Consider the following 143,194-nt stretch of genomic DNA (forward strand, 5'->3'; position numbering starts at 1 on the left):
CCCAAAGAAATATGGACGTAAGCTTATTTTTCTTAATTCCAAAAGTGGCTTGGCCGCAGCTTTGTTTGATTTCTTATCGGAATCTTGTTACAAAATCTGAATGAATATATATTTATTATATCATTTCATAGCATGCACATTCTATTCGTTCAAGCAAAATATTTTGCTGAACTATTTAAATTCCTTGGAATCAATTTATTTTACTATTCATTTTCAGTTAAAAAAACAAGGAGGGTAGAGAAGATACCTCGGAACCTCCGATCCGAGTCTATAAGACACTTGTTTACACTACTACAAATACAGTTTTTCGGTGCGGATGACTTTTGGGTGCGACTTTTCGCACCTAAAAGTCGCACCAAAAATTACTTTCGGGTGCGACTTTTCGCACCCAAAAGTCACTGAAGTAACAACAAAATTTCGCTGATTTTTTTTAAATTTGGGTGCGAAAAGTCGCACCCAAAAGTTTATCTTACCTTTGGGTGCGACAAAGTCGCACCCAAAAGTCCAAAACATTTGTCTAAAAAATTAGCGGGATTTTGTTCCCTCTTATTATTTCACTTCTAAAATTGCTGCCAAAGAAACGTGAAAGGAAAAAAAAGAAGAAAAGAAAAGAAAGAAGAGAGAAAGGAAAAGAGAGAGACCGAGAGAAAGAGAGAGAGAGAGCCGAGAGAAGGAGAGAGAGGAAGAGAGAGCGAGAGAGCGAGATAGAGGAAGAGAGCGAGAGAGTGAGACGGATTCGAGCTCGCGGAGGAAGACGTCGGCCGACAGCAGCCACCGAGACCGAGCATCACCTCGCGCGCGCGGCCGAGAAGGAGCGAGCGCCGCCGCGAGCACGCCAAGGACGCCGGGAAAAGAGGGAGACGGCGCCGAGGAGACTGGATTTCGGGAAGCAAGGTAAATAAAATCTTCTTCCCCACTTCTTAATTCGGATTCTAGGGTTCGTTTTAGGAATTTGGGGGTTTTTTTATTTTAATTGAGTTTGAGATAGAGGCTTGGCTTGTTCTTCTCTCTCAGCCATGGGAAAATGAAAACCAGAGGAAATGATTATACCAAAAAAAAAAATTGAAAAAGGAAAAAATTGGGTTATGTTTATATGGTGGTGTGGAATTTTATACAAGTGTGTTGTAAAATGCTCAACGGTGTGTGTGTGTTCAGATTGGATTGCCTTTGATTCGGCGCGATGACGACCGGACAACTGTTCTCGCGTACGACTCAAGATCTATTTTACAACTACAAGCAGCTTCCGATCCAGCGAATGCTTGATTTTGACTTCCTTTGCGGTACGAGAAGCTTTATGACGAGTATCGATTATTTGCATGAAGTTCGATTCTTTTTGGTGGAAATGTGTAATAGTGACGTTACTTGTGTTGTGTGTGCAGGGAGGGACACGCCGTCAGTCGCCGGAATCATCAGCCCCGGCTCAGAGGGATTTCAGAAGCTCTTTTTCGGCCAAGAGGAAATAGCAATCCCAGTTCATTCGACGTGAGTCGTGTGTAGATAGTTCAGATATAGATTCAATATAATTAACTTGCTTGGTGTGTAATTCTCGGGAGCAAATTCTAGGGCTGTGAGAGAGATGATATAGTTATGCTACTGTCGTATTGTTATGAATTTGATCTGATTTGGTTGATGAAACAGTAAAGCATTTGATAAAAGTAAGAACAGAATATACAGATGAACAGTTGGTAGTATTGATAGGAATATATGGGGTTCGGGTAATGTTAGAGACCCGTGGCTCTTCTCTATTCTTTCACAAGAATATTTCCCGAAATGATTCGATGCCTTTCTCCAATAATTCTCTCCTAAAAAGACTAACATAGCTTCTGATTTTTGCCTTATATGCAACATCCTAACAGAAATCAACATTGCTAAAACGCTTTTGGGTGTGATGTGTATTCCCTCCTTTTATTTCTAATCTTAACATTGGCATCAGATGCTGAAATAATATATTGCTAATATGCAACTGGAGGTTGGTATATATCATGCTAATATATTGTTTTAAAATTTGTTTATTCATTTATTTACTGGAAATAGAACTTTGCCTCATTCAGTGCTGCAGGCGAGGAACCGTGTTATGCCGGCGTCCCTATGTCTTCCATTGTCGAACAGGGTCTCGGCGTGGGAGACGTTATCTCTCTATTGTGGTTCAAACGCAGCCTTCCTCGTTACTGTACTCAGTTCATCGAGGTAATTAATTGTCACTATAAAGCTTCGATTTTTATGCTCGATTCATCGGAGGAACTAATACATTTGTGATCGGTGGTGTTAGATTTGCGTTATGCTCTGTGCCGACCACGGTCCTTGTGTCTCCGGGGCTCATGTCGCGTGTCGGGTAAATAATAAGTCAACAGCTCTGTCAAAATGGTTTGTTCGTTGAATAACAGTAGAGCTAAGATAATAATGGGTCTATATTTCATTTATCTGACCAGGTTTGTTGACTATCGGCCCGCGATTCAGCGGTGCCGTCGACGACGCTGCTCGCTACTTCAAAAACGCTTACGACAACGTAATCCACAATATGAACTCTTCAAACCCACCATTTTTTTTTCATTTTTTTTTAAAACTAATAAGCTTTATGCTTCTTTGTTTTGCAGAAGCTTTCACCGTACGAGTTTGTCGAGAGCATGAAAAAGAAGGGCATTCGTGTCCCGGGGATCGGGCACAGGTCTATACATAAACATTGTCAAATTATTTGATTCAAATATTATCTTACTGTTTAATTTTTGTAAAAAAAAAAAAAAAAGGATCAAGAGAGGGGACAATAGAGACAAAAGAGTGGAGCTTCTTCAGAAGTTTGCTATAACAATTTTTTTATTCTGTGTATTATGTGTATTATGGACCATTTAGGTATAATTTTTATTTTTCAATTAAGCAATTCAATATAACAAGTTTCATTCAGCCTTTCAGGTTTCATTAAATTAAATCAAGTAATGTCATTTAATTGCTTTATATTTTATAAATAAATTAAGAATCAAAGTCACTTTCAAATCAGATGACAACTAAATCACAATTAACAATTACATTTTTCAAAGATTTAAAGTCACTTTATAATAGAGCGACGTCTAAACTACTATTTTTTTCCCCAAAACTGACTATCGGGTGCGACTTTTGACTATCGGGTGCGACAAAGTCGCACCCAATGCTCTTTTACCCGCCTTTTCAATGGATTTTTATGACATTTTAGGTGCGACTTTAGGTGCGACAAGTCGCACCTAAATGTCGCACCCGAAAGTCATGACTTTTGGGTGCGACTTTTCGCACCCAAGGCCTTTAGGTGCGGACTTTCAGGTGCGGAAAAGTCGCACCCAAAGTCGCACCCAAAGGTATCTTTGGATGCGAAAATTGACTTTTGGGTGCGAAAAAAATCGCACCCAAATGTCTTTTTTGTACTAGTGTTATTATCTTGAACTTTTCTAATTATAGAATATGACACTTCGGAACTCAACTCGATCAGAATAAGGATCTTGTTGTTTTATGAAATAAAAAACTTAAAACTTTTTGTTAGTTATAAAGTCAAATACCGAACTCAGCTAGATGAAGCAAAATAAGGATCCGACCACGGACCAATTGTGCAAAACCCTGGCGGGATACAAAAAATAATTATTACAAAAAATGGTCCGACCACGGACCTATTGTTTAATTCAAAATAAAATAATAAAATAAAATAAAAATAAAAATTTCTTGAGTCTTCACTCCGCCGCCACGCCAGGCTCCTTCTCTGGCGCCTCCGGCAGAATCAGACTTATCATCAAGGTTCGAAGTATCCAAGTTTGGATTCTTCGGCCCCAAGAGTCTGACTGCCTCATTAATTCCCACTGTGAAGAGATCGTCGCGCATATTCCGATACTCCTCGGAGGCTTTGCGTTCTCCACGGCAGAGGCCCAAGCAGATAGAGGGTCGGCCTAATGCTTCGCCTCAAAATCCGAGCGAATCTTTCCCACCTCGGCCTGAGTAGCATCACGCTCCTTGAGGTAGCGATTGTTCCTGCTCCTCAGCGAGTTGATCTCGACACCAACGATGCTAGTCAAGCTCACCAACCTAGCTAGGTTCTGTAAGCAAAAACCAGGTCAGACGATAATAAAGCGAAAGCGAAATACAAAAAAAAAAACAAGTATTACCGAAATCGAAGTCTCAATAGCAGCTACCAAGCGGTTGACAGACGCCTTGGAATGAATCACTTTAATGTCCTAAGCGGACATGTGATCATTAAAAAAAAATAAGGTCGGCATCAGATGCTCTCGGACCCCGGAAGGCTCGGAAACCTCATTTCCACGAGTAGGCTTGGAAGTCTTCGTTGTTTTGGTAAGAATCAGGGCCGAGTACTTAGACGAACGATGGCATTTAGGATTGCTCGAAACCACAGCGGGGGCAAATATCTTCTTCATCATCTCTACAAAATTCCATTTAAATCACGTTAGGGCTGACAATGCTAATAGATCAATAAGCATAAGTGAAAAATCACGATTGTATAACACTCAGCTGAGTAAGGGTAGCGCTAATAGTCGTCAAGAAAGTCAGGGTCCGACAATGTAAAGGTACAACGCTCTTCTTTAGACGAATCAAGAATCTCAGATAGATATGGGATGTCTTGCTCGTCGTAGTGAGGCATAGGAGTTGAAATAAAAAAATATTAAGTATAAGTAAGTATCGAAAATAAAAAAAATTCAAGACAAAAGAAAGCGCTGGGCCGCGTCAAGTTCGGAAAATTCGGAGGCAATTGGGCATTGGTCAGAACCATAAGCCCCTCAAACCAAAAGAAATAATCCTTCCAGTTTTTATGACTACTTGGAAGGCGTTCTACAATCTTCTCGAACTTTTAATGAGCACGATCATAGTACCAGTTGTGCTTATAGGGACTCGACTTCGGACTATAAAAAGAGAAAAATCCTCCAATCTCAGAGGCGTATCATAAAACTTCACCCACAAAGCCGTCATCCCGAAAAAGATCTTGTAGACACTGGGCACGAGCTAGGTCGGAGAACATCCAAGTTCAATCAGGAATTGAGAAATCAGCGGATGCACAAGCAGTCCCCCAATCACCTTTAACATGGTGTACAGTGTTCCGAAGAAAAGTATTTCTTGAACATGTTCTTTCCCTGTAGCCGGAATAGTCTCGTTCCTTAGCACATTGCTCAGAGGACTCCCGGACCTCACAATAACGACAGATGCACTAGACTCGGTAGACATGTCTACCTTGCAATACAACGAGGAAGGATAAAAAATCTTGTTATGGAGCTCTTTATTCATGAGCTCGGGATGAACTGGAGGCCGATGATATACTTCAGACAGGGCAACCGCAAAATCAGGTCGGTCTCAACCAACTCCGGGAATGTGATACTACTAAAAATCCCAAAAAAAGGAATATCACCCCCTCATTGGGAGGATAACGTCTTCTCAGGATCCATCCTCCGTGTTGGAATTGATCTAGGGTTTAAGAAAAAGATTAAACGCTTCGGGAAGCGGCGGAATTCAAAAAATTTCTTTTCAAGTAAAAACAGTTTTTACTAACCTAGACAAAGAAGCAAGTACATGTAAAAATCAATATGAGCTAAGAGTTTACTAACCTTTCTTGAAGCTTGAACTTTGAAGAAGCTTTTGGAAAGTTCGCAACGCTCGTCTCCCCTCGCAGCACGTCTCTCTTTCTTTCCTCGGCACCTCGAGCAACCACGAAAGTTTCTATCACTAAATCACTCGAAAAGAAGGAATCAGTGAGTGGGCACTTTTAAACACTACGACTTAAGAACGAGTCTCGAAGTCGCAGAGCTAAACACTAGGTCGAGTGAGGACCTAGGTGCCAAGACAAGAAAAAATCGAAAATAAACTAGAGAGAGAGAGAGGATTTTCGGCCACCAATGTCTAGAGAGAGAGTCTCTCAATCTCTAACTTATGTTGAATGAATGGAATGAAGGGAATGAGGCCTCTATTTATAGAAGAGGTTTTACCTTCAATAAGGTAGTTTCCTCTTTCATTGAATATCACATATTCATGAGCAAATATTGCTCTCCTTCCCTTAGAGTCACTCGGCCAAATAGGCTTCTAGAAGCCCTTGGATTTGTTTCCTTTTTTGTTCCATTCCTTGCTTGGCCGATTCCCATGTGCATCCATATGCAAATTTGTTTCCTCTTTTTCTTTTGGCAAGTATCTTGATACATTTATGCACAAAATATTCTCTTTCTCTTGGGTATTTTGGGCGCCCATCTCTCATCTAGAAGGAGCTTCTAGAAGCTTCTTCATTTGTTCATGACAACATGAGAAAAGCCCATTAAGAATTTTCAATAAAATTCTTATGAAATGAAATTAATTCACAAGGCCCAATAATCAAGTTATGGCCGAGTGACATTAAATCATCAAATGAACTTGTCAAAAAATTTATTGACATTCATTTCATCATATGTCTCAAAAGACAAAAATACCCTTTTGACTATTTTCGTTCTTGTTTTGACTTAGCTTCCAGTTTAACTATTCCTATCGATGTGATTCGTGACAGTGACCTCATAGACCCAAATGAACAAAGCTTGAGCTAAACACTTGGACTCAAAAGTTCACAAATCTTTTCCAAGTTTAGCTTAATGCCAACTGACTCCACTAAAGAGCTGACACTGAAAATCTCTCGGTTCAAATGAATTTATTTTCTACTCAAGAATTCGACCTAATTATGATGAGCGGATCCACTGAATATTATCTATGTTTACCCTTCATGAATGTCATCAGCTAGTCGGGATTTACTAAATTACCATTTTACCCTTCTAGCTGTTATTTCCTCAACTCCTTTGTCGCTTGTGAATAAGTTAGAAACAATGTATTGACGAGGAGCTAACAAGTCACATTGTTTCATCCAAAAGAGTCAGGACTCAATTTGGACACTGGCCAGTTCATTTATTCACACTCCAAGGAACAAAGCATGAGGTGACATACATTGCATTTCAGCAATCTTGTACATGAATTCCATATCTATGAGAACTTCACAAAGTTACTCATGACAGACTCACAACTTAGTACTTCACCAATAGGCCTTGTTCGGAATCACATAGTGAGTCCGAACTTTGACTTTCTCAAATGAGAATACTAAGGTGTGAAATGGCATGTCTCATTTCAGGATTAAGGTAAGCATGATGCAATTCATACATAGTGACTTCGAGACATAAGAGGTTAAATGGTTTGTTCTTATATTGTCTCTAGAAGTGCACTGGTCAATTCAGTACCTTCGGAAGATACCTAGAAGAACTATAGAGTCCCCAACTCTCAATGCCTCATAACCAGACATCATAGATTCTTCTAACAATCATACTGAGGTCAATAGTCCTTTTGACCCTAAGATTGCGAATATATCGTTTTAAGCAAACTACGAAAAGTTTGTTCATGCAAATCTACATGTGTCTCTTCGTAAGTTGTTAAGTTTGTTTATGGACTAAAAGACTATCATAAAGCTTCAAACAAAGAAATAATGAATGAACGTTTCAACTTTATTAATGAATAGATAGGCAATTACAAGCAAGAGTCTTCATGAGACTTTATTACATCAAATGTACAAAATAAAGACTACAACTCTTCTTGTGGGCACCATTGACAACAAACTCCCACTTGACTCAAAGAAGGTGTGTGTAGTCCTTCATGCCTAATCCCTCACGATGTTGGTCGAAGACCTTGTTCGCTAGGGCCTTGGTGAATGGATCTGCGAGGTTGTCCACCGTTGAGATCTTCTTCACTTTCACGTCTCCGCGCTGCACGATCTCTCGAATCAAATGGTATTTCCTCTCAATATGCTTAGAGCGCTTATGGCTTCTAGGTTCCTTTGAGTTAGCGACAGCCCCACTATTATCACAATAAAGGGTCATGGGCTCGTCGACGTTTGGAACAACTTCCAAATACTTAAGGAACTTTCTAAGCCATACAGCCTCTTTGGATGCTTCACAAGCAGCCACATATTATGCTTCCATTGTGGAGTCAGCAATGCAAGATTGCTTAATACTTCTCCACACAACAGCTCCACCATTAAGGATGAACACAGATCCCGAAGTGGATTTCCTGGAATCCTTATCCGCTTGAAAATCGGAGTCGGTATATCCCGTCATAGTCAGGTCAGTACCTGAGTATGTAAGCATCAAGTTCCTAGTTCTTCGAAGATACTTAAGAACATGCTTAACAGCAATTCAGTGCTCGGGTCCAGGGTTGGATTGGAAACGACTAACTACGCCAACGGCGAAACAGATGTCAGGTCTAGTGTAAAGCATAGCATACATGAGGCTTCCTACAGCAGAGGCGTAAGGAATCTTCCTCATGTCTTCAATCTCTTGTGCAGTCTTGGGAGACTGGTCCTTAGAGAGTGAAACTCCATGCCTAAAGGGTGTTTGACCCCTCTTGCAGTCTTGCATCGAGAAGCGATCCATCACCTTATCAATATAAGATGCTTGAGAGAGCGACAGGGTCCGGTTTTTCCTATCTCGAAAGATTTAGATTCACAGAATGTATGCGGCTTCTCCTAGATCCTTCATATCGAATTGCTTTGCCAGCCAGACCTTAACCTCAGATAACTTACCCACGTCATTACCAATGAGTAGTATATCATCGACATATAGTACCAGAAACACAACTTTGCCTTCGTGTATTAACTTGTAAACACAAGGCTCATCTATTGACTGTTCAAAGCCGAAGCTCTTTACAGTTTCATCGAATCTAATATTCCATGACCTAGATGCTTGCTTTAGTCCATAAATGGATTTAAGCAACTCACAAACCTTGGTCTCTTGACCTTTATCCACGAAACCGTCTGGTTGAGCCATGTAAATGCGCTCGTCAAGATTGCCATTCAGAAAGGCTGTCTTGACATCCATTTGCCAGATCTCATAGTCGAGAGCTGCAGCTATGGATAGGAGTATGCGGATGGATTTAAGCATCGCGACTGGCGAGAAGGTTTCTTCATAGTCAATCCCTTCTTGTTGGGTATAACCCTTCGCCACAAGTCGTGCTTTGAACGTCTCGACGTTCCCATCAGGACCCCTTTTCTTCTTGTATATCCACTTACACCCTACGGGTTTAATCCCTTCAGGAAGGTCTACAAGTTTCCAGACTTTGTTGACATACATCGAGTGCATTTCAACTTTCATGGCGTCAAGCCAAAGGTTTGATTCAGAACAAGCCATCGCTTGGCTATAGGAAACAGGGTCATCCATGTCGGAGACGGCTACAAGAGAGTCTCCATAAGACATGTACCTGTCAGGCTTTTGAGTAGCCCTCCCACTACGTCTAAGTACTACTTGATGAGATTCTGATGAGTTAGGTTGTGTTTTAGTTGGGGTAAGAATAATTCTTACAGATGAGGTAGAAGCTTCCTCACCCAACTTTTCTTCAAGCACAATTTTGCTTCTAGGTTTCGCATCCTTCATAAAGTCCACCTCGAGGAAACGAGCATTCGTGCTAACGAAAGTCTTATCGTCCTCGGGACTATAGAAAGTAAAACCTTTGGTTTCCTTTGGATATCCCACAAACAGGCACAATTCTGACCTACTAGCCAACTTGCTAGTCTTTTGCCTCAGCACGTGTGCAGGGCAACCCCAAATTCGGATGCGGCCAAGAATCACTTTACGGCCAGTCCATCGTTCATAAGGAGTACCAGGAACCGTTTTTGACGGAACTTGGTTCAGAATGTAAGCGGCTGTTTCGAGGGCATATCCCCAAAAGGAAAGCGGGAGTGATGAGTAACTCATCATTGATCTAACCATATCCATAAGAGTTCGGTTTCTTCTCTCTGACACTCCGTTTTGTTGAGGTGTGCCAGGTGCGGTAAGCTGAGAAACGATACCTTCTTCTTTAAGAAAGTCATCGAACTCTCCAGACATTTACTCACCACCTCGATCAGATTGAAGGGTTTTGATCACTTTGCCAGTTTGCTTTTCCACTAAAGCCCTAAAGACCTTAAATACGTTAAAGGTCTCGGATTTGTGTTTAAGCAAATAGACAAACCCATATCTTGAGTAATCATCAGTGAAGGTAACGAAGTATTCGTATCCTCCACGTGCCTGTTGGTTGAGCGGACCACATACATCAGAATGTATTAGTTCCAGCAACTCAGTGGCTCTTCAACCCTTATCGGAGAAAGGTCGCTTAGTCATTTTTCCTTCTATGCAGGATTCACAAGTAGGTAGTGAACCTATTGCAGAGGCTTGGAGTGGACCATCCCTCACAAGTCTCTTAATCCTATCTAGACTGATATGACCAAGTCTTAAGTGCCATAGGTGTGTTGATTTTGTTAGATTGGAGGATTCAGAAAGTTTGATCCTCTTTGGCTCCCTAATTAGATCATTATCTATTTCGGTGTCTAAAAGAGAAGGTTGAGTCGGATAGATGTAAAAAAGAGCATTCTTCATACATGCATCAGTGACAAAAGAATTATCAGGAAACGAAATACGAATTCCATTCTTAATGAACTTTAAACAATAATCTTGCTCACGAAGACGAGCAACGGATATTAAGTTCTTCCCAAAGGTAGGAACAAAATAGACATTATTCAAGTTTAAAGTGCGGTCTTCAAAAGACAGCGTCACGGATCCCACAGCCTTCGCGGACACCAGGCTCCCATCACCCCAACAGAACTCGCCTTCCTCTAAGCTTTTGGTTTTCTTGAAACCATTCAAGGAACAACAAATATGGTTAGTAGCAGCGGAGTCAAGAATCCACGTTGATACATTATCAGCTACTAAGCATGCTTCGGTAACTAGTACAATACTATGTTCCTTTGCTTTGAGATAGGCAGGACAATTCTTTTTATCGGCTTTGTGAGGTCTCTTCTTAGTTCCAGAGGCGGAGGCTTTTTGCTCAATAGCATGTGCCTCTCCTTGATTCCTCTTTCTCTTAGTGAGACCTACAGCAGTGTGAAGTTCCTTCATAAGCTTGGTAACAGTGTACTCTAGCTTGTTTATGGAGTAGTTCATCTTGGAGGTATCAAGAGATGCGGGGAGAGTTTCTAAGATCATATCTATGATATTCTTCCCATCAATCTCAGATCCTAGGATTTCCATTTTATTCAGAAAACTAATTATCAGTATCATGAAGTCTCCAACAGGAGTCCTAGCCTGCATATGATAGTTCATAAACTGTCGGACTGCTTGTAGCCTTGTTTGACGCCTTTGCCCTCCAAACATCTCAAGGAGATTTGTAGAGCATGTCAGCGGCAGTCTCGATGTCACGATGTTGCTCTTTCAGCATATTGTTCATAGATGCCAAGATATAGCACCTCACAATCTCATCGGATCGAAGCCAGGCCGCTAAGGCGTCATTGTCCTCTTGAGTTGAATCATCATTCGTCAGAGGAGGACACGGGGTGGTGAGTACCCATTTGTGCTTGTTAACGGTAGGTATTATGTCGAGGTTACGTTTCGAATCTACGTAGTTTTCGTTTTCGAGTTTGATCGAGGAAAGAAAGATAGAGAGATGGTTGAGAGACATATTGCCTATATAAGTTGAAACAAGTTTATGATTAGTCTTTGGTTTAGGATTTAAGTTTTATTAAGACTTTTATAAAATCCAAAGGTGTTATAAACCAAACGATAATTTACTCCCTCAAGAGAAGGCCGCAAAAAATCTCCTTTTATAAGTAAATGACACATCATTAATGCTTAGCCAAGATGTCAATACATCAGCTTTGACTAGCCACCTTGTAAATTGGTTTGATCACTCATATCCTTTCGCAGAGCCTCAAGGGAGGATTACTAGGGATTTAGCCTAAGTGTGTAACCAACCACTTAGTCCAAAAGATCAGCTTTGAAAAACAATCCCCCAAGGGGAGGCCTTGTCATCATTGCATCACTCTCGGACGTAGCTCATTGAGCAATGATCGAAGCAATAACGCCTTGGAGTACTCACATTTAAGTGAGGGTCGCAAGAGCGGCTCTTAGTCCCACGTTATTGCATCTTTCATTAGTGTTGGGGATCGTGGGTTACAAACAACGAATATAACCCTCCCACTTAGTTTTTGGAGTTGGTTCATCGACTCTTATAGGTTCGGAAACAAATTTCCTAGTTAGAGAGCGACAGAGCGGACAACTAGAAGAGAATCCTAGATCGACATGTTCAGAGTAGTATTAGTGCATAAAGGCACAAGGTACATACTCGATCTTTTCCTATTTTCTATTTCGGGAAAGTGCGTGAGGGAAGTGTGAACTTCAACTCACTCGAACACTTGAAAGTTTGAGATTACACATCTTTTTATTTTTCGGCTTGTCTACAAAGAGACCTCCCACTCAAATTTTCAAGAGCATATAGATTTTGAACATATGTGATATAGATATAGTTTTGAAAACATTTTGAAAATTTATTTGATTTGGATGACAAAATATTTTCAAGTTTGAAAGTGAAAACGGTTTTTCAAAATTCAAACTAGTTTTGTAAAAATTCAATTTCAATTAAACTTTCAAAAATCAAAACATTTTAATCTTACACATCATGTTTATAATCATATGAAAAACATTTTTGCTCAAGAAAATTTTCTCATTAGAGTTCTATAACTTATGGTAGTGGGGTTTGAAAATCCGGATTTCTAAAAAACTGGAGTTTCAGACAGCCGCGTACCTCGGAGTAAAATCGCCATATCTGGCGGCTCCGATGTCCTTTTGAGCCGAAACCGGTGGCATTGGACAGAGGACAGACAGAGATTTAATTTGATTTAAGAATAATTAAATTTCGATTTCTGAGCAGAGAGTTATGCCACTTTTAATGCGAGTTTACTCCAGCTCGAAGAAAAAGAAATAAATTAAAACTTGGTCCTATTTAGGTGCGAAAAAGAATCAAGTGTAACGGAACGTTTTAAGATGTTGTTTAAAGCTTTTATTTGTGTTTTATTAGCAGGGTAATAACATAGAATAAAAGAAATAACAACATGCATAAAACGATTCAAGTAAATAAACGAAACTAGCAAGACAATATAACTAGTCACAAAATTTTACTTGAAATTTCTCAAACATTTAAAACACGTTTTTCAATATAAAAAAAAAAAATTTAGAACTGATTCTAATGTGTTTTAAAAACATCCCAAACTCATAGAAAATCAACATGCTTTTTAATTTAAAGACATGAGCAATAAATTAAAAATCTAAGATAACAATTCTAACTTGTCACAAAATTAGTAACCTTTCGAAAACGATTTTCAAGCTCATAATTTTAAAAACATGTACATGCTAATCTTTGACCATAGCTCTGATACCATTTGTTGGAATTGATCTAGGGTTTAAGAAAAAGATTAAACGCTTCGGGAAGCGGCGGAATTTTAAAAAATTTCTTTTCAAGTAAAAACAGTTTTTACTAACCTAGACAAAGAAGCAAGTTCATGTAATTAAAAATCAATATGAGCTAAGAGTTTACTAACCTTTCTTGAAGCTTGAACTTTGAAGAATCTTTTGGAAAGTTCGCAACGCTCGTCTCCCCTTGCAGCACGTCTCTCTTTCTTTCCTCGGCACCTCGAGCAACCACGAAAGTTTCTATCACTAAATCACTCGAAAAGAAGGAATCAGTGAGTGGGCACTTTTAAACACTACGACTTAAGAACGAGTCTCGAAGTCGCAGAGCTAAACACTAGGTCGAGTGAGGACCTAGGTGCCAAGACAAGAAAAAATCGAAAATAAACTAGAGAGAGAGAGAGAGAGAGGATTTTCGGCCAACAATGTCTAGAGAGAGAGTCTCTCAATCTCTAACTTATGTTGAATGAATGGAATGAAGGGAACGAGGCCTCTATTTATAGGGGAGGTTTTACCTTCAATAAGGTAGTTTCCTCTTTCATTGTATATCACATATTCATGAGCAAATATTGCTCTCCTTCCCTTAGAGTCACTCGGCCAAATAGGCTTCTAGAAGCCCTTGGATTTGTTTCCTTTTTTGTTCCATTCCTTGCTTGGCCGATTCCCATGTGCATCCATATGCAAATTTGTTTCCTCTTTTTCTTTTGGCAAGTATCTTGATACATTTATGCACAAAATATTCTCTTTCTCTTGGGTATTTTGGGCGCCCATCTCTCATCTAGAAGGAGCTTCTAGAAGCTTCTTCATTTGTTCATGACAACATGAGAAAAGCCCATTAAGAATTTTCAATAAAATTCTTATGAAATGAAATTAATTCACAAGGCCCAATAATCAAGTTATGGCCGAGTGACATTAAATCATCAAATGAACTTGTCAAAAAATTTATTGACATTCATTTCATCATATGTCTCAAAAGACAAAAATACCCTTTTGACTATTTTCGTTCTTGTTTTGACTTAGCTTCCAGTTTAACTATTCCTATCGATGTGATTCGTGACAGTGACCTCATAGACCCAAATGAACAAAGCTTGAGCTAAACACTTGGACTCAAAAGTTCACAAACCTTTTCCAAGTTTAGCTTAATGCCAACTGACTCCACTAAAGAGCTGACACTGAAAATCTCTCGGTTCAAATGAATTTATTTTCTACTCAAGAATTCGACCTAATTATGATGAGCGGATCCACTGAATATTATCTATGTTTACCCTTCATGAATGTCATCAGCTAGTCGGGATTTACTAAATTACCATTTTACCCTTCTAGCTGTTATTTCCTCAACTCCTTTGTCGCTTGTGAATAAGTTAGAAACAATGTATTGACGAGGAGCTAACAAGTCACATTGTTTCATCCAAAAGAGTCAGGACTCAATTTGGACACTGGCCAGTTCATTTATTCACACTCCAAGGAACAAAGCATGAGGTGACATACATTGCATTTCAGCAATCTTGTACATGAATTCCATATCTATGAGAACTTCACAAAGTTACTCATGACAGACTCACAACTTAGTACTTCACCAATAGGCCTTGTTCGGAATCACATAGTGAGTCCGAACTTTGACTTTCTCAAATGAGAATACTAAGGTGTGAAATGGCATGTCTCATTTCAGGATTAAGGTAAGCATGATGCAATTCATACATAGTGACTTCGAGACATAATAGGTTAAATGGTTTGTTCTTATATTGTCTCTAGAAGTGCACTGGTCAATTCAGTACCTTCGGAAGATACCTAGAAGAACTATAGAGTCCCCAACTCTCAATGCCTCATAACCAGACATCATAGATTCTTCTAACAATCATACTGAGGTCAATAGTCCTTTTGACCCTAAGATTGCGAATATATCGTTTTAAGCAAACTACGAAGAGTTTGTTCATGCAAATCTACATGTGTCTCTTCGTAAGTTGTTAAGTTTGTTTATGGACTAAAAGACTAAGGTTTTATCATAAAGCTTCAAACAAAGAAATAATGAATGAACGTTTCAACTTTATTAATGAATAGATAGGCAATTACAAGCAAGAGTCTTCATGAGACTTTATTACATCAAATGTACAAAATAAAGACTACAACTCTTCTTGTGGGCACCATTGACAACACTCCGAACTACTCAAGGGTCAAATTTTAGGTCTGGACGTGAAAACCCACTATTTCATAACAAATACCAATCAAAGCTACGACGCCTAAGAATTGGAAAACATATGGGATCTGAGAATCAAAATCGAAATATTTGATCCACACAAATTTCTTAAGGCAAACCAAGCAAAAAAAAAAAAAATTAAAATTCGATGGACATAATAATCAACCACAAGGGATAAAAACTTATAAAGGCCAAATGCAAGACGAACAAGATTGCAAGGTTGAAGATTCATCAAAAAACGCGACCGACAAGTCCAGAAAACGAAACATGAGCTGAAAACGCTGGAAAAACGAGAAATGATTTCAAATCCGAAAAACAGCTATACATACCCGGATAGACGGTCAGGATGAAGCGTTCCCAAGAAGCCTCGTATCTCCAACGATAAAGACGAAAAGTCGCAACGATTCAAAAGCAAAAAAATAAATGAAACGACGCCATGTCGTTCGCTCGACCTCAAGAGGTCCGAACTAGCCATACTTGAAACATACCAGGAAAAAAAATAGTAAACGTGTATGAGGTATAATTGAATTGAAGATCATACCATGTAGTTCCTCACCATTTTTACTAAAATAATAACAAATTGGAAGGTTATTGTTACTATATAAATTGTGTAAGTCCAAGCATGAGGTCGAAAGCACCGAGAACAAGAGGAATCCAACACCGAGCTTGGGTCCCTAGAGCTCATAAAGGTTAAGGAACGATCCGTTCATAAGGCAAGAACGAACCCTACCGAGCAGAACTTTGAAGAGAAGAGAAGCTGGCACGTCAAAGACTAGTCAAAACAAAGCAAGCACGTATAAATATATTAAAACTAAAGTAAAATGCACACCGCAACGGTTATATGCCGAACAAAAGAGGAGTAACCACCCATTAAGCACGTCGTGAGAGCGATTAATCGATAAACCGTCAAGAACGTGGGACTGATCAACCCATGCACTCGACCCAAACACCCCTATAAATAGAGGAGGAATCCGCTGAGGAGAAGGAGGCATAGTTTTTATGCACACCAGTACTCACCACAAACTTCATGTATCGTTCAGCACTCTTGTTTATTTTCTGTTTTACTAGATTTATCTATATTTAGAGTTAATCTTATCTAGACATTCGAAGTTCTTGAGACTGCATTCTCGAAACCAAGTGCTCTTTGTGAGACATTTGTCGTACTAATTTTGTTCGTCAACACCATACACCATGTATTTGATATAACATATGATATGACAAAAAAAAGCACTTGTTTTTCAACAATCCAAAAATAAGCTATATATATATATATATATATATATATATATATATATATATATATCTATCTGAATCCTTAACGGTCATTAAAAAAAAATTGAAGATTGTTTTCACGTGGTCACTTCTTAGAAGTGCACAACAGTGCATAGGAGTAATCCAGCGAAGAAGAGCGGCTGAAAATCGAAGCTCGGTGAAGAAGAAGGTGGTGCCGGGATGGTCCCAAAAACAGTGGGATAAGACGGTGCCGATGCAGATTCAGTTGGAGAGGAAGCGGTTGAGGTGACATTCCCGACCAGAAGATGAAGTTTTTGCTGCTTCTCACAATGACCACTTTGTCCACTCACGAAGAACAATTCTCCCTCTGAAGTGATGCTGAACACTGAATTGCCGTTGTTCATGTGCAACATTGGATCTTTGAGGTTACAAGTGCCGTATGACTGTGCACTCACTTGTAGCACCGAATCCTGGGTAGGCGGGTACAAGAACACTGAATCATCAACACCAAACATCCATTACTTTATATAATAATAATCGTAACCATGCGGAGAAGAAGAAGAATAAGGAATGAGCGACTAACAGAGAGAATCTCCAATATTCAGAGTGTTGTGTTGAGACCATTTGGCATAGAGTTGAGGATTGGATGAAGTGGGAAGGCCCCAAGCGTCCAGATCTCCCACTTTGTATTCGTAACACAGCACTTGTATTGATGGTGTCATCAACACCAGAAAAGCCAACACCACCTCAGATCTCCCCATACCCACTCTCTCTCTGTTTCTCTCTCTCAATTTGCAACTGAACATTATTCTTATAGGAGCTGTCGTTTATCCGAATGCCCTTCCATTCGAGTGGCAAGTGTCGGTGGTAGATCTGGGAGAAGAGAGTATCAAACATGCCATGTGAAGATTCTCTTATCACGTGGCTTCTCACGTGCTACCCATTTTCATCTCCCACTTTTGCGTGTTTGTTGACATTATTTCTGTTCTGTGTTTGCTTGTAGATCTAACTTGACAGAGGTACTGTGGCCTGTTGTATTTTCTGATCTCCAGTATACTTGAGAACGATTGCATTCCGTTTTGATTCTAGGACTTTGAGGCCTAAGACAACATGCTCTGAGTTTGAGCTCAACGCGCATATTATTCCTCGCTACATATTTCATTCAGTGCTCGAATAGTAAATCTGAATGCACAGCTGAGATGAAAGCTAATGATAAAAAAAAACAAATTCCTAGCAATACGAACTCCCAAGTGGACGTGTTTTCTTCTTTTCACATAGATTTCGGTTATATGGCTTTTAAAGAGTGAAATACTGCTGAATCGAACTCGACTAGTCTTCCCTCAAACACGGGAGCTTTCTCTTCAAGATTTTCATGCTACTTCAACACGACTGTATTCCAAATAGGGAAATGAAAATTGGAGCTAAAGCTAAATGGATATATTCTTTTATACAACATTTTTCAGTTCCATTGATGCCATTTCTTGGCTACCAACTATTATAAAGCACGACTCAAAAACTGACAATATACACCAGAAACGCAATTTTTCGTAAAAAGAAATTAAAAGGGGCATTTGCCTCATCTGATACAGTTCTGGAGATTTAAAAAAAAAAAAAAAAAAAAAAAAAAAAAAAAAAAAAAAAAAAAAAAGGTAAATAATGGATTTGAAACGATAGGTGAGCTTTCTATATGTACTTGAAAATATAATTAGGTAATTAATGGGGTTTGAAAAGATAGATGAGGTGTGTGTGACACATAAAAACAAAACAAAAATGCAGTCTTGTGACATGCAATGACAGCTTTCTAATTACAATGACCCTTGTATCTTTTCTTTTTTTCTTTTTCTTTTTCTTTTTATGACTTTGTTAAGATGTGATAGTCAAGGTAGCAGTTGATTGATTGGCCCCAAATAGCCTTCATTCATCGCTCCTCTTCTATTTTGTCCGCCAAAAATGGAATTCGTAGAGAAGTCTTTCTTCTCAGGGGTTCAATAGCGCTTCTTGTTCTTTGAGCTTCTCGGTTAGTTTCCAGTCTTCTGTTTCTGTTAGAGAGTAAGATGGTGAGACAAGTGAGTCAAACGAGTTTTGTTATGTAAAAGTATGCAACTTATACTTGATCTGTGAGCGTCTCCGATCACCATTAAGCGCCTCTGCAACACAGATGCTATGGCGAGGAAAACGGAGCACATGCCGAGCATGATGGTGATGGGAACAGCATCCACCTTCAACATTCAATTCAACCGTGTCAAAGCCTAAAGAGGTGTTTTCAGGGACAGGTTTGTGACGAGAGAAATACTCACATTGTAGAGCACAATGCACACAAAGATGTTGAGAGGAATGCGAAAGAAGTTCATGATCGTGCTTCTCGCTTCTTCCGGAATGTACTGGGACCTCATTTTCATAATAGAAGGCCAGAAAGCGCCCACACATGCTTCGAATACGCAGAACCCAATCAGCTGAATCCACCCAGAGAGTGGGAGACCCTCTCCTTTTACATTGGACGGTACAACCATAAACTGAAAGATTTGTTGTGAATGGTCGGTCAACACGTTGACGGTGTGAAACAAAACATATATATATATATATATATATGCATGAGAAGAATTGACGTCACGATACATTTGTGACGATTGGAAGCACGAGGGACGCAGCGGAGGCTACAAACACAATCTCCATGTAAGACTCGACTTTGAGGGAGGGACGAGCCATTAACCGAGACGCAATGGAGGTCCCGAGCATCGAGGCAACCATAAATGTCGCAAATATGAAACCGTGCGGAATGGCCTCGTCGTTTGGACTCAGCGCCGGAGTCCACAGAAACACCACGATGTACATTGAACCTTCAAACAGGGACTGTATGGCTCCCAGCAACGCGATTTTCTCATCTGATTCGAGGATTTTGTTTTTTATTTTCTCAGCCTAAATCAAGAGAGAGCAAGTTGTAACAAACAAGGAGAGCAGAGAGTACCAGAGGCAATGATTGTGATCGCGCCTTTGAACTGGGAAATCAGGCTCTTGTTCTCGGACGGGTCGCCGTAATTTTCCGTCCAAGTTGCGACTATAATGGCCATGCCAATTGCAAGAAAGCACCCAGCTGCGTCAAATGGAGCAACAGGGCCGAATTCCAGAGTATGTACCAGAAGATTTCCAAACAAACCAGATATAATAGCAACCAGACCGTTGCCGATTAGAATCGCCCTGGAGAATATTACCGACTGCCACTTCTGATCAAAGTTCCTCTACAGTGTTTTTACAAGGGAATGACAGGTTAGGGAGGAATTCCACAAGCAGATCGATATATATACATATACACACACATATATATATATATATGTGTATATATACATACACAGAGCAGACATACCTTGTTGTGCTCAGCGACAAGCCAAGACTCGAAGGCAGAGCAGAGCAAAGAAGTGGCGATGCCTCCCAAGACACGCCCCAACATCAGCACTTTGTAATCGGAGGAATGTTTGGTGACACAGCTCAATATATAAGCAATGCAGTAGGTAATGCAAGCCCTCTTGCGGCCCCTGAATAATTAGACAACAACAAACAAACAAACAGACAATTAGACATTAATTTAGTAGTTATAAATGGAGAGAAGGTGAAGGGCTTACTGTTTGTCAGCGAGAGAGCCAACAAGGGTCCCAAAGATCATTGATGAGCCGAAGCCAGCAATAAAGAGCTGCCCAATTTCCCCCTTTCCGAATCCGTATTGGCTGTAAAGATAGTACACATACGGACCTTGCAACCAATCCCCCGCTGTATTTCACCCCAACGGTCAAACTTAAATTCATCGTCAAACCCTACTTAAGCTAGACATTAAATTCCGTCTCTGCGTTAAAATTCGTTTGGTAGCAGAGACCCACGTTTTAATGATAAATTAATTAACTTCATAATACCTGTACAAATAGCAGTTATGATCGAAAATAAATATAAAAAGCACCCGATCAAGATGAGCTTGAAAAATCCATGACCGGACAACCAATTCCTATCCCTTTTCACTTGGCTAAAACTTAGACATTACTCATAGTGGCGACCGAACGCTTAGTTAGATCCTAATTTACGAAGAGAAACAGCGGATCTGCCTACTAAAGAAACAACAGAAAAAAAAAAAAAAAAAAAAAAAAAAACCTCGTACTTCTGGTAAATCTTGAAACAAATTATCGTAGAAACCCTAAAGATATAAAAACAAGAAAAGATTTGAAAATTGATTGCAATGGTTACCCATCATGATAGAGTAAACGAGAAGATAGTTGTTCTTGAAGGCATTAAAAGCCGGAGAGGTGGCTATCCGGTCCTTGCCGGACTTGCTCAGCTCCAGAGCTCCGACCACTATAGCCAACCCTCCGAACAAAACCAAGTACAAAACCTGCATTTCCGCTCTCTCGATCAAACAAACGCTTTTTACTTCTTCTCCCAATCACAGGGAGAGCTAAAAGGATGAACGAGACAGAGAGTGAAAAATCAAAGCTGGCATAAAGAAAATGAGGAAGACATAAACGACGGCGTTTCGATGGTGTAAATAGCGCGTTGGCAGTTTCGGTTGGAAAATGGAATTTCGCGAGACTCAAAGGCCAAAATCAAAATGTACAAGAGGAAAGGAGATTAGAGGGGTTTTCATTTCCTTTTCTTTTTTTTTTTTTTTTCTTTCCAAAGAAATTTAAGGATAATCGAGTCAGTACCTCAATAACATGTCATCCTCAATTAAAAAAATTTACTTCGGCTCAGTGAGTTGTTTTATTAATAAAATAAAACTTTCGATAAAATCTTAAAAGAAACTAGTGTTATCCGTCGATTTCGGTCCTCCGACTTAAGGGTCGAGTTTATCAAAAAACGAGTACGCTCAAAAGGACTTCGGCAAACCGGATGGCGCATCAAGTAGCCATCCGGACATGACCGGACGGCTGGGCAGGAGACTGGTCGGCCATGGCCGAACGGTAGGACAAGGGACCGGCCGATCATGACCGGACGACTGGGCAGAGGACTGTTGGTGATTATTTCACCTTAAATAATGAATTAAATGCGGAAAAGAACAATTACGCTAACAAGAGCTAATTAAACATGGTTATTAAACAAGATCTAGATTACTTAATTAATTAATCATAAGAAACTTCATCAAGTAACCATATCAGATAAAAGATGAGTTTAAGAAAAATTACTATTTTTTGCTCACGAACCGAAAACTTTCACAATCCGTCTTCGTCTTGAACGTACAAGCCTCCACACGATCAGATCTGGAACTCCACCTTCAAGGACTCGATGTGATGACACCAAAGTTTTCCGAAACGTGATCTTCGAGGAAGATAAGACAAAAGAGTGGGCTTCGTTATATCTCACTAGATCTGGAAACGGGGTGTTTCCGATCTTTATCTCTTATTTCTAAGAACGGAATTGAAGTAATTCCGAGGGAAAAAGTAGGAAGCAAGCTCACGGCTGTGGGGGTATAAAAATTCAAACATTTAAATATTATTTTGGATGGGCTTTGACCCGACTAAAGCCCATAATCAGTTTGAAGGCCGGCCCACGAAATCAATTACGGGCCTAATTCACTCTCGGCAGATCGGCCCAAGCCCAACGACACTTCCCGCCTCGATGAATTCCAGCTCGACCACGTCTTCTCGATCAGAAGGATCGGTCAGTCAGAGTAGACCACGCCGCGAAGACCGGATCTCGGACAACTTCAGCCTTGGCGAGGAGTGTGGATCGGAGAACACATGTCTTCGGCCGGAAGATTCCATTTCGCCTATAAATAGAAGAGGAGAGGATGATTTTCGCACATGCAAGCTCTACATCTCAGTTTTCAATTAAGATATTTTGTATTCTTATATTCACGATCTTGAGTTCGGCATGTTGAGTTCGTCACCTCGTCCATTTGTAACATTCTCTAAATAAATAAAATTAATTAATATTCGTATATTATTATAGTTCTTTATAATTGAATTGTTTCTTATACGACGTCTTTCTAAACCCCTTTAAAATATTCTTTCATTTCGTTTTTCATTTGTGATTGTTGATCGATCTAAAAATCGACATCAACAATTTGGCGCCGTCTGTGGGAAAATTCAGAAAGACCAATCTCGGAAGAAACAGTCCGTAAAAAAAACAATTATCATGTCTTCCACTCCGACTCATTACGAATCCGGAGAGGAGATCCCCCCGGGGATCAGGGCAATCCTGGATATGCTGACCAAAAAGATAGATGAGCAAGCCGAGACCAACCGTGCTCTTAATGACCGGTTGAATACCCTCTCGACTCCTCAAAACACCCCGGACCCTCAAGTGGGATCCGGAGATATGACCGCCTCTGAGTCAGCTCGCCAAGTAACCTCGGTTGCGCATGTTGGTGGATCGAGCTCGCATCGGACACGAACGATCGCTCCGATGCGACTCGTTTGAGATTATTCCACCATATAACCATATTAATGCGGAAAAATAATTAATTACACTGATCATAAGCTAATTAAATTATGGTTATAATTAACAAGATCTAGTTATGTTTAATTAATTTAATTCACGAGAGCATATAAGTCAAGCAACCGATATAAGAGTAAACGAGTACATACATTGATTTTCGGTTCAGCTACAGAACACTCCAATCCAATTGCGTACTCCTTGCGTCGTCTTGATGAAGGACTCGAGGATGACACCTTAGTCTTCCGAAACGTAATCTCCGAGACGAATAAGAAAGATGAGTGGGCACAGTCTTTATCTCACTAGATCACGAAACTAGGTGTTTCGAGATCTCTCTATTATTTTACTAAGAATGGAAACGAATTTCCGAGGAGAGGGAGAGGCAGATGCACGGCCAAGGGAGGCTAGTGAAGCACGAAATTTCTCTCAAATTTCTTAAAATAATTGCTTATTTTTGCCTTCTCATGAACCCCTATTTATAGTAGTAAAAAGGAGATATTCATGGAATCTTCCAGAATATTTTATTTCCTTTTATTGTGTTCACACTAGTGGGTTAAATCTAGGCCATTGGATCTCATCTAGTGAATCCTACTTTTTCTCTCATCCATCAGATCAATATCTATGGGATATTATTCTTTTATTTAAATAGAGAATAATTTATTTAGTGAGATAATAAAGGAGAATATATTATTCTCCTAAATATTCTCACTACAACAATTACAACATTTACCGACGATTTTTTTCTTCGGTAATAACCCAAGAATCGTCGCTAAATGTCTGTGCCTAAATATATTTAGCGACGATTTATTTGTCGCTAAATATTTACCGACGATATTAGCGACGATAATGTCGTCCCTAAATGTCGTGACGAGAAGTTTTTTTTTATTTTGAAACAGGTAATTAGCGACGACTTTTTCGTCGCTAATTAGCGCGGGAAAATGTCCCGCGTGAATTAGCGACGACAAAGTCGTCGCTAATACCTTTTGTGTAATAATAATTAGCGACGACTAATTATTATTATTATTTTTTTCGTCGCTAATTATTAATTTTTTACGGTTTTTTGTTTATGAAATTCTAAAATGAAAAATCAAATAAAAACTAAATTATATTATCCAAATAAACAAATATATAAAATCCGGTTACGTACGTTTTCGGTTATCGAGAAGTATGTAAATAATAATCTACTATACACAAAATATCTAATAATACACTAGTCGCGGCGTTTGCTTTGTTGTTCCGGCGCTCGTTTTCCCCCTCCTCGACGTGAAACGCTCTTCTGCTGGCGTTGAAACTCTGCAGGCTGCGGCGGAACAACGTGCTGATCAGTAGACTGACTTGGTCCGCCGGGCGTCGTCTGCTGGCTGGCGTCGGGAGTCCTCTACTGGCCGTCCGTCGGAGTGTGGACGCCGGGCGTCGTCTGCTGGCTGGCGTCGGGAGTCCTCTACTGGCCGCCCGTTGGAGTGTGGACGCCGGGCGTCGGAGTCTGCTGGCTGTGGGATGACGGAGCGTGCTGCGAACTCTGCGAAAATTGAGGCATAAACGAGCTCAGGTTGAGGCCGGGCACCTGACTCTGTATTGCCTCGGCGAACGAGGCGATGGTCGACATGAACACCTCCTGGGAGATATATCCTGGATGCGACGTCCCAGCCTCCGAACTACCGCAAACTTCGGCGACTTCAGCCGCCATCCGTGCTCCCTGTGGCACCAAACGTCCGACGCCGGTCAAGTGATCAGTCTGCAAACCCATAATATCGCGGATCGCCTGCTGCTCTAGGACGGAAATATCAACGTCCGCTCCTTGTTGCTCAGCCTCCGCTCGCAACGTGTTGAACCTATCGACCAGTCGATCCTGATATAATTAACTAGTTAGTATATATTAATCGAAAAATAAGAAAAATAAATGTAGTTCGCAAACAAGCTCCCGAAAGCGCCTGTCTCGGCGCTCTTCTGCATGTAAACAAAACTTCAAGTGTTAGATAATTTTAACGATTTGATTTATCATATAAACATAAAACTTACGTTCTTCATGTGGTGGGTCGAGAACCCAATCGTCCCCTGTCGAGTCTTCGTCTTCTTCTTCGCGCGATTCGCCTTGTTCTTCGCTTGTATGGCCTGTAATATAAGTAAACGTACACGTAAATAACAAATCGTTTAATAAAAGGGTAAACACATATTTAACGTAAATGATTTGATTACCTTAAACTCATCACTCGTATATCGTTGTATCAGTGTCTCCCATTCGGTGTCGAGCTTAACGGTCCTCGGTTTCAGCGACCGCGCCACCTGTACGTTGCTCTTGCAGTCGATGTCGAACCATGACCGCAAGGTATGCCTCCAATCGCGAAGACGAGTCTTCGCGTCTTGAATGATTGCCGCATCGACAATCGCCTTCTTCTTCCCGGTTGCATCACCATCGACTCGAATGTCGTACTTGTCTCGAATCGCTGCTCGGATCTCGGCCTCCTTCGCCGGCCCCACGTTCGCATTCGTCCACCTTGGGACCGTAGGCGAGATCTTGTCTCGGACGACCAACCCGAGCGTGTTCGCGAACGTCGCGAGATCCGGATCCATCTCGCGCTCTGGCTGCAAGAACGATTGAAACTCCTCGTTATAAATAATGACTTCCTTCACCCCGGGGCGCCGTGCACGCTCAGATCGAAGCCCGACCGTCGGCCTACACACGGCCGGTTCGATATCCTCATCTTCTTCTTCGACGCCATCACGTACGGGCGCCGACTGGAAATAATTCGGGAGACGGGCTAAGAAGTCATCCCCGCCTCCGCTGCCTCCAGCTCCTGTAGCCGCAACCATCTGAAATTCAAAACAAAATTTATTTAGTTATGCATTCATAATGATTTAAATCAGTTAATTTAGTAAGTAAATGAAAACTTTATATACTATCAATCATCGTCGTCTGACAAATCATCTTCTTCTATCAAATCTTCGTCCTCAGTTTCTTCGTCATCGATAAACTCTTCTTCTTCAATATTTTCCAACAAGTTCACTGCGTCGTTGCTCACGGGCTCTGGTATTGCAGACTGATGACGCGTCGACAGTGAATCTAAATCTGACGGTTCTACTGACAACTGAACTGAAGACGAAGATTGACCAAGAATGAGGTCAATATCAGAAAGATCCCACACATTTCGATAATTACACTCTTCGACGATTCGCCAATCAGGACCATTCAAGTTATCTTCCACCGTCTTTCTTCAGCCACCGGCTCTCATTACAAACTTGACACTCGTCTAGATTGGCGTTGTCCTTCCAAAACAACGCGCAATCGTGTTTGCAGACGTGAATCGACTCGTTACCCATACCAAATCGACGCAATTTCGCCTTTGCTTCGTAGTGTGACTCTGGAATCGTGTTGCCGATCGGATGAGACTTTTTCAGTAGCTGATCAAACGACTTATTCGTCCACTTGTTCATCACTTTCAAATGCATCAACGTGACAACAAAGGAGAGTGACGAATACTCCGTACAACCCGGCCATAATTCTGTGTTCAGGTCGATGAAAAGGTCATCGAACTGTCCACTCTGGTGTTCTGCATTCGGGTCAATACTGTCATCGTCACCGTCTACGTCGTTGTGATCTAAGATATCGTGTACAGCATCAAACATCCCACCTCCTCCTCTGTAATCCGTCTGATACTGCATTACGTCATCTTCTTCCTCCCCGTGAAAGTTCCTCCTCGTGTAATTCCTCTTAAATCCTCTGATAAAGAGATGATTCTCTATATCAGGAATTTTTTGCATCAATACCTTGTTACACCTCTTACATGGACACTTAACTCGTCCTTCGATGTTTACGTGTTGTCGGGCCATTGTCATGAACTCTGTCATCCCAGCCGCAAACTCAACGCTTAAACGTTGGTCCTCGATTATCCAATTCCTATTTGGATAACTCATTTTACCTATAGATTGAACATTTCAAAATTTAGTAGTTTTCGGATTTTATTTTATAATTTTACGATCCTACCGAAATTTCGGCAGAACCTCCCCTATAAACTTAAAAACCCGGCATCAAGCCTTTGACTTTAAAACCTGCATAGAAACATCCTAAAACTAACAATAAATCCAACCTCAGTGGTTCGATTATTAAAATTCATAATCCATATCAACTAATTAATTTCACATTATTAATCATTTGTAACAAGAATTAAATACAATTCCATTTAATTTACATAAACTAACTAATTGTTTATACATGTTTTTACATAATTTTACCTAATATAAATATTTATAACTAATATTAAAATTTATAACTAATTTAAATATTTGTGTAAACAAAACTAATTTAAATATTTATAAAATTTATAACAAATATATAATTAATTCTATAAATATAAATATTTATACTAAATTATGTAAATATAACTAATTAATTCATTTTAATTTATAACTAATTAATTCATTTATATTTATAACGAATATATATATAAAGTTATATATATATAAATAACTAATATATATAACTAATATATTAATTATATAAATAACTAATATATATATATATATATAAAAAGTTATAAAAAAAAAACTTACCGTGACAACAGATGACGGCGCGCGCGCGGGAAGCGGGGAAGAGCTGCCGGACCGGGGCGGACGAGGACGAGAACGGCGTCGGTGGTGGAGTGGCGACGGCGTCGGCGGCGGAGCGGCGGAGGAGCTGCAGACAGGAGAGAGAAATTAGGAGAGAGATGTGAGGAGAGAGAGAGAAGTGAGGAGAGAGACTTACCGGGGAGGCACACGGCGGAGGAGGAGAAACCAGAGAGAAAAATGAGGATTTTAGGGTTTTGGAGCGGATGAGGGAACTGGGTCGCGATATGGTATTTAAAGACATTTAGCGTCGCTAATTGATTTAAAATCGTCGCTAAATGAACTTAAATCACCAGGCATTTAGCGACGATTTATTCTTCGCTAATAGTAAATTTCACATCGTTAGCGACGATTAAATCGTCGCTAAATCATTTCGTTTTAATTAAATGGGAGGGATTTTTCCCTCTTTAAAATTCGTTAAAATTCAAAATCATTTAGCGACGATTTAATCGTCGCTAAATGTTTTCGTTTTAATTAAATTGGAGGGACTTTTCCCTCTTTAGAAGTCGAAATTAATTCTACATTATTAGCGACGATATTATCGTCGCTAAATGAATTCTCAAATAATTAGCGACGATTTATTATTTTCCCGCGAACTTAGCGACGACAAAAACAAATTAGCGACGATAAATTCGTCGCTAACTATCTTTGCCGCCAAAATTTAATATTTTTGGCACCAAAAAATCAGCGACGATATTATCGTCGCTAAAAGGGTGATTAGCGACGATTTATTAGCGACGATTAAGTCGTCGCTAATAGTTTCGTCGCTAAAAGTGGTATTTCTTGTAGTGTCTCCTAAATACTTTCCTTTAAATAAGGAGAAAATATAGGACAATATGTTATATTTTTCTCTCTCCTTTATTTAAACAACTAAAGAGAAAATATTGGTAAATACCAATTATGTATTTTCGAATTTGATGGCACACGGCCAAGGAGATTTGCGCAAACCCTAGTGCCAAATAACCAAATTCGAATTTTCCATGTGTGCAAGGCCCAATTGCATAAAACCCAATTAATCATTTATTTACTTGGTCCAACAATAAACAAATAATTAATAATTGTTTATTTACTTGATCAATAAATAAATAAACAATTCTACCATAAATATTTATTTAATTATGCGAATACCCGTTTTCCAGAATTAATGCTGTCAATCACAATTACAGCAAGTGAGGTTAATAATGATAACATTATTATACGAAAGTTCTTATCCACCTTTATCAGAGCCGAATCGGGGACTATGGACCTAGTAATAGGAGCTTAACAAATCCGATGAAAAAGACGAAATAGTCCTTTCTCTTTTGTCCATCGATTCGTCTAATCTTGGTCAAATACTCCACCTTGTAAGCCAACACTGAACTCTCCTTTATACTACAATTATATTTACTCATCGTGACGAGTGTCCACTGATATAGTCAGTTCGTGATCAAGATCCTCCAGGTTCAACCCGTGTCAAGAGAAGTCAATTTTTCCGTTATACTTCTCTTGATACATATCAGCCCTAAGCATTGTTGCTTCCCCAGCGAAAGATTCTTTCGAACGTTACTTACTTCAAAAGTGCGCGCAATCTATCGGTTCTGGAATCAACCCTTAAGTGAGAGAACATTAACCTTCTTTCAGGAAGGCTGGATTCCGTATCTGTAAATCATTTCCCACTCGAATTATGCTCTGAGAAAACTCCCAAGATATAAGCTGTGATTAGCATGAATAGCCTTTTAGCAAATGAGTCAAAGAGCTCAGTAACATAACCCAGTGTCCATGATCACTTCAGGATTTAGATCAAGTCTCACTGTGACCATCATAGTGGCCTCGGTTAGTGTGTCGTAACGGTCCTTAAACGACACATCTACACCAAGACCTATCCGGGTCGTACACTTACCGCAAGTGTAGAATGCTCCCACATAGTGATCAGCCTTCACCCATGTGTTCCACATATATGACTTTAGATATAGCTTTCCAGGTGTATATCAGTCATCAGCCATGTTTTAGCACACCGCCCGAACTCAGGTGCCCAGCACGTGACTCAGTTAGATACGGAGGCTATGGAAGATAGTTGTTATTGATTCTAATTGTTTAGAACTCAACCCACTAATCATATAATGCTAATAAAGTAATCTTATTATCGAATTTAGTAATCATTATCTTCAAGTGGGCAATATTCCCAACAATATTCCAGACAAGTTAGTATGATCGAGAGTGATATCTCAAGATCATGTCTTTCCATTTAAGGAAAGTTTATTGTTGATGAGAGTGACAAGGATCCATTCTAGGATGCTCCCACTAGGTTATTGATTTTAACGACAAGATAATTCAAAATTATCCTTCCTTTCAATTCATTGATTTATGTGGCAAGGTAATCATTGATTACTCTTTCACTTTAACTATTGAATAATATATTCTCCTTTATTATCTCACTAAATAAATTATTCTCTATTTAAATAAAAGAATAATATCCAATAGATATTGATCTGATGGATGAGAGAAAAAGTAGGATTCACTTGTTGAGATCCAAGGGCCTAGATATAATCCACCAGTGTGAACACAATAAAAGGAAATAAAATATTCTGGAAGATTCCATGAATATCTCCTTTTATTACTATTTTTAGGGGTTCATGAGAAGGCAAAAATTAAGGATTTTAACCTAATAATTTTGTGGCTCTCCCTTGGCCGTGCGAAATTTTCTCTCCCTCCCCTCGGAAATTTGTTTCCATTCTTAGTGAAATAAGAGAGAGATCTCGAAACACCTAGTTTCGTGATCTAGTGAGATAAAGACTGTGCCCACTCTTCTTTCTTATTCGTCTCGGAGATTACGTTTCGGAAGACTAAGGTGTCATCCTCGAGTCCTTCATCAAGACGACGCAAGGAGTACGCGATTGGTTTAGGAGCATTCTGTAGCTGAACCGAAAATCAATGTAAGTATTCGTTTTTCGCTCAAATCGGTTGCTTGATAAATATGCTCTCGTGAATTAAATTAATTGAACATAACTACATCTTGTTAATTATAACCATAATTTAATTAGCTTATGATCAGCGTAATTAATTATTTTTCCGCATTAATATGGTTATATGGTGGAATCATCTCAAACGAGTCGCATCAGAACGAATGTTCGTGTCTGATACCCGCTCGATTCACCAACATCGGGACCTCGCCCTCAAGCGATCTATCAAACATTCACCCCCCAGCGTCCTGGTGGGATGAATCAGACCCGTCATGGCCCGGTAAGTACAACTGCGGTCAGTCCGGCACAATCGGGACCTCGCCTCTTTCGTGGTGGCAAACCCAGTATGACCGAACTAGACAGGTTCAAGGAATCTATAACGGCCGAGCTGAGAGCTGTTCATTCAGAATTTCATTCTGCGACCAGCTCGGCTCCCGAGATAGATCGCCTCGTTGAAGAAACAAGACGAACTCCTTTCGCCAAAAATATCACTGAAGTGCAACTGGGAGATACCGGAAAAGTCCGCCTTCCACGGTACAGTGGCACCTCAAGTCCGAAAGCTTTCATTTTGTCCTTCAGAGTCGCAATGGGACGGGTTATGCTCTCTGAGAGAGAATTAGAGGCAGGATACTGCCAACTATTCGCTGAAAGCTTGTCAGGACCCGCCTTGGAATGGTTCTCCAAACTTGAACCAAACTCCATTGATGGTTTCGATAAGCTATCGGCTACATTCCTGAAACATTATTCGATGTTCGTGGAGGACGATCTGACCATAGCAGACTTATGGGGGATCCAACAGAGAGAGAACGAATCCCTAGAGGATTTCATGACCCGCTACAAGGACGTACTCTCGAAAATCTCTAACGTATGCCACGAGTCTGCCATAACCTCTCTAAGAAACGGATTGAGGCACGACTCAAAGCTGAAATTGGAAATGACTGTTAACCGCCCCCTCACACTAGAGGATGCAATTCATAAGGCCGCGAATTACGCAAAGGTCGAAGAAGAATTTGCTTCCTACGAGAAGCAAGGCGCGGCCGAAAAGAAACCACCCTCCAATACTTGGGTGAGGCCCGTAAACACTGGGAGTAACCCTCGCATGATTAATCCCCACGACGCCGTACCTCACACCAAAAAGCAACACGCCCCTCCTAATTATACGCTCAATGTCAGTAATGAAGTTAAGGAGGGAGGTCCCCAGGCTAAGAAATGGACACGGGACCCCAATGCGTATTGTAGTTTCCACAAGGCTAACGGCCACGACACGGTTAACTGCGAGACCATGCGTAGGGCTTTAGCCGAGAAATATGCAAAGGGGGAACTAAAAGACGTCGATCTAGGACCCCCGCCAAAGAAGAAGGTCTTCAATAGCAACAACAGGGGAATGGGCAACCCCTCCCCCAAGAGAGCAAGACCCGAGGAGGAAGGGGAACCAAACTCCCCGCTGACTGTCGTAAAACACAGGGTTGACTTCATAATGGGCGGCTCAAAGTTTTGCAACGAATGGTTAACTCCATCAAAACACATCAACGTCGATTGAGTAACCAAACTACCAAAATCAGATTAGAACAAGATGTTCAAATCTCATTCTCCGAAAAAGAAGCAATAGGGACAACCGAACCACACGACGACGCACTCGTGATCACGATTGACGTGTCTAACTGTGAGGTTGCGAGAGTTCTAATCGATGGAGGCAGCTTTGTAGATCTTATTTTCAAGGATACCCTGGCAAGGATGGGAATCGATGAAGACGAGATCAAAAGAGAATGAACCCATTTGACAGGTTTCAATGGATCCACTACTCCATCCTTAGGAACAATCAGGTTGCCCGTAAAAACACATGGAATCAACAAAATAGTAGAGTTTCAAGTACTAGACTGTCTCTCCCCTTACAACATTATCTTGGGAAGACCATGGATACACATGATGAGGGCTGTGCCTTCAACATATCATCAATATATTCGTTTCCCTACGCCAGAGGGAATAGGAGAGATCCGAGGTAATCAGGCAACCTCCCGCAGTAGCTATCTCACTAGCCACAAACATTGTGCCAAAACGATTAAAGAAGAGCAATAGCAATTAATGAATGTGGAGTCGGCCGAGAGCGTTTCCGCACTAGAAGATCCCGATTCCCTTGATGCGCCAAGCACTGAGATAACAGTCCAAGTACAGCTTGACGGCTCCGACCCTTCCAAGTGTGTCAGAATCGGAACTAAACTTAAAGGTGGTACTAGGCGAGAGCTGATCTGTTTCTTAAAATGAAACAAATCCACCTTCGCCTGGTCAACTGAAGATATGCCAGGAATAAGTATCGACATCACGTCTCACCAACTTAACGTCGATCCCAGCTTTAAACCTGTAAAACAAAAAAGACGAAAGCTCGGTCCAGACAGGGCGCGGGTTGTCAACGACAAAGTCGAAAGACTGCTCAGTGCAGATTCAATCCGCGAGGTAAAATATCTGCATTGGCTGGTGAACACTGTCGTCGTAAAAAAGAAAAATGGGAAATGGCGGGTATGCGTTGATTTTACCGACCTAAATAAAGCATGCCCCAAAGACAGCTTCCCGCTGCCCCACATCGACTAGCTAGTCGAAGCGACCGCGGGACATAAAATCCTCTCGTTCATGGACGTATTCTCAAGATAGAACCAAATCCTGATGCATCCCGACGACCAAGAAAAAACAGCTTTCATCACCGACCGAGGCACGTATTGCTACAAGGTCATGCCCTTTGGACTAAAAAATGCTGGCGCCACCTATCAAAGGTTAGTCAACGAAATGTTCAAAGAAAAGATAGGGAAGACAATGGAAGTGTATATCGACGACATGCTCGTGAAATCCCTAAGGGAGAACGACCATATAAGGCACTTGGAGGAATGTTTCGAGGTATTGAATAAATATCAAATGAAACTCAATCCCACCAAATGTTCATTCGGAGTATCATCTAGCAAGTTCATTGGGTACTTAGTGACCCAACGAGGAATTGAGGCTAACTCGGATCAATTACACGCCTTGCGAGAGATGTCTTCACCCCGTAATAGGCGTGAAGTTCAAAGGTTGGCGGGACGCATCGCTGCCCTCAACCGCTTCATCTCCCGGTCTACAGATAAATGTCTTCCTTTCTATCGGCTCCTTAAAGGAAACAAGAAGCTCGAATGGGACGACAAATGCGAAGAGGCGTTCAAAAGATTGAAAGAGTATCTATCGACACCCCCAATCTTGGCAAAACTCGTTGCGGGGGAGCCACTCTATTTATACGTCGCAGTATCTCAAGCGGTAGTAAGTGGAGTACTCGTCAGAGAAGAGCAAGGGGACCAACGACCAATCTTTTATACAAGCAAGTCGTTAGTCGATGCTGAAACTCGATATCCTATTATGGAGAAACTGGCCTTGGCCGTCGTTTCCGCCGCGCGAAAACTCCGACCATACTTCCAATCTCACACCATAATAGTAATGACATCACATCCGCTCAGAAGTTTCCTACATAGCCCTAATCAATCAGGAAGATTAACCAAGTGGGCCGTGGAGCTGAGTGAATACGATATTGAGTACCGAGTGAAGACATCCGCAAAATCGCAAGTTTTAGCGGATTTCATCATCGAACTCCCGAGGGAAAGTCCCACCATAACCGAAGTCGAAGGCACCTGGACACTTAAAGTGGACGGGGCATCATCGAAGCAAGGGGCAGGAGTAGGAATACACCTGACGTCCCCTCACGGTGAAACCATAGAACAATCATTCAGGCTCGACTTCGTCGCATCAAATAACGAAGCCGAATACAAAGCACTAATCGCCGAACTTAGGTTGGCTACCGCAGTCGGATCAAAGAAAGTAGAAGCTTTCTGCGATTCCCAACTTGTGGCAAACCAATACTCCGGAGAGTACGAGGCTAGGGACGAGCGAATGAAAGCCTACCTAAAAGTCGTAAAAGATCTCACGAAACAATTCGAAGAATTCTCCCTGACTAGGATCCCTCGGGGTGAAAATACTTCGGCCGACGCGTTGGCTGCATTGGCATCTACCTCGGATTCGGACCTCAAAAGGATCATCCCAATCGAAACGATCAAACAACCTTCCATTGCCATAACCACTACCACGGTCATAACAATAGAAGGGGGGATTGGAGAGATGAAATACTACATTACATCACGACTGGTACGGTCCCACCGGATAAGATGGCAAAACGCAAGCTCGTACTAAGAAGCGCGAGATTTTGCATCATAGATGGAAGTCTGTTTAAAAGAAGCTTCGCAGGACCCTACCTCAAGTGCGTCGGGATGGAGGAGTCTAAACGAATCCTGGAAGACGTGCACGAAGGGGAATGCGGAAATCACGCAGGCGGACGAGCGCTTGCCATCAAAATAAAGAGGCAAGGCTACTTTTGGCCGACTATGCTGGCAGACTGCGAGGCGCACTCGCGCCGCTGCGATCAATGCCAACGCCATGCTCCCAACATAAAAAGACCCGCATAAGAATTGTCCTCTATCTCGGCTCCATACCCGTTCATGAAATGGTCTATGGACATTGTGGGACCAATGCCGGTCGCCCCTGGCAGGTTAAGATTTCTATTAATCTTAACAGATTATTTTTCAAAGTGGGTGGAAGCTGGCGCCTTCGTCTTAATAAAAGGCGTCGACGTCACCGCATTCATCTGGAAAATATAATCTGTCGACATGGCACTCCCCACGAGATCATAACAAACAATGGATCGCAATTCATATCGAAAAAGTTTAGAAAGTTTTGCTTCCATAACAAAATTGAGATAAGAATGTCAACACCACGATATCCTCAAGGAAATGGGCACACGGAAGCAACAAATAAGACCATAGTTGACTCCATAAGGAAAAGGCTCGATGCTAAGAAAGGGCGGTGGGCAGAGGAGCTGCCAGGCGTGCTATGGGCATACCGCACCAGCTCGCGGAGACCGACAGGGGAGACTCCGTTTTCCCTCGTCCATGGAGTCGAATATGTCATCCCAATCGAGCATCAGGTGCAAACCCTTAGGGTAAAATACGCACCTGAGGATGAGCCAAAAAATGACGAGGCCCTATGCGATGCCTTAGACCTTGTGGAGGAAAAGCGAGATTCAGCCCTATCACGGTTTTAAGATCATGGAACGTCTCGAACCTCAAAATATACTACTGTTGAAACCAGTAAAAATTGAACTACGTCCGACTTGATCCATGCAGAAGGGTACGTAGGCAGCCTCTTACCACAAAGGCACAGTCCCCCTACCCTCTTGAGGCACGGAGCTCGCACCTTGGCCAATGACCCCGACCTCGGACTAGGCTAGCAGTGCAAACGCCTCACGACGACTCTGGCGAGAGCCGACATCTCACAGCATCATCAGAGATCGCACCCATATGGATCGACCTCGTCCGAAAATAATAAGGGAAACTTTTTAGGTCCACGACGATCTAAAAGACTTAAAAATTTCACCAAATTTTATTACGGACCTCGGCTTCAAATCTAAAGGGAAACGCTTTGGACCAGCAATATTCCGGACAACTAAACAGATTTTGAACGAAGAACCAATTCCAAACCTCGGCCTAAGGGAAACCTTTTAGTTCCATGATGATCTAAATAACTTAGCAAAATCATCTGAAACTTTTAATGGAAACATTTTAGGCCGAATACAAGCGACCTAAAAGACTTAACAGATTATACTAATCTGAGCTGTTTAAGGAACAAACAAAATAATGATATTCAGATCGACCGGACGGACTGAATAAAAGAATAAACGCCCATGCATTCATAATAGATTCTGGCGAGCCAAAAAAAAATTCGGCAAAATTAAAAATTGAAATTGCATAAAATAATAACATAAATTCAAATAAAATAGGGGTACCGAAGCCCCCTATAATTCTATCAAAAGCAATAAAAACTTCGCCCAAAACACGGGCCCCAAAAACAAAAAAAAAACAAAATAAACACTATTCAAAGAAAAAAGACGACTATCGGCTCAGGCTTGGTCACTAGATCCGACCTCGATGTCTCGATGCTCGGGAGTAGGAGTAAGCACCGCCGCTTCTTCGTCCCCCTCCAGAATTGAGTTGAGAACCTCGTCAGTCCGGTCGAGCATCGATCCGTGCTCGTTGAGGGCTTCAGCGAGTTCGACCTCGGGCGCGGGGGCGTCGGCGGGTGATCGGTCCGAGTACGGAGTAAACGGTACGTCCTCAATCTCAAGAATGGAGATGGCCGCGTAATCGGCTTCATATTGAGCAATGTCATCCTCAGTATCTTTCATCTCGGCGGTCCAGTCCGAGATCTCGCCCTTCAGTGCCTCCGAGATCAACTCTTTGTTCCCCTGGCACTGCTCGAGCTATTTCAGGATGAGGACGGCCTCGTCCATCTTCTCGTTCTGTGCTCGATGCTTGAGTATCTTCTCGCGATACTTCAGCGAGGTCGCCTTCCTCGCCGCGAGCATAGCCCGATCCCGCTCCGCCTTCATCGTCCTCTTCATCCGGGCGATCTCTTCCAGAGCATCTTTCAACTCCTTGTCCCTAACATCCAGGTCGGCCGCTATCCTCGTCCTCTCTCCTTCAAAACTGCCAGAGCGAGCCGCCCACCCTTTGATTTTCTCCTTCTTATCGTCGAGGTCGACAGACAAGTATTGACACTTGCCATTGAGGCGCTCGATCTTGCGGTGTGACTTCTCCAGTAGGGCGTCCTTAGCCAGAAGATCATCCTGGAGGGTGGAGATCTTGTCGTTCACCCCTGGAGCTCGGTCTGGAGAGACTCTGTCCCCTTCTGAACCTCGGCGAGCTTCTCCTGCTCGACCTTGGCGTCGAGAAGGCGCTTTTCATAGCGAAAAACACCTCGGTTCAGTTGGGTGGACAGCTGAAATCAACCCAACTCTCATAAGTTCGATCATAACAGAATAATCATTTTTCACAAATGTAACATATCGGTTATATTCAGGAAAAAAAAAACTTACCCCAGTTATGGCCGATGCCATCATCGTATACCAGTCCGCTTCGGCGAGCTCAGGAACCTTTGGGAGCTCCATCCCGGAACACGTCACCTGACGAAGAAGCCCCGCCGAGGAGTAAATGTTGTTGCACAATAGGTGATCCCGCGCGTAATGGAAGTTGACGACATGTTTCCTTTTTCGAGATGCAGATGGGGCGGAGTCATCTCGGCCCCCGGACCCTGACTTTGAGGAAGACTTGGCTTTGCCTTTGTCCGCCCTGGTCACCGCGGTCACGGGAGCCTCAGGGGCGGGCTCTTCCCCGTCCCGGCCAACGAGTTTGGGAGCCGTATCTTTCTTCTTCTTCTTCCTCCTCTCCCTGGAAGTACCCTTCTCAGGGACTCGGTTCGCGGGCATCTTCCTTTTCTTGGCCGCACCCGCAACCTCGGCCCTCTCAGGGACTCGAACTCTCTCGGCCCCCTCAGGGGAGTCGTCCTCAATCCCGGGGACTTGATCTTCCTCAGCCGCAAGAACATCGGTTCCCTGGACGCCTGCTGGAGCGTCCTCGGCCGTTTCAGGTACCCGGTCAGAAGGCACCAAGACAACCGGGATCTCGGATACTAGGCGAACCCCGGTCACTTCGACCTCGGGAGTATCCGCAGGAATAGTTGGAATCGGGGCCGAAGTCGAAGCGGCACCCCCTTCTTCTGTGTCCTCGCCTCCCGGGCACTTAGAGAGAGAACTCGAAATCAGAAAGCACTGAGAGTCGATAATAGCCGAAGTGCAAGAAAGCTAAAGAACTTAGAGAGAGAACTCGAAATCAGAAAGAGCGAGAATTTAGAGAGATGAGGATTTACCTTTTTAACTGCGGACGATGAGAATATAAATGAGGAGAGGCGACTCCCCGACCCGCATATTTATATGTTTCATTATTAACCAAAATCCCGAGAAAATCTAATGATTTCGGAAAACAAATCGAATCAAATCAAAGATCTCTCGATATCTACAAAGATAACAGATTCCCCGACTCTTCGACTTCGACTTACGAAACACAGTTACAACACGCCACGTGTAAAGAAGACGTGCTCTCACATGAAGCCACGTGGTCCCAAATCTTCGATTTCCCCCCTTTCTATTCGGAACAATTCGAATTTTTAGCGCTGAATATTTTCAAAATATTCGAAAATATTTTCAAAATATTTGGAGGCTAATTGTGGGGGTATAAAAATTCAAACATTTAAATATTATTTCGGATGGGCTTTGACCCGACTAAAGCCCATAATCAGTTTGAAGGTCGGCCCACAAAATCAATTACGGGCCTAATTCACTCTCGGCAGATCGGCCCAAGCCCAACGACACTTCCCGCCTCGATGGATTCCAGCTCGACCACGTCTTCTCGATCAGAAGGATCGGTCAGTCAGAGTAGACCACGCCGCAAAGACCGGATCTCAGACGACTTCAGCCTTGGCGAGGAGTGTGGATCGGAGAACACGTGTCTTCGGCCGGAAGATTCCATTTTGCCTATAAATAGAAGAGGAGAGGACGATTTTCGCACATGCAAACTCTACATCTCAGTTTTCAATTAAGTATATTTTGTATTCTTATATTCACGATCTTGAGTTCGGCCTGTTGAGTTCGTCACCTCGTCCATTTGTAACCTTCTCTAAATAAATAAAATTAATTAATATTCGTATATTATTATAGTTCTTTATAATTGAATTGTTTCTTATACGACGTCTTTCTAAACCCCTTTAAAATATTCTTTCATTTCGTTTTTCATTTGTGATTGTTGATCGATCTAAAAATCGACATCAACAACGGCCACAAAGGAGAGTGTGTGGGCGTTTTTAACTGTTTGGCTAGGTTAAATTTCGCTTCACATCAACCCTCTATTTATAGCAATTTAAAAGGTATCTTTATAGATATTATTTCTTTTATTGTGTTCACACTAGTGGATTAAATCTCAGCCCTTGGATCTCAACATGTGAATCATATTTTTCCTCTCATCCGTCTGATCAGTATCTATGATTTTATTTTATACAACAATATAAAATATTTGTTGTTGAAAAAATTTAGGAAAATACATTCTCCTATTATTTAGCCTAAATATTAGGAGAGAATATAGGACAATCATATCTCCTATTTATGCTCCTATATTTTAGGAACAGAAAAACAGAAAAAATACTGGTTTGCACTAGACAACTAAAAATCGCCTACCATTGGTAGAGAGGCCCAAAAATTTTCTTTTTCGAGGCCCAATAGATTTAAACCCATTGAACACAAATTTACTTGTCCAACAATAAATATAAAGTTTGTTTACTTGATCTAGCAATAAATAAACAGCTTTATTATAAATATTTATTTAATTCTCAAAATACCCTTTTTGGAATTTAATGATGTCAATCACTATTACAGCAAATGAGATTATAATAATAATACATACTATTATATTAACGTTCTTATCCGCATTTATCAAAGCCGAATCGGGGACGATGGACCTAGTAGTAGAAGCTTAACAATCTCGATAAAAGACAAAATATTCCTTTTTCTTTTCTAATCGAATTGTCCAGTCCCTTACAATACTCCACCGTGCAATCCAGGACTGAACCCAACTTTGATACTAGAATTATATTTACTCATCGTAACGAGTGTTCACTGATTTAGACAGTACATGATCATGACCCTCCAGATTTTTCCTGTATCAAGATAGGTCAATTTGTTCCGTTATACCTTTCTCGTTACATATAAACCCTAAGCATCGTTGCTTCCCCAACGAAAGATTCAACCAAACGTAAGTTAACTTCGGAAGTGTGCACAATCAATCGGTTCTGGAATCAACCCTTAGGTGAAAGAACATTAACTTTCTTTCAGGAAGGCTGGATTCCGTATCTGTAAAAAAATTTATTCTACAATCATGTCCCTACTTCCCAAGACACCTAGTTGATCAGCGTCTGACCAGCCTTAAACGTGGTGAGTCAAAGAAGCCGGTAACATGATCTAGAAGTCTATGATTACTTCAGGATATTAAATCAAGCGTCACTGTGACCATCATAAACGGCCTCGGCTAGTGCATCGTAATGGTCTTTAAATGACGCATCTATCCAAACTAAAGCATGTCCAGGGCGTACACCTTCTGCAAGTAAATAATGCTCCCACTAAGTGATCAACCCTCACTTATGTTCCACATATATGACTTTAGATAAGACTTTTCAGGCGCGTATCAGTCATCGACCAAGTTTTAGTTCACCGCCCGATCACTAGTACAAAATATAGCATCAGGTGCGACTTTTTTCGCACCTGAAAGTGCAAAAGTCGCACTTGATGACACTTTCAGTTGCGACTTTAGATGCGACAAAGTCGCATCTGAAAGTTCGCACCTGATGATTTTAGGTGTGACTTTCCGCACCTGAAAGTCATCACTATCAGGTGCGACATTTTAGGTGCGACTTCTCGCAGCAAAAGTTGCACCTAAATTTAATCCAAAATAATATATTAAGGCGGGATATATAGTATCAGATGCGACTAGTCGCATCTGATACTTTTCCCGCGAAAGTTTCAGATGCGAGTAGTCGCATCTGATACTCATTCCCTCCTAATATTTTGGTGGGATACAATACAATCAGATGCGACTAATCGCATCTGAAACCTTTGGCGCGAATAAATCAGATGCGACTAGTCGCATCTGATTATCTTTAGCTTTTTTTTTAATGCTGATTCTAATAGAATCAGCATATAAAAAGATTATATTAGAATCATTATTTTTTTGTTAAATTAATTAAATAATTTTAATAATAATTATTATATAATATTAATTAGAATAATAATTATATATATGTTGATTCATATAATAATTATATAAATAATTTAATAGAAATTCTAATATTAAATTCATAAAATTTGATAATTTACGTTCAATAAATTAAAAAAATTACAACCTATTCCTTTTTTTTTCCTTTTTCACTCGGAGGGTTCCAATTCTTCAATGCACGACCTCCTCTTTCGCCAGATCTTCCTCGTGCACCTTGGTGTCCTGGTGCGATGCCGCTCGAATGATGCCGCTGAAACTCTACCAAATTTGGTGTCTGAGCATTCGGCATTGAAGCTGGTGGTGGCGTCTGAGCATTCGGCATTGAAGCGGATGGCGGCGTCTGAACATTCGGCATTGAAGCTGATGGCGGCGTCGTCCCAGGGTGCAGCATCGCGGGGGATGTCTGCATGGGAGACAGATGTTGTTGTGTGTAGGGAAAGAACTGTCGCTGAAAGGCCTCCATCTGAGCTCGTTGCTCACGCCTCATCTCTTCCATTGTGACCTGTTGTGCGGCCAACGCTGCTTGTAGCTCGCTAACCACTGGATCTGGAACGTGCCTCGATGACGAACCTAATGACGATCTCTCGTCCTAAGCTTAAGCCAAGAGATACGAGGATCTCGGGATCGAGGGACCTATCCCGGCATACCAATCTTGACGTTGCCCGAGAACAGTATCCATCGCGTACTGCTCCGTCTGGTCTATGTCAAACGTTTGGCCTGACTCCGCTGCTTGTCGCTGAATATCCTCGACTTGAGTCCTAATTCGCGCCTTCAAACATATGCTAAAAAAATTATTAAGATTATCGAATATTGATTATTAAGTAATTAACACAAGTAACTTACAAATGCTTGTTTCGCCCAATCTGTCGTCCAGTTGCCTTGATCATCTTGATGTTTTTTCTCCCACGTGTCTAACGCCGAGGCCAAAGTCCCATCTTCCCTACTCTGCAGTTTTTATCAAAATATGAGTAATGTATTTATTGCAAAATAAATATTACAAAATTAGAATAAACTTACGTTCAAATGTCGATGAGCCAAGAAAGAAATTGACCCTTGTGTGGACTTCGTTTCCTTGTTCTTTGAATTGTCCCTGTTGCGATTAGACTTTTTCTGCAAATATTAAATTGCGTATAATTCGATTTCATAGAAGATAACATAATTTTTTTGAATTAGACATTACCTTCCAATCATCAGTTGCGAACTCCTCTATCACCTTCTCTCAATCGTCTTTTTGATATCCTTTTGGGATTTCTTTCTTGGCGACATTTATTTGCCCGCAACATTTGCCTAAGAAAGTCCCTGATAATCTAGACTTTTGGTTGCGCCTCATTCGCTTTGCATCGCGAATGATAGTCTGGTCAATTTGATGACTAAAGCAATCTGCCGGAAGCAGCTCCTCGGTCTCATCATCCTTGTACACGAAAGTGTACTCAGAATGAAGTGCGCTCAAAATATTGCCCAACATCTGGGGTGTCACTTCGTTCCAATCACGAACTGTGACCAGGATATGGACTTTCACCAAAGCGCCGACACGGTTGTTGAATACTCCTACCTTTTTTTTTGTTTTCCTTACATCCTGGTAGAAGTTTTGGTTGATTGGGTCCCACCTAACAACTTTCGCATCGGGTATCCCATGCGCTGCTTTTGCCGAAGTAGAGCTGGTTGTTGGTCTCCTTGTTTTCTTAGGACCTTGGGAACCCGGTGTCTCTAGCGGAGACTCATCTCCACCTGCTCCACTTGCATCTGACATCCTGTAAGATGTGAACAATATTAGTAAATAAATATTAGTTTTTTGTTTTAAAAAAAACGTGGACGACACCACAGATTTTATTATTAACAAACCTCACATATGGCGGAGGAAAACCGTGGTTACATACTAGTAAATAAACATACTAAAAAGATATTACTCATTCATCATCATCTATGCCTATAATGTTAATATCATCATCTATATCGACATCAACATCTTCTCCCTCAAAAACGACTCGTCTCTCATTTTCCTCATCGTCGTATTCATCATCGTCAACGACAGTCACTAACTCAGCTTCATCGGTTTCGTGTCGATGATTCAAACGCTCGATGTTTGAGAACTTTATAGTCAATGGGATCAAGGCTGAGTTGGAGGGGTTAACTTCAGGAATGTCCCAAATCCCTCGATGATTGCATTCCTGGACGATCTCTCAGTCCCCGCCTTTAACAAGATCTTCAATGTAAAAAACTTGGTTCGTGACTTTGAGGTGCATCAACGAAACCAAGAAGGACAAAGAAGAAAACTCTTTGCATCCAGGGTACAATTCCGCTTCCAACTCGGCGAAGAGGTCTTTCACTTGCTCATCTACACGCACCTCGCTATGGGTCAGCTCCGTAGCTTCGTCGAAATCCTTGTGATCCCTGATATCTTCCAAAGCACCGTGCAATCTTCCTATTCCTCTCTTATATGTTCCTCCGATGGAATCTTCTTCATGAGGAAGGACGACACGCTCGAGCTCGCCGTGATGATACCATTTTGTGTAGCCTGGGGTAAACCCCTTGTTCAGCAAATGATTCCTGACAACCCCGATGTCGTGCCATCTCACGTTGTTGCAAAGTTTGCAAGGACACCGATATTTGTCATTTTCGTTAGGAAATCTTCTTGCAGCGCGAATAAACTCGTTAACACCGGTTTTGTACTGCAATGTCACCCGATTATTCTCCGTGATCCAATCTCTACTTGGATTGGATATTTCGCTGAATGAGAGGGAAAAATGAAAGTTGTGAAGAGTTATTGATATAGGACGGAGAACAAAATGAAAGAGAGATTATGAATTGTATGTTATTTTGAAGTCGGATTGAATAAGTTGGCTGTTTTTAGACTAATTGATTCGAAACTCTACCGAAATTTCGGCACAGTTTCCCCTATTATACTGACAAACCAAAAACCTGCAAAATTATTTAAAAACATATACAAACCATCCAGAACTATCCTACAAATTAGCTCAGCCTTAAACCGAACCTCTGTGGTTCGGTCACAACATTTTATAAATGAAAAACCGAAATTAACAAAATATCACAAACTATCAAAACATGTCACAAACTATTTTTCTTATTTAAAGTTCAATTACATTTCATGTTAAATCAACCAAACAAAACTAATCACAAATTCATGAACTTAATTTTAATCTAAACTTCATTTTATACTAAACATGTAACAAAACATCAAAACATGTCACAAAACACAATTAAAACTTAATTTTAACCTAAACTAATTAAATTATTAAACATGTGAAATTATCAATACAATTACTAATCAATTTCAAAGTAGCATATTACAATTACAATTGTAATTTCATTAACTAATTTTTAACTAAACAACCTATTAGAAAAATTACAATTCCTAATTGATAAATTACAATAAATCAAAACTAATTAAAACAAAACAATTAAATTTAAACAAAACACTAACCTAAACATATTACTAAACATTAACATGTTATCAAATTAATTACAATTACAATTAACATAAACTAATCAAAATTAAATTAAACAAACTAATCAAAATTAAATTACTAACTATCTAATTAACATTTACAATTATTAACATATATTAACTTACATATTTCACATTAACTAACCTACATATTAACTAACCTAACATATTAACTAACATATTATATATACATTAACCTAACTAACTAATATATACACTAATATATATATATTTATACACTAATATATATTTATCAACCTAACTAACCTAGCTAACTAACTAATATATATTAATAAAAAAAACTAATATATACACTAACCTAGGACGGCCGGCCGGGGACTCGGGGACAGCGGCTCGGAGGCTGGGACTCGGGGATAGCGGCTCGGAGGCTGGGACTCGGGAACGACGGCTTGGTGGCTGGGACTCGGAGGACAAGAACTCGGCAGCGGGGCCGGGGCTGAGCGCACGGTGAGGTCCGGAGGCACGGGATGACGAGGCTGTGAGCGAGGCAGAGAGAGGGAGAGAAACACTGAGTTTAATTAAGGGAGAGCGAATTCAGTGAGTGAGAGAGAGAAATACCGGTTGAGAGGCGGAGAAGACGGCGGAGCGCGGCGGAGCGCGGCAAAGCTATCGCGGCGGAGGTCCCGATCCTCTCCTTGTGGCTGGTGGCGTGCGCGCGGCTTGGTGGAGGAGCTGCTGGCCGAGCGCAAGCAAGAAGGAGAAGAGAAGATGAAGGAGAGACGATGGTGGTTCAAGCGGCCGGGGACGTTCTTGAGCGGTTGTGGTTGCCGAAATTTTTTTTTCCTTTGCTTTATTTTTTTTTCCTCTTTTCCTGGTGGCAGAGAGAGAGAGAGAGAGAGAGAGAGAGAGAGAGAGAGAGAGAGAGAGAGAGAGAGAGAGAGAGAGAGAGAGAGAGAGAGCGGCGGAGCACAGCAGAGGCTGTGGAGCGCGGCGGAGGTGGTGGATAGGGCGGAGCGCAGTTGAAGAACTGGAGAGAGTGTTTTTTTTTTAAACCGGCGGACTGAAATGAGGAAGACGAAGTGCAGAGAATTTGATTTTATAGAAAACCTAAATTTCAGGTGCAACTTTGTCGCACCCGAAAGACCTATTCGATGCGACTAGTCGCACCTAATAATTTATCAGATGCGACTAGTCGCATCAGATAATATCTAAAAAAAATTAACCCAGAATGCCACGTCAATCCTAAATGAAAAAATGAGGGAGATAATTGGCCCGCTTAAAATGTTAAACTAGTCGCACCGGATTGTTTTTTTTTACTATCAGGTGCGACTAGTCGCACCTGATACTGAAAAGCAAAAACAATTTTAGCGAAAATTTTTGGACTTCGGGTTGACAATCTGGTGCGACTAGTCGCACCCGAAAGTCATTTAGATGCGACTTTTAGGTGCGACTAGTCGCACCTGATAGTCATGCGCATCAGAAAACCAAATTTGTAGTAGTGGATCTCTGAAGCCCAGCATGCGATTCAGTTTGATACGGAGACTATGGATAATAGTTGTTATTGATTTTGAATGTTATCATACCTCAACCCACTAATCATATGATGCTATAAAGTAACTTCTTATCTTATTTAGTAATCATCATCTTCTAGTGGACAATATTCCTAACAATCTCCCACTTTGACCGAGAAGATAAGTTAACATGAGTCAATCTATTCGTAGCCATCGTAAAGATAATTTCAGAAGTTTTGACCCAGGATTGAGATTCCCATGCATTCTTAATGTTACCATACTCCACAAGTTATGTCGATTCGACTTATATCCCAAATATATATCAACAGTCCATGCTAACATGCAAGTGTTCTTGACTCACCTCTCAAGGTCAAGTCATTTTGTTCTCAGTAAATCAATTTACTTTAGAACATTTTAACACTTTGCATGCCTCAACTTTGAGCTCATACCTTATCACAATAAGTATGTTTGAGACAGTTATGGAACGAGTTTGTCGTTTCTAAACCTCAAGTTTCAGAAATTATTTTAGCTCAGTCAATCGTGTTACATTAAGTCTATTACACAATGGTAATAACTATCTCAATGACACGTGTATATTTAAAAATAACACTTATCGATCATTCCAAGAATATTGTTGGAATAGATCTAGGATTAAGAATAATTTATCGCTTCTAGCAAGCGGCGGAATATAAAAAAAATTCTTTAAAACACGTAAAACGATTTTACTACCTAGACAAAGTGCATGAGCATATAATTTAAAATTTAAAACTATTAAGAGCTTTCACTTGGTACCAACCTCGTTTGAAGCTTAAGCGTTGAGAAGCCTTTGGAAAGGTTGTCTCCTAGCGTCTTCTTGAATCTGAGTAACCACGATAGTTTCTACCAATAGAGTCTTCGAGTTTAGAAAGGATTTAGTGTGTGGACACTATCAAACACAATGACTCAAGAACTTATCTTTAAGCCAAAGAGCTAAAACAAAACGCTAGGTCTAATGAGGACCTAGGTGTCAAAACAAAACAACAAGAAGAGAGAGAGAGAGAGAGAGAGAGAGAGAGAGAGAGAGAGAGAGAGAGAGAGAGAGAGAGAGATAGAGGTTGGGCGGCCAAGTTCTAGAGAGAGAAGCTCTCAATCTCAAAAACTTGTGTATTCAACATTGTGAATGAGGTGGGGTATTTATAGGAGGAGGGATTGCCTTGAAGAGGTAGTTTCCTCTTTTCTATTAAATATCAAGTATTCATGAGCACAATATTTATTTCGCATTCCTATCAAAATACCAAGGTTGGAAATAGTTTCCCATTGCCTTAGCTTGGGCGTCCAACACCTATGTGGCATGTGCCATAATTTTTTTTCCTCAACCTTTTGGCAAGTATCTTCATACATCAATGCACAAAATAATTTCATCTTTCTCTCCATGGTATGCACGAAATTTAGCTTCTAGAACATGCTTCTACATGTTTCTTTATTTGTTCATGACAATATAAGAAAAGCCCATATAGAATTTTCACATAAAATTCCATAAAATGAAATTCAATCCTCAAGGCCCAAATACCTTCATTATGGCCGTGGACTATTTCATTGTCATCATATGACAATGTCAAAAAAATTATTTATTGACATTCATACCATCTTGTGTCCTCGTGGACAAAATTACCCTTTAGACAATTTTCGTAAAACTTGTCTAGTTCAACATTTGAACTTTTTTTTACTTAGCTTTCTTGTTTAACTAATCATACTCTAATGATTTGTGGCAGTGACCTCATGGATCCAAATGAACAAAACTTGAGCTAGCATTCTTGGACTAAAATTTTCACAAACCTTTTCCAAGTTCTAGCTTAATGTCAACTGACTCCACTAAAGAGTTGACACTGAAATCTCTCGGTTCAAATGAATATATTTTCTACTCAAGAATTCTTCTTAATTGTGATGAGTGGATCCATTGAATATTATCTATGTTTACCCTTCATGAATATCATCAACTAGATGGGATTTACAAAATTACTATTTTACTCTTCTAGTTGTTATTTCCTCAACTCCTTTGTCGCTAGTAAATAAGTTAGAAACAATGTATCGACGAGGAGCTAACAAGTCACATTGATTTATCCAAAAGAGTCATGACTCAATTTGGATACTAGCCAGTTCATTTATTCACATTCCAAGGAACAAAGCATGAGGTGATATACATTGCATTTCAGCAATCTTGTACATGAATTCCATATCTATGAGATCTTCACAAAGTTGGTCATGACATCTGTCGGGGATGATTCCCCCATATAACCATATAAATGCGGAAAAGTAATTAATTATGCTAATAATGAGCTAATTAATTCAATGATTATATGACAAGATCTAGATTTACGTTAATTAAAAATTATAAGAGAGCATATAAGTCAAGCAACCAGAACAAGAGTAAACAAGTACTTACATTGATTTTCGGTTCACGAACTGAAAGCTTTCACAATCCGCCTTTGTCTTGAACGTACGAGCCTCCACACGATCAAATAAGGGACTCTACTTCAAGGACTCGATGTGATGACACCTTAGTCTTCTGAAACGTAATCTCCGAGACGAATAAGAAAGATGAGTGGGCACAGTCTTTATCTCACTAGATCACGAAACTAGGTGTTTCGAGATCTCTCTTATTTTACTAAGAATGGAAACGAATTTCCGAGGGGAAGAGAAGCAGAAGTGCACGGCCAAGGGAGGGCTAGGTTGCACGAAATTTTCACAAAAATTGCTTAAAATAATTGCTTATTTTTGTCTTCTCATGAACCCCTATTTATAGTAGTAAAATGAGATATTCATGGAATCTTCCAGAATATTTTATTTCCTTTTATTGTGTTCACATTAGAGGATTTAATCTAGGCCCTTGGATCTCAACAAGTGAATCCTACTTTTTCTCTCATCCATCAGATCAGTATCTATGAGATATTATTCTTTTATTTAAATAGAGAATAATTTATTTAGTGAGATAATAAAGGAGAATATATTATTCTCCTAAATATTTTCCTAAATACTTTCCTTTAAATAAGGAGAAAATATAGGACAATATCTTATATTTTTCTCTCTCCTTTATTTAAACAACTAAAGAGAAAATATTAATAAATACCAATATTATAAATTTCGAATTTTAGGCACACGGCCAAGGGGAGATTTGCGCAAACCCTAGTGCCAAAAATTCCCAAATCCGATTTTCATATTTTGTGCAAGGCCAAATTGCTTAATACCCAATTAATTATTTATTTACTTGGTCCAACAATAAACAAATAATTAATAATTGTTTATTTACTTGATCAAACAATAAATAAACAATTCTACCATAAATATTTATTTAATTCTGCGAATACCCGTTTTCCAGAATTAATGCTATCAATCACAATTACAGCAAGTGAGATCAATAACGATAAACATTATTATATGAAAGTTCTTATCCGCCTTTATCAGAGCCGAATCGGGGACTATGGACCTAGTAATATGAGCTTAACAAATCCGATGAAAAAGACGAAATAGTCATTTCTCTTTTGTCCATCGATTCGTCTAATATTGGTCAAAGACTCCACCTTGTAAGCCAAGACTGAACTCTCCTTTATACTAGAATTATATTTACTCATCGTGACGAGTGTCCACTGATATAGTCAGTTCGTGATCAAGATCCTCCAGGTTCAACCCGTGTCAAGAGAAGTCAATTTTTCCGTTATACTTCTCTTGATACATATCAGCCCTAAGCATTGTTGCTTCCCCAGCGAAAGATTCTTTCGAACGTTACTTACTTCGAAAGTGTGCCCAATCTATCGGTTCTGGAATCAACCATTAGGTGAGAGAACATTAACCTTTTTTAAGGAAGGCTGGATTCCGTATCTGTAAATCATTTCCCACTCGAATTATGCTCTGAGAAAACTCCCAAGAAATAAGCTGTGATTAGCATGAATAGCCTTTTAGCGAATGAGTCAAAGAGCTCAGTAACATAACCCAGTGTCCATGATCACTTCAGGATTTAGATCAAGTCTCATTGTGACCATCATAGTGGCCTCGGTTAGTGTGTCGTAACGGTCCTTAAACGACACATCTACACCAAGACCTGTCCAGGTCGTACACTTACCGCAAGTGTAGAATGCTCCCACATAGTGATCAGCCTTCACCCATGTGTTCCACATATATGACTTTAGATATAGTTTTCCAGGCGTATATCAGCCATCGACCATGTTTTAGCACACCGCCCGAACTCAGGTGCCCAGCACGTGACTCAGTTAGATACGGAGGCTATGGAATAATGAATGTTTAATAAATCTCATTAAATAAGAAATAACGCTTTCAATTCAAATAGATAATAAATGTCAAACTTTATTTTATTAATAATTTCAACGAAAATTTACATAAGTATCTTCTCGTGGGCAAGAATTCCTAACATTGACTTAGCTGCTAGTTTAACTATTCCTACTCGATATGATTTGTGACAGTGACCTCATGGATCCAAATGAACAAAGCTTGGGCTAAACACTTGGACTCAAAAGTTCACAAACCTTTTCCAAGTTTAGCTTAATGTCAACTGACTCCACTAAAGAGTTGACACTGAAAATCTCTCGGTTCAAATGAATTTATTTTCTACTCAAGAATTCAACCAAATTATGATGAGCGGATCCACTGAACATTATCTATGTTTACCCTTCATGAATATCATCAGCTAGTCGGGATTTACAATATTACCATTTTACCTTTCTAGCTGTTATTTCCTCAACTCCTTTGTCGCTTGTGAATAAGTTAGAAACAATGTATTGACGAGGAGCTAACAAGTCACATTGTTTCATCCAAAAGAGTCAGGACTCAATTTGGACACTGGCCAGTTCATTTATTCACATTCCAAGGAACAAAGCATGAGGTGATATACATTGCATTTCAGCAATCTTGTACATGAATTCCATATCTATGAGAACTTCACAAAGTTACTCATGACATTCTCACAACTTAGTACTTCACCAATAGGCCCTGTTCAGAATCACATAATGAGTCCGAACTCTGACTTTCTCAAATGAGAATACGTAAGTTGTGAAATGGCATGTCTCATTTCAGGATTAAGGTAAGCATGATGCAATTCATACGTAGTGACTTCGAGACATAAGAGGTTAAATGGTTTGTTCTTATATTGTCTCTAGAAGTGCACTGGTCAATTCAGTACCTTCGGAAGATACCTAGAAGAACTATAGAGTCTCAAACTCTCAATGCCTCATAATCAGACACCATAGATTCTTCTAACAATCGTACTGAGGTCAATAGTCCTTTGACCCTTAGATTGCGAATATATCGTTTTAAGCAAACTACGAAGAGTTTGTTCATGCAAATCTACATTTGTCTCTTCGTAAGTTGTTAAGTTTGTTTATGGACTAAAGACTAAGTTTTATCATAAAGCTTCAAACAGACAAAGAAGAATGAATGAACGTTTCAACTTTTTATTAATGAATAAGCAATTACAAGCAAGAGTCTTCGTGAGACTTTATTACATCAAATGTATAAAATAAAGACTACAACTCTTCTTGTGGGCACCATTGACAACATGAGTTCGCTAGGAAGGATCCGAAGGGTGCTCCTACCGGCGAGGGCGGGGGCAGATCTATCAGATCGTTCCGAGTCTCCGGGGCGGCCTCGTTTGAAGTCTCGCCAAGCTGGAAGTTCAGGCAGGGGGTTTGATCTATCCCTCGGGAGACCTGAATCTCGGTAAAATCCAGTTGGATGCCTGGAGGGAGATCTCGGTCCGTCTATGCAGCTGAATCCATATTCCGAGCCGAATCATAGAAGTTATTTAGCCAGATCCAGATCGCTGATCCGGAGTATTTAGAGGGGTCGTGTGGGAATCCAACCTAGCGTTAAGAGCTCGGTTGGTTTCTTCCTCATTTTCTAACTTTTTGTTCAGCATATCCAGGATTGCCCTGATCCCCGAAGGGATTTCCTCTCCTGATTCGTAGTGAGTTAGAGTGGAAGACATGATATTTTGTTTTTGGGAAAGTTGTTTCTTTCGACGTTGGTCTTTCTGAAATTTCCCACAGACGGCACTAAATTGTTGATGCTGATTTCGGGATCGTTAGCAATCACAAATATTTCTATAATATATTTGATTTATTTAAAAATAGGTCTCAGAAGACTTCGTATAAGAAACAGAAATGAAATCCCAATTTAATTAGAAAGGAATATTGATACGAAATATAGGAGGAATAAGCTTTTATTAATAATGAAATAACTACAGTTGGGCGAAGTGCCGAGGTCGAGATGGCGAACTCAACAAAGATAAGAGAATTTGAATACAGATGTTAAAGATTGAGTCTAAGTTTGTACGTGCGTAAAAATGAATACAACAATTATTATGTATAGATGAAGAAAATATAATCTCTCGGACATGTGTTGATCAGCTTGTCTTTGCCACGTCGCAGGTTGGTCAATTCTAAGATCCAGTCTTCTCGGCGAGGTTTCCTCTTGACAACGACTTCACTACTCGACTGGTTCAACGCAGGCGATCTGCTCTCTTCGGCGACATGGGCTTGGGCTTTTTGCTCAGAGCTAAGCCGCATCATTTATTGGGCTTTGGCCGAACCAAGGCCCAATAAATAATAAATATTTTTTTGAAAAAATATATACCCCCCAACATAAACCTAGGTCTTTGAACAACTTATCGTAATCAGCTTAATGTCGGAGCTTTTGAACTGGTTGTTGTGTTGCGGAGCTTTGTCGCTGATCTGGGAGACACAGCGTGTCTAAGAAATTGAGGAAGTGAACGGAGTGAGAAAGCTGAGCTAGAGAAAATGAGAGAGAGAGAGAGAGAGAGAGAGGGGTCTGGTCGAAAATTGTGGGCTGGAGGAGAGAGAGAGCTGGTCGGAATAATGGGAAGAGAAAGGAAGAGAGATAATGAGCTAATGGGAAGAGAAAAGAAGAGAGATAATGAACATATTGTATTGGGTAGGGTTTTTGAGCATGAGAAAATGTGGACGATGAGGGAGATATAAATCACGAAACAAAGAAGATGAGGAAGATGAGAGAGAGAGATGGTCGGAATATAGGTGACGAGCTATTGGGTAGGATTCTTTTTGGGGTTAGATAATAATTTCATGAGGAATGTGATTATTGATACAAAAGTTGATTAGGAAAAATTAAACTCTCTTTCCAGAGCTAATCCTAGTTGTAACTTTATTTTTGAAAAAAAAAACAAAGTTAGAAAAATCCCATATTTTGTATCCCAAATGATTACGTACCCTAACTTTTCAAAAACCACCCCAGCCCAACATACCATCTTAACTAAATAAGTAATTGGGCCATAGCCCAGCCCAACATAACTCATGGACCAGAGTCAAACGACAAACTTCCATTTTTCATTGTTGTTGTTTAAACAATCGTCCTCGCTCTAGTAGGCGAAAAAAGGACACTTTTAATAGAGCCACAAATCCACGTTTCCAAGGCGTTGCAGTGAAGAGAAGAAACACCTACAACCGAAGCTAGGTTTTCGGTGATGCGATGGTGGCAGTGACGATGGCGGTGAACTCCAGAGAAAGCCTCGACGGCCTCATTGACTCGGTCAAGTCGGCCTCCGACGTACCGTCGAAGCTCGACCGCCTCCGCCGGCTGAAGCACTACTTGCGAATCGAAGATCTCAATTCCCTGTCCCGTTTCCTTCCTCGTCTCTTCGAGCTTCGCTCCGACCGCTTCGATTCAGTCCGCAAGTTCGCCGCCGGGTAAGCTGTCTTTAACCTTCTGGTTTAACTTTCCCCTTTTTTGCTATTTATTTATTTATTTATTTTTTTTTTTTTTGGAGGAAGTGATAAAACGTAGACGAAAATCTGATCGCGCAAGTATTTTGTAATGCCATAACTTATTTGATCTGTTAGTTTAACTATAAAATAAACGGCAAAATGGAAAAGTAGGAAAATTGTGAAATCGGTATTTAAGCTGGGTTTCCCCCCTTTAAATGTAGAATCTTTGGTGAAATTGGATTGAAGCACGTAGAGTTACTACCTGATATCGTGACTGAGCTGATAACTGTGCTGGATGATGCTACACCGCCTGTTGTCCGGCAATCTATCAGTTGCGGGACTGATTTGTTCCATTGCACACTTGAAAAAGTTGCAATTCAGGTAAATTTTATAATCTACGAGTTGTTTAATGTTTGAATGCAGTAAATATGCTTCAATCTATTTGGTTAGCATAGTCGAAACGAAGAATGGAAGAAAGATTGGCAAAGAAGAAGCTTTTTGGATTTTAACCGTTTTAGCTAATTCTTAGGGGTTCGCCACGAAAGAGACAAAATAATTTGTGAGTATTCAGGAAGATCCATCTGTTGTTGGAGGAGCATTTAAGTTTTTAGTGAGCTTGATGATCCATATAATAGCGTTAGTCGTTCATTTATTAAGTTGAAATTTCTGATTTTGTTTGGATTGGTAATAACATTGTAAGAACTAATTCTGTTTTGGACATCTTGGTAGTTTTTGTTTTTATTCGCTAGTTGATAATATCTCTGTACTTCCTTAAAAAATGTGATGATTACTATATGTTTCTATGTAGTAGGGTCTATATTCTAGCGAGCTGAATGATTCACTTGCATCATCATGGGAATCGATGTTGAGGTTCAAGGATAAGATATACACATTAGCTTTTCAGGTAAATGAACATAAGATGTTGAGATATTGATAAATTTTAGTTTTTGGAGATTTGATTTAGTGCAATGATATGTTTTCAAGCCTGGAGGGGGAGGAATAAGGCTGTTGGCATTGAAGTTTGTTGTGGCAATCATTCTTCTTTACACACCTGATCCTAATGGCTCTACAGAGCCATCTTCTAATGAAGGTAATCTACACGTGACTGCTTTTCGGTCCCTATGATCATAAACACGAGGCAACTCCTCCGATACATTTTAGTTTTAGTTCATTTGTCATCTGTTATCGTATACAAAGTCTGAAAAAATTGGCTTGCAGAAAACATGGTGGAATTTAATGTATCTTGGCTTCGTGGTGGTCATCCTATACTCAACATTGGAGATTTATCCATTGAGGCTAGTAAAAATCTGGGCGTGTTGCTTGATCAACTCAGGTTCCCTGTCGGGAACTCTCTCAGTAACTCCACAACCATTGTTATTATTAATAGGTATATCCCTTCTGTCAGTCTCAATATAAATTGTTAAAAGTAGGACCATACTCAGCCATTAGGAGTTTTATTTATATAAATTAGACTTGAGTTATGAAATTAGGCTATTTGCAATTATTGTTTTTAATTAGAGAAATGGCCACATATACTATCATTTCAATAACATTTTCCAATAATCCACTAAAATCTAATTTTGGCTAAAAATACTACTTGGCTTTGTGTGAAAAACCCAAAATATCATTCACTATAATATTCCTTACATTTTGATCAAAAACCAAAACTCAATTAATGTTTATCTTTATTAATTATTTTTTCATTTAATTGATTTTATTTCTCTTTCTCTCTCCCTAATCGAGTTTATTCAAAATCTCACAATTTTCTCAAAATAAAGATAAATATTAATGGTTTTGGACTTTGTTCAAAATGTAAGGAATATTAAAGTGAAAGGTATTTTTGGTTTTCCGCACTAAGCGAAATAGTATTTTTGGCCAAAATTATGTTTTAGTGGATTAATGGAAAATGTTATGGAAATGGTGGTAGATATGACAATTTATCTTTTAATTATGTATTTTTATTATCACGAATTTAGGGTTTTAATTAGGCAATTAGGGTCTAATTATATTACTCCATAATTATCCAGACCTACTTATAAACGGGTCTTTCTATTATCAATGAAATGAAAGTAGCCCCCAATCAAATAACTTAATCTCTCTCAAAATGAGAAGAGGTTACGTTCCGGTGGAGCTTTGCATTCTTAGTATTCTTATTTTCCAACAATTAAATCATAAAGGCTCTCATCATGAGATCATCTCGGGTTCATAACAATAACATAATGTATATCATGATGTGCGGTCTTAAAAAAATGCTCTCCTCTCTTTCCTCTCTTCGATCTCCTTTCCCGCTCCCTGACCGGCCTCTTGTCAACGGAAACATGGCCGGAGGGAATGTCTGCCTTTTTGTTAAGTTTAAACTTGAAAACAAGGAGTTCAAATGTTCCATAGGGAAGGATGGAAGAATTGTGCGAATGTAGAAGATTGCAAAGGAAAGGAGTTCAGCATTTTCGTCCACAGGAAAGCAGCAGCATGGATCCATGATAAGTCGAAGGAGATTACTAAAGTTTTTCAGCCTGCCTTCTTCCGGCGACGGTTCTCGGACAACTTTTTTTCCCTCATCATAGACGTCTTGGAAAACAAACGTGGTCGGTGTATCAGAATACTTAGGTGATCCGAAAATCATTCTCGTTCCAGAAGGAAGGAACTTGAAAGGCTGGCTCAAAGATTAAAATATCGATACCGATACGGATACCGAAGTTTTGATTTTATTGATATATCGAGTATTGACGGATATATTGACGGATATCTTATAACAATTTTAATATCGACTATCGATGATATCGATGATTTTATCAATGATTTATCGATTACTGACGGATATATCGACAAAAATCCTGTAAAAATAGATATTATGTATAGTTTAATGATAAATATAACAATTATATTATATATATATATATCTATATATTTATAGTTATAAATATACGTAATGAATGAATATATAACATTTATTTGAATTTTGAACCACTTGATTTTAATTTGAAACAATGGAATGCAAAAATAAAAAATCTTTGATGTTATTTAGTTAACAAATAAAGCTCATCTCATTGTGAAATTGAAAAATTTAAAGAAATCACTCCATATAAACCTATGTGGTTCTATGAATTTTACTAAGCAGCAATAGGTCTTCACCCCCCGAGAACTCAAGTTTAAATTTTGGGCCGATTTAAAGCTATAAAAATAGGTATTTCAGGAATAACTTTTTTGTTTTGGCTTTTATAGTAAATTTTCTACAAAAAATTGTATTTTGGGAGTAAAACGATATTTAAGCTGTTATAGTAATTTTTTAAAGAACTTCTCATTTTTCCTTGATATCGTGGATATATCGAGATATATCGTTGGTATTTTGAACATTGGGCTGGCTGTTCTCCCGGTCTTTGAGTAACATCCTTAGGGACTGGAAGCAAGAGCAGCACACCTTTCATGCCCCTGATGTTAAGCAGTCGGCGAGGCCGGTTGTTCAGCCGGGGTAAAACGGTCTTAAGTTTCTAAGGTAGCAGGGTCTAAGAGTCTTCCCGCTCCTTCGTCGTCCAAGGAAAATGTCCCGTTGGCTGCGAACGCTTTGCGTCCAAGCACGGCTCCATCAATAGAGCCATCCCGGATCCTCCTTCCTGCGCTCAGAGCTAGGACTTTGATGTGGTTGTCTGTCGTCACAAAGGAGTTTTCCAATGGAAAGCCATCTTTCAGGAGATCCATAAGCGGACCCGGAAACTCTTTTGGTCGCCCTTCGTTGGAAATAAAGCTGTGGTTTGGTGTAGTGATGAAGAAGAGAGATTCTTTGGTGAACATGATGACGGTGGCTTTCAAGAGAGAAGAGGTCGCCTTTTTTAGCCCCTGGTCGGAAGAAAATCTGTGGGCGGGCCAACAAACTTTTATGAACAACTGGATAGGGATCGAGGGTCTACCTTTCGACCGTTGGAACCCTCAATTGTTGAAGGAGGTCGGAGATAAACTTGGCGGCTTGATTGAAATTGTGAAAGCGACTCTTGATATCTCTTTTCTTCAATTCGCAAAAATCAAATGTAGAGGGCCTGGTTTTGGGCTTGTCGAATCGGACCTCTTCCTCGGCAAATCCGTTCGTCTGCGTTTGTTCAATCTGGGCGCGCCAATCAGGAGCGGATTCTCAGGCACGGCGCCGGAGTGTGGTTCACCGCCGGTTTCTCTTGGAACCGGGTCCAAGGCAGACACTCGGACCGATGCTAAGTTTAATCCTCATGTTTCGGGAACTGGTGCTTTTTTGAATTCACACGAAGTCAGAGAATGTTCTAAAGAAAATGGAATGTTTCCTATTAATGTCTACTCGATTAACGTGACAAGTGTAGTTTATTTGAGAGAGATACAAGCTCCTGCTCTTATTCTGTCTTCTGATTCAGTTGGAGATAATGAAGGGCTTTCAACGTGTGACATAGGGCTGATGGAAGAGGCTAATTGCTCTTAAGTGGGCCCGATCCAGTTTTCAGGCCCACAGGCCCAGGATAACTTAGGTACTCCATCTTTGTCTGATTTAGGCCCCCCACAAGCCATCTCAGAAAGGTATTACAGACCTTGGAAAGCCGTTTCAGTGGGCCGGTCAAGTCGGTGCCCCGAAAAACATCTTTTTTTGTGTTGCGACTATTGATAGATGGAACGACTTAATCAGAGAAAAGTTTCGTTCCTCGACTACGGAAGCATGCTTTGGACTACGGCAGTGATTTGGAATTGATGAGGGATCCTAAATGGGAAATTCATTATGAGGAGAAAACGTGAGGATCAGGAGGCCTCTTCTCCTTGTCCTGAGCCGGGTCTTGCAAGCGATTCTGGGAGCGTCGAGGTTGTGGTGGAAGAAGAGCTCGGACTGATGGTAGATGAGGGTGTGCTGAATAATCTCATGGGCGCATTCTCGGTTTCCATTGAGATTGGAAAAGAAGACTCGTCGTGGTGGTTTTTGGGTGTTTACGGTCCTTGTCGTTCGGGTGATCGTAAGGAGTTTTGGATGAATTAGCAGGTCTCGGTGTAGTGTGTGGTCCTGCTTGGTGTGTAGGTGGTGATTTCAACGTGGTCCATTTCGCTCGTAGAGCGTACCTCCCTGGTTAGGGCTAGGAGATCGATGAGCCTTTTCAACGAACTTATCTCTGACTTTGGCCTCTCAGATCCGGCCATCTCTAACGGAAGGTTCACTTGGTCGACCGTTTCGAGGGGTTTCGATTTGCTTTTGCCTTGATCGGTTCTTGTTCGTAGAAGGGTGGAAGGAATTTTTTCCTTTCTGTACGCAAGAAATCCGATTTAGAGGTGTTTAAGATTATTTCCCGATCACAATGAGCACGTGTCCGGTTAAATGGGCCCGAGTCCCTTTAGGCTGGATAATTCGTGGTTGGCTAATTAGAATTTCAGAAAATTAGTGAGCGATTGGTGGGGCCGAGAAGACCATCAAGGCTGGGAAGGTTTCTGTTTTATGCAGAAACTAAAAGGGCTCAAGGAAATGGTTGAAAGGTTGGGCTACGGTGGAAAGATCTAAAGTTGCAAGACTGAAAGCGTGTCTCCAGCGTGACATACTTCTTTTGGACAAAGAAGAAGAAGCCTCGAATTGGTCTCTCGAGAAACGCAATGAAAGAGCCGAGTTGAAAGTCAAGCTCGCTGGAATCTTAAGAGGCAGAAGAGAGAGCAATCAGATTGAAAGGTAAAGTTTCGTGGGCCAGAGATGGAGACGGGAACACAAAGTTGTTTTACTCTGTCATGTCAGCGAGGAAGGCCAAAATCGCTATTCGGAGACTTGAAACAGAGGTTGGCTCCCTTATCAAAGAAGAGGGTTTGATCATCGAGGAAATCAACGGGTTATACGTGCATCCGTTTTCGGCCAGCCCGGTTTGCACGATCGAGTGGGAGGGAGTGTGTTGGCAGCCTATTTCCTCAGAGCACGCCTCGGAGCTGTTTAGACCCTTTGAGGAAGCGGAAATTAAAGCGGGAGTCTTTGGGTGTGCTAGAGGTAAATTGCCAGGGCCCGACAATTTTTCTGTGGCTTTCTATCTGGATTTTTGGGAGATCCTTAAAGATGATCTTTCGAGGGTTTTCACTGAGTTTTGGAATAGCAGTGTGATCAATATTTCTACCAACGAAACTCACCTTTGTTTGATTCCAAAGAAGTTGAACACCAACAAAGTGAGGGATTTTCGTCCTATCAACCTCGTCATCAGACTCTTAAGATCGTTGCGAAGGTGTTGACAAAGAGATTGAAGTTGGTTATGGACGATCAGAGAGTGCCAAGGAGCTTTCGTAAAGGGGCGACAAATTACGGACTTGATTCTTATAGCTAATGAAACAGTGGAAGAGTATAGCCGTGCGGGTAAGAAAGGTGCGGTTCTTAAGTTGGACTTTGAGAAAGCTTACGATAAGTGGATTGGAACTTTCTTGATTTCGTTATGGAGAAAAAAGGCTTCGATGCTCGTTGGAGGGAGTGGATCAAGGGATGTTTCGTGTCCGTTTCGTTCTCTGTCTTGATCAATGGAAAATCGCGCGAAAGATTCGCCGGGTCAAGAGGCATCCGTCAAGGAGATCCTCTTTCTCTTCTGTTCATCCTCGTCGCGGACGCTCTTTCGTGCCGCATTTATCGTGGAGTAAGCAGAGGTCTTTTTAAGCCGACTGTCGTCGGGTCGCCCGGTATCGAGATATCTCATCTACAATTTGCCGATGACACGCTGATTTTCGGCGAGGATGATTCAACAAGTTGGGAGAATTTGATCTCTATCGTTAAGGAGTTCCGCGCAGTCTCTAGCCTCATGATCAACATCGAGAAGAGTAACATTGTGGGTATTAACTGGTCCGAGGTTGAGGTTGCTGCTCTCGTTGGGTGTTTAGGCTGCCAAGAATCTAAATGGCCGATTAGTTACTGGGGGATGCCCCTGGGAGACTGCCAAAGAATGAAAGCGTTCTGGGATCCGGTTTTGGCTAAGGTGGTGAAGAGACTCGACGGTTGGAAGATAAGCTTCCTCTCTAAGGGTGGGAAGATGACGATTATTAATGCTGTCCTTTTCGCGCTCCCGGACTAATTTCATGCCGATTTTTAAAATACCGGTGGAAGTTGCTGCAGATATCGAGAAGATTATGCATCAATTCTTTGGGGAAGGTTTTGGGGACAGCAGATCTCGCGCGGCGGTGACATGGAAAACTTGCTGTTTATTGAAGAATAGAGGGGGCCTAGGCTTCGGTAGTCTCGAGGATAAGAACAATGCTATTTTGGTGAAATGGTTGTGGCGCTTCCCGATCGAAGAAGATGCTTTGTGGCATAAGGTTATCAGCGCCATCTACAGTACTCTTCCGGGGTGGGATCCGGGGGATTCACAGGACCGTGCGTTTCGTAGCCCTTGGCGCTCCGTCTTGATTGTCCGGGAGTTGTTTTTGAGCTGTTGTTCTTGGAAGGTTTTCGACGGGTCTATCGTACGTTTTTGGGAGGATTCTTGGTGCGGAGATATGTGTTTGAAAGATCGTTTTCCGGGGTTGGCGAGACTATGCCCTCTCCAGAACGTTCCTATCAACAGATTCGTGTGTTCTCTCTCTAATCTCGGACAGGTGGATTGGAACTTCGGTTTTCCAAGGAGTTTGTTGATCAGGGAGTCTGACGAAGCTATTGATTTGATGGGGGGTTTTAATTCCTTCAAGTTATGGGAAGGGTTCGAAGATCGACATATGTGGTTGGGTGATGAAGAGGCGTTCTCGGTGAAGTCTATGGCTGTAGATATCACCCCGCCTCCTCTCTGTCCCCGTTTCCCTTCTTTGAAGGGGTTTGGAAAGTTCCGGTTCCGAATAAGGTTAAAATTTTCGCTTGGCTGGTGGCTATCAAGAGAACGAATACCGGGGATCGCATCCAAATTCTGAACCCCCACCTTTCTCTGTCGCCGAATATATGCTCGTTGTGTCTTAGGGCAAATGAAGATGCCGATCATCTTTTCATCCGGTGTAGAGTGGCTTCTGAAATTTGGAGGTGGCTTTGCTCGATGTTGGGTCTCGACTCTTGCCCAAACTCTGTTGAGGAATTGTTGCAGCTTCACGGTTCACCAGGGTTCAGCTCCAAAAGGACTGCAGCAGCGAAGACGGGGGTTTTGGCAGGTCTGTGGTGTATTTGGAACACTCGGAATAAGTCCATCTTCAAAGACGAGCCATGGAATCTGAATGCCTTGATCGAAATCTTAAACCATTGTATCGCTCTATGGATTTTTTCTTCTTGTAACGAGTTCAAGTCCTTCTCTTTAGCGGACTTGGCTAGGGACTGGTCTAGTTCGCTGTAATTTATGTTTTCAAGGGCTTTTGGTTTTTATTCGGATTCTCTTTTATAATTTCTTGTAATCTCTATCCTTGTTCTTCGGCTTTGCCGTGTTTTTAATAAAGTCTGGTGTTTCTTTACAAAAAAAAAATCATGATGTGCAGTCTTATATATAGTATTAGCTCCATAACACCAGTGATTGTTTGTTGTAAATAGTAGATATGAGGGGTTAGTTATTAATAGATAGTTATGGGGTTAATAGGGTATTATCATAAGTAATAGAGTATAAATAGAAGGGAACTACTAGGAGAAGGTATCTTGTCATATGGTATTGCTTGTGGAAGAGAATATTTGGGAGGTTCTCTCCCGTGAGTCTTTGTAATACCGCTCAAGATCAATACAGTTTCATTTTCTCTTCGATAATCTTTCTTCTACACTAGCTTGTTGTGGATTGAATATCTCGGTTCATAGCAAAATTGTATTAGAGCAAGTTACGATCTTGACCACGGAGAGATTTGACTTATCGATGCTCAGAATGGACGAGATGATGCTCAGAATCGATAAGGTGTTTACCAGATTTCAAGGCGATATGGAAATCTAGAAAAGTGGTTCGGCCAGCTACAAGATGTCATTAGCAGAAGCGAAAGAAGAAACTTGGCGCGGATCCATGTTGAATCGAACCTCAATGATGTCGAATTCGCGAAGCTGATTTCAAATCAGATCGGATTTGCACCAAATAGCCAGATTGAAGCTGGTCGGCACTGCAGAAGAAGAAGATGAGGGATAGACGGAGCTGATTCAAGAAGCTGAGGTGGTATATCTGAGCCACAAAGAAGAGTCGGAACTCTCCGAGAAGAAAGAAGAGCTACCATGGCTGTGCGAGGCGTCGGGATCGGTGAATAAGAGGCACAGTGTGGCTGCGTTCGTGAAGGACCGGGGGAAAGCAACAGCCGAGACTGGTAGCGCCAATTGCAGATCCAAGCCTTTCCTGGTTCTCTCGCAGCTCAACAACGCAGACAAAGCTGATGGCGATTTTAAATCACAATCAGATCTGTGCGAACTTCCAGGTCTGCGAGGGAGTGAAGGCTGCGTACAACTGGAGCTGCCGATTTCGTATCATTGATGAGTCGGAGAATCGGCGGAGTCTGCAGATCACGGAACCGTCGATCGAAGAAGAAATCAGCGCTCGTTCACGTTTCTAATGGCGGAATCGGTAAACATCTTCGAAGTACGAGGCGACGGAGACAACTCTGGAAGGCGTGGAAGAAAGAGAAAATGGCACGGAAGAAAGAGAAAAAGAAAAGGAACAAGGCAGGGAAGAAGACGGTGTGGATTGAACGGAGGTCAGCGCGGCGATCGATCGCATCGGAGCCAATGCTGGCAGCTGCGGCGACCGAAGTCATCGAGATTGATCCTGGTGCTTGGGTGGTCCACGAGGGGAATAATAGGGAAATCAAGAGGAAAAAGAAAGTGAGGGAAACTAAAGACAATGGAGGCGGGGACGGTGGATCTCCGGCGACCACCGCGGCGGCGGAGGAATGCCGGCGACTTTGGCTGAACAACAACGGTGACGGTACTCCGACGGTTGATGTGGCCACATCAGGAACGTGGTTGCGTAGGTGTACAAGAAGTGTTTGGATGCTGAATGGATCCCAACGAAGAAGCTCTAGAAACTTGAATTTGGGCCTATTGGGCCCATGGAGGCTGTGGAAGGAATAATGGGCCTATTCCCACCTCTGGTTGGTGGGAATGTCTTTTTTTTAGAGGCAAAGTCTGAAATTGGGAGGCTGGTCAGCAATCTACACTAACAAAGAAGATCATCGCCATTGAAGTGTCCACCACCTTGAGGACAAGGTGGTTTTTAGGAGGCCGGTAGTGTTGTGGATAGTAGATATAAGGAGGAGTTAGTTATTAATAGATATATATATATATATATATATATATATATATATATATGGTTTATAGGGTATTATCATAAGTGGTAATAGAGTATAAATAGAAGGGAACTACTAGGAGAAGGTATCTTGTCATTTGGTATTGCTTGTGGAAGAGATTATTTGGGAGGTTCTCTCCCGTGACTCTTTGTAATACCGCTCAAGATCAATACAATGATATTTTCTCTTCGATAATCGTTCTCTTGACTAGCTAGCTTGTTGTGGATCGAATCACTCGTTTCATAACATTGTCATCTAAACTATAAGATGCATATATAATCGAGCAAAACTCACTTTAACTTGACTATGCTGACATATGCTTAAATATATTATTTACGGGCCACATAGATGAAAACAGCCTTGTTTATAAATCTGTTCAAATAAACACAATTACACGTAAATATACTACACAATGCTTCTAACTTTTTTGTCATCTGTGAACTCATCTCTTAAAGTTTATTGCATATACATTTTAATGTTTACATTTATGTTAACCTTTTCCCTGTAACTTTTTTTTATAATCTATGAATTCAGCCTTTCATCCATTGCTAAGAAGAGACCTGCATTCTATGGACGTATCATGCCCGTTTTATTGGGCTTTAATCCGTCAACTTCTGTAATTAATGGAATTCGTATTTCTGGGGCACATCATGCTCTGCGAAATGCATTCGTCACCTGCTTAAACTGCACTCACCCGGGTGCTGCACCGGTACTTTCTCATTCCATATAGTGCCTACGGCACATTCATTGCGTTTGATCTCTGTCATTCATTAATCAAGTTAATGCATACACACAAACCAAAAATAAAACACCAATGTTTGGTTTATGTCATTATATTGAACAATATTGCGGCTCATATGCTATAAATTACTTTTTTGAAGCTTGGCTAGATTTGTGGATTCTTTGATTCTTACTGTACGTACTTTCTCCTCTGAGCAAGAATTGTTTTTCAACTTGTAATTCACAGTAATTTGATTCTTGTAGTGGCGTGATCGCATAGTTGGGGCCTTAAGGAAGATTAATGATGGAGGATTGGCACAGGCAATCACTCCACATAACTCCAAGATTAATGGAGGAGAAAGACATGTGCTAGAAGAGACTCTTATTGTTAAGGTTCCTGCCTTTTACTACGTTAATTATTAATTATCTAGCTCTACATCAAAATTTAACCGTCTCTCTCTTAATTTTTATAATGGAAAGCCGTACTCTTAAAAAAACTCAACATTTATGCATTTGTTCTATACAGAGACTGGAATCTAATATGATAATAAATAATTACAGGAAGAGAAATTAACTGTTGAAGCATATGAGTCGAATAATAATCTCTCAAAGAAAAGGTCTGGATCACAGGACAAGGGCGATTTATACAAGGATGATGATACACCAGGGAAACGGCTCAAAGCAACAACTAGTGTCTCGGAGGATTCAGCTAAAGAGTCAGATAAAATTTCTGTTACTCAGGATGACACAACTTCAACTGGACCAAGCACTGCCAAAGGAGATGGTGATACTGGTCCTGTGCATCAATTAGTTGCAATGTTTGGTGCCTTGGTTGCTCAGGGAGAAAAGGCTATTGGTTCACTAGAGATTCTTATTTCAAGTATCTCTGCTGATCTATTAGCCGAATTAGTGATGGTTAACATGCATAACCTCCCTCCAGATCTACCAATGGCAGGAGATGATGAAACACTACTTGATGTGAATATATGTGATTCCCAAGTTAAATATCCACCATCTTTTGTTGCGAATGTTCAGTCACTTCACACTACGTTCCCTAAGATATCTTCACTGCTTTCTACTCGTCCGTCAGTCTCAAGTGATACAACGGTATGGTTTTTCTAACAAGCCATTTCCTTTTATTAAGTGAACTCCACTTACTTCGAGTCACAGGGCCATGTCTAGCTCTTATTTGTTTTTTTTTTTGTAAAATACTCGATGTGAAGAATTTAGTTTCTCAGATTCTTTGTCTATATTTGTGCTGCGTTGCAGAAACGTAAAAGGGAGGTGGGACTAGTTGCAGATAATGCTGTGATTTCTGTTGCCATGGATGATGAAACAGAGAATCAATTGTTTACTAGATTTTCTGCTTCTGCTGATGTTTCTTCTCAAATGGGTAAAGGCTCCTATACTCCTACTGGCATTCATGATGAAGAAAATCTAGAGAGTTATTTACCTGGACTGGATTCCTCTGTTAAGGATGATAGTCTATCTCGACTGATTGCCGTGTCGGCATTGATCCCAACAGGTCTCGATGAGTCCATTAAAGATCAAAGTACGAGTTTTGGTGAAAGATCATCACTAAATTTACCGACATCAGTTTCTACCGAAAGGTCTGAAGACCTCAGCCCTAAAGCACCAACTTCTGAAGCCAACAGCATAATTTCCTCAACAGCAACTTCTGTTGGGCTGTCCCATCAGCTTGTCCTGCCAAAATTATTAGCGCCTGTCATCAATCTTGCTGACGACGAGAAAGATAATTTGCAGAAATCAGCTTTTAATCGTGTGATTGAGGCGTATAAACATGTATTGATTTCTGGTGGTGCACAGTTACGATCTTCTTTGCTTGCCCAGTTGGTAGTTGAGGTAGTAATCCTAGCAAGTTTGAAAACGTTATTTCTTTGTAAACCTTGTGAGAGACTAAATGACGCAATTATTTGGTTTTTAGCGTTTCTTTTGGTTCAACCGCTCTTGGGTCAATTAGATTTGTACGTGGCTGTAAGAATATGGAAGATAATATGTGAGTTACTTCAAAATTTATTTACTTATATTTTATTTTACTGGGTTTTCAGAATTCGCTCTTAAAAAAATGGAAGAGTTTTGGTAAAACTAATTTTTTTAGAAGATAGTAGGCAATGTTTAAAGTTTAATCTTTTTTCGTATATACAGCCACGTATGTAATCTCTTAGAAACAAGTATGCAGATAACCTTTCATCATTGCTGAGTGAAGTTATTTGGCATCACCTTAGGTTTCATGTCGTGACTGAGTTTCAACTAATTTTTGTTACTTTGACTAATGGCCTTTTGCAGTTTCCACTAGAATTGGATCCATGGAATCTGATTCAAAAGCATATGTTGGAAGATTATATCAATCACGAGGCAAGTTACTTCTCAGTTTTGTTTTCTCCTTTTTTTTTTTCTTTTTTTTTCCCTTGTGAATATATGACATTTAAAATAATTGCGTATAATTAATTTTATCTCCGATTTGTTGTACTGTTGAGGGTGTGTTGACTGTTCATCCAACTTCTTTTTGAGATTAGAGAGATCAAGGGCTAACTAGACGTCAGTCAATTTTTTACAAAAAAGAAACAAGGGACAATTTCATTAAAAACGGACAGGCCGTAAAGATACGATGGTTATGGACGAGGTCAATTTAAAGAGAGACACAGCACAAGCTAGTCGAACATGCCACCCCGACCCTCAAACCAAACTCGGCCGACTGAAAAACAAACCGAAGGTCACGACGCACAAGACCAGTCCTTAGACAGATCTGCTTAAGACTAAAATCGAATGCGCTACAAGAGGAGAACAGCCATAAAGCAAAACAACGATTAATACTATCAATCAGCTCTTGAAAGTTCCAAAATCCATTGTTGAAGAGCACACTGTTCCGAGTATTTCATATGCACCACAGACCAGACAGGACACCTGTCTTTGCCGCCGCAACCCACTTTGCAATTTTCCATGGCGACTCATGAATCTGAAAAAGTGCATCAATGGAGCTTGGACAATTTTCGTCAAGATCCAATTGAGAGAATAGCCAAAATCAAGCTCAAGCACTGGTGCTACGATGGAGAGAGGTAATACACGTGTTCCCCCCGCCCATTGACAAAGAGAATGAAATTTGGCATAAGCGCGAACTGCGGATTTGATTTCTGGACGCGGTCAGCAGTGCTGACTCTATTTAGAGCCACGAAAAAAAAGAACGGGTGGGGGGAGCACACAGCGAGAGGTCAGTCGTCATGGATCTCACCAAGAACTCGTCCTCATCGCCGAGCCATGCTCTTTGATATTATTTCACAAAGTGACTAAGTTCAGGAAGTCCAGAATCTCAATGGCTTTTCCCGACTCCCTTATTGTCAAACGGTAATTTCAATCAATCTGATTGGGGGAGAGGGAGGATTGCGAAGTGAACAAACCTATTTATCGTCAAATGGATCTAACCTAGAACTCGTCCTCATCGCTGAGCCACGCTCTTTGATATTATTTCACAAAGTTACTAAGTTCAGGAAGTCCAGCATCTCAATGGCTTTTCCCGACTCCCTTATCGTAAAATTTCATGGAGAGCAGTAATTCCAATCAATCTGATTGGGGGAGAGGGAGGAGGGCGACGCGAACAAACCTATTTATCCGAACGTTTTGCATAGGGCACTAGCGGGACAAACCCGGAAACCGATCTTTTAGGCTGAACTCTCCATTCCAATGATCCTCCAAAAGCTGCACAATAGATTCACCCCTCACCTTCCAAGAGCAGTGACTAAAATTTTTCGTGCGAATCAAGGACACGGAATGCCAAGGGCTGCGAAAAATGCGATCAGCAGCACGCCTGGATCCCACCCATTGCTATGAAGACCGTAAATAGCTCAAATTACTTTGTGCCAAAGATCGTTATCTTCCTTTCGAAATCCCCACAACCACTTTGCGAGAAAAGCTCTATCTTATGTATCAAACTTCTAAAACCCAAGCCACCCTTATTCTTTGGAAGATAGCAAGTTTCCAAAGCAAAGCCATCCTAGAAACGTTCCAAAAAGAATCTTTTCATAATTTTTCGATGTCATCGGCGACCCCGACGGCCATCCTGAAAGCGGACAGGTAGTATGTAGGGTGTGCAGAAAGGACGGTGTTGATAAGAGTCCTCTCTTGGAAAGGACACCGCGCTTCCACCTGTCGAGTCTTTTCACGAGTCAACTATTTTCATTCAAATTAATTATTGGTACTTGTGACCATATAAATAGTGACTTGCAATGTTTAATGCTGCTTGTTTATGTCATAATCAAACAGCTGATTGTAACTTGTGGATTTCTGCAGGGACACGAGTTGACATTGCGTATCCTGTACAAGTTGTTTGGTGAAGCAGAAGTAGGTCGTGATTTCTTTTCTTTGACTACTGCTACTTCTGTATATGAATTGTTCCTTCTGACTTTGGTACGCATTCTTACGCTTATTTCATAGTTGTCCTTTCAAAAGATGATGATTTAGCTTCTAGTGTCTTCTTTGTTTTACTGCAGCTGGAGACTATGAGGGATTCATTTCCACCCTCCGACAAATCATTGAGTAGATTGCTTGGAGAGGTTCCATATTTGCCAAATAAGGTCTTGAGCTTTTTGGAGGGTATGTGTTCACATGGAGACTCTGACAAGGCTGAGAAAGAAGTGCAAAGTGGGGACCGAGTGACCCAAGGTCTAAGCACGTTGTGGAGCCTGATTTTGCTGAGGCCTGCTTTTCGAGACGCGTGCTTGAAAATTGTTTTAAAGGTCTTACCTATTCCTACATTGGACTTTATTTGTTTTTTCCCATAGATGTGGTCATTTTGAAAATAATACCAGTAAACTTCTGTTCGATCATTAATGAGTGACCCAAGGTCTAAGCACGTTGTGGAGCCTGTTTTTGCTGAGGCCTTTATTTCGAGATGTGAGCTCGAAAATTGTTTTAAATGTTTTACTTATTACTATATTGGACTTCTTTTTGTCTTCTTTCAAAGATGTGGTAATTTTGAAAATCAAGTATAAGGAAACTTATTTTCGACTTTCTTACATTTGAAACAAACCATGAAATAGTTGTAAATTTATGGTAGCCATTATACTTGAATGTGTGCTAGCATTGTATGAGGATGCGATATCCCTAGTTTCCTTAAGTTGAAAATCTAAATCTTATCTAAATGTGTCCAATATGATGTAATCTATTTGCTTGTGTTATGTAATATTTTATGTTTTGCATGGGCAGAGTGCAGTACATCAGATGGAGGAAGTACGTATGAAGGCTATTCGTCTGGTATGTCAGTGGAAACTTGAAAGTGAAGTAACGATATAGCTGCTGGACTTATTTCATAAGATTTTCATGTTCGTTTTGACCATTTAACAGGTAGCTAACAAGCTCTATCCAATGACATCTATTGCACAACGAATAGAAGAGTTTGCACAAGAGACTTTACTGTCTGTAATCAAATTGGATGGAGCAGAAAAATCGGATGCTGAAGGATTAATCAGGAAGGTAATGATCCTATGATAATATGGGCTTTTGATCTTGAGTTATTCTGATTATCTTAACTTCCCCGTGTTTTTATTTTATTTTAAGGTTCAAATGGTATTTTTTGCAGGATTCTGGTCCAGAAACCAGTGTCAACAGTAAAGATGTGTCGTCTGATACTCAGCATTCATTCACTTCTCAAAGAGCCTTGTCCTTTTCACTGTTGGAGGCCCAACGCTGTATGGCACTGTATTTTGCTTTGTGCACAAAGGTCTTGCCTCTCTCTCTTCATATTTATTAAACGTGACTCAGCTACTTCCTCCGTTTATTTAATATAAATTTCTTTAAATACAACTGAGTTCATTAGTTTTGCAATCTTCCTGGCAGAAAAACTCCCTATTCCGAGAAGTTTTTGTGCTGTATAAAAGTATATCACCTGCAGTCAAGCAGGTTTGATAATTTGTTCATGTGTTCTATATCTTATTTGTTTTTGAATTGCCACACGAGTACAGGTTTTATTAGCCTAACAGATTTTTTTTTTTTTTTTTTTTTTTTTTTTTTTTTTTTTTTTTGGCAGGTGATAGAACGGCACATCCCGATGCTAGTCCGCACTATGGGAACATCTTCTGATCTTCTTGATATTATTTCAGATCCTCCAGTTGGAAGCGATAGCCTCTTAATGCAGGTAAGGAATTTGATGATTTGTTTTGGTCAGTTTGAGGATGAGATTCTGAGAGGCCATGTTCTGTATCAGGTTTTGCATATATTGACAGATGGGGCAGTGCCCTGTCAGGAGCTAATATTTGCGATTAAGAAGCTATATGCTTCAAAACGGAAGGTACATTATTTACGAAAGTTGACTGCAAGTAATAAAATAAGAAGACATTATTTTTTCATACGTGTTTGTTTGCTATTCATTGCAGAATATAGAGATACTTATTCCAATATTTCCTTTTCTGTCAAAAGATGAGGTAGGTTACACTTCTTGGTTATGTTTCAAAATCCATGAGTAGTAACAAAGAATTGATTAAGTTCTTGAAAGATTCTGATTATATTGCTGTTCTTCTTCCCACTCAGCTTGTCTTTTAGTAGTCAATTTTTAAAAAAATAAAGAATAAAGAAACTCTAGTATGATTTTATTGAAAAACTGCCGAGCCGAACAGAAATACAGTGCTAAATACTATGAGAAGCGCAAAGGGAACCAGACCAAGTGGTAATCCAACACACCAGCCAAATTCCTTAAACCTAGACCCTTCGCATCGGAAGAAAAACAAAATAGGCAAAAGCCTTTACAATAAACATCAGAGAAATTGTCTTATTTACCATCAATTTCATAAGATTTTCTCACTTTCCACCAAAATTAATTTGGTCCAAAATGCCACCATCTATGTCAACAATGTTGACATCTAATAGTGAAGGGCAAAAATAGATGTCAACATTGTTGACATAGATGGTGACATTTTGGGTCAAATTAGACTAGTTAACTGCAGTTAATTTTAACCATATAGGAATGATTAAGGTTAACTTTAACCACATATTTTAGGGTGATTTAGCTAAATAGCAATATAAATGGATTTGCGAAATAGCAAATGTTTGTCTAAAATCAGTGAAATAGCCAAAATGTACAATAACCAAGTTAAAAAAAATGACTCTAGGATAAATGTTTTTTAAAGTGATAAATTTCTTATAATAATTGTCAAATTTTAATCTTGGTGTCAAAATTTATTTATTTATTATTTTTTTATAGCATAATTTAGGCTACTTTGCTGAAAGCTTGAAACTTTGGCTATTTTACTAACCAATTAGTTTCGAATGGTTATTTTGTATAATATGTGCCAAGACCTCCATTAAATGTACATTATATACTAATATTAGTGTTCTAGGTTAAATTTAAATGTGTGGTCGAGTTCGTGAATAGTTTACATTAACCTTGAGCTTAACAACGTATAAAGTACTTCGTGGATGGACACTGGCGGGAGGTCGAGGTCGCGGAGGGGGATAGTGCTATACGAAGATTTGACCATATCGTCAAGAGTCAATTGATCGGCGGTCTAATGAGAAGCTCGCTCGGTTTTACGGACCATACCGCATCATTCGCGTATCGAAGCTGTCTCTTATGAGATTGAGCTATTGTCGACCATTCAGATTCGCAACATGTTGCACATCTGGCAGCTCCGCATTGTCATAAGCGAGACCGAGCAGGTTCATGAGCTGCCCGTCCAACTTACTCTCGAGAGGATGACAGTAGCTGAACCGGCGCCACCGCGGACTCGAAGGTATTGATCTAGTGGAGGGGGCAGCCGATTTCAGACTCGTGAGAAAGCTTCTCCAACATCCAGTGCAAGTTTCCTCCCATTAACCTCGAGTAGAAGGTGAAAAGTGTGACGGAAGATATTGACAAATTAACCACATTAACTTATTCTAAGTGGGTCGAAGGTGGCAGCAAAGGGTCAGACCTTAAGTGGCCGAGTCTACGTGGGTGTGCTTTCAAAAAAGGTTGGGTAGTTTGTGCTGTCGGGGTTAGACTCGACTGATATCCACTAGGCCCTGACATTATCGACCGTGAGATTATCCCAGTGGTCCCAATTGTTGCATCCCGAAGGAATCGAACCGTGGACGTACAAGGTCCCAAGAATCACCCTTACTACTAGGCCAACCCCTTTCGGTGTGGAGCGTGGGCTAATTATGGGAGTGAGGCCAACCCTAGTCAGCAGGGTGTTAGAAAATTAGAATAAATAGACGAAAAGCGTGTACTGGGATATTCATTCTTTTAATATGAAGTTTGCATTGCGCGAGGTCTATTTTGGGATGTGTGCGCAATAACAAAATATTTCATTCCTTCTCTCGGTGGTGGTTGTGATCTTGACTATGTGGATTAATTTGTTTATGTTGTTAATTCGTAATAGCTTTCATGAAATATTGTTGGTAGACCAAATCAGACAATTCATGTAGAGAGAAGTTCATTATCTCCTTTGAAAACTTACTTTCTACTATGGGAAGAGGAGCGTCATGTTTTCCCGACTTTCAATTAGAGTTCTTCGCTTTACGCGCAGACACGAGCTAGTAACAAGGTTTGAATCACCGTCACAGCCCAATAAAACTTTCCACTTTATCCGACTATCTATTCGTCAGATTGCAATTCAACAAGCCTAATTTTCAGTTCCGCTCTCTCATTTAGAGATTCCAAAGACCAACTCAATGTCATCCGTCTTGAGCTTCATTATCACGCTGCAAGCTCATCTTCATGCCGAATTAATTTGCCCTCTCGGTCGCAGCCAATTCTTATATTCTTTATTTGATAATTTTCCGTTCCTCATACAACAGTCCCACCCTTGTCGTCCCTCTTTAGACCACCATTTACACAACGGTCATCAAAATCTTATATTCGTTATTGGTCAGCGAAATATTATCGAAGTGGAAAGGACTCTGTCCCCATTTTTCCAGACATGAGTTTATGGTCTTTGGAAAGTTGATCGGAGACTCCACAGAAGCGTGTTTCTTGTGTGCACAGAGGGAACTTCCTCCACCCTTCTGAAAATAGGAACTAGTCTAGATGGGAACGAAGAGACTCCACAAACTACCGAACACGTATAAAGACTGTTCACGAGGGGAGGGTCTATGAGGCTGAGGTAAGCGATGACCTCATTGCATAATCTCATAGACGTCCAACCTCGAACATGGGAAGTCCACTTATAAGCGAGGTGAACGACGATAAAATCGTCTCTTATGCACCAATTAGGTTTGCAAATTTTACCGTGACCAACCATATCATCCCAAAAATCACCGCGCGCTCCCGGTTTACAATGCACATAAACACCGGAAACCACTAGGACGTGGCACCAAGCATGATTTCAATGGAAATTGATAAATCACCAACCATGTTATTTACGACCGAAACCCGTCTGGAATCCCACATGAAGATCACACAACCCGCCGAGTTGATCGCTGAGAAAAATATATGCTTTTGTTACGGATTCTTTCGATGGTAAAATATTCCATCGAAAGAAGTGACAAAAGATGGGGTTTTTTATTTATACATTAGGAGTTTCTATTTTTCACATTACGAATTTATTTAATAATTTAATTACGAATTAAATAAATTAAATTGCATTATTAAATTAGTAGGATTCCTATTAGTAGGATTCGTAGTAGGATTTTGTTGCAAGTTATACCTATCTATAAATAGGTCTTGTTTCATGAATAAAAACTTGTCTTTCAACCAAAATAAATTTAATCACTCTCAAGGAAGAGGGATTAGGTTTTGTGTAAAGACCCAAGCTATTTTAATTACGAATTTCTTTTAATTACGGCTCCCGTAACGAGTTTGAAATCCCGGGCTTTATCAATTTTGGTATCAGAGCCGCTCGAGATGGGAGAAGGGATGGGAGAACTCACGAAAAAAACTCATCATTCATGGAGCAATTGAATGAGAGACATGAGGGACTCAAACGGAAGTGAGAAGCGTGGATTGCCACGGCCACAACCGCGACAACAGCCAATCCTAGGGCGGCGGAAAGACAAAATCGGCATGGCGACGGAGAAAATTCACAAATTGGGTCAGATGCTGGAAGATTTGAAGGCGAACAAAGGGATGCACGACTCATCAACACAGGCATCGGCGTTGGAACCGGCAATCACTTGAAGATAGGAGCCAAACAGGGAAGTGTCACTCAACCTTGACAAGTCGAGCACGAACAAGAATTCCACCACCAAGTGGGATATTCAAGGCAAGCGGTGAAAAGCCCCTTTCGAAGTAGTGTGTCAAGACAAGCAACACATACTTGGGGGAATTTGGCCTCCATGGTAGGACACACGGCGGCGGGGCTGTTTGGCCAGGCCAAGGCGGGCTCGGTGGTTATGGATTTGGTGACTTTCATCGAGCCCCGCAGTCGTAAGACTGGCGCGGCTACATCAGGACGAGGACAAGGTGGAATGACAACCTACGCAGGTGAAGGTGACGCTTGATTCGGCAAGGGGAGATTCAGCAATGACGGCCGAGGGGCACGAAACGCGGGAATTTTCACGACAATGACGGCCGAGGGGCACGAAACGCGGGAAATTTTCACGACAATGACGATTTCGGAAGAGACGAAAACCAGGAATGGCGCGTTCCACGATTCGCGAAGATGGATTTCCCATCGTACGACGACACCACCAACCCCGTAGAGTGGCTGTAGAAGTGCGAAGATTTTTTTGATGATCAGATGACGCTAGAAGAGTAAAAGGTTTGGCAAGCCACTTTTATCCTAGCATGTCCAGCTCACAGATGGTACCGAAACCTTCGGCGAATAATCGACCAGCCTTTGAGTTGGACCGAATTTTGCACAAAGTGCTGGGAACGTTTCGGACCCGAAGAACACACGAACTCACTTGGCGAGCTATACTTCCTCCGACAGGTAGGCACGGCAGAGGAATATTGTATTCAATTCGAAGCATGTTTGAATCGACATTTCGGAATCACGCCTGAGAAAGGCGTATGGTTCTTTTGTGTTGGCCTATGCAATGTTATATGTAGGGAAGTCGAATAGTACGAACCGGCATCTCTATATGCCGCCATGAAACTAGCCAGAAAGAATAAGATCAAATTCTTAGATGACGGGCGGCCCCGCACGTTCGGTGGGCAGATCTTGGACGCGACACGGTCACTCAACACCGCTAACAAAGGTCCGACAAGGACCGGGGTTGTTTCATGAGGAAGCGGCACGCGACCAACACCCACAGGGGCAGCATCTCGACCTCCGAATTCGACTATAGGCTGAACACGACGATTCCTCAAGAAACTATTGGGGAACGGCACGCCAAGTGACTATGCTTTAACTGCGACGAACAGTTCACACCGGGCCATTGCTGCAAATCGGCTCTTTTCCACATTGTAGTAGTCGAAGAAGGAGAAGATTACGACGACGCAGAGGTCGATGAGGAAGAAATCCTCGAAACTTTCGCTCAACGCCATCCGGGGCGAAAACAACCCACAGTGATTCCAAGTACAGGTAAACGTCGCGGGCAAACACTCAGGACGCTGCTCGACACCGGTAGCACACACAACTTCATCAAGAACAGTGTTGCTAAACAATTCGGTATGACCATAGAGCACCGACTGGGCCTCCGAGTAGCTCTTCCGAACGGGGGACAATTAGACAGTGGCGGAGTTTGCAAAGGAGTGGGACTCGACGTCCAAGGTCACGCGTTCATTGTCGACCTCTATGCAATTCCCCATGATGGGTTTGATATCGTCCTTGGGTACCGTTGGCTAAACAAGCTTAGACGAATCATGTGGGACTTCGAGCACGGCGAGATGATTTTCATGCGTAATAGCGAAACCGTGACCTGGTTATGCGAAACACCCGAGCGCACCATCGACAAGACAGCGCTCTTCCATCTAGACGCTGACAACTCTGACCTCAGGTCACTGCTTGGAGAATTTGAAGACGTCTTCGCCACGCCATCGGGTCCACCCCGTCCTCGACGATGCGACCATCGAATACGATTGTTGTTTGGTAGCAACCCCCTCGTGGTGAGACCATATTGTTACCCCATTTTCAGAAAGATGAGATCGAGCGCCAGTGTACCGAGATGCTTCGCACTGGCATCATCCGAGAAAGTCGCTCACCGTTCTCGCTGGTCCTCTTAGTGAAAAAGACAGATAGCACGTGATGTTTCTGCATCGACTACCGCGAGCTCAACTCGAGGACGGTCAAGGATAAGTTCTCATAACCTGGCGTCGATGAGCTTCTCAACGAACTTCACGGAGCGACGTTCTTCACCAAACTCGACCTTACATCCGGCTACCGTCAAATTCGTATGGATCCCAATGATATCGAGAAGAATGCCTTCCGGACACACCATGGTCACTTCGAGTTCCTCGTTGTGCCCTTCGGACTGTCTAACACGCCATCAACATTCCAGTCTCATGAACGATGTCTTCCGCGAACACCTACGCCGTTTTGTACTGGTCTTCTTCGACTACATATTGATCTATAGCCGCTCATGAAACGAACATCTTCAGTACGTCTGATTAGTCCTAATACTCCTCCGTACACACCCCCTCTTCCTCAAGCGGGCCAAGTGCTCGTTCGGCCGCCAGGAAGTGGCGTATCTAGGCCATGTTATCCAACGCAACGGGGTCGCAGTTGATCAAACTAAAATTGCCGCCATCATTGATTGGCCGCTACCACGGACGACTCGGGCCGTGCGAGGGTTTTTGGGGCTATCGGGCTTTAACCCGACTCCTTCGACGAACTGGGACGAAGCAACGGACAATGCCTTTACCACCTTGAAGAAAGTCTCTCCGAATCACCCGTCCTCGCCCTACCCAACTTCTCGAGTGATTTTGTGATAGAATGTGACTCATCAGGAAGTGGAATCGGCGCCGTGCTACAACTAAATGGGCACCCATTCTCTTATTTTAGCCGCAAGCTCGCCGACAGACACCACTTCAGCCTTGAGTTTCTCCTCGAACAACGCCTAACGACATCGCCACAACAACATTGGGTAAGCAAGCTTATGGGATTCGACTTCACCGTCGAATTCCGACACGGCACCTTGAACCGCGTGGCAGACGCCCTTTCTCGACGCGGGGAAGATGACCCAAAGATCGAGGAGGCCGCCTTGTCCGTGCTCACCCAGGCCCGTATTGGCATCTTCGAGGATCTACGCAAGGAAATTGAGGTTGATGAGTCGCTCAGTGCCCTACGTGACCGCGTGATTTGAGGCGAGGAAGGAAGCGAATGGTGCGCGACGGCCTAATCCTTTTCCGAGATCGCACATACCTTGCCCCCACCTCTCCGTTGGCAGCCGTGATTATGCCACAACTCCGCTCATGAAGGGGTCCAAAAGACTATGGAGCGCATCCGACGAGACTTGTATTGGAAAGTCCGGAAGAAGACCATACAAGACTTTGTGCAACAGTGTCAAGTCTGTCAAAAGTACAAGTGGGAGACCCTTCAGCCCGTGGGACTCCTCAACCTCTCCCCATCCCAACGGTAATTTGGGCTCGCATCTCTATGGACTTTGTGGAAGCCCTACCCAAAGCATCCAGCAAGACTGTTATTCAACCGATTCTCTAAGAATTCGCACTTTTTGCCGTTGGCTCATTCTTATACCGTGCACTCCGTAGCCGAAGCTTTTTTCCACGAAGTCTTTCGTCACCACGGCCTTCCAGAGTCGATCGTTAGTGACCGCGATCCCGTCTTTCGAAGCCGTTGGCGCAATCTCCTCCGCCTCTCAGGTACTAGCTTAGAATACTCCACAACCTATCACCCACAATCCGATGGGCAAACAGAGGTGGTCAACCGCACTCTCGAGATGTATTTACGATGCTTGACGGGCGTAAAACCAAAACGGTGGCTACACTGGCTTCTATGGGTGGAATAGTGCTACAACACTTCCTATCATACATCACTTAAAGCCATTCCATTCCAGTTGGTATATGGCCGAGCGCCTCCTCAACTATTGGATTACACAGCGGGAAACTCACAAGTGGAGGCAGTCGACCGCGCCCTTGACGACCGCACGACTTTCCTCCATGAAGCATGGCACGTCTAGCCGAAGCTCAACACCGCATGAAGAACACATGATGGGAAGCATTGCTTTGTTGAAATCGAGAAAGGAGACTTTGTGTGGCTTAAACTCCAGCCATACTGTCAGTTGGCAGTGGCCAAGCACATGCTGCACAAGCTCTCACCGCGTTTTTATGGGCCATTCTGCGCCGTTGATCACAACGTGTTCCATGTGTCCTTACTAAAACCACATCGCGGGGAGCGGCCAACTTCTCCGGCCGAGCTTCCATCCATGACTGCAGGACAATACCGAATCAGCCGCACTCACTTCTCCGCGTGTGGTGGTTCAAAGGTCAGCGCCAACTACTCGTTCAGTGGACTGTCGAGGGAGTGGATAGCGCGACTTGGGAGGAGTACACGGCGTTTACAGAGGCGTACCTGGACTTCGAGCTTGAGGACAAGCTCATTTTGGAGGAGGGGGGTAGTGTTACGGATTCTTTCGATGGTAAAATATTCCATCGGAAGAAGTGACAAAAGACGGAGTTTTTTATTTATGCATTAGTAGTTTCTTTTTTCACCTATCTATAAATAGGTCTCTTTTCATGAATAAAAAATTATCTTTCAACCAAAATAAATTTAATCACTCTCAAGGTAGAGGGATTAGGTTTTGTGTAAAGACCCAAGCTATTTTAATTACGAATTTCTTTTAATTAAAGCTCCCGTCACGAGATCGAAATCCCGGGCTGTATCAGCTTTGTGATGAAAACTCCACTCTACCCACAAACCTTCTGCCCACTTTCTTAGTTTAGTGAAATTAAGCAACCAAAATCACGAATCATATAGATTCTCAGCTGTGTGCAGCATCTGCGTATCCTATCAAAATAATGCACACATTCTTTCATGCATGTCTTAATATTTTTATTTAACATGTCACTGCCATTTATCCTGTGAATTTCTAACAGAGTATAACCTCTAACTGGATTAACTTTGTTGTAGGTTTTAATTAACTTTCCTCAAGTTGTGAATCTTCCTGGGGACAAATTCCAAGCAGGACTTTCTCGCATACTTCAGGTGTCTCTTTATTTACTTAATCTAATGCATTAATGGGAATGGATTGTAATGAATGACAAATTTCATCTTGAGAAAACAGTTTTTTGCTTCGAAGTTTTTATTTTTATTTTTATTATTATTTTTTATATATTTATCTATTTCGAGTGCAGTACAATATAAGAAATTTGTTAACTGGATCTGTGGTGTTATCAAATAGATGAAATACTTATTAAGTTACTTGCAATCTCTCAACCGTGGTGTAAAGATAAATTTAAAATGTTTTTTTTTCCTCTAATTTTCCCTTACCGGCCATCGCACTTAAAAATAACTACTTACCTGTCAGACGCTTTAAGTTGATTAAGCAGGTTTGTAAATTGTGATTCACTGTAAAAAATAATGTAGTTTCAATACTAGTGGAGAGGACAATAATTTTTTTTCTTCAACTTTTTATGTATTTTTATGCAAAAATATGTCCATTTGTTATTGCCTTATTGGTGTGTCATACATGGTCATATACATGTACATTTGAGTGGCACGTTGCTATTAATTTGCACACTTCTTAATTTTATACCGGCAGAAACGACTGCCTTGCATCATACACATACAAAGGAATAATCCTCTATTAAAAGGCATCGTAATATGTATTTAGTTTCAAGAAAATAAAAATAAACGTCCTCGAACAGGGTTCACCACATTCTGGTCCACTGCTCGCTCCTGCTGAAATCTTAATTGCTATTCATGGAATTGACCCAGAGAAGGATAAAATTCCATTAAAGCAGGCATGCCTTTTCCTATTATGTCTATCAGATTAAAACCTAAGTTACATTCGTGCCTTGTATAATTAATAATGCCTCGAAACAGATCACGGATGCTTGCAATGCTTGCTTTGAGCAGCGGCAGATATTTACCCAACAAGTCATCGCAAAAGTTTTGAATCAATTGGTTTGTACTATTTGGAACTTGTTTTATTACTCTTGTTCCAAGCAATTTTAAGCTGAACAGAATCTTTGTTCACAATCAGGTTGAACAGATTCCTCTCCCAGTGCTGTTCATGCGTACTGTATTGCAAGCAATTGGTGCCTATCCTGCATTGGTAATAATTTTAGTAGCACTTCATTGTACATAAAAAGTTTTTCTCTACCAAGTATATTCTAACCTCTAGAAAATATATATTTTTTTTTATTTTTTTATTTTTATCAAAGCCTCGGAGAAAATATTGATAACAAAGTCCATATCATCAGTTAGAAAAGCTTGTTTGAGCAGCAAAAATGCCTTAGTTTTTTACAAAATTATGTCGATGGTTCTGTTACAGGCAGATTTTTCAGTGGAGATCCTCTCTAGACTTGTAAATAAGCAGGTACTTTGTTAATTGGGTTGATTTCTCGTCGTTTAGTGTTTTTCATATGTATCGTCTGACATAATAACCTATTGCAGATATGGAAGTACCCCAAATTGTGGGTAGGATTCTTGAAGTGTGCATTCTTGACCAAACCCCAGTCATTTAGTGCCTTGCTTCAGGTGCGTCTACAGCAGCTTCTGCTCTGTCTAATTTTCATTTTGGGTTATTTAAAAGTGTCATCTCTGGTTGGTTTCCCTGATATACCTCACATTCTTATGATTTTTGTGAGTTGTGACTACTGACCTGCTCCACTGATGTGTATTTTCTTGGTACATCTCTATAACGTTAAAATGATGCGGATATATGTGAAATGGCCTCTTGGAGCGATCATCCAACCAACTTCTTGTTCTGATAAATAGAATCTATTCTCTAATTTTCAGTAAAATATCTTCCTCTTGGAAATTTTGTAGATGCTAGACGTGATAAGCTACAAAATCCTTGTTAAAATATTTTGTCATTCATTTTGCAGCTACCTCCTGTGCAATTAGAGAATGCCATGAATAGAACACCGGTTCTGAAAGAACCATTAATCACGCATGCAAGCCAGCCCGATATCCGATCTGCACTTCCAAGGTTCATTCGAATCAGCTTTCTTTTATCAACTCTACCAAGTACATTTTTTTTTTTAATTTTGACGAGCACAATTCCAATTTGTAACTTTTGATCTTCAGGTCTACATTGGTAGTTTTGGGCATTAATTCAGACTCGCAGACTTCTTCCCGGCCCCAAACAAGCCAGTCACAGGTTCTTCAAACAACAGTCACCTCCGATAAGGAAGTTGCCACGGAGGGATCAAAAGAATTTTCTGGTACTTGACGAACTCAACTCTCTGTTTCCAAGAACCCGAGATGTGATATAAAGGAAGAGTCTTGCATGTCATAACCGCAAAATGTCGCGCTAAAGACCCTTGAAAGATACTCTTATCGATCAATTGACAGTTTCTTATAATAAAATAATTGATGTAAATTTAACCACATGTAGCATCTTAGGCAAGTTAATTTATTTTATATGAACCTCCCTCACCAGCGCCAACTTCAGAAGACAGTATGGGTGATTTCAAAAGTAAGATGTGCCGACACGGATAATGTTAAACATTCTGATCAAGAAAGAAAATAGTTGAACAGATACTGTACTGAAACTTTTTTGATTGCTATGAAATGTGCGTCCGAAGTTAAGTCCATAAATTTATGTTTGTAAGTTGTTTATAGCATGGGGAAACAAAATCCTGGCAAAGCACTTGGCTGGAGAATCACATCCCATCCCGAACAAATTAGGAAAAATTACATAACTAGTCTAAAATATGAGTCATTTTTCATATTTTACTCATATTTTTTTTATACATTTTGGCAGTAATCGTTTCCATCTGGTTATCAATTATTGAAATTTAGTTCAAAATATTGGTATATCGAAATTCAGTTAACATTAATTGAAATCTAGTTAACAGCTATTGAAATTTGGTTAACACTGAAATTTGATCAACAGTTATTAAAGGTAAGATTGACAATTCAAAATTTAAAACGATTGTTTATGAAAAATAAAATATTCAATAGCTAACATTGAAGAAAATTACGAAAAATTGTTATCGGAGGCTATTTCCACATAAAATTAAGAGAGAGAGAGAGAGAGAGAGAGAGAGAGAGAGAGAGAGAGAGAGAGAGAGTTTGTGTATAAATTATATCGTACCGTTGAAGAAGACATACTAGAATATCCACAATCAAATATGTTAATTGTCCAAAAAATTGATTTAGCTATAGCCCAATCTACCTTATGCTTCATTTTATTAAGAAAATAGTACAATATGCTATTCCAAAATTATGCCTCGATATTAACTAAATTAACTCTTTTGGTAAATTAATGTTGTACAAATCTAAAAAATTTCAAACTTAATTATGAGAATCAAGTAAAAAAAATAAGAGATAGAACGATTCGAACTGGATACGTAATGAACCTGTAAAATAAGGATAAATTTCATCTTTGCCCCTGAACTATATATGGCTTGTAACAATGTCTAGCGTACCTTTTCTTCGGACAACCGTTTACCATGTGCTCTTGAATTTTTTCGCAAATCATCGTTCCGTTATTTTTTTGCTCGATTATGTTAGTGTTTTAATCATGTGTGACGTGACGCACGTGTACCCATTCAAAGGGTAAATATCAAATTGTGCTTTGATATCAATATCCCAACGCATTATCATGACACTTGATTATTCAAAGTGTTTAATTGGGATTTAGGGTTTCTAGTTTTCCACTTCGCCCTCCCGTCTTCAAAGTTCAAACTCGAATCTCAATAAATTTAGAGCTTTGCGAACTCGAATCTTCGTAAATTTAGAGCTCGCAAACACCATAGTGACCAACAGATCGGGTAGTTCTTGGAAGAGTTGTGTGTCTTGCAAGAATGAAGAAGCACAGTCGATGATTCAAAATTGTGGAATGCCAAGATGCTACTGTAGCTTGGTTTGCTATGAGAGAACTTCGTGCACATCGTTAAATCCCAAGAAGGTTTTTTGGCTGTTGTCAATATAAGGTATGTATCCAATTTTTGTTGAAATCGGAATTGACATAAAAAATAGGACTTTGAAAAAATAAATATTTGTAGGAAAAACAAACAAAATGGTAGTGGTTCTTACAATGGATCGACCCTCAAATTTGCAATTGATCGGTTGAAATTATACCAGGGTTATTGAGAAAGATCAATGACGCTTTCACTGACGTAATTCATGAAGAAGACGAACATATTAAAGAAGATGTCGTTATTGCTGAATTGAAGAACCTCGGTCCATAGATTGAACGCGAAGCAAAGATATTGAAGTTTTTGCTAGCCACGATTTGTATTGTTCTATGTGTGGTGATTATGTATAAGTAATGTTCTATGTGTTGTTACCGATTATGTAACTCTTTACTTTTTTATTTGATTTGTAATTCGCAATGTTATAATCGACGTGACAAATAATTGTAATTGCAATTCGACTCATAGCATACATAATTGTTACATTAAACTAATGATGACTACATAATGGATCCATACATAATTCAACTACACTGTTTTGTTACACAAAAGTAACCAAAAATATGCACTAACAACCCATATTTTAAATATTGTTTTGTTACATACAAGTAACCCAAAACATGCACGTGTAATGCTGGCAAAATGACCTAATATTTTGTTTGGTCACATATTATAGATACTCTAAAATGAGGTCAAACATAACTGAGTAAGATCAATCCAAAATAAGGTCACATAATTCAATCATATTTGAATAAGTTCCTTGGCCTGAGAGTTCGGAGCCTGTTTGGGTTGCTAACATTCTTGAACCTCATAATTCGCTGTAAATATGATAGTAAACACAATTGTGAGACACAGAACAGAAAATCTAACAAATTGGTTGTGTTACCGTTTAAACAAATTGGCTATGTTACCGTTTAAATAATACATTGGAATTACAGTTTAAACTCTGTTAGAAATCCAATACAAAATTGAATTAAGGATACTTACGAGATTCTCTTGTTGTCTTTTGAAGCACGTCTTCAAGTTATGCCCATGTGGTCCACAATTTGAGCACTTGATGAGAGCATACCTTCTCAATCGTGTACATGCTATAGGCAAAACCTGATCCTGCTCCACTTTTCGGAGTTTTATTGGCGTGCCTGTTCAGGCGGCCTTCCCATCGCTGTTTTCCAACTTTTTGGCCACTGTTCAAGTTCACTACTACAAATACAGTTTTCTGGTGCAGATGACTTTTGGGTGCGACTTTTTGACCTAAAAGTCGCACCAAAAACGACTTTCGGGTGCGAAAAGTCGCATCCAAAAGAAATTGAAGCAACTAAAATTTTTTGCTGATTTTTTAAATTTGGGTGCGAAAAGTCGCACCAAAAAGTTCATTAATACCTTTGGGTGTGATAAAGTCGCACCCAAAAATCAAGGTTAACTTTTGGGTGCGAATTTGTCGCATCCAAAGGTCCAAATGTTTTACCACCGCGGTCTTTTTCCCCGTTTATATCAATTTTGACCGGTCAAAACATGGGTGCGACAAAGTCGCACCCAAAAAGTCTAAGTCGCACCCAAATTATAGATCTGGTTATAAAAAAAAAATTCAGTCTTAGCTTATTTCTATCTCTCTCACGCTCTCACTCCCGATTTCTCTGGTCCCCTTCGCCGCCCGAGCTCGCTCCGCCCCGGTCCGACAGCCTCTCCGGCCCCGGTAAGTCTTCTCCCATTCTCTCTCACACTCACTCTCTCTCTCTCTCTCTATCCTAGTCTCTCTCTCTCACGTTCTCTCTCTCCAGCTCATAATATTTCTCTCCTCTATGCACTCCGATCCTTATTGTTGTTGGCTCACCGATCGGAGCTTCAAAGTCGATCAGCTCGTCTCCTGAGCTCCGCCCCGGTTCGACAGCCACCCCGGTAAGTCATCCTCTCAATCTTTCTCTCTAAATCTCTCTGTCCTTCTTTCTGTCAATTTTTTTCTCTTAATGAAAAACGTCTACATTTGTTGGCAATGTTTTAAGAAAGAAAAAAAGGTGCAACAGACGAGTAAGGGATTCATAGAAATAAAACCTCAAGTGGTTATCTCTGAACTCAACTCAGCTCAATGCCAAACCATCAGTGTGAGACCCGACTTTTGTACACGTCAGCATCTGTAAAAATTTCATCTCATTAATAAATAAAGGAAATTTTCTTCTCTTTCTATGTGAATGAATTATAAGAATTCACAATAAGGAAAATGATTTTTGAAAGCACTTGAATGTTGGAATAAATTTAAGTGCTTGAGAACGAAGGAAATAATATTTAAGGGTGACGAAATTTCGGAATAAGGATATTCGAGTAAACTCGATATTATTTTCCGAATAAAAATTACTCGGAATGTACCCGGAGATTTAAAAATCTCAAGAGTGGAAATAAATTCCGAAATCCCTTAAATATATTCAAGGTAACGAGAATTAATGAGAATTTTCTCGGTTATTTTTTGAGATTATTTTCAATTAATCAAGGACGAGATTGTGAAATTTTATTTTGAAAGGGCTTATGTGCAACAAAATGAAGGACGAGATTGAAAGAAAAGAGAAAAGAGGGGTTATTTTAAGAGAGACGTGTCACAAATCGGGTGGGCCACTTGTACACGTGTGGCGTGAGGAGGAGCTGCCGTGTGGCATTTCTTTCTTCTTCTCCTCTCATTTTCGGCCACCTCACCCTCTCACTCTCTTTCTTTTCTTTCTTCTTCTTCTTTCTCTCTTCTTCTTGTCCAGCGCGAGACCAACCTGCAACACAGAAAAAAAGAAAAAAGAAAAAAGAAACTCTCGGTCATCTCCTTCAAGCTCACCGAGCCCCACCATCACCGCCATCTCCTTTCTCTCTTCTTCTTCGTTTCTTCTTGTCGCGCGCCATCTCCGCCGTGAGTCCCCGTCGCCGCGCGCTTCAGGCTGAGGAGAACGAGACGTCGCCGTGACGCCGGACCGAGAGGAAAGACGTCGGGGAAGTGGGAGAGCTCACCAAGAACGCCTAATTTCACGATTTGAGGTAGAAATTTCCTCTCATTGGACTTGATTTCGTGATTAGGGTTCATGGTTTGGTAGATTTGGGGTTTTGGTTTTCGTGATGGATTTTTGAGAAAATCGATTAGTTTAAAGTGTTTATTGAGCTTCATTATTGATGATTATAGCTTGAGATTGAGGATTGATTTCGAATTTCTTGTTTTGGATTCATTTGGCCGAAAATCTTGATGAACGAGGGTTTGAAGATCTTTTTTTTTTGGGGCTTCTCGTTCCTGTGTATTGTTTAATGATTCTAAGACGTTTTTTAGCCAGTTTGGTGTCCAAGAATTGTTTGAGAATCGCTGTTGGAATTGAAATAAGTTTTGGACGAATTTTGGTGATTATGTGAACATAGCCGTGTGGAATTGTTTTTGGCCGAAAGTCTTTTCTTGCCCAAGTGCTTGTTTTGGCTGTGTGTTTGTTGTGGCCGTGGGCTTGGTTTTGATTCTGTGTGTTCAGCCGAGGCTGGTTAAGTGTTTGTTTGGTTTAGTTCGGGTTTTGGGTCGAGATGTCGGGATTTGGATTTCAGGATTGATTATGAGTTTGAAATTGACTCGTTATCGGATTCGATGACTTGATTACAGATCTAGACGGACGAACGGAAACCGGACGAGGCGAAGGCGACGAAGCCGGTTTTGAAGATTCTAAGAAAGAGTTATCGAAATTAAAGCTCGATTAAATCGTGAGTCTTTTAATCGCATATAGCGTTTAAATACTCTTGGATTTGATTGTGGAATGTATTCTTGTATTTAAATAAATAATTTATGATTATTTATTTAACAACGTTTAAGAAATTGATTTGATTCGCTTTGGAATTCTCGGTTACTTTTTATTCGGATAAATTTATTTGAGACTCATAAGCATGTTATTGGATTTTATTTCGTATTATTCTCGATACGAAAGTACGCGAGTCTTGAATAAGTTTGACTTCCGAAAAACCGGAGAATAATGAATTAAATTCTCGAATTCCGAACCGATTCGAATCTAATCCCGACAACGACCATTATCTTTTCAAGTAGTTTGATAACTAACAAAGTTTCAACTTCGGATTCTAGTTCTCTTGACGCTCCAGGACGTGCTAAAGGTCTCGGGAAGCGTGTAAAGCAAAGTGTCCTCCGGAATTCATCGAGTTCTCCGACGAACTATTCCGGGTAAGTGGGATTTAAGTTTGAGGCGCCAAAAAGGGGAATGGTGCCTAGTAGAATAATTGTTTATGTTTCTTCGTTTAATCCTAAAACAAAGAGAAACCCTCAGTTAGACAAGATGACCGAATAAGGCTTCGGCCACTAACTAATAAGATAATAAAATGATAGGGTTAAACGGTTAGCGGGTTAAGAACCTTGAAGCCTTTAAAACTATGTTGAGCTTCTGTTATAGGTTTTACCCCTTCGTCCTAATGAGAGGACAACAGGAGGAGGAAAGACGGTGTCCTTCGGATTCAATCCCGAGAGGAACTGTTCTAGGAGAAGGTCCAGCCTCACAGCTGTCGACAACTCCTTCTAAAATACTTAAAGAGCCATACAGTGAAATTAGTAATGTTAATGACGGGCTTTATCCCGATAAGATCTCCTCCTGTAATAAGATAGACAGGTAGGCTGTAGACAGCTCCTGTAAAACATAACGAACTCTTGTCGGCAATGTAGCGAGTGGCATTCCCAAAGGCCCTTTAATGGGAAGTCGATGGGTGGCTTCAGGTAAGTCGATGGGTGGCTTACCTGTCCTGAAGGAAATATGAACCCTGGATCGACCAGGGATTGGTGAGGGTTTGATTCCCTCTACCAAACGCGCGCTAAGGCCCTCCTACATGTGCTAGTGGATCCCAGACGTTAAAACTTCGGCCTTCTGAGGGCTAGGCTCAAGCTCTCAGAATGGTTTGCTCATCTCTCATGAACGGTTGCGGACTGAAGTATTGATTGGCCAGTCCACTGATGTAAGGCGCCGGTATGAGCGAGATGGATGAGTTTCTAGGAAGACGGTTGTTAGCCGGATTCCTATATGATTATGTGTTTGATTGTTTTAGAACGGGGTTCTAAAACTGAATATGTCTATGTTGATTGAATGATATTTTTGTTATCCTGATTGTATGATGGAACTTCTTTATTCTTCTGAATCAATCACCTGCTGTCATCTGCATTTTATCATCTGCAACCATGCATCTCATGTAGTGCTAGGTTAGATATCATGCTTACTGAGTCGGTGTGACTCACCCCTTAAATCCCTCTCCTTGTAGATAAAGGAAAAGCTCAGGCGAAGCAGGAGTGCTAGTCAAGGTAGATCTCATGACGACCTGTGGCATAGGAAATGTCTTTTTGGGAAATGGGTATTAGGTTTTTGAAAACCGAGCTTATATGCTCGTGAAAGTTTTATATATCTTTGGAAGAACTTTTATTATATCATAACGTTTAGATAATCGGCCCGAACCTCTTTTTACGTTTTGAAACTCGGTTAGCACGATTATGGGCCTGTGCTTATGGATAGCAAGCTAGGGTAGTCCGCATTTTTGTAACTCTTTTAAAAGCGAAAAATTTTACCAGTTTTTAGCGGACTAGCTCTAGAAACCTTTGTTATTCCTTATATGTAAATTAAATTTATTTCCGCTGTTGTTCAATAAACGTTTTGTAAATGACGTTTGAAAATGTTTTATGTTCATTTCATTTGAAAACATAAATGGTTTATGATAATGTTATGGGAAAGGTCGCGTTCCGAGGACGACGGGTGTCCTGCGGGTCGTGACAGAGTTTTTGGTATCAGAGCCACAGGTTTAGTCGTTTCTGTAGACTGTGAGATCTATTAGTTGACTGAGCATCTTGTTTACGGTCTGAGTGTCTACATGTGTGACCTTTTTGTTTATGGTTACTAAGAGTATGAGGGTATCAATGTTTCGGTGTGTTGTGTTTCCTGTTTGGATTCGTTGGAGAATATGTTATGCTATCTTGAGCTTTCTGGCGTCGTTCAGTTTCTGACCTGGCTATTGTCATGTGACTCCTTTAGAATCTGGAAGTAATGGCGGAAGAAGGGGAAAGTCTTGACGCTCGTATCGCAAGGATAGAGCAATCGTTGGAACGACAGGCTAGAGAAGCGCAGCAAAGGAATGAGCAAACGGAGAGACAGAATCGTTTGATGGCATTGCTGCTTGAGCGAATGGATCAGCAGGTTCAACCGGATCCTCCTCTAGCTGCCGAGAACCAACCTCAAGAACCTCTTCCAGCCTTACCGGTAGTGAGAGCGGAGGAGCTGAACTACCGTATTCCTGATGTAGCCCCTGCTATAGGAGAGCCAGTGTACGAACGATTCCGGAAGCAGAAGCCACCAGTGTTCGAAGGAGGTCCAGACCCTGTAACGGCTGAGAATTGGATCAAGAAGATCCAACAGATCGTCAGCTATATGCAATTGTCCGACGCGGAGCGCGTAGCTTGCGCGATCTACCAGATGACCTCTGAGGCTCGAAGCTGGTGGGAGGTAACTGTCATGTCGGAGGATGTAACGACTATGACATGGGTGCACTTCATCAACCTCTTTCATGAGAAATACCTGAGTGAGGCAAGCACATCCGGCAAGATTCGAGAGTTCATGAATCTGCGTCAAGGGAAGATGCCAGTAGCGGAATACGTTGCGAAGTTCGACGAGCTGGCAAAGTTTTCTCCGTCCGTGGTTCCGACCGATCAAGCACGGAAGACGAAGTTTATGCATGGTTTGAACGTTGGAATCGTGAAGCTGGTAGAGAGCGGAGACACTGGGCCAAGAACCTACGCTAGTGCGGTTCAAAGGGCGTTGAGGATCGACGCTTGGCATGGAGACGTGGCAGTTTCTGCTCCAACTCCTCTTACTATAGTGCCGCCACCACAAGCTGGTTCGAATACAGGGAATCAGTTCAAGAGGAATCGTTTCCAACAGCAGTCAGGACGCCGTAATCCGACGAACTATGGAAATCAGCCTCAGCAGAGGAATCAGTCGGGAGGCAGAAACTCGTATGGAAAAGTTAAGCGCTTCCAGAAAGGTGACCAGAACGTCGATAACAAGCGTGCCAGACCTGACAATCAGAACATCCCTCAATGTGCGAAGTGTGGGAACCGACATCCAGGCGAGTGCCGAGCCAATAATGTTACTTGTTACAATTGTGGCCAAGTGGGACATTATTCCAGGACTTGTCCAAACCCGAGACAAGGAGATGTACCAGCCAAGGCCCCACCAAAAGCCAATGCTCGAGTGTTCACTATTCGTGAAGATGATGTGCGTGCAGGAACGTCTACTGCAGTTACAGGTCAGCTTTCTGTGGGAAATCTTTCAGCTTATGTACTCATGGACTCAGGTGCTACGCATTCATTTATTGCATCTAGAGTAGCTGAAAAGTTAGGAAGTGAAAAGTTGAATTTTTCCTACCCGTTCATAATCGTCAGTCCGGCAGGAGATCTGTTCGAATCTAAGTTATGGTTCAAGAACGTACCAATTCACGTTCAAGGAAGAGAGCTGATGGCTCATCTGATTGAACTTGAAATGGTTGACTATGATGTTATACTCGGGATGGATTGGTTGAGCAAGCATCACGCAGTGATTAACTGCAATAAGAAGGAAGTTAAGTTTCAAGCCCCTGGGAGTGAATCGTTTTACTTTCATGGATCATCTCGGAAACCAGCCATTCCAACGGTGTCAGCGATGAGAGCCTTGATAATGCTACAGAGTGGATGTGCCGGATTCCTGGCAAGCGTAAGAGATGTATCGAAGGAACAGAAGGTAGAGCCGAAGGATATTCCAGTCGTAAAGGAGTTTCTAGAAGTATTTCCTGAAGATCTATCAGGGTTACCACCTGATCGGGAGATCGAATTCTGCATAGAATTGATTCCTGGAACTGCACCGATATCGAAGACCCCATACCGGATGGCTCCAGCAGAGTTGAAAGAGCTTAAAACGCAGTTACAAGAGTTGTTGGATAAAGGTTTCATCCGTCCAAGTCACTCTCCGTGGGGAGCGCCGGTGTTATTCGTGAAGAAAGCAGATGGTTCTCTAAGATTATGCATCGACTACCGAGGATTGAACCAGGTAACTATCAAGAATAGATATCCGCTTCCTCGTATCGATGATTTGTTTGATCAATTAGCAGGAGCGCAAATCTTCTCAAAGATCGATCTACGTTCGGGCTATCATCAGCTTAAGGTCCGAGGTGAAGACATTCCGAAGACAGCGTTCCGAACGCGATATGGGCATTATGAGTTCTTAGTCATGTCCTTTGGATTGACGAATGCTCCTGCAGCATTTATGGATTTAATGAATCGAGTGTTTGAGGCGTTCTTGGATAAGTTCGTGATCGTTTTCATAGACGATATCCTCATATACTCGAAGACTCAGGAGGATCATGAGCAGCATTTAAGAATGGTTCTAGCGAAACTCCGAGACAAACAGCTCTATGCCAAGTTCTCGAAGTGTGAATTTTGGCTTGACAAGGTAATCTTCTTGGGTCATGTCATTTCGAAGGAAGGAGTTATTGTCGACCCAGCAAAGATTCAAGCAGTTAAGGACTGGAATAGGCCGAAAACAGTAACAGAGATAAGAAGTTTCCTAGGTTTAGCTGGCTACTATAGGAAATTCGTGGAAGGATTTTCTAAGTTAGCCATGCCTCTGACGCAATTAACACGAAAAGGAACCAAGTTTGAATGGACGGACAAGTGTGAAAGCAGTTTTCAAGAGCTAAAGAAGCGCCTAACGATAGCTCCAATTCTTGCAATTCCGCAAGGAACTGAAGGTTTTGCAATTTATTGTGACGCATCGAAACAAGGCCTAGGAGCAGTGCTGATGCAACGGGGCAAGGTGATCGCCTACGCATCTTGACAGCTCAAGGAATACGAGACAAGGTATCCAACGCATGATATGGAGCTCGCAACTGTGGTTTTTGCACTCAAACTTTGGAGGCATTATTTGTATGGAGTACACTGCGACATTTACACGGACCATAAGACCCTCAAATACCTCTTTACTCAGAAAGAGTTGAATATGAGGCAGGGACGTTGGATGGAATTGTTGAATGATTACGACTTTGAGCTTCATTATCACCCTGGAAAGGCGAATAAGGTGGCTGATGCCCTTAGTCGAAAGACCGCCGCAGTAGCTGCGAATCTAGTTGGACAGTCTCCTCAGCTCAAGTCAGAGATAGAAAGGTTGGAGATGCAGCTGATCACTGGGAGATTAGCAGCTCTTAATGTGCGACCAACCCTTCTTGAGCAGATAAAGGAGGGACAATACGCGGATGAATTCTTGCTTGGGAAGATGTTTGACGCCCAAGGGAATCAAGAAGGTGAATTCAAGCTCGACGATCGGGAAATGTTGAGATGTAACGGTAAGGTCTGTGTGCCTGCCGATGATGATCTCCGACGCCAATTGCTGCAAGAAGCTCATGGGACTCCATATTCGATCCATCCAGGTGCGACGAAAATGTATCAAGATCTCAAGAAGATCTATTGGTGGCCGGGTATGAAGAGAGATGTGGTGACGTTCGTCCAAAAGTGTCTTACATGCCAGCAGATTAAGGCTGAGCATCAGAAACCCGCAGGGATGTTGCAACCCTTGGAAGTTCCACAATGGAAGTGGGACCAGATCACGATGGATTTCGTGTCGGGTTTACCCAGGACTACGACAGGGTATGACGCAGTCTGGGTGATTATAGACAGGTTGATGAAGTCGGCCCACTTTCTTCCCATAAGGACCACTTATTCAATTGATAGATTAGCTGAGCTATTTATCAAGGAGATAGTGCGCCTGCATGGAGTTCCTTTGTCGATCGTTTCAGATCGAGATACTCGATTCACTTCGAGGTTTTGGCAACGTCTCCACGATGGCATGGGATCAAGATTGAAGTTCAGTACAGCCTTCCACCCTCAGACTGATGGGCAGAGTGAGCGCACCATTCAGATTCTGGAGGATATGCTCCGAGCCAGTGTGTTAGATTTTCAGGGCTCGTGGAGCCGTTACCTTCCTTTGATAGAATTTGCGTATAACAATAGCTATCAAGCGACTATTGGAATGGCGCCATATGAAGCACTCTACGGAAGAAAGTGTCGATCCCCTGTCCACTGGGACAAAGTCGGAGAGAACAAGCTCGTAGGGCCAGAGATGCTAGAGCAAACCACAGAAGCAATCAAGAAGATCCGAGCGAGGATGAAGGCTTCTCAGAATCGTCAGAAGAGCTATGCAGATAAACGGAGACGACCTCTTGAGTTTCAGGTCGGAGACAAAGTGTTTTTGAAAGTTTCACCAATGCGCGGGGTAATGAGATTCGGCAAGAAGGGTAAGTTGAGCCCCAGGTATACAGGACCTTTTGAGATCCTAGAGCGCGTTGGAGTGGTAGCTTATCGTTTAGCTCTGCCACCATCAATGTCTCATCTGCATAATGTCTTCCATGTTTCCATGTTAAGGAAATATGTGGAGGACTCTTCTCACGTTCTTCCAATCCATGAAGTCGAGGTTTCAGAAAATGTACAATATGAGGAGCCAGCAGTTGCAATTCTCGACAGGAAAGAGAAGGTTTTGAGGAACAAAGTAATCCCCTTGGTGAAAGTGCAATGGAAAAGGCACAATATCGAAGAAGCGACATGGGAACTTGAAGAAGAAATGAAGAAAAAGTACCCATCGCTTTTCTAAGTTTCGAGGACGAAACTTCTTTAAGGGGTTAGGGGTTGTGAGACCCGACTTTTGTACACGTCAGCATCTGTAAAAATTTCCTCTCATTAATAAATAAAGGAAATTTTCTTCTCTTTCTATGTGAATGAATTATAAGAATTCACAATAAGGAAAAGGATTTTTGAAAGCACTTGAATGTTGGAATAAATTTAAGTGCTTGAGAACGAAGGAAATAATATTTAAGGGTGACGAAATTTCGGAATAAGGATATTCGAGTAAACTCGATATTATTTTCCGAATAAAAATTACTCGGAATGTACCCGGAGATTTAAAAATCTCAAGAGTGGAAATAAATTCCGAAATCCCTTAAATATATTCAAGGTAACGAGAATTAATGAGAATTTTCTCGGTTATTTTTTGAGATTATTTTCAATTAATCAAGGACGAGATTGTGAAATTTTATTTTGAAAGGGCTTATGTGCAACAAAATGAAGGACGAGATTGAAAGAAAAGAGAAAAGAGGGGTTATTTTAAGAGAGACGTGTCACAAATCGGGTGGGCCACTTGTACACGCGTGGCGTGAGGAGGAGCTGCCGTGTGGCATTTCTTTCTTCTTCTCCTCTCATTTTCGGCCACCTCACCCTCTCACTCTCTTTCTTTTCTTTCTTCTTCTTCTTTCTCTCTTCTTCTTGTCCAGCGCGAGACCAACCTGCAACACAGAAAAAAAGAAAAAAGAAAAAAGAAACTCTCGGTCATCTCCTTCAAGCTCACCGAGCCCCACCATCACCGCCATCTCCTTTCTCTCTTCTTCTTCGTTTCTTCTTGTCGCGCGCCATCTCCGCCGTGAGTCCCCGTCGCCGCGCGCTTCAGGCTGAGGAGAACGAGACGTCGCCGTGACGCCGGACCGAGAGGAAAGACGTCGGGGAAGTGGGAGAGCTCACCAAGAACGCCTAATTTCACGATTTGAGGTAGAAATTTCCTCTCATTGGACTTGATTTCGTGATTAGGGTTCATGGTTTGGTAGATTTGGGGTTTTGGTTTTCGTGATGGATTTTTGAGAAAATCGATTAGTTTAAAGTGTTTATTGAGCTTCATTATTGATGATTATAGCTTGAGATTGAGGATTGATTTCGAATTTCTTGTTTTGGATTCATTTGGCCGAAAATCTTGATGAACGAGGGTTTGAAGATCTTTTTTTTGGGGCTTCTCGTTCCTGTGTATTGTTTAATGATTCTAAGACGTTTTTTAGCCAGTTTGGTGTCCATGAATTGTTTAAGAATCGCTGTTGGAATTGAAATAAGTTTTGGACGAATTTTGGTGATTATGTGAACATAGCCGTGTGGAATTGTTTTTGGCCGAAAGTCTTTTCTTGCCCAAGTGCTTGTTTTGGCTGTGTGTTTGTTGTGGCCGTGGGCTTGGTTTTGATTCTGTGTGTTCAGCCGAGGCTGGTTAAGTGTTTGTTTGGTTTAGTTCGGGTTTTGGGTCGAGATGTCGGGATTTGGATTTCAGGATTGATTATGAGTTTGAAATTGATTCGTTATCGGATTCGATGACTTGATTACAGATCTAGACGGACGAACGGAAACCGGACGAGGCGAAGGCGACGAAGCCGGTTTTGAAGATTCTAAGAAAGAGTTATCGAAATTAAAGCTCGATTAACTCGTGAGTCTTTTAATCGCATATAGCGTTTAAATACTCTTGGATTTGATTGTGGAATGTATTCTTGTATTTAAATAAATAATTTATGATTATTTATTTAACAACGTTTAAGAAATTGATTTGATTCGCTTTGGAATTCTCGGTTACTTTTTATTCGGATAAATTTATTTGAGACTCATAAGCATGTTATTGGATTTTATTTCGTATTATTCTCGATACGAAAATACGCGAGTCTTGAATAAGTTTGACTTCCGAAAAACCGGAGAATAATGAATTAAATTCTCGAATTCCGAACCGATTCGAATCTAATCCCGACAACGACCATTATCTTTTCAAGTAGTTTGATAACTAACAAAGTTTCAACTTCGGATTCTAGTTCTCTTGACGCTCCAGGACGTGCTAAAGGTCTCGGGAAGCGTGTAAAGCAAAGTGTCCTCCGGAATTCATCGAGTTCTCCGACGAACTATTCCGGGTAAGTGGGATTTAAGTTTGAGGCGCCAAAAAGGGGAATGGTGCCTAGTAGAATAATTGTTTATGTTTCTTCGTTTAATCCTAAAACAAAGAGAAACCCTCAGTTAGACAAGATGACCGAATAAGGCTTCGGCCACTAACTAATAAGATAATAAAATGATAGGGTTAAACGGTTAGCGGGTTAAGAACCTTGAAGCCTTTAAAACTATGTTGAGCTTCTGTTATAGGTTTTACCCCTTCGTCCTAATGAGAGGACAACAGGAGGAGGAAAGACGGTGTCCTTCGGATTCAATCCCGAGAGGAACTGTTCTAGGAGAAGGTCCAGCCTCACAGCTGTCGACAACTCCTTCTAAAATACTTAAAGAGCCATACAGTGAAATTAGTAATGTTAATGACGGGCTTTATCCCGATAAGATCTCCTCCTGTAATAAGATAGACAGGTAGGCTGTAGACAGCTCCTGTAAAACATAACGAACTCTTGTCGGCAATGTAGCGAGTGGCATTCCCAAAGGCCCTTTAATGGGAAGTCGATGGGTGGCTTCAGGTAAGTCGATGGGTGGCTTACCTGTCCTGAAGGAAATATGAACCCTGGATCGACCAGGGATTGGTGAGGGTTTGATTCCCTCTACCAAACGCGCGCTAAGGCCCTCCTACATGTGCTAGTGGATCCCAGACGTTAAAACTTCGGCCTTCTGAGGGCTAGGCTCAAGCTCTCAGAATGGTTTGCTCATCTCTCATGAACGGTTGCGGACTGAAGTATTGATTGGCCAGTCCACTGATGTAAGGCGCCGGTATGAGCGAGATGGATGAGTTTCTAGGAAGACGGTTGTTAGCCGGATTCCTATATGATTATGTGTTTGATTGTTTTAGAACGGGGTTCTAAAACTGAATATGTCTATGTTGATTGAATGATATTTTTGTTATCCTGATTGTATGATGGAACTTCTTTATTCTTCTGAATCAATCACCTGCTGTCATCTGCATTTTATCATCTGCAACCATGCATCTCATGTAGTGCTAGGTTAGATATCCTGCTTACTGAGTAGGTGTGACTCACCCCTTAAATCCCTCTCCTTGTAGATAAAGGAAAAGCTCAGGCGAAGCAGGAGTGCTAGTCAAGGTAGATCTCATGACGACCTGTGGCATAGGAAATGTCTTTTTGGGAAATGGGTATCAGGTTTTTGAAAACCGAGCTTATATGCTCGTGAAAGTTTTATATAGCTTTGGAAGAACTTTTATTATATCATAACGTTTAGATAATCGGCCCGAACCTCTTTTTACGTTTTGAAACTCGGTTAGCACGATTATGGGCCTGTGCTTATGGATAGCAAGCTAGGGTAGTCCGCATTTTTGTAACTCTTTTAAAAGCGAATAATTTTACCAGTTTTTAGCGGACTAGCTCTAGAAACCTTTGTTATTCCTTATATGTAAATTAAATTTATTTCCGCTGTTGTTCAATAAACGTTTTGTAAATGACGTTTGAAAATGTTTTATGTTCATTTCATTTGAAAACATAAATGGTTTATGATAATGTTATGGGAAAGGTCGCGTTCCGAGGACAACGGGTGTGCTGCGGGTCGTGACAATCAGTAAAGCAAAAACCTAATTCTATTAAGTGGTCTTAAGACTTTTTCACCTCATCAATATACTTCACAGTTCCAAATATGAAGCTTTGAAAAGAAAAAAAGTTAGACTAAGAGTAATGATTTAGTATATGTAACAATGAATTTTTTTAAATAAATAACAAATTAATAATAAAATTGGTAATATGTAATTAATAATGAAGTTGGTAATGTGTATGAAATTGGTTATTAAGTTGTTAGTTTAATTAGGTAATTTGTTAACAAAAGATGTTTAATTAATAAGTTGTTAGTTTTTGTAAAATGTTAAATTGATTTGTTATTTTGTAATTGATTTAGTTTAGTTAACAAATGAAAAAATTTAACAAATAACAAATTAATAATGAAATCGGTAATGTGTAATTAATAATGAAATTGTTTATTTAGTTGTTACTTTAATTAGGTAATTAATAAGTTGTTAGTTTTTTAGATTTTTGTAGTTTAATTAAAGTTTTGAAATGTGGTTAGGATGATATGGAATTTGAAATTGATAAATTGAATTGAAATTGATATGGAATTTGAAATTGATATGGAATTGAATTGAAATTAGTTTTGGATGGTTTAGGGTTAGTTGATACGGAATTTTGATTGAATTGAAATTGAGATGGAATTTGAAATTGATAAATTGATTAAGATGCTTTAGATTGAATTGAAATTGTTAAGTTTTGGATGGTTTAGGGTTAGTTGATTATTAGGATAATTTTGAATGGTTTGTATATGCTGTTAAATGAATTTGCAGGTTTTTGGTTTCTTAGTATTATAGGGGAAACTCTATCAAAATTTCGGTAGCGTTTCCAATCAATAAATCTAAATGGACGAGTTGAGGCGATCCTCGCAAGCCCAGCTGGAGGAGATGCAACGACAGCTCTACGCGTTCACACATAATTTTTCGCCCTTGCCTCATATGTCGTTTGGCACCGCGATGCCTCAGATGACGCCGATGCCTCAGATGATGCCGATGCCTCAGATGACGCAGCCATCAGTTTCAATGGTAGATCCTCAGACGACGCCGCCAGCTTCAGCAGAGTTCCACTGAGAGCGTACGACGAGCGAGAACAATGCACGAGGAAGATTTAGCGAAAGAGGAGGTAGTGCAATCAAGTAGTGGAGTAGAACCCCAGGAAGGGGAAAATGGAAAAAAAAAAGAATAGGATTAAACGTTTATTTAATTATTTATCAAACATCGAAATTTTTATTATAATTATATAATTAATATTATTTAATGAATATTTTAACTAAAATTATATAATGAATTTTCAAATTAATGTTATTAGTCAATTTTATTTAATGAATATCTTCATTAATGCTATTTAGAATATGAGCACAAATATTGAAAAAAAAAAACAATTAAGTTTACGTTTGGGTGTGACTTTGTCGCACCCAAATTTGACGGGTAGGCTATTTTGGGTGCGAAAAGTCGACCAAAATTGGGTGTGAAAAAGTCGCACCAAAAATTGGAGGTTAAGCTTTTGGGTGCGACTTTTTCGCACCCAAAAGTCAAGGTGAATAACTTTTGGGTGCGAAAAGTCGCACCCAAAGGTAAATGCAAATTACTTTTGGGTGCGAAAAGTCGCACCACCCAAAGTCTTACCCGCTACTTTCAACATACTTTCAGTCATACTTGGGTGTGAATATGGGTGCGAAAAGTCGCACCTAAAAGTCGCACCTGAAAGTTGTGTGTATAGAAATCAATCTACCCCATTTATTAGAATCTTTTTAATTAATCCCACTGAAATTCACTTCGGAGAGTTTTATGAGCCCAGCTCATGACTCAGCCCGTATGAATCAAACCTCAGCCCAAAGGAGAAAGTTTGGGCTACAGCCTAGCCTAGCTCGCGTCAGTGGGCTCCAACTCGGAGGCCCAACCCGTGTATGAAACTTCAGCCCGGGAGGAAGGTTCTCATCTAAGCAGGATGAATCGGTCAGCCACTTCGACCTCATCCCAGGTCAAACCGGAAAAGAAGGTTGACTCCGGATTTCCCTTAATGACGAACCATGATCGTGCGCCTTGAAACACTGAAGTTCAAACACGTGTCCTGAAGATCGACGCTGGAGATAAGACGAGCTCAACTATAAGTATAGAGTGTATTTGATTCTAGGCGAGAGATGCGATACCTACAATTATGAGCTTTATCATTTCAATTCAAATCTTCTTGTATTTCATTGCTTATTAATACATTTATTTGTATCATTCGCTGATTATCAATACAACATCTCACTTCAATTATATCCCGTATTATTATAGTTATTTCTCAATTTATTACGACGAATTTTCATGACCCACCGAAATATATCCAACATCGAATCTTATACATTTACGAGATTAAGTGATTGTTATTTGGCTGAAATCGCCATCAACAATTTGGCGCCGTCTGTGGGAAGTGTGGAACAAAAATTCTAACTTCGAAAAATTGAGTTTAAACTCAATCTAAGAGTATGGCTAAGGAAATTCAAACTGTGGAATCCGGTTCTGAGGTCACCTCTGAAATCAAGGCCCTTCTTGAAACTCTGGTCGCTGAAATGACAGAGAATCGAGAGTTCCAACGATCCACTCGTACTGCGCTGGACACTCTGACCGCTGATCAGGCCGCCCTTAAAGTTGCCTTCGAGACCGACAAGGCAGCGACTATGGCCACTAGGTCGTCTGCTCGGTGGTCTGACCCTCGGAGAGACCTATTCCATGCCGACTGTGACGAGCTTGGATTTTTCAAGAATCCCAGTCACCCCGTCTGGAGTCGGATCATCCTACCTGGTGTTTCAGCCTGGGATGTTTTCACAGCCCGGATTGACTACACCCCTTTCTATGCCCAGTTCGAGCAGGTTCCCCCCTCCTCCTCGAGGAGAGCCCCCAACTCAAAACGAGCACATACCAATTCCCCCAGGTTCAACTATTCAAGGTGAACCCGGTGCTAGAAACATTGATGATGAATCAGTTCATCCCAGGGAGAGCCTCGTGTCCCTTGGCCAGTAGCTCGGAACTGCCGAACTGCCTTATGGATCTCAATTCGCCCCTTTGGATCAGCGATCCCAGAAATCAGCTCAGTAGGTCGATCTAAAATTCAGATCGCCACCCCTGAGCTCTCTGAATTGGAGGCATTCCGCAGAATGGTAGAAGATCGATTCCGAGCTATCCATTCCAGGAAGCACTCAGCCACCAGTTCGGCTCCCGAGATAGATCGTCTAGTCACAGAAACTGGATGAACCCCCTTTGCTCCACGCATAAGTCGAGTAAAAATAGGAGATGCAGGAAAGGTTAGACTCCCGAAATATTTTGGGACAACCAACCCTAAATCCCACATGACTGTATTCCGAATCGCTATGGGTCGGGCTCACCTTCTCGAACACGAATTAGAAGCATGCTATTGTCAGTTGTTTGCTGAAAATTTGAGGGGCGCAACATTAGAATGGTTTTCAAAACTTGAAGAAGGCTCAATTGGAAATTTTCAAAAGTTGTCCACTGAATTCCTCAAGCACTATTCTATGTTGGTAGAAGATGAAGCCACCATGACCGACCTATGGAACACACAACAAACATTCTCAGAAACCCTTAAGAGCTACATGACTCGATTTAAGGGTATTATGGCAAAAATCCCGAATCTTGATAACGATTCGGCCTTGACCACTTTGAAAAATGGATTGTGGCATGATTCACGATTCCGAGAAGAAATGACTGTCAATCGTCCATTAACCATAAAATATGCAATCCATCGCGCATCAAACTTTGCTAAGGCCGAAGAAGAGAGAAACTTGCTGGCCAAAAAGCACAAGGACGACAAGTCCCCTGTAAGAAATTCCAACGCCGGAGGGGCGCAAACTCAATATGGCGGAAGCCAAAAAAAGGGTAAGAACAATGGAACGCCTAATAAGATGGATCCCCCACCCGGGTTCATATTCAATTGTAAAAAATGGACTCGTGACCCTGAAGCCTATTGGGAATTTCACAAGGCCAACATGCATGCCACCCTCAATTGTGAATCAATGAGAAGGGTCATGTCAGAAAAATTCACTAAGGGAGAGTTGAAAAGAGTCGATTTGGGGCCACCCCCGAAAAAGAAAACCTATAACTCACAACCTAGAGGAAATCCTTCCCCAGGAAAAAGAGGAAGAAGCAATGAGGAAGAAACTCCTCCAGAATCTCAAACAAAACAAAGAATCGACTGTATTATAGGCGGCTCCAAGTTCTGCAGAGATTCAATCAACTCGATAAAAAATGCATCAGAGCAAACTCAAAAACACCCCGTCAAAACCTGAAGCACTCGACGATGATAAAGCCATAATCACCTTCAGTGAAACTGAGACAAGGGGACTGGCTACACCACATGACGATGCACTAATAGTAGAATTGGAAGTGTCAAACTGCATTGTGGCACGAATATTAGTAGATGGGGGAAGTTCGGTAGACGCAATGTTTAGAAATACTCTGAAGAGAATGGAAATCGACGAATCCGAAATCGAAAGGGAACCGAAAGAACTAACAGGTTTCAACGGAGTAGTAACTCCCTAAATGGGTACAATAAAATTACCCCTAAAATCGGCCGGGGTCAACAGACTAGTCGATTTAGTGGTTTTAGACTGCCCTTCACCATTTAACATGATATTAGGGCGCCCATGGATTCATGGAATGAAAGCTGTCCCCTCTACCTATCACAAGTGCGTCAGATTCCCAACCCCTAACGGGGTCAAGGAAATCCGAAGCATCCAAAAGCGTCAAGAATCTGCTATATGAGTAACGACAAGATAAACGCCGAAATAACAGAAAACACTCAATAGCAATTAATGATGATCCATGATAATACAACCGAACAAGATGACCCGTCGGAAGAGGAACCTCTCGAAGAAATGGACTCCCCCGGCCTGGAATTAACAACCCAAGTACAGCTCGATGGAAATAATCCGGACCATTGCGTAGGGATAAGATCCGAGCTCAAGGGAAAATTAAGGAGGGAGATTATAACCTTCTTAAAAAGAAATAAAAATACGTTCGCATGGACGACTGAAGACATGCCAGGGATTGACCTCGATGTAGCATCTCACCAGCTCAACGTCGACCCAAGCTTCAAGCCTCTTAAACAAAAAAGAAGGAAACTAGGACCCAATCGAGCCAAAGTTATAAACGAAGAGGTAGAAAGACTGCTGAAGGTAGGGTCAATCCGAGAAGTTAAATATCCGGATCGGCTAGCTAACACAGTAATAGTAAAGAAAAAGAACGGCAGGTGACGAGTTTGCATTGACTTTACCAATCTTAACAAAGCTTGTCCAAAAGACAGCTTTCCCTTACCACACATAGATCGACTCGTCGAAGCAACTGCGGGACATAAAATGCTCTCATTCGTGGATGCATTTTCAAGATACAACCAAATCCTGATGCATTCGGAAGATCAAGAGAAAACAGCATTCATAACAGGCCGAGGGATTTATTGCTACAAAGTAATGCCTTTCGGATTAAAGAATGCTGGCGCAACATACCAACGGCTAGTAAATGAAATGTTTGCTTAGAAAATAGGCAAAAACATGGAAGTTTACATAGATGATATGTTGGTTAAATCCCTACATGAAACGGACCACGTAGCTCATCTGGAGGAATGCTTCGAAATACTCAACAAGTATAAGATGAAGCTTAACCCTGCTAAGTGCTCGTTTGGAGTTTCATCAGGAAAATTCCTAGGGTATTTAGTCACACAACGAGGGATAGAGGCCAATCCCGACCAAATTCATGCATTTCAAGAAATGCCATCTCCACGAAATAGACGGGAAGTGCAAAGATTAACCGGCCGAATAGCTGCTCTCAATCGCTTCATTTCTCGGTCTACCTAGAAATGTCTGCCATTTTATAAACTTTTAAATGCAAATAGACTATCGGAATGGAACGAGGAATGCGAGAAAGCATTCCAAGAACTAAAAATATACTTGGCAACCCCTCCGATCTTTACTAAACAAGTCGAAGGAGAACCTCTATACTTCTACGTAGCAGTTTCAAATGCTACAGTAAGCGGGGTATTGGTCAGAGAAGATCGAGGGGACCAAAATCTAGTATTCTACATCACCAAGTCGCTCATCGACGCGGAGCCCCGGTACCCGGCAATGGAAAAATTAGCATTGGCCGTAGTAACTTCGGCCAGAAAGTTAAGACCGTATTTCTAATCACATGCAATTATCATAATGACCACTCAACCGTTACAGACTTTTCTCCACAGCCTGAATCAATCAGGAAGATTGACAAAATGGGCTGTAGAGTTGAGTGAATACGACATAGAATATCGGACCAGAACATGCGCGAAGTCACAAGTACTAGCTGATTTCCTCATAGAATTGCCCAGGGAGATACTAGAAATAAAAAACGATATAAAAAGAGTATGGAGTTTATATGTAGACGGTGCATCCTCAAAGCAGGGTTCTGGAGTAGGAATACACATGGTCTCGCGTCAAGGCAAAATCATCGAACAATCTTTCCATCTCGATTTCGTCGCATCAAACAATGAAGTAGAGTACGAAGCTCTGATCGCATGAATGCAACTGGCAAAAGCATGCTGGGCCAAAAAAATGAGCGCCTATTGTGATTCACAACTCATCGCTAATCAATTTAGCGGAGAGTTCGAAACAAAAGACGAGCGCATGGAGGCTTACGTCAAAGTTGTGCGAGAATTATCGAAGAACTTTGAGACCTTCGAACTCACACGCATCCCACGAGGAGATAACGCCTCGGCCGACGCTCTAGCAGCTTTAGCTTCAACGTCGAACCCGAAAACAACAAGAATTATCCCAGTTGAAGTAATTAAAACACCTTCTATCGCCATTTATTCCCGGCTCGATCATGACAATAGAAGTGGGGGACTGGAGGAACGATATTTTAAAGTACATCACACAAGGAGAAACCCCTAACGACAAACTTGAAAAGCGAAAGCTAAAGCAAGTGTCTGCTAGGTTCTGCGTCCTTGATGGTGTTCTTTTTAAGAGAAGCTTCAATGGTCCCTACTTAAGATGCGTATTGTTGTCGCTCATTTTCGGACAACGATTTAGGAACCGAAAGCGGTTAGACCCAAGGCCGGACCAAGTGATCTCGCTTCGGTTCGAGCGTGTCAGACTCGGTATCCCGAGTCTTCCCTTAGCTGTGGTTGGTGTTCACCTCGTCTCGATACCTGAGAAGCAATAGAGAATACGTGAATCTCACTCGGCGTTCGGCATTCACTCGGCCAATGGCCGAGTGAACCTCCCTCGACGGCCAGCACTTCATTCGGCCATCGGTCGGCCGAGCCTCACTCGGCCGATGGCCGACTCAACCTCACTTGGCCATTGGCCGAGTGAGCTTTTGGGCCGGCAGAGAATGGGCTGACTGAGGGTTTCACTCGGCCATTGGTCGGGCGAGCTCGCCTGGGCGCCCGAAACGTCGATTCCGTCGTCGGACCTCGTCGGGCCGATAACATTAGCCCCCCGAGTTTGGCGCCGGGCGTAGCCCGTGTGGTAAACTCAAGCAACTCCCGCCCTTCATCACCTTGTTGGGCCGCCTCGTCGCTAAGTGGTAAGCTTCCTTCCTTTCAATAATATTTTATTATTTTTCCGACGTCACCACTTGCTTGCACGTGCTCATGGATCCCACCAACCACCTGTCGGGATGTGGGTCCGTTGAGGACGACCTTTTTCCCCTCCTCGGGAATCAAAATGTGGATTTGGAAGACTTTTGGACGCAATTTTCGTCTCCTTCGACCACCTATAACGCCTCGTCCTCGTTTGTCCCGAGCAAGAACGCGATAGACATGGAGGGGGGTGACTTTTCTTCCATAGAAGCGTGGTTGGCCGACGGAGATGAGAACATGGGCACCGGAGAGGGCCCAAACCGACATGAGATTGCCGGCCCGATGGCGCCGGGTGCCAGGGACAGTCGGGCCAACCAGCGCGAGGCTGGTCTGGTCGAGGGACACGCCGGGGATGACGCGCGCGCAGGGTTGGCGTCTCAGGAAGCCGCTGGTGGGCCACCCAGCGCCGGGGGAGACGGGTCGGCCGTGGGCGGCATCACGCAGGCCGTCGCCGACGTCGGAGGAGCCGCGCCTGGCTGGGTCGGTGTCGTCTGGGCCGATCCCAGCCCTGGGGGAGCGCTGGCTCGGTCACGCGCGACCAGCCCGGCTGGGACGCACGCCGAGGACGCCGGGGGAGCCGATGCCGGCGTGGAGGGGGCCGTGCTCGGCCGGGTCGGCGCCATCTGGGTCGAACCCAGCTCCGGTGAAGATCCCCCTCGGCCGGAGGGGGTTGGGCCAGCCGTGGAGGGCGCTGGAGACCTGGGGACCCCGAGCTTGGTCGCGCCGTGGTGCGCGCGCGCTGTTGAGGGGTCGCCGGAGGCCGGAGATGCTACCGGCCGGAGCGCCGGCGCCGGAGACGGAGGACGCCGACCGGGCGACGCCGGCTGTGGGGCGGCGGCCGAGGCGCTGATTGTCCTAGCCCTAGGGGCTGGCGGGCTAGGGCTGCGCGCGAGGAGCCCATCTGGTCGTGGGCCGGGCCACGATGCTGGGCCGGACGCGCGCGCCCTTAGGCCGGGCGCGAGCCTAGGTGGCCCAGGGGACTTGAGCGCGCGGGGAGGTGTCCCCTTCGGGCCGGGTGAAGGTGGGGCCGGCCCAATGGCTTTGGGCGCTCCATGTGGGCCCCCGGATGGGCTTGCCGGGAAAGACGGGTTCGGAGGGGCCCGTTCGACCGGGCCGGGCGCGGGCGATGAAGAGCTTCTGGCCGGCCCGAGTGTGGGCAAAGAAGCACGCCCAGCCGGTCCGACCATCGATGGGGGAGACTGCCTGGTGAATCCTAACGCCGGAACAAGGTCGACCGGTCTCGAGAATGCCGCGGACCCAGAGATCCCAGCAAACCCCGAAGGCTCAGGCGAGTCCCTTTTGCCTCGTTCGACGGCGGCCGGGGGGCGCTCCTTGACCGCACAAGAGGAAGAGCGCGCCTTACTACACCCTATTAGGGATTCGGCAGTTCGAGGTGGTTTTGATTGCTCCGGAGTCGACTTCCCGAGTTCTCTCTCGTTTGCCAGCTTCAGGGGTTTGAGAAAGCACTTTCGCATTCCGCCGACTGTATCGCTATTGCGACCGCTGCCCGAGGATCTTCCGACTCGCCCTCGGAAAGGGTACGCCGCCGTTCATGAGGTGAGTCTCCGCGGGGGGCTGCGATTGCCTTTCCAGCCTGTGATCCAGGATCTCCTGGTCCGCCTAGACGTCCACGCGGCCCAGATGTCTCCATCCTTTTACCGCATGGTGGCCGCCAGCCACATGATGCTGCATCGAGCGAAGGGCCAGGCCGTGATGGCTGACGACATCAGGAACCTCGTGGCTGTCTTTGACGTTCCCGGGAAATCTGGCTTCTATAAGGTTCAGCATCGGAAGCGGTTCCCTATCCTTACCAAGATAACCTCTAAGCATCACTACCCTTGGGTGTGGGTGTCCGAGTCCGCTTTCGGGATGGCGCCTCTCACCTTCGGCCCCATGGCGGATTTTTCGGCTGACTACGGTATTGAGAGTTCCGAGCTCACGCTCGTGGTCGGAGCGGTACCCGACTCAAGGCGACAGGGGTCGCTTTTTGAGTCCCCGGACCTCATGGCGACCACCGGGTGGTTCGCGCCCATCGACGAAGATCCTCTGTGCTCCGGACCCGGAGTGGAGGCCATGGAGGATCCCGAGTCCGAGGCGGGGGTTTCGTCTGCTCCCCTACTTGACGCGGGGGGTACTAACCATATATGCGTCTTCGTGCTATTGTTGTTTTCCACCGTCTATGCCTATTGTTATGTTCTAACTGACTGACACACTTTCTCCTTTTTAGATACCATGTCCCGACGACATCGACCGCACACACAAGTGCCGAGAGTCGCGCCCACCGACGATGCTATGACTGCGGCTCGTCCCCGAGCCGAGACTCGCCACGGGGGGTCGCCACCACGGGCGAGGAACGAGGCGATCTCTTCCAACAAGCGACCGTCGTCGTCGACCTCCTTCGGGTCACCATCCGGCCACAAGCGCGCCCATACATCGGCGGTGCCAGACAGCATGGATTTGATGCTCCTAGCGGAGGCGGCAGAGCTGAGGGACCAGTGCTCTCGAGGGATCCTTGAAACCTCTCTGCTGGATTTCAAGGGTATGCTGACAACGAGCGACCTTGAGCATTTCCAGAACGAGATCGGAGACGCCCGAAAGGTACGATTCGTTTGCTCGTCTCATGTGCAATCGTTATGCTTATTCTGATTACGCGTATGTCACTTGTTCCCAAAGATGCTCGCGTGCCAAGAACGAAGTGATCGCATTCTACGAGACCTGTTGCGGCGCATGCAGATCGTGGAGAAGGAAAAGGAGAGCGCGGCGGCCGCCCATGCTGCCGCTCTAGCGGGGGGCCGTACTGCCTGAGAGTTTCAAGCGCTCGAGGAGGAATTGGAGCGAGTTCGCAGGGAATCGGCGGCCGAGAAAGTGTCTCGGGAGAAGGCGGAGCAGCTGGCTGACACCTTCTTAGGGAAGACGAAGAAGCTCCAGACAGCGCTCTCGAGCCCGGATGAGGAGCTGAGCATCGTCCACGCTCGACTATCGGCTAGCGAGATCTCTCGGGTCAAGGTCGAGAGGGAGAAGGTTTCTTTGGGGGCGGAGGTGCAGACCCTCGTCGAGGAGAAGGATGACGCCGTGCGATCCAAGACGGACTTGGAGGACGACTGGGACATCGCGTTGGAGGTGGCTCGTTATGAGGCGGCCATACGGGTCCGGGACGCGACCGCGAAGGAGAACGCTTCTCGTGGGACCACGTTTTTCTTCTTCGACGCTATGTTCCCCCCTCTGGACGATGAACCACCGGCGGACGACCCGCTCTCCCACGTTCCCGCGGAGGCGGCTCAATCGACGAACCGCTTGCTTGACGGAGAGGCGACCGACGGGTCGGGAGCCCCCCATCCCGAGGACGACGAGGAGCAGATCGACTTTGGCTCAGAGTAGCCAACTTCGCGCATTTGTTTAGCGCTCGCATTACGTTTCTTTTCGGATATTTGTTTATGTTTCTTTTGCTTGACATTCGGTGTGTTTTTCTTGTTGGGTTGTTCTGTTGGAATCGATCTAGGGTTTAAGAAAATAATTAACGCTTCGGTAATCGGCGGAATTTTAAAAATTTTCTTTTCCAAGTAAAAACAGTTTTTACTAACCTAGACAAGAGAGCAAGAACATGTAATTAAAAACTATTATAAGCTAAGAAGTTTACTAACCTTTCTTGAAGCTTGATCTTTGAGAAGCTCTTAGAAAGTTGCAACGCTCGTCTCCCCTCGCAGCACGTCTCTCTTTCTTTCCTCGGCACCTCGAGCAACCACGAAAGTTTCTATCACTAAATCACTCGAAAAGAAGGAATCAGTGAGTGGGCACTTTTAAACGCTACGACTTAAGAACGAGTCTTGAAGTCGCAGAGCTAAACTCTAGGTCAAATGAGGACCTAGGTGCCAAAACAAAATCGAAAATAAACTAGAGAGAGAGAGAGAGAGGAGTTTGGCCACAATGTCTAGAGAGAGAGTCTCTCAATCTCTAACTTGTGTGGAATGAGAAAACAATGAGAATGAGGGCCCTATTTATAGGAGAAGGGTTAGCCTTAGAAATGGGAGTTTCCTCTTTTTTCCAAGCATTCATGAGCAATCTCTTATTTCCCTTTTTCTCCATATGTGCCCAACATCTCATTCCCTTAAGGGGATTTGTTTCCTAATTTGTTCCTTCTCTAGGTTGGCCGAAATTTCCTATACAAGTATGGGAAATTTGTTTCCTCTTTTTCTTTTGGCAAGTATCTTCATACATTAATGCACAAAAGGAACTCTCTTTCTCTTGGGTATTTGGACGCCCATTTCTCATCTAGAAGGAGCTTCTAGAAGCTTCTTCTTTTGTTCATGACAACATGAGAAAGGCCCATTAAGAATTTTCAATAAAATTCTTATGAAATGAAATTAATCCACAAGGCCCAATAACACTAATATTGGCCGAGTGAAACATGTCATAAAATGACCTTGTCAAAAAATTTATTGACATTCATTTCATCCTATGTCTCAAAAGACAAAAATACCCTTTTGACTATTTTCGTTCTTGTTTTGACTTAGCTTCCAGTTTAACTATTTCTACTCGATGTGATTCGTGACAGTGACCTCATGGACCCAAATGAACAAAGCTTGAGCTAAACACTTGGACTCAAAAGTTCACAAACCTTTTCCAAGTTTAGCTTAATGCCAACTGACTCCACTAAAGAGTTGACACTGAAAATCTCTCGGTTCAAATGAATTTATTTTCTACTCAAGAATTCAACCTAATTATGATGAGCGGATCCACTGAATATTATCTATGTTTACCCTTCATGAATGTCATCAGCTAGTCGGGATTTACTAAATTACCATTTTACCCTTCTAGCTGTTATATCCTCAACTCCTTTGTCGCTTGTGAATAAGTTAGAAACAATGTATTGACGAGGAGCTAACAAGTCACATTGTTTCATCCAAAAGAGTCAGGACTCAATTTGGACACTGGCCAGTTCATTTATTCACACTCCAAGGTACAAAGCATGAGGTGACATACATTGCATTTCAGCAATCTTGTACATGAATTTCATATCTATGAGAACTTCACAAAGTTACTCATGACATTCTCACAACTTAGTATTTCACCAATAGGCCCTGTTCGGAATCACATAGTGAGTCCGAACTCTGACTTTCTCAAATGAGAATACTAAGGTGTGAAATGACATGTCTCATTTCAGGATTAAGGTAAGCACGATGCAATTCATACGTAGTGACTTCGAGACATAAGAGGTTAAATGGTTTGTTCTTATCTTGTCTCTAGAAGTGCACTGGTCAATTCAGTACCTTCGGAAGATACCTAGAAGAACTATAGAGTCTCCAACTCTCAATGCCTCATAACCAGACATCATAGATTCTTCTAACAATCGTACTGAGGTCAATAGTCCGTTGACCCTAAGATTGCGAATATATCGTTTTAAGCAAACTACGAAGAGTTTGTTCATGCAAATCTACATTTGTCTCTTCGTAAGTCGTTTAGTTTGTTTATGGACTAAAGACTAAGGTTTTATCATAAAGCTTCAAACAAGGAAGATTGAATGAATGTTTCAACTTTTTATTAATGAATAGGCAATTACAAGCAAGAGTCTTCATGAGACTTTATTACATCAAATGTACAAAATAAAGACTACAACTCTTCTTGTGGCCACCATTGACAACAAACTCCCACTTGACTCAAAGAAGATGTGTGTAGTCCTTCATGCCTAATCCCTCATGATGTTGGTCGAAGACCTTGTTCGCTAGGGCCTTGGTGAATGGATCTGCGAGGTTGTCCACCGTTGAGATCTTCTTCACTTCCACGTCTCCACGCTGCACAATCTCTCGAATCAAATGGTATTTCCTCTCAATATCCTTAGAGCGCTTATGGCTTCTAGGTTCCTTTGAGTTAGCGACAGCCCCACTATTATCACAATAAAGGGTCATGGGCTCGTCGACGTTTGGAACAACTTCCAAATACTTAAGGAATTTTCTAAGCCATACAGCCTCTTTGGATGCTTCACAAGCAGCCACATATTCTGCTTCCATTGTGGACTCAGCAATGCAAGATTCTTAATACTCCTCCACACAACAGCTCCACCATTAAGGATGAACACAGATCCCGAAGTGGATTTCCTGGAATCCTTATCCGCTTGAAAATCGGAGTCGGTATATCCCGTCATAGTCAGGTCAGTACCTGAGTATGTAAGCATCAAATTCCTAGTTCTTCGAAGATACTGAAGAACATGCTTAACAGCAATCCAGTGCTCGGGTCCAGGGTTGGATTGGAAACGGCTAACTACGCCAATGGCGAAACATATATTAGGTCTAGTGCAAAGCATAGCATACATGAGGCTTCCTACGGCAGAGGCGTAAGGAATTTGCCTCATGTCTTCAATCTCTTGTGCAGTCTTGGGAGACTGGTCCTTAGAGAGTGAAACTCCATGCCTAAAGGGTGTTTGACCCTTCTTGGAGTCTTGCATCGAGAAGCGATCCATCACCTTATCAATATAAGATGCTTGAGAGAGCGATAGGGTCCGATTTTTCCTATCTCGAAAGATTTGGATTCCCAGAATGTACGCGGCTTCTCCTAGATCCTTCATATCGAATTGCTTTGCTAGCCTGACCTTAACCTCAGATAACTTACCCACGTCATTACCAATGAGTAGTATATCATCGACATATAGTACCATAAACACAACTTTGCCTTCGTGTATTAACTTGTAAACACAAGGCTCATCTATTGACTGTTCAAAGCCGAAGCTTTTCACAGTTTCATCGAATCTGATATTCCATGACCTAGATGCTTGCTTTAATCCATAAATGGACTTAAGCAACTCACAAACCTTGGTCTCTTGACCTTCTTCCACGAAACCGTCTGGTTGAGCCATGTAAATGCGCTCGTCAAGATTGCCATTCAGAAAGGCTGTCTTGACATCCATTTGCCAGATCTCATAGTCGAGAGCTGCAGCTATGGATAGGAGTATTCGGATGGATTTAAGCATTGCGACTGGCCAGAAGGTTTCTTCATAGTCAATCCCTTCTTGTTGGGTATAACCCTTCGCCACAAGTCGTGCTTTGAACGTCTCGACGTTCCCATCAGGACCCCTTTTCTTCTTGTATATCCACTTACACCCTACGGGTTTAATCCCTTCAGGAAGGTCTACAAGTTTCCAGACATTGTTGACATACATCGAGTGCATTTCAACTTTCATGGCGTCAAGCCAAAGGTTTGATTCAGAACAAGCCATCGCTTGGCTATAGGAAACAGGATCATCCATGTCAGAGACGGCTACAAGAGAGTCTCCATAAGACATGTACCTGTCAGTCTTTTGAGTAGCCCTCCCACTACGTCGAAGTACTACTTGACGAGATTCTGATGAGTTAGGTTGTGTTTCAGTTGGGGTAAGAACAGTTCTTACAGATGAGGTAGAAGCTTCCTCACCCAACTTTTCTTCAAGCACAATTTTGCTTCTAGGTTTCGCATCCTTCATGAAGTCCTCCTCAAGGAAACGAGCATTCGTGCTAACGAAAGTCTTATCGTCCTCGGGACTATAGAAAATGAAATCTTTGGTTTCCTTTGGATATCCCACAAACAGGCACAATTCTGACCTACTAGCCAACTTGCTAGTCTTTTGCCTTAGCACATGTGCAGGGCAACCCCATATTCGGATGTGGCCCAAACTTACTTTACGGCCAGTCCATCTTTCATAAGGAGTACCGGGAACCGTTTTAGATGGAACTTGGTTCAGAATGTAAGTGGCTGTTTCGAGGGCATATCCCCAAAAGGAAGGAGGGAGTGATGAGTAACTCCTCATTGATCTAACCATCTCCATTAGAGTTCGGTTCCTTCTCTCTGACACTCCGTTTTGTTGAGGTGTGCCAGGTGCGGTAAGCTGAGAAGCGATACCTTCTTCTTTAAGAAAGTCATCGAACTCTCCAGACATATACTCACCACCTCGATCAGATCGAAGGGTTTTGATCACTTTACCAGTTTGCTTTTCCACTAAAGCCCTAAAGACCTTAAATACGTTAAAGGTCTTGGATTTGTGTTTGAGCAAATAGACAAAACCATATCGCGAGTAATCATCGGTGAAGGTAACGAAGTATTCGTATCCTCCACGTGCCTGTTGGCTGAGTGGACCACATACATCAGAATGTATTAGTTCCAGCAACTCAGTGGCTCTTCGACCCTTATAGGAGAAAGGTCGCTTAGTCATTTTTCCTTCTATGCAGGATTCACAAGTAGGTAGTGAACCTATTGCAGAGGCTTGGAGTGGACCGTCCCTCACATGTCTCTTAATCCTTTCTAGACTGATATGACCAAGTCTTAAGTGCCATAGGTGTGTTGATTTTGTTAGATCAGAGGATTCAAAAAGTTTGATCCTCTTTGGCTCCCTAATTAGATCATTATCTATTTCGGTGTCTAAAAGAGAAGGTTGAGTGAGATAGATGTAGAAAAGAGCATTCTTCATACATGCATCAGTGACAAAAGAATTATCAGGAAACGAAATACGAATTCCATTCTTAATGAACTTTAAACAATAATCTTGCTCACGAAGACGAGCAACAGATATTAAGTTCTTCCCAAAGGTAGGAACAAAATAAACATTATTCAAGTTTAAAGTGCGGTCTTCAAAAGACAGCGTCACGGATCCCACAGCCTTTGCAGACACCAGGCTCCCATCACCCCATTTGAAACAAAACTCGCCTTTCTCTAAGCTTTTAATTTTCTTGAAACCATTTAAGGAACAACAAATATGGTTAGTAGTAGCGGAGTCAAGAATCCACGTTGATACATTATCAGCTACTAAGCATGCTTCGGTAACTAGTACAATACTATGTTCCTTTGCTTTGAGATTTGCAGGACAGTTCTTTTTATCGACCTTGTGAGGTCTCTTCTTAGTTCTAGAGGCGGAGGCTTTTTGCTCAGTAGCATGTGCCTCTCCTTGATTCCTCTTTCTCTTAGTGAGACCTACAGCAGTGTGAAGTTCCTTCATAAGCTTGGTAACAGTGTACTCTAGCTTGTTTATGAAGTAGTTCATCTTGGAGGTGTCAAGAGATGCGGGGAGAGTTTCTAAGATCATATCTATGACATTCTTCCCATCAGTCTCAAATCCTAGGATTTCCATTTTATTTAGAAAACTAATGATCAGTATCATAAAGTCTCTAACAGGAGTCCTAGCCTTCATATGACAGTTCATAAACTGTCGGACAGCTTTTTGCCTTGCTTGATGCCTTTGCCCTCCAAATATCTCAAGGAGATTGTAGAGCATTTCGGCGGCAGTCTCGATGTCGCGATGTTGCACTTTCAGCATATTGTTCATAGATGCCAAGATATAGCACCTCACAATCTCATCGGGTCGAAGCCAGGCCGCTAAGGCGTCATTGTCCTCTTGAGTCGAATCATCATTCGTCAGAGGAGGACACGGGGTGGTGAGTACCCATTTGTGCTTGGTAAGGATTATGTCGAGGTTATGTTTCGAATCTACGTAGTTTTCGTTTTCGAGTTTGTTCGAGGAAAGGATGAAAGAGAGAGAGTTGGGAGACATATTGCCTATAAAAGTTGAAACAAGTTTATGATTAGTCTTTGGTTTAGGATTTAAGTTTTATTAAGACTTTATAAAATCCAAAGGTGTTATAAACCAAACGATAATTTACTCCTTCGAGAGAAGGCCGCAAAAATCTCCATTTATAAGTAAATGACACATCATTAATGCTTAGCCAAGATGTCAATACACCAATTTTGACTAGCCACCTTGTAAATTGGTTTGATCACTCACATCCTTTCGCAGGGCCTCGAGGGAGGATTACTAGGGATTGAGCCTAAGTGTGCAACCAACCACTTAGTCCAAAAGATCAACTTTGAAAAACAACCCCCCAAGGGGAGGCCTTGTCATCATCGTCTCACTCTCGGACGTAGCTCATTGAGCAATGATCGAAGCAAGAACGCCTTGGAGTACTATCATTTAAGTGAGGGTCGCAAGAGCGGCTCTTAGTCCCACGTTAATTGCTTCTTTCATTAGTGCTGGGGATCGTGGGTTACAAACAACAAGTATAACCCTCCCACTTAGTTTTTGGAGTTGGTTCATCGACTCTTATAAGTTCGGAAACAGATTTCCTAGTTAGAGAGCGACAGAGCGGACAACTAGAAGAGAATCCTAGATCGACATGTTCAGAGCAGTATTAGTGCATAAAGGCACAAGGTACATACTCGATCTTTTCCTATTTTCTATTTCGGGAAAGTGCGTGAGGGAAGTGTGAACTTCAACTCACTCGAACACTTGAAAGTTTGAGATTACACATCTTTTTATTTTTCGGCTTGTCTACAAGGAGACCTTGCACTCAAATTTTCAAGAGCATATAGATTTTGAACATATGTGATATAGATATAGTTTTGAAAACATTTTGAAAATTAATTTGATTTGGATGACAAAATATTTTTCAAGTTTAAAAGTGAAAACGGTTTTTCAAAATTCAAACTAGTTTTGTAAAAATTCAATTTCAATTAAACTTTCAAAAATCAAAACATTTTAATCTTACACATCATGTTTATAATCTTATGAAAACATTTTTGCTCAAGAAATTTTTCTCATTAGAGTTCTATAACTCATGGTAGTGGGGCTGAAAATCCGGAATTCTAAAAAACTGGAGTTTCGGAACAGCCGCGCACCTCGGAGTAAAATCGCCATAACTAGCGGCTCAGATGTCCTTTTGACCTGAAACCGGTGGCATTGGACAGAGGACAGACAGAGCTTTAATTTGGTTCGAGAATCATTAAATTTTGATTTCTGAGCAGAGAGTTATGCCACTTTTAATGCGGGTTTACTCCAGCTCGAAGAAAAAGAAATAATTAAAGCTTAGTCATTTTTAGGTGCCAAAAAGAATCGAGTGTAACGGAACGTTTTATGAAGGTTTTAAATCTTTTATTTGTGTTTTATTAGCAAGGTAATAACAAGGCATAAAAGAAATAACAACAAGCATAAAACGATTCAAGTAAAAATAAGAAACTAGTAAGACAAGAAAACTAGTTACAAAAATTTACTTGAAATTTCTCAAACCTTTAAAACACGTTTTTCAATATAAAAAATTAAAAACTTTTAGAACTGATTCTAATGTGTTTTAAAAACATCCCAAACTCATAGAAAATCAACATGATTTTTAATTCAAAGGCAAGAGCAATAAATTAAAAAAAAAATCTAAGATAACAATTCTAACTTATCACAAAATTAGTAAACTTTCGAAAACGATTTTCAAGCTCATATTTTTAAAAACATGTACATGCTAATCTTTGACCATAGCTCTGATACCATTTGTTGGAATCGATCTAGGGTTTAAGAAAATAATTAACGCTTCGGTAAGCGGCGGAATTTTAAAAATTTTCATTTACAAGTAAAACCAGTTTTTACTAACCTAGACAAAAGAGCAAGTACACGTAATTAAAAACTATTATGAGCTAAGAAGTTTACTAACCTTTCTTGAAGCTTGATCTTTGAGAAGCTCTTAGAAAGTTGTAACGCTCGTCTCCCCTCGCAGCACGTCCCACTTTCTTTCCTCGGCACCTCGAGCAACCACGAAAGTTTCTATCACTAAATCACTCGAGAGAAAAAGGAATTAGTGAGTGGGCACTTTTAAACACTACGACTTAAGAACGAGTCTTGAAGTCGCAGAGCTAAACTCTAGGTCAAATGAGGACCTAGGAGCCAAAACAAAATTGAAAATAAACTAGAGAGAGAGAGAGGAGTTCGGCCACAATGTCTAGAGAGAGAGTCTCTCAATCTCTAACTTGTGTGGAATGAGAAAACTGTTGTCAATGGTGCCCACAAGAAGAGTTGTAGTCTTTATTTTGTACATTTGATGTAATAAAGTCTCATGAAGACTCTTGCTTGTAATTGCCTATTCATTTAATAATAAAGTTGAAACGTTCATTCATTCTTTCTTTGTTTGAAGCTTTATGATAAAACCTTAGTCTTTTAGTCCATAAACAAAGTTAACAACTTACGAAGAGACAAATGTAGATTTGCATGAACAAACTCTTCGTAGTTTGCTTAAAACGATATATTCGCAATCTTAGGGTCAAAGGACTATTGACCTCAGTACGATTGTTAGAAGAATCTATGATGTCTGGTTATGAGGCATTGAGAGTTGGAGACTCTATAGTTCTTCTAGGTATCTTCCGAAGGTACTGAATTGACCAGTGCACTTCTAGAGACAAGATAAGAACAAACCATTTAACCTCTTATGTCTCGAAGTCACTATGTATGAATTGCATCATGCTTACCTTAATCCTGAAATGAGACATGCCATTTCACAGCTTAGTATTCTCATTTGAGAAAGTCAGAGTTCGGACTCACTATGTGATTCCGAACAGGGCCTATTGGTGAAGTACTAAGTTGTGAGAATGTCATGAGTAACTTTGTGAAGTTCTCATAGATATGGAATTCATGTACAAGATTGCTGAAATGCAATGTATGTCACCTCATGCTTTGTTCCTTGGAGTATGAATAAATGAACTGGCCAGTGTCCAAATTGAGTCCTGACTCTTTTGGATGAAACAATGTGACTTGTTAGCTCCTCGTCAATACATTGTTTCTAACTTATTCACAAGCGACAAAGGAGTTGAGGAAATAACAGCTAGAAGGGTAAAATGGTAATTTAGTAAATCCCGACTAGCTGATGACATTCATGAAGGGTAAACATAGATAATATTCAGTGGATCCGCTCATCATAATTAGGTTGAATTCTTGAGTAGAAAATAAATTCATTTGAACCGAGAGATTTTCAGTGTCAACTCTTTAGTGGAGTCAGTTGGCATTAAGCTAAACTTGGAAAAGGTTTGTGAACTTTTGAGACGAAGTGTTTAGCTCAAGCTTTGTTCATTTGGGTCCATGAGGTCACTGTTGTCGGTCGTTTTCGGAAAACCCGAGACGCCAAGAAGGCACGTCGCTCAAAGGGCCGATGGTCAGGCCGGAGGTCCTGAAGAGCGGCAAGTCTTCAAGCCCTCGCCAAAACTCTTGACTCCTTGAGTCGAGCTTCGCTCCTCGAGTCGAGCCTTGAGTCAGTCTCCTCGAGTCGAGCTTCGCTCCTCGAGTTGAGCCTTGAGTCAGTCTCCTCGAGTCGAGCTTCGCTCCTCGAGTCGAGCCTTGAGTCAGTCTCCTCGAGTCGAGCTTCGCTCCTCGATTCGAGCCTTGAGTCAGTCTCCTCGAGTCGAGCTTCGCTCCTCGAGTCGAGTCACTCTCGTCAAGTGGAAACTTTCATATTTCACGTGGGAAGAATGGTATTCGAAGGCCCGCAAAAGCCCGGCAAGACGAGCCGTTCACCGCGCGCACAGAACGCTACGCCGGCCAGCCGTGCAGCAGGCAGCGCGCCGCGCCAGGACGTGCCCGCGCCGCGCATCCTGCGCCGCGCCTGGTGACCCGCGCGCCGCGCCCCCTGCGCCGCGCGTCGCGCGCCGCGCGTTGTGCGCCTCGCTTTGTGCGCCGCACGCGCCGTGCGCCTCCACTTGATGGCACGCGCGTTCCTAGTCCCACATGGACGAAAAAGGGACATTCTAAGGCTCCCAAACACCTATATAAACCCCCTCCCATTGAGGGGAAAGCCATCTCATTGAATCCTATTCAATTCAATAAATTCTCTTCATCTCCTATCGACACGCTCGATTTCTTACTCTTCTCTGCTTCTCTGGATGCCATATTTGGCCTGAAGCAGACTGTGTTCTCTCTCCCCCGTTCTCAAAGGTTCCGAAGCACTCACGGGGACTTCCTGGACATCGCTCCCTTTGACCGAACGTTCTCCGGCGCTCAAGCACGCCCCTAGGGTTCTCGACTAGAGTTCCCCTCGCCGTCTAACACGCTAGACGCGTGCGCGATCTTTGAAGTTCTGAGACGGTGCCGAGGACTCCTCGCGCCCCGTCTCCTTCGTCGAGTACGCCTCTCCACCAAGGCTCCGCGCCTCATACTGCGTCCTACACGCTTGAACTACGTTCTGACCTGATCCCACGCACGGGTACGTAGGCAGCCGACAACCAAGGCACGGCCACTCCTCCTCCTCACCCCCTACCTCTCCCGAGAGGCGGGTTGATCGGAGAAAACCCTAGCTGGAGACTATCGAGTTCACACTCTTGGCCCGGGTGCGATCACTTGGTCCGGCCTTGGATCGAACCGCCCGAGGTTTTCAATAGTTGTTCATTTTCGCGCGACAACATTTTGGCGCTAGAAGGAGGGGACTTCCCGACCTATTCAGCCCGAAATCCCTTCTTTTCATCTTCTTCTTTTCTTCTGCGAACTCAACCTTCTCGAACTTGAGAAACGATGAGTAGCCAACCACCCGTACGTTCTGAGGGCGTGAACAACCCCGAAAACGTCACTGGGACCAAGAAATACTTCTTGCGCTCCCGAGCGCATGGTGACGAAGAGTCGCTCCACGAAGAGAGCTCGACCCGCTCACCATCTCCATCTCCTGATAGCAGGGACGACCGCATCGTGGAGTTAGAGGAGAGTATCCACCAACTAAAGGCGAGGAACGCAAGGTACCACAGCCGACTGGCTGCAAAGCAACCTATGCGTGACACGATAATCCCCAACGGGGATCCTGAGAACCTCAACGAGGAAAGCCGCGACCGCGACCCTGATTACGAGGGTATTGGTGAATCGGAGGATATCGAGACTTCTCTCACGAAGGACGGGGGACTCCCCGCCGTGTTTGAAGCCGGTCCGTCGAATCCCTTACCCCGAACAGGCGATGCGCCGGCAGCTTCTCAAGAGGGGAATTCCCGACGTTCAGCTCTCGACCGACTAGGTCCGAGGGAGAATGTTGCGGAAAGTCAAGGCGCGCGGAGAGCGCACCGCTGCAAGCAAAGCCGGCGCCTCCGTACGACTAGCCTTGACCTTAGGGACCGCCTCACTTGTCAACGCATTGGGCATGGCAATGATCTGAGAGAGCGACTGAGCTCCAGACCCAATATCCCGCTGGCAGCCCCAACTAACGGGAACCGCCGCGCAGGACATGGGTCTAATGAGAGGCTGCAAGTGACTCCTCCCGATCAAGGGGTTACTCCAACGACCGGTCTCGATGTGGTCACTATGATCCACAACCTTCAAAATGAGGTGCGAGATCTCCGAGAATACGGAATAGGTGGAAGTGCCTATGGGGTCGTTGAGGAGAATTCATCGCCTTTCACTACTCAGATACTGGCTGAGGTTTGTACGGGGAATTTCAAGCTCCCGAACCTCGCTCCCTATGATGGGAAAGCAGATCCTGCTTACCACATCCAGCACTATGAAACCTGGATGACGATGCAGGGTGTTTCTCCTGGCGCCATGTGCCAAGCTTTTAGTTTGACCCTCGCCGGACCCGGCTTTGAGTGGTTCAAGAACTTAAAGCCAGGAAGCATCCACTCGTTCAAAGACCTGAAGGACATGTTCCTAGCCCGGTTCGCTACATCTATGGTCCAAAAGAAGACCAAGATGTACCTGTGGTCAATCAGGCAAGAGAGTGGCGAGTCTCTTAGACGATACCTCGCCCGATTCACTGAAGAGTCAAACAAGGTCGACCGCTTTGATGACAGTGACGCAATTGCCGCTATCATAGAAGGCTTGCGCACAAGTGACTTCCTCAAGTCTGTCGTCGGCCGTGTCCCTTCCACCATGGCCGAGTTAATGACTCGAGCTAAGACCTTCATGGGAGTCGAAGATTACCTCGACAGCCGCAAGAGCACTAATCAAAGCTCTCGCCGTCGAGAAAACCTAGCCGCGAGCAGAACGAACCTCGTAAAAGGCTAAACAAGGGGAACCAGGTTTCTAGCAACCAACCCCCTGTACCTCAAAAACCGCGACTTGCGGAAAACTTCAAAGGGTACTCGTCATTCACGCCGCTGAACACAGCGCCAGAAAGGATCTTGGCTCTGGCACGTGACAAATTCACGCCCCCGGCTCCAATGAAGAAGGATCCCGCAACTCGCGATCGATCCAGGTATTGTGAGTTCCATCGGGAATACGGTCATTTGACCTCGGAATGCTACAACCTCAAAAGGCAAATCGAGGCTTTGATCCAACGGGGTGAGCTGAAGGAGTTCGTGTTACGCATGATTAGCGTTGCGGGCCCCATCGCGAACAGACAACAGTCTGGTCAAGGAGGAGGAACAGCCGTTTCTGCCGACCGAACCACGGCTACTGCCAACGCCAACCCACAACTCCACGTGGTAACCACCATACTGGGAGGTCCACAAGATGGAGATTCAGCCCGACAACGGAAGAAATTCCTTAGGGCCGTGTCTCAAGAAGACGCTGCTATGCACGTCAACTTCACATATGAAGAACCTCCGTCCGTGCCTCACGAGACGATGTATTTCACCAATGAAGAGGCCAAGCGAGTTGTGCATCCACACAATGACGCGATCGTGCTCAAGGCCCAAGTGGCCAATAACTTGGTGAAAAGGGTTCTCATCGATAACGGCAGCGCTGCCGACATAATTTTCAAGTCCACCCTAGAGCGCATGAAGCTCGGGGGGCTGCGCCCGACTCCGACCCAAACGCCATTGTTTGGGTTCACTGGGGAAAAGGTTATGACCGAGGGCATTATCGACCTGCCGGTCACCTTTGGGACCCCTTGAGAAATCGAGGCCGTTCACATGGTCCCATTCCTAGTGGTCGATCAGGAGTCGCCTTATAACTTAATCATCGGGCGACCCACGTTGAACCGGCTAAGGGCAATCACTTCCACGTATCACCTACTGGTGAAGTTCCCCACCGAAGGGGGAATTGGCATTATGGCTGGAGACCAATCCCAAGCCAAAATATGCTACGTGCAAGGAGTTGATGGCAAATCCGCAGGAAAAGCAGTCAACACAATCTTCCAACTGGAAGACGATTACCCATGCAACCCAAGGGATGCAAGGAAGTTCGGAGAACTTGACCCCCGTGATGAAATCGAAAGACTCAAGGTGGAAACCTCCGATGATCTTGTGCCAATCGTCCTGGACGAGTCTAAGCCTGATCAGGTTGTAAAGGTCGGCACCCGACTTCCACTCGCCATCAAAACTCAGCTTACTGCTTTCCTTAGGGAATTCAAGGATGTTTTTGCATGGACTCATGCGGACATGCCCGGAATCGATCCCGAGGTAATAGTGCACCGATTGAACGACGACCCAAAGGTCGCCGAAAAAGTGCAGGGTAGACGGACGTTCAACCCAGAACGATACCTGGCCATAAATGAAGAGGTCGAGAAACTCCTCACCGCAAACTTCATTCGAGAGGCTAAGTACCCCAAGTGGGTCGCCAACGTGGTAATGGTAAAAAAGCCCAACGGGAAGTGGCGAATTTGTATAGACTACAAAGATCTTAACAAAGCCTGCCCTAAGGACTGCTTTCCACTCCCGCGCATCGAACAACTGGTGGACGCCACGGCCGGCCATGAACTTCTAAGCTTCATGGACGCCTATTCAGGCTACAACCAAATTCGAATGCACGAGCCCGATCAAATTAAGACGACCTTTGTCACCGATCGAGGTCTCTACTGTTACAAGGTCATGCCTTTCGGCCTTAAGAACGCGGGAGCAACGTACCAACGCTTGGTAAATCGGATCTTCGCCGATCAAATCGGCAAGACGATGGAAGTGTACGTGGATGACATGCTCGTTAAAAGCCTACTGGCAACCAATCACGTACACGACCTAAGGGAGATGTTCACAATCCTCCGCTGATATAAAATGAAGCTCAACCCCAACAAATGCGTATTCGGGGTTGAATCCGGGAAGTTCCTCGGTTACATCGTCAGCCGACGAGGCATAGAGGCGAACCCGGAAAAAATCAAGGCACTCCTTGAAATGAAGTCGCCAAGACGAGTCAAAGAGGTACAAAGCCTGACCGGTCGGATTGCCGCTCTGACACGCTTCGTGTCTAAAGCCACCGACAAGTGTCAACCGTTCTTCAAAGCTCTGAAGAAGACGGACGGCTTTGAGTGGACGGACGAATGCGAAAGTGCCTTCCAAGAAATGAAGGCTTACTTTGGGTCCCCACCATTCCTCTCTAAACTGAGAGAGGGCGAGACGCTATACGTGTATCTCGCTGTCTCTGAAAGAGCTATAAGTGCCGTCCTTGTCCGCGAAGAAAACAAAGTCCAATGGCCGATCTACTACGTGAGCAAAGCCTTACTTGACGCGGAAACGGCTACACCGAGATTGAGAAACTTTCTCTGGCTCTCGTAACGGCAGCAAAGAATCTACGACCATACTTCCAAGCTCACCCGATCGCGGTGCGAACTGAGCATCCAATCGGTAAAGCTCTTCAAAAGGGAACATCGACTCGCATGGCGATCTGGTCCCAAGAATTGAGCGAGTACGGGATTGAGTTCCACCCAAGAATGGCTTTAAAGGGGCAGGCCTTAGCCGACTTCGTGGCAGAATTCTCTTATACTCCCGATATGGGAAGAGCGGAAGCCGACTTAAACGGCGATGCGCTAACTCGGAAAAGGAAGGTAGACCCAACGGGAGCATCTAATGCTCGGGGGCTGGCGCCGGAGTAATCCTGATTAACCCCGACGGGGAAAAGCTGCGATACGCCCTTCACTACGGTTTCCAAGCCTCCAACAATGAAGCTGAATACGAAGCGCTCATTGTAGGGATAGAGCTGGCACAGAAACTCGGCTCCCATAACCTACGAATACACTGCGACTCGTAGTTGATCGTAAACCAGGTTAAAGGAGATTACACCGCCAAGGAACCTAACATGGTCGCGTACCTGGCTAAGACAAACTCCAAACTCGATGCCTTCTCTTGGTTCGAGATTCACCAAATCCCAAGAGAACGAAATTCGGAGGCTGACGCGCTTGCTCGCCTCGGATCTGGCATCGACGAAGATGGATTGGGGACCGTACCCGTTGAATTTCTCCCACGGCCATCCGTCTCCCGAGACGAAGTCGGGACCATAGAGGTGGCCTCTCAGCCCACTTGGATGGACTCAATTGTCGAGTTTTTGCGAAGAGGGAAACTCCCCGAAGACCGCAACGAAGCCGATAAACTGAGGGCCTTAGCATCCAAATACACGCTCCGTGAGGGCATACTCTATAAGCGCGGTTACTCGACACCGCTGCTCTGGTGCCTCGATAGCGTTGAGTCGACCAAGGTCCTCCGCGAAATCCATGAGGGCATCTGCGGGAACCAAGCCGCTGGAACTTCCCTTGCGCTCAAAGCGCTTAAGCAAGGCTATTTCTGGCCTACCATGAAGCGAGATGCTTGCGAATGGGCAAGGCGTTGCGATAAATGCCAGCGCTTCGCGGAAATTCCGCGACAGCCCCCGACCCCATTAAGCAGCATCGTTGTCCCACGTCCCTTTGCTAAGTGGGGCGTGGACATCATTGGTAAGCTCCCTAGAGCGCCAAGGCAATACGAGTACGCCATTATCGCCATCGACTACTTCACTAAGTGGGTAGAGGCCGAGCCGCTTGCCAGAATAACTGAAGCAAACACGACAAACTTCATCTGAAAAAACATCATATGCAGGCATGGTATCCCCGCCTCGATTGTGACCGACAACGGAGCACAATTTGACAACGCGCGAGTAAGAGATATCTGCGATCAATTGAAGATCAGCAAGACCTTCTCCTCGCCGCGTCATCCTCAGGCCAACGGCCAAGTCGAGGCAGTCAACAAGACTATCAAAAGCAACCTGAAAAAGAAGCTCGAAGACAAGAAAGGCGCCTGGGCCGAGGAATTGCCATTCGTCCTATGGGCGTATAGGACAACCGCGCGAAACGCCACCGGCGAGACGCCATTCTCCCTTGCATATGGGGTCGAGGCCGTGGTTCCAATTGAAACCGAGATACCCACGTTCCGAATCGATACATTCGACGAAGCGGACAACGACGAGGCCATGCGCCTTGAGTTGGACCTGATCGACGAAAAGAGAGCGGAAGCATTCAGACGCCTCGCCGCGTAGAAGCGCAAGGTCGAAAGATACTACAACTCCAAGATCAAAAGGCGAACCTTTGCCGTCGGAAGCCTCGTCCTCAGACGAGTGTTCCAGAACACACAAGTCCAAGGCGCCGGCGTCCTAGGCCCGAACTAGGAAGGCCCTTACAGAGTCCGCAAAGTCATTCACGACGGGACATACCACATCGAGCACACGGACGGAACTCCGATTCGCCACCCGTGGAACGCGGACCACTTGAGGCAGTACTACCAGTAGCTAGCGTCCCCCGCATTTTTATCGCTTTCATTTCCCATTTTCAATAAGGCCTGCGAGCCAATGTTTTAGGATTTTAATTTTCTCGCAAGTTTTTCGCAAAAGTAATAAAACTCCAGTTTTCCGTTTCAAATTCCGTTTTATGCAAGTTTTCCGGTTATCAACAATTAACTTATAACCCAAAAACTTGGGGGGGGCTAGCTATGGTAAGGAAACTCTCAAAAGAACACGCTCCACCAAAAAATCGTAAGACGCCTACATGGCGCACCTAAGACGCATAAAGGCGCAACCCGTAAGACGCCTACATGGCGCAACCTAAGACGCCTACATGGCGCACGTAAGACGCGTAAAGGCGCAACCCGTAAGACGCCTACATGGCGCAACCTAAGACGCCTACATGGCGCACGTAAGACGCGTAAAGGCGCAACCCGTAAAAGGCCTACATGGCGCAACCTAAGACGCCTACATGGCGCACGTAAGACGCGTAAAGGCGCAACCCGTAAAAGGCCTACATGGCGCAACCTAAGACACCTACATGGCGCACGTAAGACGCCTACATGGCGCACGTAAGACGCGTAAAGGCGCAACCCGTAAGACGCCTACATGGCGCAACCTAAGACGCCTACATGGCACACATAAGACGCGTAGGCGCAACCCGTAAGACGCCTACATGGCGCAACCTAAGACGCCTACATGGCGCACTTAAGATGCCTACATGGCGCACGTAAGACGCGTAAAGGCGCAACCCGTAAGACGCCTACATGGCACAACCTAAGACGCCTACATGGCGCACGTAAGACGCGTAAAGGCGCAATTCATAAGACGCCTACATGGCGCAACCTAAGACGCCTACATGGCACACTTAAGACGCCTACATGGCGCACGTAAGACGCGTAAAGGCGCAACCCGTAAGACGCCTACATGGCGCAACCTAAGACGCCTACATGGCGCAACCTAAGACGCCTACATGGCGCACGTAAGACGCGTAAAGGCGCAACCCGTAAGACGCCTACATGGCGCAACCTAAGACGCCTACATGGCGCACGTAAGACACGTAAAGGCGCAACCCGTAAGACGCCTACATAGCGCAACCTAAGACGCCTACATGGCGCACTTAAGACGCCTACATGGCGCAATCCAAGATGCCTACATGGCGCGCTTAAAACGCCTACCTGGCGCGGCCTGAGACGTCCACTTGGCATAATCCGGCACACGTAAGGCGCCTACGTAGCATGGCTGACTCGCAGTTGAAAATACTTAAGAACGCAAACCATCCAAGTGACTGGCGTGTTTGAAAAGGTATCCTGCTGAGGTGAAAGGATGGGCAAAACCATTGACACAAACAATTGACCATCTAAGCATGCCATAAAAGATGAATGTGCGAAAACATTCATAAGAATAAATAAATAACTTCTCATAGAAGAAAGGGGCAACTGCCTCAAATCCTAGAAAGCATGCGCTAAGACAAGTGCGCTAAAGGGAAAAATCCTAGTAAGCAAGCGCTAAAACAGGTGCGCTGAATGGAAAAACCTAAAAAGCATGCGCTAAACACTTGCGCGAGAAAAATAAAGAAAGGAAAAGGTCACTCGGCGGGATCGTCGTCTACAGGATCGGCCCCGTCGAGTGATGGGAACAGCGAATCGAAGAAGTGGAAGGTGACCCCCCGAGAAACATTCTCGGTAGCTGTGGCGTCCCGACACTCCACCGCCGCCGCATGTCTTGCCTCCTCGACTCCGACATCAAAGTCGTCTTGAAGGTCGGACGCAAGCTGTTCCGCCGCGGCTTTCTCCTCGGTGACCCGAGCTACCTCCTCCGCCAAGGAGTCGCGCTTACGCTCCGCACGAACATGGGCAGCCTCGCTCGATGTAAGCTGGCCCTGAAGAATGCCAACTTCTTCTGTGCGCGATTCCAACTGACGTCGAAGGTCCCGCGCTTCGCTCCGGAAGACCTCCGTCGATCGAGTCGCCACTTCGAGGGCTTGATGTTCCGTCGTTAGCTCCTCAGCCATCTTCGCCACCGCCGCCTGAGCACGGTCGCACTTGCCGCGGGTAACTCCCAGTTCCACGCGAGCCTCCTGAAGCTGCTCGCGGAGACTCGCAAACTCCGCCTTTGAGTGAGAACCTCGCTCGGCGTGGGCCAGCTGAGACTTCGCTTGAGCAAGCTCTTCCTGGGCACGGCTCATCCGCCTGATGAGGTCGTGAAGGATCTTCTCGCCCCGGGTCGCTCGAGCAAGCACCTGAGAAGGCAAAAAGATAGGTTAGCGAAAGATAGGTTCGTCACAAACGACGCAAGGGAAACTTACTCTCTGTGCATCGGAAACGCCGTGACGAAAGAATTCCACGTCGCTGCTGGCCACGACGCTCTTCCACATCTTCATCGAAGATTGAGCAAGGCCCAGGGAACATTCCCCCCTAACCTCCGCAGCCTCCACGTCGACCATCGAGTTTACGCGCTTAGAGTCCGAAGACGTGTCTGGTAAAGCCGAGGAGGAGGGTCGCTTCAAAGAAGCGCGAGGACCGCTCCCCGTCCGATGATCGGTATCGGGTTTCTCCTGACCGTTCTGAGCAGCAATACGACAACGGACCGCCGCCAACGACTTCGGGTCCCGAGAAGCCTTCGCTAGGCGCCCTCGAGCCCTCGCCCTAGCCGAAGAGACTACAAAAGCAACAAAAGTCAAAAACCTAAGCTAAAAACAAAAGCAAGAAGTGTGAAACATCGACATACCTTGAAGATCGCCACTCGAGAGAGATGATGCGGCACTAGGGACACTCTCGGTCCGCTGGCTAGGTGGAAATGGCGGGAACCACCTGGTGGAAGCCATCAGCTCAGGGGAACGAAATCGTTCGACGGCTTTCCGAGCCTCCGACATTCCCCGGATCTCCTTCACAAAGTCGAGGTCGTCGGCCCCCGCGTTAGCAGAAAACTCGGACAAGGGGCCGAACCGGAGCGGCGCATCGCCAAAAGCCTCCGCCGAGACCCACACCCATGGTCGTCGATTATACTTCTCTGAATCGATGATCAGCTTAGTATTCCGGCGATCGTGGGCCACAAAGAAACTGGGTTGCCCGGGCGCAGGGAAGACCGCGATGAGATTGCGAAAATCACTCACGGTCATTACCCGCTCAGTCTGGCAATGCCACTCCATGTGGCACATCACCACTATGCGGTAGAATGCCGGGCTCATCTGACATGCGTGCACCCCCAGACGGGCGAGAAGCTGCTGAACGATGGATTGAAATGGCAGCCGCAACCCGCAGTTGAGACTTGCAACTGAAACTGCAGCAAATCCACGACGAGGCCGGAAAGGACGGTCGCCCTGTAAGGGACGGAGAAGCGCCACGGACGACGGAATGGCGAATGCCTCCCGGAGACCGACGAATGTCCGGTAGGTGAGCGAGCTCGAAGCGTCGACCCCCGAACAATCGAAGTCCTCGGGAGCGGCAAAGCCCTCCTCGGGATACCACTCCGTCCGAGCAAGCGACCTCGTCGATACTAACGCCTCTACATCAGGGGTCTCGGGCTCAGAACCCCCTGGCTCCACGGAAGGGCCCCTGCCCTCCGACACAACCGCGGCAGCCGCCGACGGTACCTCGGGACGCTCCGATGCGAGGCCTTCGGCCCCCGGACATGTCTCTGACTCACCTCCGGGATCTTCAGACTCGGGACCAAAGTCGTCCACGCAGTCAATCTCGTCGAGAACCGACTCTAGCGAAGTCACCACATCCGCGTCTGTAACATCTCTCGGCACACCTTGAGAGTCCTAGTCGGACTGCGGCACGTCGAGGCGGGCTTTGTCACGAACCCCCTCGCCGACTAAGTTGATCACGAGGCGAGGGGCAGGTTCCCCGGACGCGGGATGATCAAACTCCCCACCTGTATCGCGCCCAGTTGGCGCGCACTCTTCGTGAGGCTGAGCAGCGGGAACGGTCGCACCCGGCTCGCCTTCCTCCAGCCACTGCTCTACTCCGCTTGGATTTTCTTCCACGTGCAGAGGAACTTCCCTTAATCCCGCGAAGAGATCATCCTCTGCGTGTTCAGAACCCTGAAACAAGAGAGAGAAATCAATCTCGGGACTCTCAGTTGAGAAAAGGGGAGGGATACCCATAATGCAAGCGTAAAAGAGAAAACAAGGGTAGAAAAGAGAGAAAAAAAATAAAGTGAGGAATTAAGAGAAGGGGGGAGGCCTATTTATAGACTTCTAGGGGGGTAGGAGTCGAAATCCTACTCCCACAAGGAGCAAAATCGGAGAAAAAACTCCAAAAAGTCGGAGTTCTCCCGCGCAAGGCGAACCAGCCCCACGCACGGGGCGCGCCGCGCGGCCCCCTAAAAAAAAAAAAAAAGAAAAAGAGGAAAAGATTTTTCCTCTGGGTCACAAGACATGGGAAATATTTTCCTCAAACACCCAACTAGAAGAACAAAAAGTTCATCGCTGGGACACCTCCCGAGCGACGAACTTGGGGGGCTAATGTTATCGGTCGTTTTCGGAAAACCCAAGACGCCAAGAAGGCACGTCGCTCAAAGGGCCGATGGTCAGGCCGGAGGTCCTGAAGAGCGGCAAGTCTTCAAGCCCTCGCCAAAACTCTTGACTCCTTGAGTCGAGCTTCGCTCCTCGAGTCGAGCCTTGAGTCAGTCTCCTCGAGTTGAGCCTTGAGTCAGTCTCCTCGAGTCGAGCTTCGCTCCTCGAGTCGAGCCTTGAGTCAGTCTCCTCGAGTTGAGCTTCGCTCCTCGATTCGAGCCTTGAGTCAGTCTCCTCGAGTCGAGTCACTCTCGTCAAGTGGAAACCTTCATATTTCACGTGGGAAGAATGGTATTCGAAGGCCCGCAAAAGCCCGGCAAGACGAGCCATTCACCGCGCGCACAGCACGCTACGTCGGCCAGCCCTGCAGCAGGCAGCGCGCCGCGCCAGGACGTGCCCGCGTCGCGCGTTCCATGCGCCGCGCATCCTGCGCCGTGCCTGGTGACCCGCGCGCCGCGCCCCCTGCGCCGCGCGCCCTGTGCGCCTCCACTTGATGGCACGCACGTTCCTAGTCCCACATGGACGAAAAAGGGACCTTCTAAGGCCCCCAAACACCTATATAAACCCCCTTCCATTGAGGGGAAAGCCATCCCATTGAATCCTATTCAATTCAATAAATTCTCTTCATCTCTTATCGACACGCTCGATTTCTTACTCTTCTCTGCTTCTCTGGATGCCATATTTGGCCTGAAGCAGACTCTCTTCTCTCTCCCCCGTTCTCAAAGGTTCTGAAGCACTCACGGGGACTTCCCGGACGTCGCTCCCTTTGACCGAACGTTCTCCGGCGCTCAAGCACGCCCCTAGGGTTCTCGACTAGAATTCCCCTCGCCGTCTAACACGCTAGACGCGTGCGCGATCTCCGAAGTTCTGAGACGCTGCCGAGGACTCCTCGCGCCCCGTCTCCTTCATCGAGTACGCCTCTCCACCAAGGCTCCGTGCCTCATACTGCGTCCTACACGCTTGAACTACGTTCTGACCTGATCCCACGCACGGGTACGTAGGCAGCCGACAACCAAGGCACGGTCACTCCTCCTCCTCACCCCCTTCCTCTCCCGAGAGGCGGGTTGATCGGAGAAAACCCTAGCTGGAGACTATCGAGTTCACACTCTTGGCCCGGGTGCGATCACTTGGTCCGGCCTTGGATCGAACCGCCCGAGGTTTTCAATAGTTGTTCATTTTCGTGCGACAACAGTCACTGTCACGAATCACATCGATAGGAATAGTTAAACTGGAAGCTAAGTCAAAACGAGAACAAAAATAGTCAAAAGGGTATTTTTGTCTTTTGAGACAAAGGATGAAATGAATGTCAATAAATTTTTTGACAAGTTCATTTGATGACTTAATGTCACTCGGCCATGACTTGATCATTGGGCCTCGTGAATTAATTTCATTTCATAAGAGTTTTATTGAAAATTCTTAATGGGCCTTTTTCATGTTCTCATGAATAAATGAAGAAGCTTCTAGAAGCTCCTTCTAGAGACATGTTGGGCGCCTACCCTATAGAGAAATAGGAGAGTTTATTTTGTGCATAAATGTATTTAGATACTTGCCAAAAGAAAAAGAGGAAAAAAATTTGCATAAGGATGCATAAGGGAATCGGCCAAGTTGAGAAAAAGGCAAGCCATGAACAAAATTGGAAACAAATCAAGGCTTCTAGAAGCCCTTGTTTGGCCGAGTGTCTCAATAGGGAAAAGAGGAAATTGGCTCATGAATATGTGATATTCTATAGAAGAGGAAACTACCTTATTGAAGGTGAGACCTCTCCTATAAATAGGAGCCTCATTTCCTCACATTTCAATCATCCAAGTTTAAGAGATTTGAGAGACTCTCTCTCTCTCTAGAACTTGGCCGAACTCCTCTCTCTCTCTCTTTCTAGTTTATTTTCGATTTTTCTTGTTTTGGCACCTAGGTCCTCACTCGACCTAGTGTTTAGCTCTGCAACTTCAAGACTCGTTCTTAAGTCGTAGTGTTTAAAAGTGCCCACTCACTAATTCCTTTATTTCGAGTGATTTAGTGATAGAAACTTTCGTGGTTGCTCGAGGTGCCGAGGAAAGGAAGAGAGACGTGCTGTGAGGGGAGACGAGCGTTGCAACTTTCTAAGAGCTTCTCAAAGATCAAGCTTCAAGAAAGGATAGTAAACTTCTTAGCTCATATTAGTTTTTAATTACATGTACTTGCACTTGTCTAGGTTAGTAAAAACCGTTTTTACTTGTAAAAGAAAATTTTTAAATTTCCGCCGCTTCCCGAAGCGTTAATTATTTTCTTAAACCCTAGATCGATTCCAACAAATGGTATCAGAGCTATGGTCAAAGATTAGCATGTACATGTATTTAAAAATATGAGCTTGAAAATCGTTTTCGAAAGTTTACTAATTTTGTGACAAGTTAGAATTGTTATCTTAGATTTTTTTTAATTTATTGCTCATGCCTTTAAATTAAAAATCATGTTGATTTTCTATGAGTTTGGGATGTTTTTAAAACACATTAGAATCAGTTCTAAAAGTTTTTAATTTTTTATATTGAAAAACGTGTTTTAAAGGTTTGAGAAATTTCGAGTAAAATTTTGTGACTAGTTATATTGTCTTGCTAGTTTCTTTTATTTACTTGAATCGTTTTATGCATGTTGTTATTTCTTTTATGCCTTGTTATTACCTTGCTAATAAAACACAAATAAAAGCTTTAACAACCTTCATAAAACGTTCCGTTACACTCGATTCTTTTTCGCACCTAAAAAGGACCAAGCTTTAATTATTTCTTTTTCTTCGAGCTGGAGTAAACCCGCATTAAAAGTGGCATAACTCTCTGCTCAGAAATCGAAATTTAATTATTCTTGAATAAAATTAAAGCTCTGTCTGTCCTCTGTCCAATGCCACCGGTTTCGGCTCAAAAGGACATCGGAGCCGCCAGTTATGGTAATTTTACTCCGAGGAGCGCGGCTGTTCCGAAACTCCAGTTTTTTAGAATTCCGGATTTTCAGCCCCACTACCGTGAGTTATAGAACTCTAATGAGAAAATTTTCTTGAGCAAAATTGTTTTTTATAAGATTATAAACATGATGTGTAAGATTAAAAAGTTTTGATTTTTGAAAGATTAATTGAAATTGAGTTTTTACAAAACTAGTTTGAATTTTGAAAAACCGTTTTCACTTTCAAACTTGAAAATATTTTGTCATCCAAATCAAATAAGTTTTCAAAATGTTTCCAAAACTATATCTATATCACATATGTTCAAAATCTCTATGCTCTTGAAAATTTGAGTGGGAGGTCTCTTTGAAGACAAGCCGAAAAAAAAAAAGATGTGTAATCTCAAACTTTCAAGTGTTCGAGTGAGTTGAAGTTCACACTTCCCTCATGCACTTTCCCGAAATAGAAAATAGGAAATGATCGAGTATGTACCTTGTGCCTTTATGCACTAATACTACTCTGAACATGTCGATCTAGGATTCTCTTCTAGTTGTCCGCTCTGTCGCTCTCTAACTAGGAAATTTGTTTCCGAACTTATAAGAGTCGATGAACCAACTCCAAAAACTAAGTGGGAGGGTTATACTTGTTGTTTGTAACCCACGATCCCCAACACTAATGAAAGAAGCAATTAACGTGGGACTTAGAGCCGCTCTTGCGACCCTCACTTAAATGGGAGTACTCCAAGGCGTTATTGCTTCGATCATGGCTCAATGAGCTACGTCCGAGTGTGAGACGATGATGGCAAGGCCTCCCCTTGGGGGATTGTTTTTCAAAGTTGACCTTTTGGACTAAGTGGTTGGTTGCACACTTAGGCTCAATCCCTAGTAATCCTCCCTTGAGGCTCTGCGAAAGGATGTGAGTGATCAAACCAATTTAAAAGGTGGCTAGTCAAAATAGATGTATTGACATCTTGGCTTAGCATTAATGATGTGTCATTTACTTATAAAAGGAGATTTTTTGCGGTTCTCTTGAGGGAGTAAATTATCGTTTGGTTTATAACACCTTTGGATTTTATAAAAGTCTTAATAAAACTTAAATCCTAAACCAAAGACTACTCATAAACTTGTTTCAACTTTTATAGGCAATATGTCTCTCAACCCTCTCTCAACCATTCTTTCCTCGAATAAACTCGAAGGCGACAATTACGTCGACTGGAAACGTAACCTCGACATAGTCGTTACTGTCGACAAGCACAAATGGGTTCTCACCACCCCATGTCCTCAAACGAATGATGATTCGACGCAAGAGGAGAAAGACGCCCTGGCGGCCTGGCTTCGATCCGATGAGATTGCGAGATGCTATATTTTGGTATCGATGAACAATGTGTTGCAACAACAACATCGTGATTACGAAACTGCCCCCGATATGCTCTACAATCTCCATGAGATGTTTGGAGGGCAAGGACGTCAAGCTAGGCAACAAGCGGTCCGACAATTCATGAACTGTCGTATGAAGGCTGGAACTCCCGTTAGAGATCATATGATGCTGATCATTAGCTATCTCAACGAGATGGAGATCCTTGGATCCGAGATTGATGGGGAGACTAAAATAGATATAATCTTGGAAACTCTCCCCGAAACCTTTGATACCTTAAAGATGAACTACTTCATAAACAAGCTAGAGTACACTGTTACCAAGCTTATGAAGGAACTTCACACTGTTGTAGGTCTCACTAAGAGAAAGAGGAATCAAAGAGAGGCACATGCTACTGAGCAAAAAGCCTCCGCCTCTAGAACTAAGAAGAGACCTCACAAGGCCGATAAAAAGAATTGTCATGCAAATCTAAAAGCAAAGGAACATAGTATTGTACTAGTTACCGAAGCATGCTTAGTAGCTGATAATGTATCAACGTGGATTCTTGACTCCGCTGCTACTAACCATATTTGTTGTTCCTTAAATGGTTTCAAGAAAACCAAAAGCTTAGAGAAAGGCGAGTTCTGTTTCAAATGGGGTGATGGGAGCCTGGTGTCTGCAAAGGCTGTGGGATCCGTGACGCTGTCTTTTGAAGACCGCACTTTAAACTTGAATAATGTTTATTTTGTTCCTACCTTTGGGAAGAACTTAATATCCGTTGCTCGTCTTCGTGAGCAAGATTATTGTTTAAAGTTCATTAAGAATGGAATTCGTATTTCGTTTCCTGATAATTCTTTTGTCACTGATGCATGTATGAAGAATGCTCTTTTCTACATCTATCCCACTCAACCTTCTCTTTTAGACACCGAAATAGATAATGATCTAATTGTTGTCGCACGAAAATGAACAACTATTTAAAACCTCGGGCGGTTCGATCCAAGGCCGGACCAAGTGATCGCACCCGGGCCAAGAGTGGGAACCCGATAGTCTCGAGCTAGGGTTTTCTCCGATCAACCCGCCTCTCGGGAGAGGTAGGGGGTGAGGAGGAGGAGTGACCGTGCCTTGGTTGTCGGCTGCCTACGTACCCGTGCGTGGGATCAGGTCAGAACGTAGTTCAAGCGTGTGATACGCAGAATGAGGCGCGGAGCCTTGATGGAGAAGCGTACTCGACGAAGGAGACGGGGCGCGAGGAGTCCTCGGCGGCGTCTCAGGACTTCGGAGATCGCGAGCGTGAGAGAGAATGTGTGTTTTCTCTCTTTTGGAGACGTGGAAGACTCTAAGTCAAGAGTTCCTTGTTGTGGCGGAGATTCCGGACGCGTAGGCGATTCCTAGTCGGAAATGCAGGACGCGTAGGCGATTTCTTGTCAGAAATGGCGGACGCGTCTAGGGTGCTAGACGCGTAGGCGATTTTCAGTCGAAAACCGTTAGAGCACTCGTGGGCTCAAGATTAATCGCTCGATCAAGAGAGGCGGCACTCGGGAGTCCCTGGAAAGCGCTTCAGAATCTCCGAGAGCGAGAAATCGTGGAGAATCCGCTTCAGGCCAAGGATGGCATCTAGAGAAGCGGAGAGAAGTCTCAAGTTCCTTGAGAAAGAATGGGATCTCCCCTCAATGAGAGAGGGTATTTATAGGTGTTTGGGGGCCTTAGGAGGATCCTTTTTCGTCCATGTGGGACTAGGAACGCGCGCGCCATCAAGTGGAGGCGCACGGCGCGCGCGGCGCACAACGCGCGGCGCGCGGCGCAGGGGGCGCGGCGCGCGGGTCACCAGGCGCGGCGCGCGATGCGCGGCGCTGGATGTGCGGCGCGGGCGTGTCATCGCGCGGCGCGCGGTCTGCCTGGCGCGGCGCGCGGGCTGCTGTGCTTGGTTGGCCGGCGCGGCTGCGCGCGCGGCGCATGGCCCGTCTCGTCGGGCTCTTGCGGGCCTTCGAATACCTTTCTTGCCACATGAAATATGAAGGTTTCTACTTGGCGAGAGTGACTCGATTCGAGGAGCGACTCGAGGCTCGACTCGAGGAGACCGACTCGAGGCTCGACTCGAGGAACAACCCAAGGCTCGACTCGAGGAACGACTCGGGGCTCGACTCGAGGGGCATGAGGATTTGGCACGAGGACTTGTCAGCCGACTCGTGAGAGAAGGCTCGCCGCTCTTTAGGACCTCCGGCCTGACCATCGGCCCTTTGAATGGCGTGTCTTCTTGGCGTCTCGGGTTTTCCGAAAACGACCGACAACATTAGCCCCCCAAGTTCATTGCTCGGGAGGCCCCGGGCGGTGAACTTTTAGTTGTTTCCGCCGGGTGTTTGAGGAAAATAGACTTTCCAGAGCTTCACTGTTGCAAAGCCTTTGTGATTATAAAGAATACTCTCACAATTGCTAGTGCTCTCTCTCGCTTTTCCGTCTCTCTCGACACGAGTGTGTGATCGACACGTGGAGGAGGATAGAAGCGGATAGGAGGCGTAGCTCAACGTGGGCGAGGCGAACGCGCTTGCGTTCATCGCTCTAGCCCCGGAGCAAATGGGATATGCATGCGCAAGTGGGGCGTGCATTTGTGTAGAGGTGTGTCGGAGCGTCGCGGCTTATTGATCTTTTGGCAATGTTACGCCCGAGTTAACCTTCGATGGCGTTTTGTTTGATAATATCATCAATCCGGAGTCCATGGGACTCGATGGTGACTAGCAGGGGGACGATTGTGTAATCGTGACCTATTAGGGGAAGATCATGGCTTCCGTCTCGGCCAGCTTGGAAGGCGACTGCACTTTTGCATTTTGCAAAGGCGTGCTCATTCCGAGGTCTCGAAGACGGAGGTTGATGATGCGAGCTGATGCTTCGAGAAGACGGAGTGGCACCTGGCGGAAGGCTCTGCCGCACCGGAGGGCTTCGACTGCTCGGGGATAAACGCTAAAAGTTCGACCACGCATCAAGCATAAGTCGGCCTCACGGGGCATCCGCCATTCTCGCCTTGGTGACGCTTCTTCGTCTGCGTTCGGAAGATCGGCCCTTATTCCCCAGGCGCGAGCGCGGGTCTCTATTTTGGCTGACCTGTTCTTCAGGTCGCTCCAGGTGTTTGTTCGAGGAGTGGGACTCGACTCGAGGAGACTGACTCAAGGCTCGATTCGAGGAGCGGAGCTCGATTCGAGGATACTGACTCAAGGCTCGACTCGAGGAGCGAAGCTCGACTTGAGGAGACTGAATCAAGTCTCAACTCAAGGAGCGAAGCTCAACTCGGGGAGCCGACTCAAGTCTCAACTCGAGGGGCTAGGCTCGACTCGGGGAGCCGACTCAAGTCTCAACTCGAGGAGCTAGACTCGACTCAAGGAGACTGGCTGGTCATTAAGGAATATGACTCCACTCGAGGAGCGATGCTCGACTCGAGGAGTATAACTCGATTCGAGGAGCAAGACTCAACTCGGGGAGAATGACTTGATGAGTGATGCTCGACTCGAGAGGGATGACTCGAGGAGAGCGACTCGACTCGAGGAGCATGGCTCTATTCCAGGAGGGTGTGACTCGACTTGAGGAGGATGTCTTGACTCGAGGAGCAGTGCTCGACTCAAGGAGAATGATTTGACTCAAGGAGCAAGACTCGACTCAAGGAGCGTGACTCAACTCGAGGAGCGAGGCTTGACTCGAGGAGAATGACTCGACTCAAGGAGCGAGACTCGACTCAAGGAGCGTGACTCAACTCGAGGAGCGAGGCTTGACTCGAGGAGAATGACTCGACTCAAGGAGCGAAGCTCGACTTCGAGGAGAATAACTCGATTTGAGGAGCGAAGCTCAACTCGAGGAAAATGACTCGACTCGAGAAGCGAAGCTCAACTCGAGGAGAGTGACTCGTCTCGAGGAGCAAAGCTCTACTCGAGGAGACTCGACTCGAGGAGCGAAGTTCAGCTCGAGGAGACTAACTCGACTCGAGAAGCGAAGCTCGACTCGAGGAGGATGACTCGACTCAAGGAGCGAAGCTCGACTCGAGGAGACTGACTCGATTTGAGGAGCGAAGCTCAACTCGAGGAAAATGACTCGACTCGGGAAGCGAAGCTCGACTCGAGGAGGATGACTCGATTTGAGGAGCGAAGCTCAACTCGAGGAAAATGACTCGACTCGAGAAGCGAAGCTCGACTCGAGGAGGATGACTCGACTTGAGGAGCGAAGCTCGACTCGAGGAGAATGACTTGACTCGAGGAGCGAAGCTCAACTCGAGGAGACTGACTCGACTCGAGAAGCGAAGCTCGACTCGAGGAGCGAAGCTCGACTCGAGGAGAATGACTTGACTCGAGGAGCGAAGCTCAACTCGAGGAGACTGACTCGATTTGAGGAGCAAGGCTCGACTCGAGGAGAATGACTCAACTCGAGGAGCGAGGTCTCAGCTGGTTCAGGCCGAGCGAGGTTCTTGCTCAGAGGCGGGTGTGATTGTGCTTAGTCGGCGGTGGTGAAGACGACATGAGTTGCGCCTTGTATGGCTGTTCAGGTGCGTTCCGATTAGTCATCATACACAGCGCCTTGCGGTGACTCAGAGCGCGTCATTAGAGACGGCTGCGTGCGTTGTTTTAGGCATCGTAGGCACGTCATGAGGGATGGCCTAGATGCAGCATGTAGGTTACTTAGGTGTGTCACGAGGGACGACTTGGTTGCGCCATGTGGGCGTCTTAAGTGCGCCATGTAGGCGTCTTAGGTGCGTCATGTAGGCGTCTTACGTGCCCCATGTAGGCGTCTTAAGTGCGCCATGTAGGCGTCTTATGTGCGCCATGTAGGCGTCTTATATTGCGCCATGTAGGCGTCTTACGGGCTGCGCCTTTACGCGTCTTACGTGCGCCATGTAGGCGTCTTAGGTTGCGCCATGTAGGCGTCTTACAGGTTGCGCCTTTACGCGTCTTACGTGCGCCATGTAGGCGTCTTAAGTGCGTCGCGAGGGACGGCTTTAGCCTGCATCTCGGGGATGTCTCTTGGGCGCGCCGCGGAGGCGTCTTTAGCCTGCATCTCTGGGATGTCTCTTGGGCGCGCCGCGGGGGCATCTTTAGCCTGCATCTCTGGGATGTCTCTTGGGCGCGCCGCGGGGGCGTCTTTAGCCTGCATCTCGGGGATGTCTCTTGGGCGCGCCGCGGGGGCGTCTTTAGCCTGCATCTCGGGGATGTCTCTTGGGCGCGCCACGGGGGCGTCTTTAGCCTGCATCTCTGGGATGTCTCTTGGGCGCGCCGCGGGGGCGTCTTTAGCCTGCATCTCGGGGATGTCTCTTGGGCGCGCCGCGGGGGCGTCTTTAGACTGCATCTCGGGGATGTCTCTTGGGCGCGCCACGGGGGCGTCTTTAGCCTGCATCTCGAGGATGTCTCTTGGGCGCGCCGCGGGGGCGTCTTTAGCCTGCATCTCTGGGATGTCTCTTGGGCGCGCCGCGGAGGCGTCTTTAGCCTGCATCTCGGGGATGTCTCTTGGGCGCGCCGCGGGGGCGTCTTTAGCCTGCATCTCGGGGATGTCTCTTGGGCGCGCCATGGGGGCGTCTTTAGCCTGCATCTCTGGGATGTCTCTTGGGCGCGCCACGGGGGCGTCTTTAGCCTGCATCTCGGGGATGTCTCTTGGGCGCGCCACGGGGGAGTCTTTAGCCTGCATCTCGGGGATGTCTTACGGCGCGCCACAGAGGCGTCTTACGTGCACGCCTGTTCCCGTTTTGTGTTCGGGTGTTTTGTTTTGATGGAGCGTGCTTTCTTTTTGTGGAGCGTACTTTCTTGAGGATTTTGAGCGTACTTTCCATTGCCTATGGCACTAGCCCCCCGAGTTTTGAGTTTACAAGTGTAACCTTTGATGATTAAAAATCTTTGATAAAGTGGATTTTGAAAGAAAAACATCGAACTTTATTAATATTGCGAAAAATTTGAAATCCTAAAACGTTGGCTCGTAGGCCTTATTGAATGTTTAGAAAGCAAAGAAATAAAATGGGGGGATCGCTGGCTAGTGGTAGTACTCTCTTCCAGTGTTCCGCATTCCACAGGCGATAGATCGGTGTCTCGTCCATGTATGACCTGGTAGACCGTGTGGGGTCCCTGATGAGGACGCCGTTACCTTGCACTTGGGTGTCATGCAGGTGTCTTTATGGACTTCGCGGAGGACCTTGGTCGACTCGACGCTATCTCTGAGCTGAGAGATCGTGTTAACCGTCTTTTTAGCGGTCTTTCCATCGATTCCCTGGATGTAGCATATTCTGGCTTGGGATTGATCTCCAGCCATGATGCCGATTCCATCCTTGGTAGGGAACTTCACCAGTAGGTGGTATGTTGAAGTGATTGCCCTTAGCCGGTTCAACGTGGGTCGCCCAACGATTACGTTGTAGGGGGACTCTTGGTCGACCACTAGGAATGGGACCATGTGAACGACTTCAATGCCTCCGGGAGTTCCGAAGGTGACCGGCAGATCGATGACGCCTTTAGTCATGACTCCCTTCCCAGTGAACCCGAATAGAGGCGTTTGGGTCGGAGTTGGGCGTAGCCCCCCGAGCTTCATGCGCTCTAGTGTGGACTTGAAAATTATGTCGGCAGCACTGCCGTTGTCTATGAGAACTCTTTTCACCAAGTTATTAGCTACTTGGGCTTTGAGCACAATTGCGTCATTGTGCGGATGCACAACTCGCTTGGCCTCTTTGTTGGTGAAATGCATCATCTCGTGAGGCACGGACGGAGGTTCTTCATATGTGAGGTTGACGTGCATAGCAGCATCTTCTTGAGCCACGGCCTTTAGGAATTTTTTCCGTTGTCGGGCCGAATCTCCATCTTGTGGACCTCCCAATATGGTGGTCACAACGTGGAGTTGTGGATTGGCATTGGCAGTAGCCGTGGTTCGGTCGGCAGAAGCGGCTGTTCCTCCTCCCCTGCCAGACTGTGGTCTGTTCGAGGTGGGGCCCGCAGCGCTAATCATGCGTAACACGAACTCTTTTAGCTCACCCCGTTGGATCAATGCCTCGATCTGCCTTTTAAGACTATAGCATTCAGAGGTCAAGTGACCGTATTCCTGATGGAACTCGCAATATTTAGATCTATCGCGAGTCGCGGGATCTTTGTTCATTGGAGCCGGGGGAGTGAACTTGTCACGCGCTAAAGCTAGGATTTGCTCCGGCGTTGTGTTCAACGGTGTGAACGACGAGTAGCCCTTAAAGTCTTCCGCAAGTCGCGGCTTCTGGGGCATCGGACGTCGTCTATTAAAAGTCTGACCTCCTCTGTTTCGCCTTTTACGGGAGTTTCCTTGCTCGTCGCATGGCTCGTCTCAGTGGTGAGGGCTTTGATCATTGCCCTTGCGACCATCGAGGTAATCTTCGACTCCCATGAAGGTCTTGGCTCGAGTCATTAACTCGGCCATGGTAGAAGGGACACGGCCGACGATGGACTTAAGGAAGTCACTTGTGCGCAAGCCTTCAGTGATGGCGGTGATTGCGTCTTTGTCGTCAAAGCGATCGACCTTATTCGATTCTTCAGTGAATCGGGCGAGGTATCGTCTAAGAGACTCGCCATCCTCTTGCCTGATTGACCACAGGTACATCTTGGTCTTCTTTTGGACCATAGACGTAGCGAACCGTGCTAGGAACATGTCCTTCAGGTCTTTGAACGAGCGGATGCTTCCCGGCCTTAAGTTCTTGAACCACTCGAAGCCGGGTCCGGCGAGGGTAAGACTAAAAGCTTGGCACATAGCGCCGGGAGTGACACCCTGCATCGTCATCCAGGTTTCATAGTGCTGGATGTGGTAAGCAGGATCTGCTTTTCCATTATATGGAGCGAGGTTCGGGAGTTTGAAATTTCCCGTACATACCTCGGCCAATATCTGAGCCGTGAAAGGCGAGGACTTCTCCTCAACGACCCCATAGGCACTTCCGCCTATTCCGTGTTCTCGGAGATCTCGTACTTCATTTCGAAGATTGTGGATCATTGTGATCACATCGAGACCGGTAGTCGGAGTAACTCCCTGTTCGGGAGGAGTCACCTGTCGTCTTTCATTTGACCCTTGACCCGTTCGGCGGTTCCCGTTAGTTGGGGCTGCTGCGGGGATGTTTGGCCGAGAGCTTAGTCGCTCCCTTAGGTCATCGCCACGCTCGATGCGTTGGGCGGTGAGGTGATCCCTAAGATCTGGGCTGGTCGTTCGGAGGCGCAGGCTTCGTCTGCGACGGCGCGCTCTTCGCGTGCCCTGACTCTCCTCAACGTTCTCCCTTCGACCTAGTCGGTCGAGGGCCGAGCGTCGGGAGTTTCCCTCTTGAGAAGCAGCCGGCGCGTCGCCTTTCCGGGGTAGGGGATTCGAAGGACCGGCTTCAAACATGGCGGGGAGTCCTCCGTCCTTCATGAGAGAAGTCTCGATATCCTCCGGATCGCAAGTACCCTCATAGTCAGGGTCACGGTCGTGGCTTTCCTCGTTGAGGTTCTCAGGATCCCCGTTGGGGGTCATTGCGTTATGCGCGGGTTGCTTCGCAGCCAGTCGGCTGTGGTACCTCGCGTTCTTTGCCTTTAGTTGGCGGACGTTCTC

At 43.4% G+C, this 143,194-nt stretch overlaps 8 protein-coding genes and 3 long non-coding RNA genes across 17 annotated transcripts; 9 read left to right on the plus strand and 2 right to left on the minus strand.

Annotated features, from left to right (window-relative positions):
- Positions 1 to 605: 605 nt before the first annotated feature.
- Positions 606 to 1,895, plus strand: LOC149403988 (uncharacterized). The gene is made up of 3 exons (XR_016295488.1): positions 606 to 894; positions 1,156 to 1,280; positions 1,380 to 1,895. It is a non-coding gene; the product is annotated as an uncharacterized LOC149403988 (long non-coding RNA).
- Positions 1,896 to 2,411: 516 nt separating this feature from the next.
- LOC149403989 (uncharacterized) lies at positions 2,412 to 2,904 on the plus strand. The gene is made up of 3 exons (XR_016295531.1): positions 2,412 to 2,506; positions 2,595 to 2,665; positions 2,745 to 2,904. It is a non-coding gene; the product is annotated as an uncharacterized LOC149403989 (long non-coding RNA).
- A 13,640-nt stretch (positions 2,905 to 16,544) lies between these two features.
- LOC149403990 (early nodulin-like protein 8) lies at positions 16,545 to 17,546 on the minus strand. The gene is made up of 2 exons (XM_089602767.1): positions 17,237 to 17,546; positions 16,545 to 17,146 (listed from the first exon to the last, which is right to left on the minus strand). Exons 1-2 carry the CDS (start codon positions 17,457 to 17,459, stop codon positions 16,785 to 16,787), a joined length of 585 nt encoding a protein of 194 aa, XP_089458893.1. The 5' UTR covers positions 17,460 to 17,546; the 3' UTR covers positions 16,545 to 16,784.
- Positions 17,547 to 18,343: 797 nt separating this feature from the next.
- On the minus strand, positions 18,344 to 21,241 carry LOC149403991 (uncharacterized). Of its 2 annotated transcripts, none has more exons than XM_089602754.1 (8): positions 20,881 to 21,241; positions 20,271 to 20,415; positions 20,015 to 20,183; positions 19,619 to 19,889; positions 19,270 to 19,535; positions 18,951 to 19,166; positions 18,789 to 18,872; positions 18,344 to 18,692 (listed from the first exon to the last, which is right to left on the minus strand). In XM_089602754.1, the coding sequence occupies exons 1-8, from the start codon at positions 21,029 to 21,031 to the stop codon at positions 18,672 to 18,674; spliced, it is 1,323 nt and encodes a 440-aa protein (XP_089458880.1). In that variant the 5' UTR covers positions 21,032 to 21,241; the 3' UTR covers positions 18,344 to 18,671. The 2 variants fall into 2 exon arrangements, with proteins under 2 accessions (XP_089458880.1, XP_089458871.1); XM_089602745.1 differs by having other exon boundaries at positions 18,764 to 18,872; positions 20,881 to 21,235.
- Positions 21,242 to 30,954: 9,713 nt separating this feature from the next.
- On the plus strand, positions 30,955 to 32,148 carry LOC149403992 (uncharacterized). The gene has a single exon (XM_089603796.1). It carries the CDS (start codon positions 30,955 to 30,957, stop codon positions 32,146 to 32,148), a length of 1,194 nt encoding a protein of 397 aa, XP_089459922.1.
- Positions 32,149 to 35,376: 3,228 nt separating this feature from the next.
- Positions 35,377 to 35,715, plus strand: LOC149403993 (uncharacterized). Its single transcript, XM_089603814.1, has one exon. The coding sequence runs from the start codon at positions 35,377 to 35,379 to the stop codon at positions 35,713 to 35,715; it is 339 nt and encodes a 112-aa protein (XP_089459940.1).
- A 17,907-nt stretch (positions 35,716 to 53,622) lies between these two features.
- On the plus strand, positions 53,623 to 82,511 carry ESP4 (HEAT repeat-containing protein). 6 transcript variants are annotated; one of them, XM_089607124.1, is made up of 28 exons: positions 53,624 to 53,973; positions 54,213 to 54,372; positions 54,803 to 54,895; positions 54,976 to 55,081; positions 55,210 to 55,378; positions 64,693 to 64,867; positions 65,143 to 65,271; positions 65,440 to 65,985; positions 66,148 to 66,271; positions 66,404 to 66,741; positions 67,186 to 67,254; positions 69,184 to 69,300; positions 69,384 to 69,629; positions 70,099 to 70,146; positions 70,237 to 70,365; positions 70,472 to 70,612; positions 70,729 to 70,791; positions 70,919 to 71,026; positions 71,096 to 71,179; positions 71,265 to 71,312; positions 79,836 to 79,910; positions 80,573 to 80,668; positions 80,751 to 80,831; positions 80,911 to 80,982; positions 81,202 to 81,246; positions 81,324 to 81,407; positions 81,758 to 81,861; positions 81,960 to 82,511. In XM_089607124.1, the coding sequence occupies exons 1-28, from the start codon at positions 53,756 to 53,758 to the stop codon at positions 82,102 to 82,104; spliced, it is 3,813 nt and encodes a 1,270-aa protein (XP_089463250.1). In that variant the 5' UTR covers positions 53,624 to 53,755; the 3' UTR covers positions 82,105 to 82,511. The 6 variants fall into 6 exon arrangements, with proteins under 6 accessions (XP_089463249.1, XP_089463250.1, XP_089463252.1 ...); XM_089607126.1 differs by having other exon boundaries at positions 65,509 to 65,985; XM_089607125.1 differs by having other exon boundaries at positions 65,143 to 65,265.
- Positions 82,512 to 89,813: 7,302 nt separating this feature from the next.
- LOC149403995 (uncharacterized) lies at positions 89,814 to 92,640 on the plus strand. Its single transcript, XM_089603824.1, has one exon. The coding sequence runs from the start codon at positions 89,821 to 89,823 to the stop codon at positions 92,638 to 92,640; it is 2,820 nt and encodes a 939-aa protein (XP_089459950.1). The 5' UTR covers positions 89,814 to 89,820.
- Positions 92,641 to 95,153: 2,513 nt separating this feature from the next.
- LOC149403996 (uncharacterized) lies at positions 95,154 to 98,009 on the plus strand. Its single transcript, XR_016295474.1, has 4 exons — positions 95,154 to 95,393; positions 95,990 to 96,087; positions 96,461 to 96,556; positions 97,636 to 98,009. It is a non-coding gene; the product is annotated as an uncharacterized LOC149403996 (long non-coding RNA).
- A 3,462-nt stretch (positions 98,010 to 101,471) lies between these two features.
- On the plus strand, positions 101,472 to 102,678 carry LOC149403997 (uncharacterized). The gene is made up of 2 exons (XM_089603837.1): positions 101,472 to 101,957; positions 102,394 to 102,678. The coding sequence occupies exons 1-2, from the start codon at positions 101,472 to 101,474 to the stop codon at positions 102,676 to 102,678; spliced, it is 771 nt and encodes a 256-aa protein (XP_089459963.1).
- A 1,007-nt stretch (positions 102,679 to 103,685) lies between these two features.
- LOC149403998 (uncharacterized) lies at positions 103,686 to 104,315 on the plus strand. The gene is made up of 2 exons (XM_089603842.1): positions 103,686 to 103,840; positions 104,027 to 104,315. The coding sequence occupies exons 1-2, from the start codon at positions 103,686 to 103,688 to the stop codon at positions 104,313 to 104,315; spliced, it is 444 nt and encodes a 147-aa protein (XP_089459968.1).
- Positions 104,316 to 143,194: the final 38,879 nt, after the last annotated feature.

This window comes from Urtica dioica, chromosome 2 (assembly GCF_054948205.1).
Source record: "Urtica dioica subsp. dioica isolate 48M chromosome 2, U.dioica_male_clone48M_v1_H2, whole genome shotgun sequence".
Taxonomy (NCBI): Eukaryota; Viridiplantae; Streptophyta; class Magnoliopsida; order Rosales; family Urticaceae; genus Urtica; species Urtica dioica.

Bases quoted from the DNA above. Each gene is read 5' to 3' on its own strand.
- LOC149403990 (XM_089602767.1), bottom strand. From the start codon at position 17,459: ATGTTCAGTTGCAAATTGAGAGAGAGAAACAGAGAGAGAGTGGGTATG. The intron at 17,147-17,236 runs GTTAGTCGCTCA...TTGATGATTCAG, and splicing joins GAATATTGGAGATTCTCTCT to TGTTCTTGTACCCGCCTACC.
- LOC149403991 (XM_089602745.1), bottom strand. From the start codon at position 21,031: ATGCAGGTTTTGTACTTGGTTTTGTTCGGAGGGTTGGCTATAGTGGTC. The intron at 19,536-19,618 runs GTACTCTCTGCT...TCCTCGAATCAG, and splicing joins GATCACAATCATTGCCTCTG to ATGAGAAAATCGCGTTGCTG. The intron at 19,167-19,269 runs GTATCGTGACGT...CAAATCTTTCAG, and splicing joins TGCTTCCAATCGTCACAAAT to TTTATGGTTGTACCGTCCAA.
- LOC149403992 (XM_089603796.1), top strand. From the start codon at position 30,955: ATGACCGAACTAGACAGGTTCAAGGAATCTATAACGGCCGAGCTGAGA.
- LOC149403993 (XM_089603814.1), top strand. From the start codon at position 35,377: ATGTCAACACCACGATATCCTCAAGGAAATGGGCACACGGAAGCAACA.
- ESP4 (XM_089607123.1), top strand. From the start codon at position 53,756: ATGGTGGCAGTGACGATGGCGGTGAACTCCAGAGAAAGCCTCGACGGC. The intron at 80,669-80,750 runs GCATGCCTTTTC...GCCTCGAAACAG, and splicing joins ATAAAATTCCATTAAAGCAG to ATCACGGATGCTTGCAATGC. The intron at 80,983-81,201 runs GTAATAATTTTA...GTTCTGTTACAG, and splicing joins TTGGTGCCTATCCTGCATTG to GCAGATTTTTCAGTGGAGAT.
- LOC149403995 (XM_089603824.1), top strand. From the start codon at position 89,821: ATGGCGGAAGAAGGGGAAAGTCTTGACGCTCGTATCGCAAGGATAGAG.
- LOC149403997 (XM_089603837.1), top strand. From the start codon at position 101,472: ATGACTGTATTCCGAATCGCTATGGGTCGGGCTCACCTTCTCGAACAC. The intron at 101,958-102,393 runs GTAAGAAATTCC...AAAATGCATCAG, and splicing joins ACAAGGACGACAAGTCCCCT to AGCAAACTCAAAAACACCCC.
- LOC149403998 (XM_089603842.1), top strand. From the start codon at position 103,686: ATGGAAGTTTACATAGATGATATGTTGGTTAAATCCCTACATGAAACG. The intron at 103,841-104,026 runs GTATTTAGTCAC...AAATGCAAATAG, and splicing joins TCATCAGGAAAATTCCTAGG to ACTATCGGAATGGAACGAGG.